Below are 144,179 nucleotides of genomic sequence, written 5' to 3' on the forward strand. Positions count from 1 at the left end.
TAATGAGTAATCACTAGGTAATCAACAAGAACTGTGATTCGAGAACTATATAGTAGGTAATGATGAGTTACTAGAGAACAGACTGGGAGATGCAATATTAATGAATCATTAGGTGATGATTAGTTCCTAAATATCTGTGTCTCGACATACTGGCAACTTTCTTCATGAGTATGAACCAGCGGCTGAGTGACGACTAACTACCAAAAACTTAACCATAAATCACTCTTTTAGTGCACCTTCAAGTAAAGTGAAACATAATGCTCAGTAGTTACCAAGTAGACTCATCAATTACTAATTACTTAACCATTAATTACTCTTTTTGAAATCCTTAACTTAAAATGAGACATAATACTGAGTAGTTACCATGTGGACTCATTAAATACTTATACATTATACTCATTAATTATCAAGTCTTTACTACTCACATTTTTTGTACCTTATTGTAAAGTTGTACCAACAGCATTTATAAGCACTTAAAAGAAACTTATGTGAAAGCTGCTTAAGAATGTTGATTTAAGCCTTATGAGTTTCTTATAATTGTTTTTAATTGCATTACAAATTGAATGTTATAGGGTGATATAGAGAAATGCAGTCAGAAGTTGGTGCAAAACCCTGAGAACTGGTCTGATAAATTGCTTTTCTCCATCCCTGATAGGTGATGAACTGTATCAGCAGCATTCTGAATGAATTGAAAGTTGCCCGGGCACCTTTTTGAGGACACTTGAGAAAAAAAAGACCATTACGAGAACCCAACCTGCTGGAAATGAAAGCACGGATAAGATTCTCTAACCCTTGTCTTGACATGAATCTAATAATTCCTACTTTATAGAGTGAAAGCAGGCAGACAGTTTTGAATTGACGCGACTGTCGAGGAGTAACAAGAACACTCCAAAGAGAATGAGAACAGGCATTTGCTCTATTTCAGTCAACGTTTTTTTATTTGTCAAGGGAAACGTTTGATAAAGTATTCAAATTCATACATGAGTTCACACCTGGGAGCCGCCTGCAGCAACCACAGTCTGCAGGAGTCATTGGGATGTAGTGCATCGCTCAAAGATACTTAAATGTGCTGTAATTTTCTTCAATTTTTATATTGAATTATCAAAAGTGTTGCACATGTTGTCGCCGCAGCACTTCATATCAATGTAGGCGTTCATCTTCAGCATTTCACAGGAATCCAGAGCCATGCATTTCTGGTACTGGCCATCTAAGAAAGTAAAGGGGAAAAAAAAGGTAAAGGTTGGCTTTTGACAAAAACATGCTCCTCACCATCTCACTGTGGTTGAGCCAATATGTTTTGGCATATTTACATGATTCAGGTACTTGACATGCAGATCTCTTTCACGCTTTCACCTTGCCTGATACCGTTTTTCCACAAGAGGTGTTCAGGAATTTAATGCCCTTCGCCCTCTAATTCTAAAGCCATGTTTTACATGCAAATGTTTTTCGTCAGTCAATCTCTCTTTGACTTTTCAAGGTTAATACTTGTATTCCAGTTTTAACTGCTATATCAGTTTGAGTATGTTGAGAAACTCACGTGGTGCTCTGAGGAACCTGGCAGCAGCACAGCCGTCCTTCTCTGGACTGCAGGTCTCTACGGTGAGCTCACAGGTTCCTCCGGCCTTTTTGGAGACACAGCGGTGGCATTCCAGGGCGTTACCTGAAAAGAAAAAACAAATTTCAGTCTAAGGATGTCTCAACATCGCAATTTTCATGATAACTGTGATATTAACTTTTAATAATACACATACACTGTAATCTTAAAAGTTGGCTTTACATTTAAAAAAGTCAGGAAACCTCAGAATTACCAAGTAAAGTCGACTATTAAATTCAAGTTGTACGAGCTAAAAAGTTTTAACTACTTTAAATTATTATTCTACTTTCCTTTTTGATGTGCATCATTTCTTTATGAGTTGCCTTTTCAAGAGTAATTGAGCAGTTGAAAGTTTTTACACTTTTTTTTACAGTTGTGGTTACAGACTGTCTCCACCTCTCTACACTCGTGTTTTAAGGGTTTTATTTGCCAAAAAACAGACAAAACACAGTAAACAAAGTTGAAGATAGATTTGTTTGCTGCATTTTATTTTCAGATGTTGCAAGAATATCGTTATTGAGATTTAGTTTGGCAGTGATAATCGTGTAGTGAAAATCTGATATCGTGACAGCCCTGTTTCAGTCATTATGTTTCTTTTTCTGTTGCCTTATCTGATAAAAATCAGCTCATATTGTGTTTAGTGTCTCTTTCTATAGAAATCTATCCTGGAATTATGAATATGAATAAGTTATTAATAAGATTCAGTTTAGTAAATAGAAGTTGAAGCTGAGCATGAAGCCACAAAAGAGGCACATTAATTCCTTTTTACATAATTGCTTTAATTTCTTCAGTATAACCGTCTACAATCTTTTGCAAAATGAAAAGACCGCCTTTGAGTTCCTGACAGGTCTACTGAGAGTACAATACAGAGTTAGCAGGCGCCCCTGTTGCACAGCAGCAGAGGTTGTGTTTATTCAGTGGAGAATCAGTGACAGACCCACCAGCTGTAAACAGCAGGGCGACAGCTAAAGCCAAGACCAAAAACTTCATTGTTCTGTTCAGTGCTGCAGCCTGTGAATGATAAGGCACAAATTTGATAATACAGTATGTACAATGCTTTCAGTTCTCCAGATTTCATTGCATGTCTGCCATTAAACAGTGTGTTTCTAGAGATGCGAAGAACTGATTTGAAATATACAGTCTAAATGACAAAACTGTAAAAAAAAAAAAAAAAAAAAAGAAAGAAAAGAAAAGAAAAGCTAAATCCACAGTAATACACAGTGATATTGACATTTGATGTCTGGCAAATATGGATTTCATATTTTCATGAAACATATTTCATTAAGAACTGAAGTTTAAATACACAAAGTAAGAAAACCTTCATGTTTACATACCTCGCTGATGTGTCTGTCTTCTTCTGCTTCTGTCAAAGTCCGAGACATACTCATCGACTTCCCTTCTTTTTATACCCGCTCATACTTTCTCCTGCCATGGTAACGTCCCATTAAGCGGTGTATCTCTGTTAAGTCTATATACTTAGCACCTTGCTCACCCTGGGTACACTGTGTTCAGGGGTTACAGTTTCCCAATGCTCGGATTCCTGCATTATGCAAGAGCTGCCCGCCCTTTGTCCACTGCTGTATTTAATTAATGAGAGTTCTGCAAATATGAATGTCTGCGTTTGTCACAGACTCGAATGAAAGGCTTCTATTAGTTGGATTTGTGCCTTAAGAGGATGAGAGGATATTAGTTAAAGGTACGGTATGTTTGCTTGTTGTGAAAAGCATTAGGTCTGAATTGACTTGAGCTATTGATATGAAGCTAATGGAAGAGAGTGAAATACCTGGCATCTCATATAGAAAGAAAAGTAAAAACATTTAGCTATCACACATGAATGGATGCCTCAAAAACACACCTACAGCTTCAAATGACTTTCAATAAATGTGAGGAATCTAAAACCCGCATGTATAACAAAGAGGCCACTTGTTCACCGAATGGAGTGAAATCTTTTCACAAGGTACACATTTTTCCAACCACTTCTGGCTTTGTATGGCCAAACCCTGTTCTACTTTCTTATCTCTAAAAATCTAGCGATAAATTTTGTATTTTTTTCTCTGCTAGAGAAAGAGAGAGGGGGCTGAAGTCACACAGTTCATGAAAAACAGTTTTTTTTTAATCTGTTTTGTGTCGTGCTCCACATGCCTAACATTACAACTGGTGGTTTTTGATGGTGTGACTGAGTCTCCTCCCAGATTTGGGATCAGAGAATCAACAAGAGAGGGATCTGAAAATAAAAGCTGGAGGGAAAAAACTGCTTTGGAGTGTGAGATCTGGGCCGCCCTGCTCATGCTGCTGCCATCTAAACTCTGCTTAAACTAGGATGAAAACGGAGTGGGACCACACCTCATTGTTTCTACATTTTCTCAGTCAGGAGACCAATATCTTGTTTGCACTGGGTCATTCATATCCTTTAACCTCTGCTTTAACTTTCCCTCTCTTGTTTGTTTTCCCTCTCATCTGGACACAACCCAAATATTACTCTGCAGCCCCCCCACTCAGTGCCACATCACTCCCAAAGCCCAATCAAAGCAGAAAATCTCTCCCCCTTTTGTTTCGCCACCCAGAGACAAACTCCAATATCAGCACTGGCACATGTAAGGGAAACTGTCCATGTGGCAAAATGTCTAAATCCCCCATTGTTGTGCCTTTGTTGCCCCGGCCTCGCGATACCATCGCGCTCTCTGTCGGCCATATATATCTGAACGTCCAAATTTTTCCACTCTTATACTGTGTGACTAGTTTGGAAACAGCAAACAGTGGAAAATGTCTCAGTACTCAGGAAAGGTGAGTACCACAACAAGCGAGGGTGATGGAGCCACACTGGAACCTTCCCAAATTTACGCATGTGTGTCACAAACAAATCACAAATAATGTAGATGACTGGTCCAACTTTAGATGAATAGACTGAATATCTACAACACAGAGTACAAATTTTTTTCATGTTCACAAAAAAAAAATACAGATCGTGTTCTATGAGGGAAAATGTTTCACTGGGAGGAAGCTGGAGATCTGCAGCGACTGTGACAACTTCCAGGACCGCGGCTTCATGAACAGGGTCAACTCTGTCCGTGTGGAGAGCGGCGCCTTCATCTGCTTCGACCATCCTGACTTCAAGGGCCAACAGTACATTCTGGAGCACGGAGAGTACCCCGAATTCCAGCGCTGGAATGCCCATAACGATCACATGGGCTCCTGCAGGCCAGTCAGGATGGTAGGAGTGTGTGTGTGTGTGTGTGTGTGTGTGTGTGTGTGTGTGTGTGTGTGTGTGTGTGTGTGTGTGTGTGTGTGTGTGTGTGTGCGAGAGAGAGAGAGACCCCAGGGAGAGACAAATATTTGGTTGTTAAAAAACACTGGCAGGCAGACTGGCATGTGTGTGTGTCTGTCTCTCTCTGTGTGTGTGTGTGTGTCCTCATTGTACACGTGTTGTTTTTAGATAAACCAGTCAGAACTGTTGAAATAACTTGAATCCCAGAGCACAGAGGCATATTGGCAACTTGCAGGTTTTCACATCACACATTGGCACAGAAAGAAAGTAGCACATTAGCGCACTTAACATATAGACTGTGAGCTACACATACCGTCCTTCACATGTGCATTTAACCTTTAGATTTCTATAGGTGCGTGTGTGTAAGTGTTTGCTCACAGTCCCCGCCACATAAAGGAAGAGGCCTTGGTCCTTTGCAGTGTGAGGTGAAGGCGAATTGCTGTTGTTGCTATGATTCAGCGAGAGGACATGTCATTATCCTCCACAGCATGGAGAGCACTACAGGATGGAGCTGTTCGAGGCAGACAAATTCAGCGGCCAGTGTGTGGAGCTGTGCGACGACTGTCCGTTCCTGCAGGCTCGAGGCCTGACCAAGAACTGTGTCAACTCCCTCAGGGTTTATGGAGACGGAGCGTACGTATCTCTGCAGCAAAGAGACATTTAGTGTTTGAATTAACCTGCTTAGAGCACTTAAGAGCTTTTAACGTCTCCTAGAATATTTAGTTTAGTTTAGTAGGATCATTGATGGATGACTCTAATAACTTTTTATTTGGAATTTTAGCCTTTATGGACAGGAAAGGTGGGTGACACAACAAATGTCTCTTATAAGAATTTTCCCCCCACAGAAAAAAGTGTAATTTGTCTTTTCACACCAGTGGTTTTTAATTTGTGTTTGTTTTTTGTTAAGGACTTGACAGAGACATCCATCTATAGAATTCTGGCCATCATCGCAATAAAATGGACATGAATGATGTCATGACCATGTTGCTTGTCACAAAATAAGGAAATTTACTTTATTTTTTATTTAATTCCAAATTCACGTTAAAAAAAACTGTGAAAAATGAAAATAGTGTCCTTGTTACTGTGGATAAGTCACTAAAGACACTATCACCAGTTTTTCGACAGCAAGGTCTGTGAATTATAAACATTAACTGGGAAATTGTTGCTGTTACATTTATAACGTGTACTTTTTCAAAACCTTTAGCATCACAAAGAAAATTCATGAGTATTGCGCTCATGTGGTGTAAGAAATCTCAGAGGTAGGAAGCCCTGGAGGAGTTATCCTCTCCCCTCATTTCCTGTCATTTCTGAACTCCTGATTTCCTGTCAACACTTATGAGAACATAAAATACCCTAAAAATGTATTAGAAATAAAGAGTTCTCAGAACCTAAGAACTTAAAGGGTAACTCCACCAATGTTACACATTAAAGTGTGAGTTGGACAGTTCAAAAACAAATGATTAATACTGATACAGCAGAGTTATCACCTTTTTATTACACACATTCCTCTTCCTTTTCAAAACCTTCAGCCTACATTACCCTCAATGCAAATGAGCCACTGAGTGACAGCACTGGAGGGAATTTATCAGATAACACGCAACTTTGCAAAGGCTTTATACTACTTTTTTCACATAAGCAGTAGTACTCCCCAAAACCTGTAAACACCTTGTAATGCATGAATTTGGTGGGTTTAGCCTTTAACTGCATAACTAAACACCACTAAAGGTAAGTAAGAAAATTTGTTTTTATATTTTAGATGTTATATGAGCCAAGTCAGGCATAGAAATATGTAATAAACTTTACCCTCTAAACCCTCCAAACCTCTACTTTTTACACTATTTCTAAGTTATTGATCTATTTTCCCAAACAGCTGGGTGCTGTACGAGGAGCCTAACTACCGTGGCCGCATGTACATCGTGGAGAGAGGAAACTACTGCACCTACATGGAGTGGCAGGCGGAGAACCCCAACATCCAGTCAGTCCGCAGGGTGGCGAACTACTTCTAAACCACGTCGACTGTCGCAGGCAATAATACAGCAGGGATGAGATCATCCAGTGAGGAAAAACACTGCACACTGTCAAGTAATAATCTCCCGCTGAGTCTGTGGGGCTGTAAAATAATAAAAGATGAAGAAAATGTTTGACTTTGCTTGTTGTTTTATTTTTGTACTGAATTATTCAACAGCTGAAATAAAGCAGTGATCCTACAATATCTACAATCTTATTTCCCTTTTTTCTCCCTTTATGCTCACTGTGAAACTAATTTAACCATTACATTTTATTATAGAAATGGCTGCAAGCTATGATTCAGGTAATTGCCTTCTATTATATGCCATAACTCCAATACATTTAGTGCCTCTACTTCATACTAAAAGATCCATTAGGTTACATTAGATGCCACTGATTAATAGTTAGCTATGTGAGCATGGAAATTAAATTGTTTTAATAGTAAAAAAAAACTTGCAGCCTGTTAAAAAAGAAAATAAAAGCTCGAATTAAGACACAAGAACGCAGTTTTAGCAAACATGTTCCCTCATAAAAATGAATGTTTTGCTGTCAGCAGTGAACAATAGAAACTGAGTGTCTTCCCTACATATACAGCGTATAAATCAAGAGTGAAAGAGAGATATTGCACAGGTTGAAGCACCTGCTCCGGGGAGCTCTGCTACCACCTAGTGTCATTTATCTATTTTACGGTGAAGTCGTGACACTCACCTCAGGGTTTTCAAAGAGATCACGATGTGGACTTTCAACAGCAATGACACAAACATATGAAAAATATCTGGATTTTGGGGGATTTTTCCTCGAATATTAAAAGTAACACAAAGAACAGAAACACTTATTCCGTATAAGGTATTAATTGATGTTGTCCACATAAATTCTGTTTAGCTTATATCCATAACGTGTTTGCATTATGTATTAATGCAGCATAAGTAGTGTCAAACTGGCATAAGTTGTATTTCACCACCTTTTGCAACACGATTACCTCATAGTTTCATGTTTTTTATGCACCGCTGCATCATCTCCCCACATGCTCTCATTCTTCTGGAAATGTCACACCATGGCCGTGGCTCCTGGACCTTTAATGAGCGCTCATGTGCTTTCTCTTCCAACTGTCATGACAACAGATCACCTATCTTTACAAGGTTTCGCTCATGGCCTCTATCGAGTTACAGGGTCAATATGGGATAGCCTAATGAGGAAATGCTTTGTCTTGAGTTACACTCGGCGGCACTAGTTTAAGGGCGATTACCTATGTCTAACCTTATTCCTGGGCCATTTGCTGCTTGAATTGGCTGGGTGTCACCAACATGCCATTAGTCTGCATGTCAGAGAAGAGAAGGGGAAAAGGGACCTGCGAGCACGGCTTAATGGCATTTTAACAATGTCACTGCTGATTTTCTCTGACGATGGGATTTATTATTCCACACAATGGACTCCAGTTTTGAACGAGCTAGTCTTAAATGCTACACAGACATGATATTTTATTATTATAGACATCTATTTTTTTGTGTCATAAATAAGCCTTGATTACTTGCTCTAATGGAGGTAAGCATTTCCTCTTAAGTGGGGGGGATTACAAAAGAGAAGCACTGTCAATTAGGCAGAGGAAAATGACTTTTGAAGGAAATACTTCTGAAAGTTATCGTCTGTTGGCTTGGAGACTTGATGAGAAGGCAGACTGACCACTCCTATGACATAAGCACTTCTTTTTTAAAAGGAGCACTGCGCAGTGTTGAGAAAGAAATTCAAACTCAGAATTTTTATATTTACAATATTAATGAGGTAATGACACAAACTCGGAAATGTTTATTTTTTCAATGACCGAATAAACAAGCTGTTCTCAGAGGAAAATAACACTGTTGGAAGCTTGAAAGGTGGCAGGGTCCGCCACATATAAACAAAGTAAAACAGTATGAAATTGAAGAGAGTTTGTTTATTTAGTTTGTTTAGGCATAAAAAAAACAGTCAATGAAGATATTTCTCTTCTTCCCCATTTCCTACTTTGTGCAATAATTCATCTAACAGTGCAAAATACTTGCACGCACACCTGCAATATTTTCTTCTTTGTGCTGGGTTGCCTGTTTCTTGTGCGCCTTAACTAAAGCCCTTTTCATTTCGTTGTACATTTTATAATGACAATAAACTCTCTACTGCCACGGCTACATAGCGCTCCTTTAATACACATCTATAACGTCACATATTATTTGGCACTTATCATTAGAAACACTATAAAAAGAATAGTGTGTTTGGAAATTGGGGAAGATTAATGTCCCACACTTCCTGTTTTGTGATAATAATAAAAATGCTTAGTGATTCATTATGAGCTACGGTTGTGTCGGCTCTATTTTGGTTTTGCTGTGTAGGATATACTTTATATTTAACACTGTCTGGCGGTGGGATGAGTAATTAGAAGGAATACATTTTAAAAAGCATTTATTGTATCCTCTTACTCCAAATTAGGTCAGCTATTTTTAGCACTCCCACTAATGCATAAAAGATCATTCAGATAGACAAAAACCCTCTGAATTTAACATATTTGTGGGGCTGTGGGAGATTTATTAGGCCACATTGGCCCTGAATAAAAGATATAGTATTACTTTAATACTTTAGGAGCTGATACATTAATATTATTAATGTGTGGGTTACGCACAAGCTAATTGTATTAATATACTAGAAATAAAATTAAAATACAGACTGTGTGTAGCTCACCTCAGCCTCAGTTGACTGTATCTGCTCTTATTACATTAATAACGCTATTTTCTATTCAAAATAAATAAAAGCTCTGATTTTTAATAAATATATATTTTTTAAACAGCACACATGAGCTGAAATCCCATTTTAAACCCCGGGCTAAATATAAGAACCGAAAAGTAGCCTATATAAAATACCAACTCTGACCACAGAAAGTGCAAGTGTTGTATCAGCTGGAAGCGGGACAAACACAATCGTGGATACAAAAAAAAAAAAAAAAAAAACACATCTCCCACCAGCAAACCTCACATTCCTTCTGCTGGGGCTGTTTTACGGTGAAAATAACGCTACGAACATCGACAGCGGGCGGACAGAAAGTCATTTCAGGCGTTTGTATCTGCGGTGTCGCGTTAAGGTCACTCGCTGGCTGCCTGAATTCCCCTCTTTGTGTTTACACATCCGGGTTTCCCTGTTTGCAGCCCATTCCCCATTTAGAAGCCATTTTGGACACAGATCAGTAACATGCATGTAAACCCCGACCGACCTCCCGATGCAGCGGTGCTACTATCCAAGTGAATAACCTCAAGAAAGACCGTCTCGGGTGTTTTTTAGCAGCCTCCCGTTCGCTTTTTTTGGGTCCACTTCCGACGCGACATGCCGCACCTACGGACGGACTAGCAGCGTGGCGGGCAGTTCATCGCTCCTGTCGTCTCTTGCAACATTGTTGCAGCGTCGCGGCTATTGACACGCGTTGTGGTGGTGGTGGTTAGGCTGCGGAGGGACCGGAGGCCTGTGGTCGTCTTGATCCCGGACTGATGTTTTGGACGAGCTGAGTTTTAATGTTCGCGACGGAAAGCGAAGGGAAACCTGTGTCCTGTATTTAACGCGGAACATGTCTTTTTCATGGCTGACTTGTTCACTTCTTCTGGGAACTTTATGCGCAGGTAAGCCGCTATTGTTGGTTCTGAATTTGCAACAGTTTTTTTTTTCTCCCCCTCTTAACCCCCATCCTGAGGCAGACACGTTTTTTTTGTGCGTAATTGTCTGCGTACGAGTTTGTTGGCTGATTTAAACTTTGCTTAGCGGTGGATACTGCCGTTCAGCTGGAGGGGCTTTTTTATTCTCGTACCCTAATGTCTCTCTGTAACACATCTATTTCAAGTATCAAAGCAAGAGCTACGACTTTTATTTATTTTATTTTATTTATTTTATTTTTGTGCGTTAAAAAAAATGACGTTAGAGCCATTCTTCCACGCTGAGAACCCCCCCCCCTTTTAAAAATAAATCCAAATGTAAAACTGTTGCGTCCCGGTGGCAGGAATAGAAGGCAGCAGCTGCATCAACATCCTGAAACCTTATAGGCTTACGTCTCAGGTCTGCACTCTTGTTTGTGGTCACAGCCCCGAACAAGAGCCTCTGGAAACACACTTTCTCTGGACGGCTTTCCATAAATCAATGGCGTTCTGATACGAAGAGACAGCAGCTGTTTGTGTGAAGTCGGGTCTTGAGGTCACTGTTACACAGCCTGCGACTTTTGTACCACGTGAATTTGAGCAAGCGGGCTTGTTATTCTTTTGTTTGGCTCCTGATTTTGTCTGTTTTAGAACAACTCACAGGGCAGATTGTATTGTGTGTGTCCTCCCGTAGCCGGGCAGCCTTTACTGTGACTTCACAGGTATTTAAAAAAAAAACAAACAAAAAAAACAATCACATCCACTTTCCACCTCCATCATCACGATGTGTTTTGAGCCTTTTCCTCGAACTGTGATGAAATTTTCATTGAGCCACAGCTGTCCTCCTGTGTGCCCAAATAGCGCTGTTGGCTAATGCCTTTATGGTTTATAGATTAGGGGCTCGGAGTGTATAGTAAGCTGTGCTTCTCCAGAATACATGTTGTGGTGGTGTAAGCCTCAGTAAGTGACAGAGGGAGGGGGGTTGGGCAATGTTCTTGTAGTAAAAGTCCTCCCGGATCATGTGACCACAGATATCAGAAATGCCATCTCGGCTCAATGGAGCATTGAGCATCTCTGCTGTGTGTGTGAGTGTGTGTTTGTGTGAGAGAGAGTACATGTGTGTGTTTTGTCCTTACTACCTTCCTTCCTTCCATCCTTAATAATGAGCATGATGTTTGGTCATTGCATGCATCCCTATATGCTATAATGAAATCCATTGTATGCTGCTGGACAACTAAGTGTATGTGTAAGTGGATGCGTGCCTCTGTGTGTGTGTGTGTGTGTGTGTGTGTGTGTGTGTGTGTGTGTAATGGGTTGTGGGGGTAACACTGGGGGATGGGCAGCCTCCTATAGGCAGGGATTTAAAGAGACATGCACTATTTTTTCTGTGAACAAAGATTAGGCATGAATGTCCAGGCCACACTGTGAATGACACGAACGGCGTGTTATCTCCCTCACTGTTCGTCAAAACACGCCTTACATGTGTCGCCTCGAGTGTTTTCCGACGTTCGAATCCGCACAAGAGGGAAGAATAAAACCCTTTTCTATTAGGAATTGTGCAACAGTAGGAGACTGACAGCTATTGTTACATTTCGCCCTTGTTTCGAGGGGACTATTTCCTCTTAAATGACAGTAAAAGCCCCTTTAAAGAAGGTCTTATCTGTCTGTCCAGATGTGTCACACTTTAGCAGGCTACAAGAGTCCTTATCTATACAACGTAGCGTACAAGTAGCACACCGGTGTATGTGTGTGGTGTGTTTCCACGCCACAGTGGGGCATACCATTGTTTTTCTAAAGCCAATTAAATTCTGTCATTTTTCCTCTTCCTCTTCCTTTTTAGTTATTACTCTCTGAAAAGATGTTTTAGTGAATGGGATTATGCCGAACTACTATTCAGCAACGTTTTCTTAGCCCAGAGGAACTCCCTTTTTACTACAGAGAGCTCCCAAACTTGGCCGTGCGCCAGAGTGATGATAGAGGCTCTGCTCGGAGATATTTCTTCGTGGCACAGAGCGGATCCTGCGCCATATGTCCGTGCTTCCGCCACTGACTTTTCAATTCATTAAGATGTGAGCTGACTGAGGCCTTCTGTCCATCACAGGGTACAGTCTGGGCGAAGCGGAGACCCGGGAGTGTGTGTACTACAATGATAACTGGCGTACGGAGAGGACCAACCAGAGCGGCTTCGAGCGCTGCGAGGGGGAGAAGGACAAGCGACTGCACTGTTATGCCTCCTGGCTCAACTCCTCAGGGACCATCAAGCTGGTGAAGAAAGGCTGCTGGCTGGACGACTTCAACTGCTATGACAGGTCGGATCACTGAGCGAGGTCATCGACCGACACGCATTTACATTCATATTTTAGGTGTCTGCTTGGTTCCCTAAGTGACTGGCAGCAGGTACAACATAAATATCTGCATCAGTACTCACATGTAGTCCAGCACATCTTAAACTGTGGGACCTGGAGCAGCTTCAGGGACAGAAATAAACAAAGTGATTCATTGAAAAAACAAGCAAAGGTGACAAGTATTTGCTGGTTTCAGCCTCTAAAAATGTGAGGATTCACTGTTATTCCCTTTTTAATATCCCTGCAAATTTAAATATTTTGTTTTTGGACAACACAAGCAATTTGATTTTGTTGGATGGATCAACAGATTTAACAATTTGGAAATCATTGAAAATTGAAAAACCATGGCATGAAGAGAAAAGATGGAGGCTCTCTTACCAGATCAGCTGAGGTCCATTTGCAAAAAAAAAAGATATTTATAGTGTTTTATCACCAACTTCTCCATTAAAGTCTCAACACATATCTTCTAAGATAGCAAGCAAACATACAGACCTCTTCAGTTATGGTGCATACACATAGTGCTACTTACTCACTCCACGTGAAGCTAAGAATAGGATGGCATAGCAAATATTTTCATTATCAAACTGGAATGGCACTCAGCAGGACACATACCTTCTTCAAGGCCCAACAGTCCTATTTAATGTAATCCAGCCTGTCTAATATTAAACCACCCATGACTGCTTAACCGTAATTTACGTTCACCAGATCTGTGACAACAAAACAATGCAGATGCAATCATAATTGTGTTGTGGAAGAATAATAGATTTTCATGACGATCTGCATCATTGTACTCACTCATACATACCAACCACCTAAATACACCTGTTTTTTGTTTTTGTTTTCATCAAGATCCATGCATTGTGTCCTGAGAAAATGCTCCATTCTCGCAATGTTAAAGAAAGTGAGAACAAATTCCTGGATCTGTCTCTTTCATACGAATCCGCACCAAATGTTACTGGGGTCTATTCTGGGCCTAGGCCCATCCTCCATCCAAGTTTCATGTAAATCCCGTCTGCTCTTTTTGTGAAATCCTGTAGTCAAACCAACCAATCAAGAAACGGACACGGGTGAAACATAACCTCCTTGGCAGAGGTGATCATTTTCATTGCCAATGAATCTGCTTAAGACTTTTGTAGTTATCTATAAAATGTCAGAAAAAATTGTAAATATGGAAAAATGGCAATTGCCATTTCCCAGAGGCCAAGACAACATATTGAAATAACTTGTTTTTTCTGATTAATGGTCCAAAACTCAAAGAAATTCAGTTAATAACGATGTAAATCAAAAGATTGCAGAAAACACATTTAAGAAACTTATACCAGCAGATTTTAAGCATGTTTGCTTGTAAACTCACTCAACTGATGTTAAAAATAGCTCGATTCATTCTGATGATTGAGTAATTTATTCATAATTTCAGCTCTACTATGGCATAGACAACATTAGGACAGCACAATTAATCTTAATATTATAGAAATATCAGTACAGCCATGGGCAATATCTAAATCACAGAGGCTGCAATTATTTGATAAAGGTAAAATGTGTGACAAAACGGCATGATGGACATAATGAAGTACTGTAGTGCTGCAGAGAGGCCCTGTGCCACGCATCTTGTTCTCCCAGTGTAAGAAAACACGTTTGTTTGGTACAGACTTTAACAAATGTCATTTCAGTGAAAATGAAAATTCAAAAACGATCATTCTCACAAATCCTAAATCATGTTACAATCGTAATATCTATCAAAATACTTGCAAAATGACTTTTTTTGTCTAGTCTGGGCTGCCCTATACAACACATATAAAACAAAATGTGAACTAAGAGGCATTACTACTGCATCCACACAGAATACACAACAGTAAGGTCGGCAAAATGGGTTGACTTCGACTGGAAGAATAAAAAGAAAGGGTTCATGAGCATGTTTACTTTTGATTGGACCCACTTGAGGATGTTGAGAACATTTGTTCCCTCTAAGAAGGCACAGATAGTCACTGCAGAGTGCAGCTCAATGTCCACAGCCTGAAGATGGCAGAAAGACACAGTGTCAGCAGACCACTCAGGAGTTTGTTAGTCACGAGGAGAATTTTAAAGTAGCCTTTATCAGCTGTCTGTTCAGAGCTGTGTGGTTTCAAATTCAGAGAGCTAAAGTGGTTCTTGAAGGTAGTTGGACAAAACAGTTGATAATACTTGTCCCTGAATGACACGCTCCCATTTGTGTGTGTATAAAGAATTAACTATAAGAAACCAATAAAATGGGTACATTTTGTAATTTGTTTTAACCTCTCTATTATCCGATAAAGGTCACTGCTATTATGAGAGACAAACTGACATATCAACACTAATGTTGATCAGCAAGGACTACATTCAACCAAAAGACATTCAATAGCTTTGCTGAAATTGGATTTTTACAAATTGTAGGTTTAGACGCAGGTACAATTTCCTCGACAGTTTCAAGGGAAATGGCTTTAGTCTGAAGGTGCTGTTGGCTGTAATTATAACTATAAAGGGGATTTAGTGAGACCTGAAAAACTCAGTTTAATTCTGATTAGTTTTATCTGAGTGAAAACACATTAATGACAGAAAATGAAGAGCAGTGAGCAGGTGGGCATCTTTTTCTAGAAAGTTAAAGGACAATGTTACAAAGATTGATTATGCACGTAAGAGCACCCCTTCAGTCGTGTTCATAAAGTGTTCAAAACCCTTGTGTGACTTATACACTGGCATCTAGGGGGGTAACAGTACTCAGAAGTCATGGTTCAGTTCATTCACATTTATGGTTATCTATCTCCCCTTTTGTGCCACAAAAACAAACATTAAGGACGATATCTTTGAAAGAACACTCACTCGATCCTTCTGATTTATGAAACAACCTTTCATATAACCTTTTTCACGTGGAAAGGATCCTTTCTTTTGAAAAGCAGCTGCCTCAAAAGCATTTTGAACCTGCTATACAACTACCTGCTCAATGAGAAGAGAAAAATTATCAGTACTTACACAGCCTTACAATACTGATGGCAAGGATGTCACAAGCCAGTAATTCTTGAATGAGCCAAACTGACAGTAGTGCAAGTGTCAAAGACAGATCTAATGCTCTTGTTAGGGAACATTTCACACATTTCTGTATTACACTGAACGAACACTGAACACTTTCTCTAAAGGCAATAGGTCACAATAGGATATAAAACTGAGAAGCATCTCTTTATTCTTTGAAATTGAGTACACGAAAGAATCATCACAATAATAATCATCATAATCAAAACAGAGTAATGCGAAATAATGTAGTAGTTCCACCTTGGCTTTATGTAAACATTTAAAGCACCCATATTTTAATTAATTACGTAACGGTGGAGCAACGCCAACACACACTATCTTGGCTTGGATAGCAGTCAGCTTGTTGTGCTAAAATTGGCACATGTTGCTAACAGTAATCGGCTAAAAGTTCCCTGTAACCTTTCAAAACTTTTTCGATTACCACATGTTTAAAACCACACTCACTATTGAGTATTCATCTGATAGTATTGAAAGTACCAAAGCTTTTACATAAAACAAAACACCCAAAATAAACCACAATCATATTTTCAACCCAAAGCTATAAAGGTATTTACATTATTAGAAATGTGTTGGTTTGGTTTATACAAACTTTTTCTGCACCAGCACTGTGTACAGTAGGGATGGCCATTTCAAGCAAAAAATCCTATTTGATAGTCACTGGGGACTATTGACGATTATTCCAAGATCTGCCATTTGTGTGTACAGTAGCATATAGCGGCACAGGTTTATACTGACCTTGTGTAGAAAAGACTGTGCTACACATGTTTTACCAGAGCCTGGCAATAATAACGCAATACCTGTTGGTTTCATGTTATTTCACGCTACCGGTAAAAACAACAATTTTTCCCCTTTTTTCATTTGTATCAAAAGAGGTATTGAGTATTGTTTTTTCAAACTATTTGTGTTTCAAAATTAAAATTCTGTCATTGTGACAGCCTAGTTTCTGGATGTTTGTGATACATTATGTGCATCAGTTAACATGTAGTCCTCGTGCACTGTACCATGACGGCTAGGCACGAATGTACGAACCGTTACATCCCTACAGGAGACATTACCAGTAACCAGCACCAAGGGTTGAAGCGTGGATTGAAGACAGAGTCCTGACAATAATCAGGACAAATGTTTCTTTGTCTGTCAACTGTTTATGTACAGCAGAAGCAGAGGGGAGAAAAACAAGAGTCTAGATCACAAAACGCTATGTTAGGTTGACTATCATGAGTTTGACACGTATCTGGTTTCGACATTTGTTTATTGAAACACTAACGTAGGTGTGTCATCTACCGTTTTCAGGCAAGAGTGTGTCTCCATGGAGGAAAACCCTCAGGTCTTCTTCTGCTGCTGCGAGGGCAACTACTGCAATGAACGATTCACCCACCTTCCTGACATGATTGGCAGTGGCAACCGAGGTGAGCAGCAAATGCATCCCACATATAGTACAGGCAAAAAATAGGTCTCTGCTTTTCCCCTCCGATTAGTGAGAGTGAAGCTTAGCCTTGCATGTAGCAGTAAAAAAAGAACATCATGTATTTCACATTATAATCAAATCGATGGTGCATTTTAAAGACTTTGTGGTTTTTGTCCTTTTAAATGTAGCTAATATGCTAATCATTTGTAATTTTTGTATTTTATAATGAATTTAAAAAGTACACTGAGGTCATTTCTTTGTTCATGTGGTATTGCAGCATTCAGTACCTATTATTTGAATTTGCTTGAAACCTACAAGTCAAAAAGCCGGCTAATTATTCTGTTTCCCTTTTGACAGTGAAAATCCGGCCTCCACCCAGAGTGCCCTCCCTGCTCAATGTGCTGGTGTACTCCCTGCTGCCTCTCTGCGTGCTGTCCCTGGCCCTCGTCCTGGCATTATGGATGTATCGCCACCGCAAACCTCCCTACGGCCACGTAGACTTGAGCGAGGTGAGAGAGGCCATACTCCTGTTGTTTAAAGTGGTGATCAGAAGAGATCAGTGTCTTCTATTGATTCAAGTTTGAGTTTCTGTACTGCTGATCAATCGTGGTGGCCACTGCTGCTCATCCTAATTATTCTTCCGTTATACAGCAGCATATATGTAGGAAAGGCAAGCGAAGTGTGAACATCTTCAGTGTCTTTTTAGGCAAATTTAGCAGAAAATTCAACTGGTTTTCCTTGTCTGTAATTCAGGATCCTGGACCAGCTCCTCCATCCCCCCTGGTGGGTCTGAAACCACTGCAACTGCTGGAAATCAAAGCCAGGGGGCGCTTTGGTTGTGTTTGGAAAGCCCAGTTGATGAGCGAATATGTCGCAGTAAAGGTCTTCCCAGTTCAGGTATGTCAGGAGTGTTCGAGGAACCTGTGTAATTTTGTATTTTCTTGAATGCTGCTTTATTGTTCCAGTTTGTGCCTATCATGCATTAACATTAGTGTACATTTGATTCCTGTGCTCTTTGAAGTCCTCAAAGACTCTTCTTACCATCTGGATGAACAAATATCTCATCTATTGCATAGTAAAAAAAAAAAAGATTTCAACCCATTTCTCCAGTTCTGATTGTTCTGTAGGGCTGTAACTAACGACAATTTTCATTAGCAATTAATCTGATAATTAGTTTCACGTTTAGTCTAAAAAAAATGTTCATCACAGTTTCCCAGAAACCAAAATAATATCTACAAATTGATTCTCTTGTCCAATCAACAGTTCAAAACATAAAGACATGTAAAGACATGCATGTTTGTCATATTTGCTTGAAAAACGATTTATTGAGTAATTGTTGCAGTGCTACTGCATTTTCGAATTCAGGGAGCCACAAATTACATATTGCTTCCTTTTGAATCACGTGCAAAACATTCACATGCTATTTTGTATGAAAAAATAATATAATGGAAAGATATGAGACAGTCCTTTCTTAATCCCAGGAGTGAGATCTGGGTGTTACAGCAGCCGAAGGACAAAGTAAGTAGAGATGAATAGAAAAATGTAGAGTACAATTAAATGTATATGACATTGGAGTAGATGAACCATACAAAGAACTATACAAGATGAATACATATCAATACAACTGAGATTTTTGAATTTGGTTCATGTGCAGCTTGTGAAACAGACCAAGGATCTTTTTTGTCATGCAGCAGATGAGTGTTTTTAATTCATTCAGATGGTTAACAGTCTTTGAAGGTTCTGTAAATGCCTTCTATAATGCGGTAATGTTGTTAAACGAACTTCAAAGAAGTTCAAAGGGTGTATAGTTTTTCAGCGCTGACTTGAATGTTAATACGTGACAGGCGCTAACTGGGGCTAACTGCTTTGTGTAACATAAACAAGGACCCCATTTTTTTTTTTCCATAAGTGCATGTATAAATCATCCAGACCTAAATATGGCTGCATGCTGTGTGTAGGATAAGCAGTCGTGGCAGAACGAGCGGGACATTTTCCTGACTCCAGGGATGCGACATGAAAACCTCCTGCGTTACATCGCTGCAGAGAAGCACGGAAGCAACCTGGAGACGGAGCTGTGGCTCATCACCGAGTTTCATGAGAGGGTGAGTGCACGTCTCCACACATACACACCCATATACGGCAAATTCATGGAGAGGTATAGGGCTTCTTTGTTTACTGGAACTGCTGGACATTTTCCAATATTGGCAGAGGCTTTTATTTACCTCAACAAAAGAGCATCACAGCTTTTATTAAAGAGGATTTTATTACTTATGGCAGTTCTGCAGTACCCTGTATACCTTCAAGTGATAGAGCTGTGTTGTTTAGATTTATATAGCTTATTTCTATAAGCATGGAGTGTAAAAATAATAACGACTAATACTACTTGTATTAAAAATAGCAGCAAGTGTTGGTGAAATAATACAGTTTGATTGAACGCCTTCGAGGCAACCAGAACATCCTGTTCATTGGTGTTCTCTACAAAGGTATTAACAGGATTAAACAATAATTACCATAAGCACAAATGTGGCATTACATTTGTGTAATGACTTTAATGCTTTTCCTTGTGGCACCTTCTAATCATGGCAGTGGTAAAGGCGTATTTAGTTACAGTTATTGTCTCAGTGCCATTAGTGCATGTGTCATCTGTTGTTCCATGTTCCATGTGTTTCCATTTTTGTCAGTCTTTTAAATGATGTTTTAAGCTATATCGTGTGAATTTAGACTACTCTGGCAATTTGTCAGGTCCACATTATTCTGCTGGCAAATGAAGTGAAACACACGGCTAAAAACAATCTATTCCAAGGTTGTGGTTGGCTATTTACCAGGACTCTGACTGACGGTAGAGTGAGATTCTTGTGCACTTATTAATCCTTTGCTCCTGAATCATTTATGTGCCTGCAGGGCTCATTGACAGACCACCTGAAGGGTAACACTGTGACCTGGAGTGAGCTGTGTCACTTAGCAGAGACCATGTCCCGCGGCTTGGCCTACCTCCATGAGGACATTCCCAGCTACAAGGGAGAGGGGCCCAAACCCACCATTGCACACAGGTAGAGAAACCATGAACTGTTCCTGAACCTCAAAATGCTGACTACAAAGTCCAGACTGCATTTGATTTTAGATGAAGCCTTTTATTAGTACTGCCTGATTTAGTAATTTTGCCTCAAGTCCATGGATTAATATGTGTGACTAAACATCTCCGTAATGAATTTGTCCTCAAATGAATCTTCCAGGGACTTCAAGAGTAAGAATGTGATGCTACGAGATGATTTAACTGCAGTCATTGGAGACTTTGGGCTTGCTGTGCGATTTGAACCAGGAAAACCTCCAGGAGATACTCATGGCCAGGTATGGAATCACTTAAACACTGTTTTTAAGGGGTAACTCCATCAATTTTACACATTAAAGTATGTTTACAGGCTTTGGAGAATACTACGACTTATGTTTAATAAAAGTAGTATGAAGCCTTTTGTTGCTCCAGACGAAGCTGCGTGTTACCTGGTAAAAGCTTCCAGTGATGTCTCTCGGTGGCTATGTTGCGTTTTGGGTAATGAAGGCGCCAGGACTTGAAAAGAGAAAGGAATGTTTTGGGGGAAAATGGCGATATCTCTGGTATCATCTGTTTTTAAACTTTTCTAAATGAGCACAATGGTGTTACAGGGGTGCAATTTTTAAAAATTTTCAAACCAAACCTCTTTTTTTTTTTTTTTTACGTCTCAACCTTTTTAGAATCAGGGCTGTAGTTAGGAGTTAATACTAATTTTATTTTAGTTTCCTATTGTAGGATTTGACATTGAATTTAGAGATGGTGGTAGTAATTCACCATGAAAAAGAGCTTCAAAAGTACTGATTCTATCTGCAGAGTAACATGGGTACGCTTTGGAGATTGTAGAAGTAGAGTCAATTTACCCAGCTGCAAGACGCAGGATGTTGTTTGATACTAAAACATTGTTTTGCTTTGCTTAAACCACCTTATTCTTAGGTAAATTACCTTTTATCCAGCGTGTAGAAAGTTTTAAAATGTGCAAGAAACACAATGTAGAAATCTTGAAATATGAAACCTGATGTGCTCCAGATTTGGCGCTTGTTAACACATCCTTCATGCACATAGTCATGTTTACAATCTATTGTCGTTCCAGGTGGGTACGAGGCGTTACATGGCTCCAGAAGTGCTGGAGGGAGCCATCAACTTCCAGCGAGACTCCTTCCTAAGGATAGACATGTACGCTATGGGCTTGGTGCTGTGGGAGCTGGTGTCTCGCTGCACAGAGGCTGACGGTGAGTTTAACAGTGCAGGAATGCTGCTTCACCCACAGGTGAAAGGTCGCCGTGCTGCAGGCTGACCTCATAAACAAAGAACTAGGTTTCATTTAGTCTAGGAAAGCCATCTGATTCCGTTTAAAATGTGTTGTGTCTTTAAAGAGGGCGAAAGTTTCAGATGATCAAAATCCAAACGCTGCACTCTTTACTTGACATGATCTCTGTGTAATGATTTCCATCCTGTGGCCTTTCTGCCCCTCTTCAGGTACGGTTGGCGAGTATATGCTGCCGTTCGAGGATGAAATAGGCCAGCATCCCACCCTGGAGGATCTGCAGGATGTGGTCGTGCACAAGAAGATGCGTCCAGCCATCAAGGACTGCTGGCTCAAACATCCTGTGAGTAACAGTGGAAGAATGGCTCCTGCAGTTTCAACAGCAATGCCAGGATGTCATGCATCCTTTTTTCCAGTGAATGCAGCTCAATCAGCTGACATCAGAGTTCTCTGAATTGGTTCTGAAACACAAGTCAGTTATGTTGGTACTATTTAGATCACAGAAGAAGTGAGAGATTTTTTGGCCTGTGAAATGAAATTAGTGAGCATGAAATGATTAATGATCAACACACGCAATCAAATTCTATACGAACTGACGGTAAAATGAACAAAGTAAGAAAATATATTGATTGCTGAGGGTATAAAAGAATTCTGTAAACTATTTATCGCAATTGCATTTATGGTAACAGTTTAGATGTGATGATAAAGGCTTAAAGTTTGGGATTTAGGTACCTTGAAAGTGCTTGAAAAGTGTTTGAATTTGACTCTTGTGTGTGCAGGTTTAAAACTTACACGAATAGAACTGCCCTTTTATTAAAGAAAGAAAATAGAACCACAGCCTGACTATCTTCTTGTTCGTTGCTACAGGGTCTGAGCCAGATGTGTGAGACCATCGAAGAATGCTGGGACCACGACGCAGAGGCGCGATTGTCAGCCGGCTGCGTCGAGGAGCGCATCGGCCAGATCGCCAGGACGATCAGCAGCACTACCTCAGACAGCCCTGTCTCCATTGTGACGTCTCTCACCAACGAGGACCTACCTCCCAAAGAGTCCAGCACCTGAATGGGGCGACACCATCCTTCACCTGAGCTCCTGACTTTTTATTTTTCAAATCCAAACTCAGCGGATCTCCGTGAATATTTAAAAGCATAAAAAAACAACTAGCAACGTGAATGCAGCTGCTATTTTACCCCAATACTGGTATTTTTTTTATTTTTTTTTTCCCGTTTTAATGTCGGATCTTACTAACACATCCATCTGCTGTAGTTTTGAAGTAGTAATAAGTTATGCGAAGGGCACATCTGATAACACCCATGTGTCAAATCTTAAATGTTGTCATTACCTCATGTATTTTCTTTTGCGTTAGTCTATTTTTATTACCTCATAAGTTGTTATCTTTGTCGTTTTTCCTGTCTTGGTCATGATCGTCTGCGGCCAAATGAAATGAACCTTTGCTCCAAACCTTGGACGACGTGCTGCACACCTCGGAGGAACCGTTTTGAGACTGTTAGACAAAATATATTCATCTTCCTCAGGGGTCGAAGCATCTCGATTTTTAAACTCGAGTGTGCTCCCTTATTTTAAACCTGTGAATGCCTCTGAATGGGATTAGAAAAAAGAAAATAAAAGATCAAAAAAATCGGAGCACACCTGTTCTATCGCAGGGGAGGAGCTAAAGTGGGAGCGCTGAGCAGTTGTATTGGACATTTTTGAACTTTTTTGAAGATTCGGGACAAGCCTCTTGTCCCCGGGGAACTACCTCTCAGGTATCCAGTAGGCTTCTTTGGAACATTTTCTCTAAGTTGAGAGCCAAGCTATCCAGCTAGCTATCATGGACATATTCCTGGATTTGTTTTGTTTTTTAATTGTAGGAATTCAGAGTTACTCCTTTGCCAGTGCCAGGGGCATTGACGGATGCTGCCTGGAGTTGCAATGTTACACATTCTTGATTTTAACTGTCTGCGTGTGTGTGTGTGTGTGTGTGTGTGTGTGTATGTGTGCGTGTGTGCGAAGACTAAATGGTGTGAAATGTATAGAGAGTGTGTTTTTAAAGTAAGAACCATGGACAGATAGTTGGGGTTTTATCCTTGCGAGGGCCATACTTGAGTAAGCAACATGTCTGTTTTTAATTTTCATGGGTGTTTGTTCAATAGACTCAGTTGGACACCAGTCCCCAGATACCTCAGTCACTGTACATCATGCAAGGAGAGCTCAAATGGTTGCCTTTGTCTCAAATGCAATGCCATAGTTGTACCATAACATGAATACCATACATTGAATGTCCGTTATGCTGCTGTGACTATTCCAGGATACTCAAGGATTTGTAGATGTACATGTATTCTTTGTTAATATAACGCTAATGATATTATGTGAGGCTAATATTCTGTTTTTGTGTTTTTTGACCGAGTAAGCCCTCAGCTGCTTACTCCTCCAGACTGACCTCAGATATTCTGACAAGTACCTCAGGCTTTTTCTACATGTATATCAAGTTGTGTTATGTATTTTATTGTGTTTTAGTAGTGGAGATATTTTATTGCCGGTTGGGCCTCTTTGTCTGTGGAGATTTTTCTTTTTCTTTCTTTCTTTTTTTTTTTTTTTTTTTTTTTAAAGAGCCTGACCAGTTGTCACGGTGTTAATGCTGTATAAATCTAAAAGAAGAGAGGCAGATTCTTGTAAATAGACCTGTACACACAGTTGCCGAACACTGATCTGATTTTTAAAAATACAAAATCAGGGCATTAATGTTCTCATTTCACAGAAACAGAAAGGGATTTCTCAGTTCCACCTCTACATATTTAAAAGTCATTTTGACAACAAGCCCTGAGATGATTTTTTAAATGTGTGTGTGTGTGTGTATATATATATATATATAGATATATATACATATATACATTTTTTTTTTCTTCAGATTTTACCAGATTGGTGGTTGTTACTGATTTCTATAATAATGGTATCAGTTGCTCTGGATCAGAAGCTGTGTAGGTAGCACTTGCATTAGAAAGTTTAGCGTGTATATCATCAAAAACACAAAAACATGTTTAAAAAAAAAGAAAAAAAAAAAAGAATCCCTGATGGTTTGCTGGCGGCTTCTGTGATTGGCAACTTGCTGGGTTTGCCCATTTGAACAGTATTACCTCAATATTAACCCGCTGATGTGATAGTCGGACTTGTTCAGTGATAGTTTAGCCACGTTGGACAACACACAGGCTCATCTGTTGTGCTTTGATCAGTGCTGTGGAAAGATGGTGATTTTGACAGTGGTCTGTAACGCTTGCTCCTGTGCAGTTTTTGGTAAAGAACGTGTTGGGGGGAGAAAAAAAAAACATCAATCACTACAGAACAATGTTTTTTAGTGTTTTGGAAATCATCTATGTGTCTGTAACCACATGATTGATTTATTAATAATGCAGCCCCATTACGATTCATGTAAACAATGGCATGTGCGTGGTCCGAGGGTCCAGCAATATTTATTACACAGCAATAGTCACTTGAATATCATAGTTTATGTAATTAAACTCTGCTGTGACTTAGCAGTTTTCCTCTGCGGATCAATAAAAGTTCATCTCATCACACCTGGATCATGTTCTGATGAGGACACATGTTAAAGCCTCCTGATAGAAGAAACAGACAAAATGCAGTGTGTGCGTGAGCTGAACGTGACCCAGGTGCTTTCACGTATTGTGCCAGAAAAACGACGATCACGAAGGAAAAAATCTGCCGTGATCGGTCGTTTACCTCCAAATGCTGTCTTACACCCAGCTCTTCTGAACAGAAAAACCAGTTACCTCATGCAGTACCTCGTTAGTAACACTAACATGGAGTCGGTCTCATCTTCAAAAAAAAAAGGAAAAAAATATCAATTATCGTGTATATATTTACTTGACAAATGTAAAGGGTTTCTTCCTTTTCATGTGTGAATCCTGTGAAAGCAAAATCCTTTTTTTAATTTACAGTCAACATATTGTTCAGTTCTCGTAGTGTGGATGGATGCTTGACTGAATTGTGTGACCTTCCCTGTTTATGTGAAGAAAGAAAGTGTGCCTGTATGTGTGTGGTGGGTGCGTGTTGGTTGGTTTCACTAAAACAGTATGAATGGTAACCTTATCTGTGAGTTGAAATGCTTAGAAATATAAAGTAGATGAGAATACATCCATCTTTTTGTATATTAAAATAAAGACAAACACTGATTAACCATGTAAATGGAATTCTTTGCTTTTTTTTCAGCTACCATCTGACACACAACATCAACTTAAAACAAAACGCAGGTCTCATTTGATAAATCCACAAAGAGAGTTGGTAGTTTGATGATGCTTCCAGCAGTTGTCACTACAAAAAGCTGGTTAAATCCTAAATTATGCCTTTAGAAAGACCTATCACAGTCGAACATACTGTAAATGTTCTATGGTTACATATGTACACTAGATGGCAGCAGTGGTGTCACTAGTTTGGTTTGATTTATTATTTTCTTTGTCTGGGACAATACCCATTGATCAAAACTGTAAATGAGACAGAATAATGAGGGCTGAGCATTCATTTTCCCAGTATGGACACAGACAAATCTCACAAAAATCTATTAAAAATGTGATTGAGCTTCTTTTTTTTTTTATCCAAATGACATATTACATTGTCACCTATTCCTTCAGTCATGTGCTTAACCTTTCAAGATGCTCTGATCTTTTCTATTCAGTTTTTCTTGTCGTTGGAGCTGATATGAGGTCTAAAATTGTTAGAAATAATTATGTGTGTGCTTCAAAATGTCCTGATGAAAAAATGCACTCCACGAATCCATCTGCCCAGTGCTATTGTGTCGTATAAAATGTCCATCCAACAGTCCAAATATTAGGTTACCATTCTGATAAAAAGAGCACGCTCCAAATTTATGAAATGGCCTGTTTCCCAAAAAGTTAAACAAACTAATTTTAAATGAATTCATAAGATCTATCCAGTGGCTGAGTTTCTTAAAAAACGGTTTAAATTTGAAGTGGAACCATATACCTTCAATAATGAGACTGAAGAATCCTTGGAACACATGTTTTTCTTATGCCCTGTGTCCATAAGATTTTGGTAAGATATTAAAAAAACAGAGGGTTATCACTAAAGGTCAGCGACATTCCATCCTTTGACGCCTCTCACATTCTTTTTTATTTGGATAATTTGAACTCATCTGACATGGTTGATATAATTGTACTTATGGGTAAATATCATATTCATTGTAGTAAATAGAGACATGCCAAGCCCTCCTTTGTATGATTTATAAATGATGTTAGACTGTTCTTCTCGTCCCTAAAAAAAATGTCAAAAACAAAAGGTGTGGATATTTCTCGTTTTTTGTTGTTTTGAATATGGGCCTTAATTTGGTTCCTTGATTGCTCCACTTTGGATCTTGAATTTTTCTGCCCAGTGAATAAGATATAAGCTTAATCCTTAATTTTTTGTATATTCATTATCTAAAAATCACCCTATTTTATTTTATTTTATTTTACCTAATCCTCATCTAAGTTGATTATTGATTACTATGGTATGTTTTGTATGTTTTCAATCGTTCAATAAAGAAAAAAAAACATATTCGGATAAAATTTCAGGACATTCAGGGGTAATCGAACATTTCAGTTTCTGTTTACATGGTATGATAATGTCATAACTGGCATCTTAAGGGTTACAAGGTTTCAGGCGAGGCATTAAGATGAATTGACAAAAATTATTTCTTCGAAGTAAATTTAACATGTGCTCGATAAAAATGAATCACATTCTCTCGACAAATTAATGTAAAGCTTCTTCAGTTCAAACGGTTAACCTAAACGTCCGCCAGCACGTGAAGGCATCAGAGGTTCCGTTCCGCTGGGAGGATCTGTCCAATCAGATCGCGCCGGCGCCGTCATGTGACAAACCGACTAGTAAATTACGATTGACCTGAGAGCTGCTGATTGTGAGCTACGTTTCGATGTACAGTGACTCAAAGCGGACGACTCTCTGCCTCTGCTGGAGTTTTGTTTCTCTAACGGAAATGCTCTTGGGTTTTTCCAGGCTACATTGAGCAAAGTTTTGCTTGGATATCGTGGCCATTATGTCCGTAAACTGCCGAGCAGGTGAGTTTAAGTAGCGTTTTTTGGCTTTGCCAGCAAAGCAGTTTATGACCCGGGTCGACTGTTTTTTTTTTCTTCTTTTTAACCGGGGTAGCAGCAGCAGCATCACCTCTCATTGTAAACTGCCCGGAAAAAAGAAGTGTTGAGGCCGTGATGTTTTCGATGTTGTTAGCGTTTTGTCATCACTTCCCGTGATTGTACTTTGTTTTTCCTCTTAAAAAGTGTTTTTATCAATATGTGGGAGTGCTTTTATGTTAGTTGGCAGATGTCGTTATTTTACAAACAAGCTAGCGAACGTTAACAGCGTTAACAGCCATTGAAGTAGACGTTAACGTCAAAAATACACAGTAAATCTAATTGTGGCACTAAAAGTTAAACATTTCAAGACATTTAAGGACTTTTATGGGAGGCAAAAAGGACCATCAAAAAACATCTAGTTTCGATGAAAATATCACTCAAAAGACAGATGAATAACTGCAGTAATGGTGAGGCGATTACTCTATTCAAAATTAGTTAGGGTTATTGGGATATGGGTGCATATATTCATGTGCATGGATATGCATAAGATGTCAAATTAAGTGTGTTGCATTTTTTTTAGGGACCAGAAATGTCCACAAAAGAAAAATTCAGATATGTCACAGAATATACAATCAAGTGAAATACTACAATATCCCAACATCCCTAACTTTGAGTAGTGTATTCCCAGGACAAAGTGATGTACTGTTTATTTGACGTAACAGGTCTTTAACAATTCAGTTACAACTTTGAAGTAGATGAATGGGTTTGAAGAGGAGACCACACACATCATCGTCACCCATCTTTCTCTATCTTTTAGCCATCCAGGGACCAGGGCAGCTTGGTGAATTCAGGGGCTAGCTGGCCTGCTGTACCCCCTGTAAAGGGTGGCAGCTGGAGTGGCTGCTGGGATGCTACGGAAGAGCAGCAGCAGTGGTGGCGGTGGGACCAAGCACACCCAGGGTCTGCCACGACACCATTCCAAGCCCCACACGGGATCTCTGTCGGCTGGATCCACCAAGACTTGGGATATGGGTCGAAGCTCCAAGAACTCCAATCCTCTAAGCAGCATGGGGCTGACGTCTCACCTGGTGGGGGCACCGGGAGTGGACCCGGAGTATGTGATGCAGCTAGTGAATGATGTCCGGTGGTTCGCTGACGTGTTGCTCAACCTCAAGGAGGCTTTCCAGTGTAATGGTGAGTTCAGGGGGAGCTGGAATGCGGAGGTGTTTGTGCAGGAGCTGTGGAGGTCAGTGAAGTGGAAGATCGTAAAATGACATAGTTGAAGAGAGAAAATCAATCTTCGGATACTTGTCAGACACAATCAGTGTTGTGTTCAGTGCAATCTAATTGTCATATTCTGATATTTCTGTGTTGTTGTTTCTGTCGCTTTCTAGTCGCCCACTTCTACGAAAGTTGTAATTTATTAGACATCCCAAAAATACTTTTGACAAACCCCCAGGTGATTGAAAGAGCAACATCCACAGCTTCATAAGATCAAGAAAGGTTTTCCACGTAGCTGCATTCATTGCATTCTAGTCTGAAAAGGCTACTGTCTGCAGAGAACATGTCTCTGTCTCCTCTGAAAAGATTTCTCATTGTGTAATTGCAGATGATTTGTCTAGAAAGGAACCCTTGCTCTTTGGACTGAGGTACAGACATTAAAACCTGATGTTTACCAGTGATGCTATGCTATAGATAACTAAAGTTCTCTGCCAGCAAATTCCACTGCAGATACATTGGCATTGTATTGACGAGGTGTCATGTCGTCTTTGTTTGGCCATTTGTCCACGGGAATCGCAATTACTTACGTGTAAACACACCTACAGCTCTTTAAACAGTGAGCACATTTCTTTGACTCATAGGTGGGACTGTATATCTGACACTGTCCCTGTTCTGCTTTGATGCCTTCTGTGCCATCACCCAAGTGTTTAGGATTAAATGTCCGGGAGGCTCTGTGTGCTGTTTTAATGTTATAGATAAATAACTAAAGCCAAGAGTTAGCCATCATTAGACACCCAGAACCACCTGTGGAGTGTCAGTTTATAGTGTTATAACAGCCTCACTGCTAACGTGTCGGAGCACTTGCAGTGTTGTGTGTTAATAACTTTGCACACCCACACACCACTACACACACACAAGCACGGCAGGCACAGGTTACGTACTTTCTTTCAGTTTTTCGCACTTGGTTTTGATGGCTTTGCTCTTGTTTGCCGACACACACAAACACTCAACCCACACAAACACTCATGTAGTGTTTTTAATAGCCTTTACAGGAACACAGTAGCTTACTGTATGCTAAAATATTTTTCTTATCAGTTAATCTGTTTTTTTTTATTTATTAATTAAACATTTGCTTGATAAATTGTCAAAAAATATGACAATTAAGGATCTCAAGTACCCAGAGCCCAACGTGACATTAGGAAATTGCTTGGTTTGTCCAGTTAACACATCAAGATCTCTACATTTCGTGTATTTATTGTATAATAGCAATATATTCTATCTTTTCTTTGTGAGCAGACCTCTTATTTTGCTTGTTGGTGTCCATTTTACTCTGGTTGTTTCACTGCATTTGCCTTTATGGAATCAATAATGTGAGACTGCCACTTTTGCAACTACTACTACTCCTACTGTTCTGCGAAAACACACATACCTACACACAAACTATCCCTCACACATACTGGGGTCCAACTGCAGGTCTGGCAGTGGGAGTGAGTTGTTTAGCCATTCCTCTGGCTGGAGGAGTGAGGCCTCTGTGAGTGAGCCTTGGCTTGCATCATGCTGAGTGTTGCTCTGAGCCATCTCAAAAACATTTGGGATATTTGCCTCCCAGTTCACAACGGCTCTTATTCAGCAGGTGGGTATGAAATCATACCATATGACCCTATAATGTCATTCAGCTATTCGCCGTTTGGATTAGTGGTTTATTTTTGATTTTCTTTTCTCGGAGACAGTGACACAAGCGGTCTGGTGGAACAACTCATGCAAGATGCCCCTACTATTATGTGGTTCTCTATCCAGTCAGAAGTAAACATTGAGTCATTTTCATTAGTTATTGGTAACAGATTGGCGGAAGATGGTCACAGTTTAAATCCTCCTAGCTTTACAAACACAATGTGATCTCAGTCTGCCAATATCAAACCAAATCAAGCAGCAAAATTCTTTTAAAGCTAGCAAGCATGGAAACGAGACATATGTCATCATTTAGATACTGACAGTGTTGGAGTCCATATACTGTACATCGTGAGAAATCCTGCCACTCATATTCACATTTAAATGTTTTTCTTTTGCAAGGAGTTTTTTATGACCTGGTTCACGTAAACTCCACGTTTAAAGACATACAGTAGGTCTTTATAGCCATATAGAAAATATTTCTTTATGTCTATATTTATAACTTAAATGTTTTTGTCATTAAGCTTTTTATAGAGAACTACCAACTTTTTTTGGTCTATGGTATCTAATGGATTTCTACATAATGGTGATTTGATAATCTTAGCCTATAGCAGTATTTCTACATCTCGTTCATTATGTTTAAGTGCTGACATCCATAATTGGATGGATTAATGACTTGGATGTTTTTGTATAAGGAGGCAGGGAGGTTACACAGTCTGGAAAAAGGAACAGTTAATGGTCTGTTTTCTAATGTTTTCTATTGATTTAAATCAGGCTGTGTCTCTGTTTTAGTTAAAGCACATTAGATAAACAAGAATAATGTTTAATTTATCTCATCTGCCCTGTATGTTAGGAGTTTAAAGCAATATCTATTATGATACCACAGTATTGGGGATTAGCCATCTAAAATCTAATTTAACTTAGATAAACAATGCTTCCTCTTTGTTAAATTATATTTAAGTAGAAATATCAAATGTTTAGTAATAACAATCAGGTTTAATTTAAGAATTTTTATTTAATTTTCCTGAATAAGCAGTATTTTTCACATAACTGTGTGATGTAAACTGTATTTCTTCTAAGAAATATTGCTAAAATGATTTAAGGCAGTGTTACACTTTGCTATCTCTCTGCCCTTAGTGTCACTGTTGTGTGATTAGCAGCATGTGTTAGCTTTTTGTTTGAATAGAGAAACAGCCTGACAGCAACAACAGGTCGCCATGTGGTTGAGGGAAATTGCAGCAACAAGGTCGTGGAGGAAGTGGGGAGGAGGTTAGCGGGGCGCATGCCAGCTATCGTGTTATTCTTTTCATATTTCTGTCACTGGAGTACTGTGTGAAACTGACACAATGCTTTTTTTTTTTTTTTTTTTTTCATGAAAGACATGCACCCCGTTGTGAACTGGCTGGTTTGTATTATCATCGCAGAGAGGCAGGTTTGATTCAGCTCCTTATGCAGAGAATACTTGGAAGGTGTTTATTTTTCCTCTCAGGGCACCCGCCAGTCATTAGCTGGGAGGCATATGCACGCAGCATGTTTGGTTGTCATAAACCCACATGGGAACTCCATCCGTGACCGTAAGCTTGAGTCAACTCGACCCACGACACTCACACCTACAACTTCACACCTATAGATTCCCCAGGGTCAGATGGTGGTGTAGATTTACACTTTCTCTCATAACTGGGCCCTTTGTCACAGCGCTTGCAAGAATTGTTGCCCAACAATAGTCAAGCTGTCGAAGAATGTAACCCTAGTAAGGAATGTGAGGCTGCATGAGTTTTGACTAAGTAGGTGACTGCTGTCCCCATCCCCAACTTTAACCTCTCACCGCTCTGTGTCAAACGCAAAATTGCGTTTGATCGTTTAACCTTAACGTTTGACTTAATTTGACCCAAAATTGTAAATAAGTTGCTTACATGCCAGGTAGTCAAGCATAATTCATCATTATTGTTTTGAAAGGAAGTGGGAGACAGTCAGGGGTTTCCTTGCTATTATAAGGCCTAGCTAAACAACCAAACCTTTAACTAAACGACGTTTCCCAAATCTAATGGTTACAGTTGGTCCCAAGTAGACTTCTTTAGCAAGTTGGAGCTTTTTCGGGTGTTTATTTAATATCAGCTCTCTTTTTGAACAAAGATATGGTGATAGTAATGGTCCAAAATTATGTGAATTCGATTTTTTTGAATTTAAAAATTTAAAACGTTTTTCAGGGGAAGGACCCATCTTCCACAAACTTAAGGAAACACTGAAAACAGCAGGACTTCAACTACTAGTGCTCAACTTGATGTCACAAAATGAACCCTAAACATTTTCCAGTTCCCATAAATGTCCACTTTTAAAAAACACAATCATACTATGGTGCAGTGGATTAGTCTGTGATAAATATGCAATTGTTGTGAAAAGCAAAGTGGAACTTTCTTCTGCTGGAATATTTCTTTTGCTTTTAACTCAAGTTATACACAGCTTGGCTTAAATTCCTCTGATTGTCAACATTGAAAGCATTTAATAGAAATGGTACAACTTTTCAGGGCCAATAGAATGAAATAAATATGCAATATAAAAGTCAAGATATTTTCTTGATTCTGGAATTTTTATTTGAGTCTGCATTTCCTTGCAGAAGACAGCTTGGTTAATGGTTTTAATCGGGATGAAAAGGACTCCTCCACACACAGCCGGGCTGCTGTCCCCCTCCCATCCCCCAACTCTCCTGCATACTCTGCATTCCTTTAGAACAAATGTTCACTTGTAGCTATAGTGCCTTCAATAGACTAATGGTAGGTGTGAGGCAGATTGACTATGAAAACTCTCCTTAAAATAATCCATCTTTGATTTGTGGTCACAAATAAAAGAGTCACAAGATGCTACATGGTCAAGGTTGTCTTTCATTTGAACATTTGAGTTTAGGAAAAGTGAAAGAATTATACCTCTTTTATGGAATCAAAGGGAAATATCTCAGGGGAACAGTTGCAGCCCTTGTGACAGATAAAACATGGCAATATGTTTATGTACATAAACCAACTGTGTGTATGTGTGCTTCAGAATTGTAAGAAGAATTTGATCTTTCACTTTAAACTATAAAGTCTCATTTTACAAAATGCCACTGAAACACAAGCTCATATATTTTGGCAAAACAAGTTTCTTCATTTTTACATCCTTGTTTTGATAGAGTTTTGATAGAGAAACGTGTTTCTTCATCATTTTTACATCCTTGCTTTGATAGAGAAACATGTTTCTTCATCATTTTTACATCCTTGTTTTGATAGAGAAACATGTTTCTTCATCATTTTACACCCTTGTTTTGCTTTTTGGTGGACACACAGGGACAGAACATCTCTAAATTTCATTTTTTCCCCAATGTGCTGAAACAAAACATTTCCTTCTTTATCAAGCCAAAAAAAGTTGAGGAATGTGTGTTGAGAAATGTGTGGTGGTAGTTATGGATAGGCCAACAATGTTGAACAGGATGAGGTTTTAGCTTTAAATGACTCTTGTTACAACAGTGGATAGCCTTCTGAATGATGTCTGAAATTCTTTTTCCTTGAAGGTTTCTCTGTTTCGGAGAGTTTGGGTGCCTTATTTTAGCCTTTTAGCCTCAGGTGGAACAGAGAAATGGAAGTGTTTCACACCAGCTCTTTTAAACTTCAGGGTAGAACAAACATCTCATGCATAGTTGAGAAGCATGAGGTTAAAGGCGCATTTATATTTACCACAGATAAACTCTGGAACACTCCCACTATGCTGCAGAAAATATGCTTCACACAGTGAAGTGCTGCATGAGAAGAGGCATTTACTTCTGTAATTGAGGAGGAACATGTCTTGCTGACTCACAAGTCTTTGTTTCATTATAAAAACTGGCTGTCATCAAGACACTCTGATAAGATCTGGCTGTAGTCCAGTTAAACTGCATTGTTCTGTGTTTCTCAGTGCCAGTCTGTACCTCTGTTGTTATCAGAAGGACAGGCTTTTTCTTGTATTTTCAGAGCAGTATTTGATCAGATCTTCAGACAGCGTTGTGTGCGTCTCACAGTGACATGTTTACCTTTCCACTGAGCGTAACAAAGTTGTTTACTCATGGACTTGTTTTTCTTTCTGCTCAAAGAGGTTCGTATTGAAGTTATATGACTAGAAATGTAAATTTTTGTGGTTTCAATTAAAAAATAATAAAATCTATGATTTTTAGGCTTATCAAAGCAAATGCTTAAATTACATTCCTTGTTGAATGAAGCCTAGTTTTCACATGTTAACCAGTTTAAAACCCTGTTTACTGGCCGTAAAAGCCACCACCAGTCTCTTATAAAACACATCCAGCAAAAGCTACCACACATATCTCTGCTTCTCATACAAGTGCCCCTGTGCCAACTGAAGTGGACACTTGTGGCTGGTGCCTTCAATCGCGAAAAAAGCCAAATTCTAACACATAATGGTTTAATGGCCTGCTGCTCTTAGGAGGAAGAAAGGAGAGATTTGTTGGGCAGTAACTTTCCCCTGTGATGCTGAAGGATGTTTTTGTGCAAGCTTGTGGTTGGGGTGTGTTTCCTGGGGTGGGATTTATGGTTATGGGCTGTGGATGTTTGTGTAGGAGATTGGTCATGGCGAGGGGTGGATTGGCCAGTGGAGCTCCTGCTAGCAGGGGGACGTCACCGCTGGTGATTGGGCAGACCTGCTGAAATTTACAGCTGTGGATCAGGCCTGCACAGAGAGGCGGCTTGTGAGGCAGGCTGTTGTTTTTTTAGAGTACCAAAGAAACAGCCGATGTTATGTTTGCTCAACTGAATTAGGAGAAACAAAAACGCAAATCTGCCTGTTCCAACGAATTCTTAGATTCCTTGTTTCAAACGTTTGAAAGAATTAGTCATTTTCTCTTACCCAACACAGTAGTTTCCAACACACTGAAGTGACATTATTCATTTGCATAGGTGGAAATTCACTCGCAAAGCATTGTGCTACCAACTTCTCAAGGTGAAGTCATCCCTAGATACATATTTGACATCTGGGAACTGGATGGAATAAAACTGGCATTACAACATCACAGTTAGAACTGAAGTGATTCATTAATTGATTTGAGTCATTTTAAATTGTCTTGGCATTGTCTGCTGCCTGCTTCTGAAATGGGATGATGATTTGCTGTTTCTTTTTTTAATATTTTGGGGTTACAGTTTGTTTGTTGGATAAAACAAACTATTTAAGCGTCACCTTGGCATTCTATAGACAATTTGATTAATTGTGAAATACATTTTTTTCCTCTAATTATACTCGCCAGAAACGAGGAAACCATTAACAATGTTATGATCGTTAATTTTTTTATACCTTTTACTTTAGTCTCTCTTTCAAAGTCTAGGAAGACTAATTAATGTTTGAGTGCTTCCTGAACGGAAAACGGATAGAAAACTATTTCCGTACCAACGTCCTGAACTTTATATCGTCACACTGGAAAAGTGGCGAACATTAGTGTCACCATCTGGGTGCCACGTTTCCATCACTGCTGATCGAAGCTGGAGCTGAGTAGAGTCATTTGACCCTGGGCTGAAAGCTGATTTTACCCTTTTCTACTAAAGACAAAAGCCAGATGCTGGAGGGTGTTCATTAGACTAAAATGAGAATTAGAAGTGTATTTTTTTCTTAATGTCTAAAATTATGGTTTGGACTGGAATCTTTGAGCAGGGGTTAAATGTGTACAAGCTTTTTTTTCCTGTTTCCCTTTTGAGCTTTGTCTCACCTCCCTGTTTATCTGATGTGCTGTGTGTTGATTCAAGAATGCAGTCTTGTTGTGCACCTGCCGTATTGAAGTGTTAAAGAAGCCTGAGTGTGAGGCCCAGACCTCACAGAGTGCAGCTCACTAATAGGGCAGGTAGCTGTTTATGGAGTGCCTGCTGTTTACTGTCTGTGTGATGTCTGGGGCCCGCTCTGTCTCCAAACAAGGCATGGGAAAGACGGAGAGGCACCCAGCAATGCTGCGTTTGTTTGGACAGGGGGGGAAATTAGTGTTTGGAGATGGAATCCTGACCAAACAATTCCACCTGTCGCAGATCAGGTTGCAGGCAGCTCAGCAATGCTAGCGGAGTCTGATACTGTGAGTATTTCATGTTTTTTGGCCTTGTGATTTGTGATCAAAGAGACTTGTGGATACTCTTTGTCCAGGTTTATCTGTGGGAAGGACAAAAAGTGGCTGCTTCCACTTGGAGGGGAACATTTGGGTGATGACTTAGTCATCACAGAGAGCAATGTGTCACCATCCTGGAATGAGATAGACGGATACACATCTAAAAGAAAACCTGAAAATCGTCTGCTGCTGCGGGTGTAAATCCGTCACCCTCCCTCCTTCAGGACAAGAGGAGGAGGAGGAGGGATGCTGATGGAGAAACATGGCCTCCCTGGCCTTTCAGTAAAGCCCTGCGGCTGTTTCCCAAGCAGCACTGTGTCACCAGAGCTGCTGAGGCTTGTTTTATGTCGAGCAGATCGCGTGTCCAGACAGGCCAGTTGATTGCATGTTGTTATCAGTGGGGGGAGCGGAGGCTGTAACCTCTGTCAGGCCACCTGAAGATTTGGATTAGATTGGTCAGTCTCTGCACCAGACACACAATGAGCTTTGTTAGACACAAAGGGACCCCCACACACAACAATAGGGTTAAAGTTGAGTAACTACTTAAACCTGCTTAACAGTGATACTCCAAACATGAGTATTTAGCAATATTTTGCAAAAGGTTTTTGCAACATGCTCAGCATGCAGATTGACAGTAGGGAAGTGCATTATTCTGGATGAGTGGTTTAAGAAGTTTCTGTTGACATCCCTTCTTTTCCAGTGAAAACTGGTCACCGGGGCTAGATATTGATGTATTTGGAGAAACTGCAAAACCATTGCTGTTATTTAAAGAGCATGAGAGATTCATTTATACATACTTAATTTTATGGTTACAACAATTCATAAAATTTTTGATTAGTTGTCAATTATTTAATTAATCACAAACTATTTGAATAATTGATTGATCGTTTTGAGTAATTTTTTAAAGAAAAAATGTCCAAATTCTCTGATTTCAACTCCTTAGATGTGAATATTTTCTAGTTTTCTTACTCCTCTATGACAGTAAACTGAATGTCTTGGGTTGTGGACAAAACGTTTGAGGATGTCATCTTAGGGCTTTAGGTAAAACTGATCGGCGATATTCACCATTTTCTGATATTTTAGGGACCAAACAATTTATCAGGTAATCAAGAAAATAATCCACAGGTAAATCGTTAGTTGCAGCTCTAGTTTACTTAAGAATGCCACACGTGGGGGCATGAAGGTCCACATTTTTCTGTCAATCTGTTGACATACTGAGCAAAAATGTATATTTAAATGATCATTTAAAAATGATACCTGGGAAGCACATGTTGTCAGAGATGTTTCAACCTTAGAGATGCTGTTGCAGGTGGTATGGTCTTTTTGTACTCATGTCATAGAACACTAATGAAAACCTTGACTGAAAGTAAATCTAGAATCCTCTAAACTCCCAGACAGGTGACTTTTAATCCCAAAGTAGATTAATAAAATGTTCTGTACAGTTCGAGCCAAATCCACTTAACCATAATTGTATCTTTTAACACACTCAGCTGTCAGGAGTTGTGTATCAAAAATGGGACTAGAAGCATGTACAGTGCATGCGATGGATCAAGTGAAACATCTCAGGTCAAACTCTGATGTAGAGCTGAAACATTTAATTTAATCAGTTATTACTGATCTGACTGACAAAAAAATACATGAAAAGTGAATGACACTATTTAATTAATTGTTTTATTTTTAAAGAAAAAATGCAGAACATTTGATGGTCCTAGAGTCTTAAATGTGCTAATTTCCTTGTTTTACACGATTTATCTTTGGACCCTTGGCCAGATTTTCAGTGTGATTTTTGGGTTAAGAGAAAAATGAATTCTGTCTCGATTTGAAAAAATTGAAAAAGTAATATTTGTATATTGTGTATTATTACGTAGCAGTCTCAAGGTTTCAAACTACTCAAAACTGCCTAAACAGGAGGGAGATCTTGAGCTTGTAGGAAATAAATGAAGCAGGCCGAGCGTGAAGCGTGGCTGGGACACCAGCTCATCCCACCACTGTAAAGAAAGACCAGGCAGCCTTGAGCTGCGTTGGCGTTTGCAGGGGGTCCTGCTTTAAACAATATGGCCCAGCTCAATGCCTCAGCGCTGTTATCTTTACCAAAACAATGGCATGGCCCCCCACAATCGGCTGCAAATTTCCAGTGCGCTTTTTGATGCCATTGTTGTGACAAAACCACTCACCACTGATTTTTACCAGCTTTCTCTCAGCTGTCTCACGCTGTAATGAGCACAGATCCACTCACACAATTCAAAGGGCAACAATGGTGGAGATCAGTATGAGCTGTCACACAAAATTTGACCTTGTTTTGATAACTTTATTGTCATTTCTGATGTTAAATCGAATTCTTTTGTTTTTGGTGAGGAATTAATAATGATCTAAGTAGCCTAATTGCACACAGACTGTACTGACAACCATGCACATTGTGGAGGTTAAGACATGTTCACACACTTGTATTTGACAAAAAGGTTATTTACATTATGTTTTTTGTCATCTTTGAATTAGAGCTGCATCAATTAGTTAGCTGATAATTGATAAATTATGGTAATTTTCCACACAAAAATAGCAGAAAATGCTGATGAAATGCTTTTCTCCATCTAATATCATTGGACTTTAAAGACATCCCAACTTGGAGAAATGGGATGAACCTTTTCTTTTTACTGTTATCCAACATTTTATAGACCAAACGATTAATTGATTAATGTAGAAACAATGTGCAGATTGATCGATAGTGAAAATAATCGTTTGTTGCAGCCTCTAGGTTTAAACCTTTTTTAAATGGTTTAAATCTAAAACACTTTTATAATCATTTTTGGACAATTCTAATGCCATTATTTGCCCTTAGACCTGGATCTGAGTTCTTGATTAAAATTCAGTACTTTGACAGCAACAAAGTGCATAATCAGCCCACAGTAGGCCTTTATTAGAGGCATGACTTGGAAAGAAGTTTCGATGTTTGAAATATACAGCCTGGTAGTGTTTTTTAACCCCCAAAGCAGCTCTGCTGTCATCAGTGTCGACATGTTGTTCTCTGAAGCTTGCTGCCAGTGCGTGTATCATTAATTGAAAATGCTGGCTGCTATCTGTTTGTTTGCCTTTGCCATTCCATTACAGTGTTTTAACTCTGCACAGTGGAGCATCTTTGACAGCTGGCAGTGGGTGACAGTAAACAAAAGATACAGCCAATACCAATCCAATGGAAAATACCCTGATTGGCTGGCGTTCCAGTCCAGCAGATTGGCTAAGGACATCCTTCTGTCTTTGTTGCCACAACATCACAGCTATTGTTATTTCCTCACAATTTGTACCCCTTTCTCTTATCTGCTGAACAGATTAGTCTAATTAAATTTGGTTCTTTTCAGAGGAAAGGGAAGTGTGTGATCCTAACCAACATTATTGCAGTGATCAGTGTCTTGCTCAGTGGAAATTCTCAGGTGTGGACTCTTTTTTGGACTGGTTCTCAAACCACATGTCTTTGATAAGAAAATCTTCAAACGCCACTGAGCTGGCCAAAAATCCCCCTGATGACCACAACTGAGAAGGATGGTTAAAAGGAAGGGGAGGGTGTTTAATGAAGGCCTATTGTCAGTGCTGACAGGGAGGGGGACCTTTTTAAAGTGTGTGTTGCAGGGTCAGGGACCTCTCGCCTTGGGGCAGGTGAGCAGGTTAGTCTCCCTCCTCCATAGGGTACTTTTTCTCTAATCCTGGGGCGTGGTAGCTACAGACAGGGATTGGTTAGCCTCTAATCAACAAGATGGTCCCTGATGCTGCACTTGCGTCCCTGAATCTCTGTACATTTGGAGAGTGTCTCCAAGTCTTTCAAGAGTTCCCCCGTGATTCTTTGTCAAAATCCTTTCTTGTCTAGTGTCTACATTAATGTCCATCTCTCCGGTCATTCTTGTGAAATACTGTCACAGATGGCCAGGGCTTATGTCTCACTTGCGGATTATGCCCCCTCTACCATGTTTTACACCAGCCAATTGAATTAGTGTGTGTGTTTGACTCAGAGAGGAGTCAACTGGTAACACACACAGACTCACACAGGCTCTTATTTTCTCAGCCTCTGTAATTTCTTTGAACGTTCCAATAAATTCAGTCTCTCATCTCACCCTACTGCCTGGTGGGGTGGGCCTTGATGAAAAACAGATGACTTTACTGTTTCCAGACGGTGTCCCTGCTTCTTCCAAAACAGTGAGTTAGACATGAACTCACCTATTGTCTGGTGCCAACTTGAAGAGCCTCCTCTGATTAGCCTGCAACAGAGCGGGACACAGGCTCCTTCCTCTCCTGTTGTCTAGATAGAGATTCATCTTGCTTTTCTTTTCAGCTTTTCTTTTGCCCCAGGAGCTTAATTGTCTGTAAGACACATTTATTTGACAAGTGCTGTAAAGTTGTAGAACAATTAATACATGGAATCTATACAGTTGTGAAGTGTAGCCTTTTTTTTTTTTGTGAAATAAATACAAATTAATGCACTTTACATCCTTCACTGCTTTGCCTGGCTCTATAGACAAGGAATGCCATTCATAGCAGAGTGACGGATGTGATATGATTGGTAAAAAAGTGGGAGAGATGCAATCTGAATGCATTTTGTACATTCTTTTTCTCCTCAAGTATCATCTTTTGAAACCTCACCCTTAACAGAGAGAAACAAAAGATCGTCTCAACATTTTTTTGACGCACACACTGTGTCGATTGCTGCAGAGAAAGAATGCTTGCACAATAACTGCCTCTAAAATTGAATTTCTTCAAACCTATGTAGTATAAGTGCCCTTTTAATGGTATACAGTTAACAAATTGTATCATACACAAACAGAGACTCTGGGCAACAGTTGTATTTATCGAGTTCTGAAGAAGTACAAAGTTGAATAAATAAATATGACATTTAGCTGTCACTCCTAACTCTACCAGAATTCAGAGATGGCTGTTGAACAGATAAAATCTGTGGTGTTTGTGTTAACTGGGACGTTTGATTGACCCCACCTCACTTGTGACCACAGAAGCACAAAAAGCATGTCATCATCTCTATATTCATCATCTTCACCCGTCTGGGAATGTTATAACCGTGACTGAGACAGTGTGACCTGTTTACATAGATACATGTCTCTTCCGGTGCGCATAATGTCACTGCATGCCTGGAGGAAACAGAGAACAAGTTTCATCACAGCAGTTTTATGCAGCAACAACAGTGTTAGTCACTGTCACTCAACCACATCTGTCTTACACTTTCAATCTGAGCGCACAACCACGCATGCAGATAAAACAGAACATGTACTGTATTATTTTGCCCTGAGGGGATTTGTCTGGATTAGACAGAAGATGACAGTTAAGTTTCACTGTTTCAAAATGATGCTTGCCAAATAATGTGTGTGGCAAAGACAAAAGGAATGCCAAGAATTAATTTATCACTGGCTTACCTGTGACTCAATGAGGCACTTCATACCTGGCATTGTCATGCGTCTTGAGTGATCGGATCTCATTTCCTCGCCCTACATGCAGATAAACATGTACATCTTTCTGTATTCAAAGACCAAATACATTGTTGTTAGGAAAAACTGGCACAGTTTTAACACATTTTTACTGTATTTGTGTAAGTTGTTGTGATATTAAAGTGGTGGTCTGATCATTTGAAACAGTTTGTTCAAAAAGCTACTAAATGTTGGCACAGAGTAATCAAATTTCTAGAAAGCATGACCAATTAAGAATTTACCGTAACTGTTTTGGTAAAGTTAACTATAAGTTTGTGCTCCCTCAACAACTCTCACAATTGCTCAAATTCACTGATGAAATGAGTTGAAACAGACAGTACGTTCACAAAAATCTGATGCTTATCTTGGAAGATGAGAGAGCCTAAATGCGTAATTTGGATTACAGTGAACCAAATGGAAATCGGAGTGTGTTTCACCTACTCCCTGAGGACGTCATTTGTGTAGGCAGTCCTTACATGTGGCCCAGGACACATTCGCAGGCAAACTTCTAAAGAATGTGGCCACATGCGTCGCAGACCATCTCTGAATGTGGTCTGAGTGATCAGATCTCAGTGCATCTTGGATTCCTTGGTACTTCATTCTCCACTTGTGATTGGATCACACCAAAATGTGGTGTGATAGTAGTGACTTTGACTAATGAGGAAAATTTGTGATTGCAAACTGTGCATGATAGTTGGGTTTTGGATTTCATAAAACTTTTGTTAATCTTGTCAGTATCTTGCTACTTACATGACCTAACCTACTTGTGCCTCCTCTTCTTTTTCCAGAGAATCTGGAAGAACTTCAGGAGGTGGTGCAGGAACGTTTGGCAGAGTTACTCCGCGTCCTCAAGGCTGTCATCGGCAAACACCAGACCCTCAACTCGGTGGACATCCTGGGAGCAGCTGGAACGGTCATTGCCAAGGTCAAAGGTCAGTAATTACTCACTAGCATGCATGGACGCACACAGACGCACAAGTAATAACACACAGGTGGCCAGATGATGCTCAGATATCTTGTTGCATTACAGGTTCAAGCAAAGGGTCTACGTCAGTCTTGAAACCAGTGTGGGAAATACCCTGCAGAAATGTTTTATAGCTCTGTGCTTGGTTAGAGTTGGCTTGGAGATTTGTTTTTAAAAGGTCACAGTATGAGAAGTTATTATTCCTTCAGCAACAGATCCATTTCCCGTCTACTTAATGAATACAAACAAAAGGATTCTCAGCTCACGAGTTCAGTCTACTAGAAACGTGATCCACTGCAATGGTATTTCTTCACTTGACTTGCACACAAGAATCTGTACGGTGGAGACTACATGGCTGTAATTTGCATACCATATTTCAGCGACCGCGGAGGCCCCTTGGCAGGCTACTTGTCAGTCAGGCACGTCCACGTTTCTTCATTCTTTTACGCATGTCATGAGGTGTGTGGTTGTCTGACAGCTCATCTGCCATATCTCAAAACCTGAGTTGTGACCTACTCCTTAAGAATGCTTCAGAATACACGTGCATCTGCAGTCCACTGAGTGGTGCTTTGACAATGTTTAGAATGCAAACAGGAAACAAAAGAGATCCAGTATTAGATCAGACAAAGGAATTATTGGCATTGTTGAGACTTAAATGATAGAACAGGCTGTGACTTCAGTGACAAGATGGAAAACTTACACCATGACTAATGACTGAAGGTTTCTGTCATTTATACACATTTATAAAGTACGGTTAAAGATGACAGTTTCTAAGACACCCAGTAAAACATTTATGATAGTAAATGGGTTTCCTAAAATTCATAAAAAGAGGTTTTGATGCACCAATTCAGTTTTTCAATTTCATATTTGTTCAGTTACCCCTGCCATATTACTTTCAAATGCCACAATAAGCTCTGCCCTATGTTAGCACAAATAAAAATGATTACAATGAGTTCTGTGAAAAAGTCGAATTGGTGCTCTCAATCATTCAGTCAAGGTTTTACAACCCAAAAAGGTTTCCACAACTTTCCCAATCTTTCCCAGTCTTTTGTTGCCCCTGTCCAAAGTCAAGTTAATTTTATTTATATAGCCCAAAATCACAAACCACATTGCCTCAGTGGGCTTTACATTCTGTACAGTGAACGACACCCTCTGTCTTTAAACCAGCGATTCAAGGAAGGAAAAATTCCCTTAAAAAACCTTGTAGTTTGGTAAAAAAAAAAAAAAAAATGTGGAAGAAACTTAACGAAGAGCCACAGAGCAGAGATCCCTTTTTGAGGATGTATAAACATGCAATTGATGTCTCATGTACAGAACAGACGAACAAAATCACAGATCATACAGATTACAGTGACAAAATTTGTAGATTGTAAAATAAATGTGAAGCCTAACTTCTTCACAGATTGTTTGAAACATGTTGCTGGCATCAAATTCAGGATCAGCATATGTTTTACAATAATCAATGGACTTGATGAGGTAAAACATTAAATATGTTGTATTTGTACTGTTTTCAATTAAGCACGTCTAAAAGGATAAACAATTTATCACATGCTGTTGTATTTATTTATTATATTAAGCACCCCCCAACTCTTTTGAATCAAGAGTGAACCTTAATTTGTGGGTATGATGACATTTTCTCTTCCAGAGAATAATTTTATCAAGATACTTATTATTATCTTGTATGCTAAAAATGCACAAAAATATGCCCAAAGACCTTAACTCCAATAGAATGGTGGTTCTGCTGTACAGTACGGCAGTGCAGCAAGCCATTATTCCTATTTCATAAGGAAAGCCTAGTCAATTACTCATGCAGTTAATGCAGTAATTGCATGTTATCTAGTTAACAAGTGGAATCTTGGAAATGTGCCTGTCCACAAGGGGGTGCCTTACATCACAGCACTGTGGCTGGACTGTCCCTAATGGCCAGTAGGTAACACAATACTGACACAGTCAGGGAGCCAGAGGAGGACTGAAAAGAAGAGGCTGAAAGAGGAATGAATCAGTGAGACGCCAGAGATCAGGACTCAAAGGTCTGGATGATAACAGGTCTTGTGCGCCTCAGTGTCTTCAGAGTGTGTCGTCTCCTCATCCTTGTTGCCCTTTGATGTTTGGTCATGACACCTGGGGCATTTGGACAGCTGCCAGAATTTACTGGAAAAAGAAATCCTCCTCCCTCCCTCTCCAAACACATGGTTGTCTAACCAGTTTCAAATGCCATTTACATGTAGATGTTATCCACAAACTATTCTCTTACTATTGTTTTTGTCTGAGACTGTAGGCAAGTTTTAATAAACCTGAAAATGTTAAGAGACATGTTCAGCTCCACTCAGTCGTATAATTCCAAGGGTTTCATGCTAGACAGAGACGCCTATTGTTTTATTGCCTGTACTTTTTCTGTTTGTGTGTCATCAAAGATATGATCTTTTCACGGACTTCTCATTGGTTCAAAACCAGACCCAGACAATGTTTTCTTTTCCTGGTCACATTTTGAGAGAGTGTTCATTTTTGCCTCCTCCTACTGAAAAACTGCAGGGCACTGCAATAAAAGTGTCAACTTCCACAACTTATTGAAATTCTTTCCCTGCTCTCTGTCGCCCTTTGTCAGGGGAAGATGCTGGCAGCTGACAGAGTGTGTTTGTTTAATGCAATCAATCTTGTATGTGCATGTCAAAGGCATTTTTCTGTCCCTATGTAGATAAACATGTTGTAGATTTATTTGATTAATCTAAGGAAAGCATGTTGTTTACACTCTTTTCTGCATTTAAACACAATTGTACTTTTAGTTCGCCTCATGAGTGACCCGTCACGCCAAAGAAAATCAACATAAGTTCAATAATCAGAAAATCAGACACTCTTCAACTCACTAAATACTTTTTTTTAGGGGCTAATTGTCCCAGTTACGGCTCAAGCATGAGAAAACAATGGCCCCTGTACTTGAATGATGCAGTTTCCATATTTCAATCGTGACAAGGGGGGCAGAGCTCTGGAATCATTGTTATGAAACCCACAGGATGTCCTGAGGAAGAAGTCAGCGCAGAGTTGTACGCTAGCATTCAGGGCCAGGGAGGTGCACGGCAGGGAGGCTTTCATCGCTGAGTCTCTTCTCTTGGTGTCCTCGAGAGTCTCCCTGGAACGTGGGGTTGCCTCCCCACCCCAGGATGCCATGACCCTGCTGTGCTTCGTCTTAGGTTGGGACTTTACAATTACCCAACCGCCACTGACATGGATTGAATTTGCTCTAATGAAGAGAAAATGGAAGCACAAAAGCTAGAAAGCAGTTTGGGAACTGGAACTGTTTAGGGCTGTTTTTCCCCAGCAACTGAGGTTTTGTGGTCCCAGTTACTAGACAATGATGCCAGGTTTCATAGAGAAAAGGTAAGTGTTGTCAAGGTAGTCTGTAGTGTTACATGTCACAGAACTCAAGCTGTGTGAGTGTTTCCTGTTGCGGGCAGACAGGAAGTACTCAGCTTAGTCGGATTTCACTGCCGTGTCTTTGGTTCCTCCAACTGCTTTCTGCAAATGCCTTCTTGCTGAGTAAACTGTTTCCTGACAAGACATCTCGTACTCAAAGATTTATCAAGCGTCGGTGGCCTTACGGTTCTATAGTCGGTGGACATCTTGATGGAAATACACCTAAAAGCAATGTCTTCGATTGATTACCTCTTCTGAGCATGATTAACATGGAAGATGGCCTGTGGACTACAGTGGAACAAACAAGGGAAAATCTGGGATTGTTTCTGAATATTCATTGAATATCCATCCTTGAAGATCCTTGAAGCTGTTCAGAAGAAGACTTTTCTGATTTGGTAGGAAGACATGGACTGCACATGTCATTGCCTCAGACTGCTTCTGCTTTAACAGTTATGTTTTCTAAGCTGTTTGCATAGCCTTTTCTTTAAAACGTTTGACCCTGTTTAACTACCCAGGAGGTTGACTTTCCTTCTCTCATCGAAGAGCATGTCAACACTTACCTGAAACTACTTTAGCCCTTTAAGAGGCGATAAACCACTCCTCACAAAAGCAAAATGGTTAACTATTGTTGTTACTACTTACGATTGCAGAAGGAAAACAGCAAAAAGATGTTTGTGGCAAATTTCATACATTCACTTTGCATTTGATACATGGTTGATGCTTTTAGAAATAAACATAGCTGTTTGTTTTAACTTACATGTCATTTATTTGATCCATTGTCCATGTCTGTCCACAAACCGGCCTAGTCGTGTAAATACTTTTGTTGAATGATTGAGTATAGATAAGCTGGTTTGTAACATTTTGGCTGACATTCTTGTATTTTATCACTCTCCACAGGCGTTAACTTCAAGGAAGTGAACCCAGAAAGCACAAAAGCTATATTTGGCGAGATACACGCATCCATTGACACTTTGGCATTCACATTCGGCAATGTGTGAGTACAATGTTTGTATACCTTTTCAACACCACAAGATTTATTACTTTTTGGTGTGACAGCCAAGAAAAGCTGAGCTGAATCTGAATCGCCCAATCTTTTAAAACCTTGAGTTAATCGTTTTGCCCTCTTCGTGTCTGTTTTTTGAATTGTTGATCTGATTTTTACATCTTCACATCTACTCCTCAGAGTTTCTGACTTCCTTATGGGAGACGTGGGGGATGTGGACAGCGGCTCAGGGTTGGGGATCCCCCAGACCAGAAGAAGCAGGGTGAGACACCATCTTTCTTTTCCCAGCTTTTGAGCCAGCAATTTTTTTGTTTGTTTTCAAAGCTTTGTTTTCAAACATGGCAGTTTTCAAAAGGGTGCATTCAAAGCAGCAATTTTACCACGCCTCCATTTAAAAAAGCCTCAAAGACTTGCTTTCTGTACTTAATTGGAGTGTTGAAAACCCAGCTGCTTCTGATGTCTAACTTTGATTGTATGTCTGCTATTTAACCCTTATAATTGGAAATGTCTCTTTCACAGTCTTTTGACAATCTCTCTGTGGATCCTGAGGGATATGTTTCAGAGAAAAGTGACCTTGTGGGTAAGTTTCATTCACATTCCGTATTTTACCTCTGAGCAGTGCGGGTGTGAAATAAATTAATCCTGAGATGTAATAGCAATTAATGGCTGCTTTACAAAGCATTTAATGGTGGCGTTGTAGCCCGGGGCACCCTGGAGTGTCAGCCTGTGAGTTAGCTGAGTGATTAAGGCTTTGGACTCTTGAATGCCTGAGGTAGACCCGCCTTAAACCTCTGCTTCCACCCCTGTTATTTCTGCTTCTTTTTTCATACTAGCTGCTCGTTTTCCCCTCGCCTTCCACATATCTGACATTCCTTGCCTGTTTAGGAGTAGTTCCGTGTGGGATGGGAAACACATGGGGTTTGTGTTAAATCCGATGGCGGGCGGTTGGGAGAGGTGTATCACAGTGTAACCAGTAAAAAGAAAATAACGATGTTGGACTACTTTAAAAGATGCCCGGCACTTTCATATCCTCCTACACTCCCAACTTTGACCTCAGTATGCTTTCTCATTTACCTCCCACACACACCTGTTGGGATAGTATAACTGAGAGACACCAATCCAACACTTTGTTGGTACCATGTGTTGAGCTTTACTTTGTTTTAATGTGTGCGACTCCACTGCTCACTCTTCAGGCCCAGAGGTGCCGTTATCACGGGAGGAAGAAGTTGACTTGACCCTTCAAAAGAATGACAGCGGGGTGGAGTCTGCTCTACTCTACGCCAAGGCCTGGTCCAAGTATATTAAAGACCTTCTGGCCTGGATGGAGAAACGACTGGCTATGGGTAAGACATTGACATCACTGACAGTGCACTGGGCTGCATTAAGATATTATAATTGATATTATGTGAAAGCATGTGTTGATTGATAACTTCTGGACTAGAATTCTGTTGTAAAAATGGCCTTATCTTGTGTTGCAGTGCAGTTGAAACACGACTTGGATATCCATAAATTGTGTTTGACACAACTATTTGCAAATATGACCCCTGAGTGATTATAAGCCTTTTGACTGATAATTGGGTTTAGAGGTGGCAGAACAGTTTGTGCTCACTTTAAAGCCATTTAGTCATGGTAATAAGGCAGTCCATAAGGCAAGAAGCAATAAGGGCCTCGTCCCGTATACCCTAAGGCAAATTTCATCAAAATGCAGAGACATTTATTGCAGCAATACGAAATGTCAGTTATGTTCAGGAATATCAAAATAATATGAGAATCGGCCATTGCAAAACATCTGGAATTGTAAAAAACTATATATGCTTATGCACTGTTTGATGGAGTCTATGTATGCTTCAGCTGACTATATTAACAAGCAAACCCTCTGGCTAATAGGCCTGTAGAAGGCTACAAGTGAATTGGCATCCCATAGGTCCTGCTGCGGGCCTATATTAATGATCTACATTGATTTTGCAGTCTAAGCAGAAACCGTTTACCTGCTAGCCTCACTGTTTTTTCCATAGTAACATCTACTTAATACTGAAGTATAGGGCTGCAACTTATTTTCACAGGTAATTGGTTAATCCTGTAGTCTATAAAATGTCAAAAAAAAATGTGAAAAATGCTTTTCACAATTTCTCAGAGCCCAAAGTGACTTCTTCAAATTGCTTCTTTTGTCCAACCAACAGTCTGAAAGCCAAAGACTCTGCATTTACAAAAGGAAATGTCAAAGAAAAGCAGCAATTCCTTAAATTTAAGAAGCTAGAACCAAAAAAATATTTTTAATTGAATATCAAAGTAGTTGGCAATTAATTTTCTTTCAATCAATTAATTCTTCCAGTTGTGTTTGTTTTAAATATCCAGTATGTACTAAAATATGAAGGGTGATGTGATCACTACAATAAGTTCTTGTATGAGCCAAAGCTCATGAGTAATCTGTGTTTGTTTGGGGCCATCATTGTGCAATTAGATGAAATACACTACACATGCTTTTATCTAAAAAATTGTTAATTATCAGCTGGCAGTGATTACAGACATAAATAATTCCTTATCCCTTTTTTTTTCTTTCAGACATTGAGTATGCCAGAAATTATGCCAAAATGGCAGAGTCTGCCAAGGCGCTGGCCAGTCAACAGGTAACAGAAGACCCTTTTCGATGAAAACTCTGATTAGTATCGAATTGTTTTCGAAAATATTTGTCTGAAATTATTTTTCAGATGTTGTTTTCTTTATTTTGTTTCTCCAAGGACTACATGCCATTCAGCGATATCTATGTTTCCACATTCAAGAATGACATTGAGTACAGACAGCTGTTTATTCAAACAGCAATGGCTCTTCAAACAAATAAATTCATACAGGTAAGAATGCAAAAAGGAATGCCTTGAAGAAACACTTACCTCATCCAACTTCAGACCAGTTGGATACGTCAAACCTTCAGCATTTCATAGGCATGAATGTCTCATTGAGCAGGGGCATATATTTTTTTTCTTTTGAAAGTGAGTGCACAAAATATAACATTGCAAAGACCTGTTGTGAAATTTACTCTGACTATGGAAAAAAAACACAAACTGTGCCTCTTGTTCAAAATTTAGCAATTTTTAACATGATGATCTTGCATTTAGTTCAGTAATTCATATCTTTAAAGTCTTTCTTGTAATCCGCCTATTCTCAGGCTGTTGTCATTTCTTGTAATAACATTGCCCAAGACTTAAAGCAATTTAAGTCAGAAAGCCTTCCTGTTATCCTCTAGTCAGTAGGAATATTCTGTAACAGTACTTGCTGATAAGGACACAAGCATCTCCGATATAGTTATCATCCTTATGTCTTATCTTCAGTGCAAAGCTTAAATTAACAAACTTATTCCAAAAAAGGCTTTTTGTAATTGTGTGTAATTGTTGACTTTTCCCAGCCTCTTCTGGCCCGTAAGAATGAACTGGACAAGTTGAGGAAAGACATCAAGGAGCAGTGGCAGAGGGAGCAAAAGAAAATGGTTGGTAACAAGTTGCTTTTTAGATATATACATACACGCTATTGAGCTTGATAGCAATGATATTTGTCTCTCATTGTGCACTACAGAGCAACAAAATGCATTACTGCAGTAGCAGCAGCATTCCACAGTTAATTTTTATCAGCCAGCCAGGTGATTGTCAGATACATAACTGTCAGTATAGTTTCCTGATTCGTATACAATTCGTGCACATGATAGATGTTGAATTTGTGTCACCAGTGACCGAAACAAGAGATTTTTTCTGTTTAGCTCTTTAGAGTTTGTTTGTTTCATGGACTTATCCTTTCACTAATTGTCAATGCCCTTGTTTTTTACACTGTTTACTATTTCACTTTACATGGAAGGTTAATTAACCGTAAAAGGTGTGTCTGATTATATTCATGATAACTGTTGCACACTTGCATATTTCAATATCATGAGCGTTTGTGGTTGATGTGTGTGGTTTTGGCAGCAAGAGGCAGATGCAACATTGCGTAAAGCGCGAGCGCTGAAGGCCCAGAGGAGAGAGGAGTACCAGAAAGCCCAGTCATCCACCAACCGCTCCCAGGAGGAGCAGTCTAATGCTGGTAACAAACAGCTGGAGAAGAAGAGGAGGCTGGAGGAAGAGGCTCTGCAGAAGGTAGGCAGGGGAGAAAATGACAGGGCAAAAATAATTGGTATGACATATCCTGATAGGGCAGTTAATAATAGCATGTCCTTGTGCGCCAGTAGAAACTCTGACACCCTTTCTGTTGTCAAAATCTGTCTTTGCAGCAGTGCTTTGCAGTTGAATGTCTGCACACTCATTCTACTTTGCAATTTAGAATTTCATCCACACCCTCACATTATTCTCTGTATCCATTGCTGTGGTCAGGCGGAGGAGGCCCAGGACCAGTACCAGAGCTGTTTGGCTGACGCAGGCGTCAGGAAGATGGATCTGGCCAACGCCAAGAGCACCATCCTCACGCAGATCCGAGAGATGGTCTTTCAGTGTGACCTCACGCTCAAAGCAGTGAGTGGACAGTACATAATATTAGCAGTCAGCTAACAAAACAATGAAATGAGAGAAGAAACTGGACTGATCAGTGCATGATAAACAAAAAAGAAGCTAGCAACCAAAAACTGAAAACACATGAATAAAACAAGGCAAGACTTTTTATCACTTTCAATTTAATTGAAAGATCTTATAATAAAGGGACATTTAACAACAACACTAAATCTATTTTTTAAATGCTTTCATATAATTTCAATGGCTTGTTAACATGGTATAAAGCAGCCCTATATTTTTAATGACTGTGAATATCCGTCAAATACATTTGATCAAAAAATGACCATTTTATATGATATTACAAAATGATTCAATAACTTATATTAAGATTAAACAGAAGGTAATGTAAAGCATACACAGCATTGACTATTGAAAACAGATCAAGAAAAGTACTGGAAATTTGTACAGAATTCTTGGTCAGGTTCTCAATCCTGTTTATTTAGTCTCTGTTTAAATATTTTCTGATTTAAACTGTCAGTTTCTTTATATTGAATGGGAAAAATAGAAACCACAGTATATACAAGAATGTTTGTCTGCCTGTATTTCTGTTTTATCTGTTTACAATCACTTTGATTTATTCAGTCAGACATCATTCACTCACTCACTTACTCATTAAACAATCTGTCATTCTTAAGGTGACGGTGAACTGGTTTCAGATGCAGCAGGCGCAGACTGTGTCGCTCCCCGCCCACTACCAGGACCTGAGTGAGAGTGCGAAGCTGTACGAACCGGGTGAATGCTATGCTGAGTTTGTCCGGAACCTTCCCAAAAATCTGCCTAAAGAGCGTGTGCACTCAGACTCCATCTCCTCTGACAATACCAGGTACCAAAGACTGTAGATCAATACCTCGAAAGTCAGAATTAAACCCCCCAGCTTTGTGCAAGTATTTTCTAAGTGAGTGGCTTATGAAATCAGCTTGTGTCAATCCTTTTTATTAGGGTTTATTGTAGTTTAAACACAGTCATCACAGATTGTTGCACATGTGGCCATAAAATGAGCTCAACTGTGGTTTGAGTTTTGTTTTAGATTAACCTTCAGTTTTAGAGTCGATTGTTACAAAATATCTCTAAGTCACTCCCGTCCCTTTTTAGAAGTTGCTCATAGCCTAGTTCTTCTTTCAGCAAAGGTAACAGTGAGTCAGAGCAGGAGGAAGCGAGAGAGAATCGAGGAGAGACAGAATGCGTGTTGAATTTTCTGCCCTTCCTCAGGAAATATCTGTGGCGCAGGCAGAATGCAGCAGGGGAGATTGTGAGCGTGAGAGTTTGGCTCTGGTTTGAAGCTGTCCCTAAGACTCTACTTATTGTCAAAGCAGCGTCAGAATCAGCTTCCTACACACACACACTGACTACCACTAAGAAAACAAGCAACAACAACTTTACTTTCTTAGTACGATGTTAATGGTAAGATTAATGATGCTGTTGTTGCAGTTGTGACCCAATTTAGTGCTTAAACGTGTTCGTACTTCCATTATTGGGTAGCCACAAACGCCTTTAACGTGACATTTTATGTTGAAGTGGTCTGCTGGCTGGACTCATTTCAGTTTCTGTTCCTAATCCTGTCTTTCATTCTTAGTAAAGCCTTCAGCACTAGCATTTCTGAAGATTCATTGTGGTCACTCAGAACAAATCAAACTGAGTATTTGTGACTTAATGGCTTTAATCAGCATCTGTTTGCAAGTTTGGGATTACGAAGACTTTGAGTGGTCTCCAGTACAGCTTAGGTTAGCATGTAATAGACAGAAACATGCGCTCTAATAAAAGGCATGTTTTTTCTTTTCCAATGAATTGAATCATGTGGCTAAATACAGCGGAGGAAGAAGAGGTAATATAATCTGCCAAACTACTCTCAGTAATATTGTTGTCAGAGTTTGGCATAACAGATTGAAATGTGACATGCTTGCTTATTCATAGCACTCTGCTCCAAGGAGTTATAAAATCTTGGGAGTGTTGGTGGTGGGTGTTAGCAAAACAGATTACATGCCAGAAAATGAAAGCCAGAATGGCCTGGTGTAGTAATAGTTGAGTCACTGGTGTTGATCAACAACAACAGACTATTGCACACTGTGTAATACAATAATGCTGAGCTCTGGGACAATAGAAATCTTTCTTACCGGCAGATTCATCAAATGTAACCTTAAATGCTTACTGTATTTCCCCAGGTTTGTGTTCAACAAAAGGTCAGTGGGCAGCACTCATTCCTCCCACGGCAACCTGTCGCAGGCGTCCATCACCTCCTGTGACCTGCTGAGCGGAGATGAAGTGGACAGTCCACTACACCGACCTGCAAAGATCAGTGAGCGGAGGTCCAACAGCAGCACAGACATACAAGGTGCTCGCTCAGTTATTAATGTGAACTCAAGAAATGATCACATGGATATTTACAATTACTATGAACACCAGCAGACTTCAGAGAAGATCTGCTTTGATTCATACTTTTACAATTTTAAGTGTAACGTCTGTCATTCATTGATAGAAATAGCACTTTTAGACATTGTGTCAAGTTATTTATTCTGACATTTTGAGGTTAACCTCAGGTCATGTTTTTTTTTCCAACATGGATATGAAGTATTTTAGAAACTGGGTGATCCCTAAACCCAAAACAGCTGAAGCTGGCAGGCTATCTGTTGGTCAGATCAGTTTGCAAACCTGCTTTTATCTTTACATGAGCCTTTTGGGGACTTTCCCTGTATATTGAGTCATGGAAATTTAGTCATGACTAAAATCAAAACAGTCAAAGTTGTGTCTTGTCTGGAATATCTGTGTGACCACCTGTCTCCGAAAATATCTGAATCTCATGCTAAGAAAATCCCTAAACGGGAAATTTAGGCATTTTTCTTTCTTGTTATTCTGTGTGTGTGTGTGTGTGTGTGTGTAACTGGTGGTCTGTGTGTTTTGTGCAGGGCTGAGAAATCAGGCAACGCTGAGAGCCTGGGCCTCCAGCAGTCAGGGCAGCCAGGGAGGGATGTGCAGTGACTCGGAGAGTGCGGGAGGCAGCAGCGAGTCGAGGTCCATGGACTCTCCCACTGCCAGTCCAGGTAGGAGGATTTTACAATGAACCTTTTTCAGGGCTCCAGGGTGGGACTGTTTGCCTGCACATGGGCCCCAAAAATCTGTCAAGTGCGACCGGTGTACCTGAAACTTAGCAGCTCTGATGAAAAAAAAGAGAGAGAAGTAACCGAAACAAATGATTTTGAGGTTATCACAATTTCTTGTTGTGTGAGCTGTGATTTAAATGAAGTAGAACAATTATCTGTACTTTCTTCTCTTCTCTTCTCTTCCTGTTTACATAATGTTAAGAAATTAAATTAAAATGTATTATTGGGTGCACCTAAATGAAAACGTTCTGGAAAGATAGAGGAACAAGGAAAGATAAAGAGAGAGAGAGAAATCATATTTGAAAAACACCCAAATCATGTCACTTAGAAGATAATAAAAACATCTTTTAAGTGAGATTATAAAAATAGTTAGCAAATAAAACAACTTGATTTTCGACACCCGTTGTGTTTGGGTATCGAAAGCTAAAAAGATGATGAAGGCACTCATGATCTATTTCTTTCTATTGAAATCTTTTTTCGTCTGTAGTTTAACTTCCCCACAGACCCACACATTACTCATTTCTAGGTGGTACACTTCCCTCTGTAGCTGAAACTATTTGCCATACTGTGCAAAGCTTTTAAATACAATACTCAACACTAAATGTACAAATGTAGAGCACCTTAGTTTATTTGCTCTCAGTATTGCAGTGGTATATGTCTTTGTGCTCGAAAATCTGAGCATTGTTATGTACAGATTCATGACTTTTGTATCTATATATGTGCAGGTGACTTTAAACGACGACTGCCGAGGACTCCTTCCACTGGGACCATGTCTTCTGCTGATGACCTGGATGAGAGAGAGCCACCGTCGCCCTCAGACAATGGTAAGGCGTGTGTGTGGGTGTTTTATGTGCCCCCCCTCTCCTCAGGCAGATGCATGCTAATGTGTATACCAATTTTGGCCTTGTGTCTGCCATGACAACCAGTCAGTGTGTCCATTTATGTGACAGGGAAGTTAAACAAGGGAGGGACAAATAGTGAGTGAGAGAGAGAGAGAGAGAGGGACTGCTGCACACATCATATATGGTGCTTTTTTATGCGCCTGGCTCTGTGGTGGATTTCGCTTACTTCAAATGTTTTTACACTCAATGGAGCGGCACAGATGGGGGTCATGTTAGTTTTGGCGTATGGCCTCGGCTTATACTTCCTGTATCTATGCTGAGCTGTCCCGGTCAGTCTGTATGTTTATTTTGTCATTTTGAATCAAGGCAGAAGAGCAGCTCTTTTCTTTCTTTCCCTATGTTTTTTTATTTATTTATTTATTTTATTTATTGTGGGTTAACATGTAACCTTGTGCTGTCTGACTAGAAAGTACATTTATGCAGAAAATATGAGAATAATGGCTCTTTTTATAGCAGAATTTGACTTTATATACCTGGAGGGATTATTTTTAAATAGATAAATAAGTGTCCATGACTTTTGTTATGTCACACCCCTGAATTTTCTAAATCAGGCTCTGAATGAATGTGTCAACAAGCAGGAAAGGAAAATTACTCAAAGCTGCCATTTACTGTATGTAGTGACGTGACATCAACAAAGACTTCTCTGATTGCCTTCACAGAGGATCAGTATTTGTCCCCCCTATATGAGAACAAAGCTGAAGTCACCGGTCAAATTAGTTTCCTCATCAGTGGCTCTGGTTTTTCAGGTCTGGCAGAGATGGTGACAGAGACGGCCAGTTCTCCTGGTCCATTCAGAAATGCTCAGATGTCCAAAGCTGCTCAAACCCATAAGTTGAGAAAACTACGAGCTCCATCTAAGTGCAGAGAGTGTGATAGTCTGGTGGTTTTCCATGGAGCTGAGTGTGAGGAGGTAAGGTATTATATACTCTATCATCAGCTGTAGAAATTATAACGTTACATATGTGAATTTGTTTCATTGATGCAGTAAAATTTGTAAATATAGCAGACAGCCACTACATGTTGCCTTTGGGCTTCTGACTTGATTAAGTTTTGTCCAAGTATCAATCAATCAATTTCCTATATTTTGCCTTTCCTTTTACCAGTGCTCCCTGGCTTGCCATAAGAAGTGTCTAGAGACACTTGCTATCCAGTGTGGCCATAAAAAGCTTCAAGGCAGACTACACCTGTTCGGTATCGACTTTGCCCAAGCATCAAAGAACAGCCCAGATGGTATCCCTTTTATTATCAAGAAGTGCACCTCTGAGATTGAGAGTCGAGCACTCAACATCAAGGTAAACTTAGTTTTTCACACAGTGTAGTTAATCTTTATCATTTGATATCTTGAATTGCAGTGCTTTTTCAAGCGATACAAATTTTATTTTCTTAACTTAAATACCACAGTTTGGGTTAGGTTTTGGAAATAATGGTAAAAATGAACCTGTTTTTTTCCTGACAGGGGATTTATCGTGTGAATGGTGCCAAATCACGTGTCGAGAAGCTCTGTCAGGCGTTTGAAAATGGGAAGGACTTGGTTGAGCTGTCTGATCTCTCACCTCATGACATCAGCAATGTCCTCAAACTTTACCTGAGACAGGTGGGTCTTAAATTCTTACTGAACACTTGCAAATCAGTTAAATTATTATTAAATTATCATATGTTACATATTTTTCTATGTAGTATCGCAAGAGTTAAAGTCTTAATCATAAAATGGGTCATTGAACCTGGGACTAACATTGTGATCTTATGTATTTGTACTTACTTTAAGCAAACATTTTATTCACTACACATTTGGTATTTTCACACATTTTCAACTTCTAATAACACAAAACACTTCACCGTTTCCCCTCTGTGTCCAGTTACCAGAGCCATTGATCCTGTATCGATACTACAACGATGTTATCGGCTTGGCCAAAGAGTGCCAGAGAGTGATTGTGGAGGAGGCTGATAAAGCTCAAAGCACCCAGACAGGAGAGAAAGGCAGGCCGAGTGTCCAGCTCAACAGAGTCATTTTCAAGATCAGAGACTTTCTCCAACAGCTGCCGACAGCCAACTACAGAACTCTGCGCTTCCTTATAGCTCATCTCAACAGGTAAAACCCAGAGCTCGACCATTGTAAGGATTCCTGTCTGTCCCTCTCTGCACAAATAGACTGATTCACAAACTTCCTCATACGCCACAAAGGGAAACAGAGACTTCCCTATAGCACAGAGGAAGTAGCACAAATGACATAAAACTCATGTTCTTTTAATAGTCATGTCCAGTTTGTTTTCAAATCTGACCCAAGCACTAATCCTTTTAAATTGAAAATTGAACTCTCATGATCTTAACATTTAACTTTGATGATTTCATGGCCAAGAAATTAGTATTTATGTTTGTGTGAAATTGTGTGAAATTAGTGTTTTGCTGAAGTGATGAGACTTTTTCGATCATCACATGACAGAAAAGGGATTTGGCTTGTTAACAGTTTGTGGAGGCAGGTTTCATTTCTTTCAGACTGTTTTCACTGAAGTTTGTTCAGTGAAACCTTAACTCACATCCTGTGTCTGATACTGAATCAATGTACTGTTCCTTACAACCTAGATCAAATACTTGAACGATACCTGTAATGTGTGGTTTATGAATGAAACTCATCACCACTGTTTGCTCCCGCAGAGTGACTGAGCAGGCAGAGGAGAACAAGATGACTGCGAGTAACTTGGGCATTATCTTTGGCCCCACGCTGATCAAACCCCGACAGACAGACGCTGAGGTGTCCCTGTCCTCCCTGGTAGACTACCCCTACCAGGCCCTGATGGTGGAGCTGCTGGTGCGACACTTCCAAACGATCTTTGACATGTCGCTTCTGTCTGGCTCCGACATCACCACAGCCGGACAGGCGTCCCCCAGACTCACACCACAAGAGAAGGTTCAGCGACTCAGCAGACACTCCACCTCCCTGATGGACATCAAAGAGGTGAGGAGGGATGGAGGGGTGTTCTCATTGCTCTAGCCTGCACTTGTTTTGCTATTGTGGAAGCAATCTTCAGGAGCTGAGGACAACCTTGCTTGTTATTAAATTGACTAAAATCATCCACAGAATGTGAAAAAATAACGTTATGACTTCTGTGAACTGTGTTGCAAAGATATATACTGATGTTAGCATGCTAACCAGCTAGCCCCAGCCTGTTTCAGTCCAAAGCTCCCTTGTTAGCAGTGTAAATGTTGAGCTCACAGCTAGCTGCACTGCTAACTGAGCTAAGCCACTACATTTAGCAGCATTAAGCGGTTACTCTGGTTATATGCTGCCCCCTATTTGTTTCAAGTATGAATTCAACAGGTCGTCAATTCTAACATATTGCACCTTTTAATGCTTTTATCTCAAGATCACAAGTTAATATTTTTTGTTATCTCGAGATAATAAAGCTAGTTTTTTATGTTAATGGGTTAACAAAATTGCCTTGAGTGATGTCACCTAAAGACTAGTTTGAAAGTGTGGAGTTGAAAAGAAGATTCAAAGACCTTTGTAGCCCCTCCTGATCCTTGCTCTAGGCTAGCAGCTTAAGGCTACATTAGGGGCTCGTAGTATAACACACTTGAATCTCCGACTGTTGGTGGTCGAATAGCATTGTGGGTAATGTTGGCGCTATGTTTAGAAAATGGAGTAGAATGCATGGAATAAAAGAGATGATATCTCTGGTTCTGGAGTACTCTTAAGGAATATTAAAGCATTTATGTAAGTTATGTGTATTCATGAACTACTAATTGATATGTGGCGCACTGATTGTAATCTAATTGTTTATTTTTTCCCTGCAGGGTGCCAAAGTGTACAAAAGATACTCATCAGTAATCCCGTCCTCACACATCCTGGATGAGGTTCAGGAGGTGCAGCCAGGAACAGACAGAACAGACAGAACGGAGGTTTCAGCCCTGGACAGACTCAACGGGATCCAGTCATCTAGTGGGGGAGAAGTCCAGAGGTCAACTTTAGTGTTTGGCCGTCCCAGCACCACCATTATCCCCTCCTCCACCACCACCAGCACCACCACTGCTGCTGTTGCACCAAAGGTCCAGCTACGCACCCAGCGCACCAGACATGTGTCTCGGCCGATCAGCATGCCGCTGGAACGCCTGCCCACCCCTGCCCAGATCAGCGAGAGGAATAACCGTAACACTGCTGCTAACGTTAATCCGAGCTCTGAGCAGGACCCCGTCTCTGAAACTATACAGGAGGTACCCGAGACAGATAAGGCTCGTCAAAGTGGCTCATCCAGGGTTAGCACCTATTACATCACTCCTTTTATTGACACACAGACAATGAACAGGAGAACGTGGGACAGGAAGTACAAGCACTATGATGTTACACCCAGGACTGCTATGATTATGGCCAACCTGCCATCTGCCAGCTCTGGAGTACAACCTGTAAAGGCAACAATGCCTGTCACTGTTAGCCCAGCAGTAACTACTGCCTCTGTGGCCCCTACCACAAGCAGTGTGAGCACCATGTTCTCCAACAACCCATACACAATGTCAGTCAAGCCTGTCTGGACTTCTAAAAGGGAAAATGACACAGATAATTCAGTCAGTGAGTTCAGAAGCTCACCAAACCTTCCGCTAACACTCAGGGCACCGAGAACTCTGCAGCCTCCTCCTGGGACTTTCTACAAGCCCCCTGCTTCCATTAACAGCAGAGCTAGGACACTTCCAAACTGGACTACTACTGTTACCACCTTCACAACCACCACCACCACCACCTCATTGCTCCCCTCCACCAAACCTGCCGAGGTAGCCACGCCGTCCCCTGAGCTTACAAGCCCCCCACAGACACGGCTCCAGACACAGGACTCCACCGACAGCGCCATTGACCCCGGGGTCTCGACCTCAGCTACCCTTTCGCCCCCCCAGTCCCCTCCCCCGAGCAGCCCCGAAGACCTCAGCCCCAGTGAGACTAAACCCGTCTACCAAAGACTGCGACCTCGGCGTCTGCAGGAGCTTGAACACAGAGAGGCTCATTTTGTCTGACACCAAATAAACATATTATATCTGTAAATATTAATGTATCTGTGCCATAGTGTATACTGGGAAAACATTTTTATCATACAAGCTGAGAGTGGGAGAAAATATAGGCCTGTGAAAATAAACCATGAAAGTGTTATAAGTACTAATATATTGTGTTGTACATGTTCAAGTAAAAAAATGTCTCAATTCAAAACAAGCAAATACTGCAAGTCTGATGCCAACATGGAATGATTTAAATAACAAACACATGAATTGTCTATTTTTGTGTCAAAGAAAGTTTGTCGACCACAAATTGACATCTTTATGTAAAGAAGTTTAAGCCTATCGTTTGTTTTCCTTGTTTGATTTGTTACGAAAATTATATTTTATTGTAATCACACAATGCACTTAATCCAGGTTCAAATTCTAATGTTGCCTTTAAATGTTAAAATTTGCTTAATTTTATATTTTATTCCACAAGGAATAGATGGAAGTATTTTTAACTTGAGGTTTTAAAGAGTTCAACGTTTTAAATGTGTCCATTGTAGCCTGTGATTGGTACATCTTTTCTCAGTATGTAAACCATATGTATCTGTTTACGTTTTTTATATTCGTTCATACATACTGCATGTTTGTCACAGTCTGTTTGTCTCATCGCGTTATTGTGACTATACAAAAGAAAAATGACATGCAACAGTACTTGCTGCAAATTAAAAATGTAGTTTAAACTGTAACTTTGGTTCCTAGTTGAGTTTATTTTTTAAGATCTCTGTTCAGTGCCTCAGAGAACAATGTTTACATTTAAAACTTTTGAAGGTTTCTTTTAAAGCCCTGCGATGTATGTTTATGTGTTTTATCCAGCCCAGTTGCTTCAATGCGAGTCCAGATAACACAGCTTGAGACTTTCAAATTGTGTGCAGTGATTCAAGAGTCAAGTCTTTATTATCATTGTCTATAAGAGAACAGCAGAGCATCTCCCTGAGCTGAGCCAGTATTTCCCATTAAGTTCTGCTGAAAGCACATGTGGCCAAATACCACATAAAAATAAAGATGTCAGATGACGGAGTATAAAGACAGAGAAAGTAGGGTGGAGGTTTGGGTTGATGGGTTCACCCAGGAGAGCTAAAAGTCAATGTTGACTTAATGGATTTAACATATTTAAATCCTTCTACCTACGTAATGTCATCTTCTCCAACCTAACCAAACTACAACAGTTTCACAAATTTAATCGCATGTTTATTCATGTGACCATGACAACAAAGGTCACCTGACTATGGATCTGCTCTCCACAGAAGTTAATGTGAAGGATTGGCGCATCACCCACGAGCATAATTGAACTTTGTCGTATTTACTGCACTCAGTTTGAAAGTGTAGCGTTATGTTGTTTGTACTCAAATTGATGAGACCAGGTTGATTTTATGTTTGTAACCCACTAAATCTCTGTTACTTTTAAATAGGAGCCTATTGTCGATTAGTAACAGATGTAGGGCTTCACATTTCTCAGTTAATCAATTATTACTAGTCACGATATTCTAGAGCCTAAAGAAACATCTTCAAATAGTGTGTTTTGTTTTACCAGTGGCTGACGAAGACCGTTAGATGACGAAACTGAAATAATATGAAACAGAGAAAAGCAGAAAAAACTCGTATATAAATGTTGGCAGTATGATTTTCTGAAAAACACAGCTATGTCGAAACTTCACATGGTTTATGTTACAACTTTACATTTCTTTGGGTTCAGTTTTCCATTTTATATAGTGACAACACTGTGCTTGTGCTGTGGTTAGTTTTCAGCACAAAACCCACTCGGTGAGGATTAGGAAAAGGCATGTTTTGGCCTAAAATACCTGTTTTGGTTGCCACAAACACAGCTGGAGATGTCCTGAGGTCTCCTTAGAAATATCCTCTGGTGTCACGCCTACAAATGTTGAAACAGGGGTCCCTTGTCTATTAATTGATCGTAAACTCTTGAAAATCGATCGTTTTAATCATTTTTCAAAAGAAATTGCAGCAACATTTGCAGGTTCCAGCTTCTTAAATGTGAGGATTTCTGCTTTTTTTGTCATTTATGATTGTCAATGAAGAGTCTTTTGGTTTTGGACTGTTGGTTGGACAAAATAGGCAATTTGAAGGCTTCACTTTGGGCGCTGGGAAGTTGTGATGAGCATTTTTTTTATGAAACGCTTCATAGATCAGTCTTGGCAATGATTGGCAGATGAATCGATAATGAAAATATTTGTTGGTTGCAGCCCTAGTTTCCTTTATAGGTATTATAACCCTGTGTGTTGACATTGTCAGATATTTTGGCAAACATGATGTATTTGACAAATAAGAGGAGTTATGTGACACCATGAACTACCTGAGCCACCAGAAATGCCCAGACTTGAGCAGCTTTAAGCCTTGAATTCACCTCGCATCACAGCTGTCTGTTGTACACAGTTCACAACAGGTTCAAGTGGTTTTAATGTCCTACTGTCAAGGCTTCACATCCTACAGACCTAATTACCTGTGTCATCTGCTTCATCTTGTCAAACTGCTCGACAGGAGTGAGTCATTTCAGACGTGTGCGACACAAAAACAGCCACAAACGTCATGTCTGTGAGTCTGGAAAGCTCCTCTGTGGCTAAGTCAAAACTCTGATTCATTTTGTAGGTGTTAAGCGAAAGGAATTTCTTGCAGAGTGACAGCTGTGCAGGTTAAATCTTCCTCATGGACACTTTTTGACAAACATTTTGGTTCTTACACAGAACAGTTTCCTTCCACCAGTATCCCTCCTGTCCTCCCCAGCACATATCCCCCTAATTCTGCCTCAAAATGGATGACTGTTGTCTTTTTTCTGCCTGCCCGTGTTGAGCCGGGAGATTAGAGCAATCAGATTAGGCGTGCTGCTGACCTGCAGGCAGAGGAGAGAGAGTGGACGGCGGGGAATCGTACGGAGCTGTTCTACCTTTGCTTAATGTTTTCTATTACTTCAGCTTGATCGTGAAGCCGTTTCTCTCTAGATGTCGTACGACTTTTATATCTTTCCATAAGAGGTAAGGATGAGAACGAACTGTTCTGCTGACAAAATAGAACTGCTGTAAGATGTGACAGGTGTGTGGCTGCTAATTACTGTTTTAGTTTTGTCTAACTAACATTTGAACATTTTATAATGTTGTAAAAACAGAGATCTGAGTGGGTTTTTCCTTTAATGTTTTTTCTGATATCACTTCTTGTATTTGTTGCTAAAACACACAGCAGTTTTTAGATCATGAGACATGTTGCCACAAAATTACTTCAGGTTTCTGTCAAGGAAGTCCTGTCATGTGTAATTACTGTTTGAGTAATGAGGTGATTTCAGACACAATGACAGCCTTTACTCTCCTGTTTTAGTCTCACAGTCTCCGTCCTGTCGTTTTATGTCCCTGCATGCTCAGTCTGCCAGTCTGCGGTAATCTATTGGACATGTCACTCTCTGAACAAATTACTCTTCATGTCCGACATTCTCTGAGGTCATCTGCGAATAACGTGTGTATGTGATTGGCAATTGAGGTTTTCTTTTCAGTGTTCAGCTCCAAAATGAATTTGTTATTTGGAATAAGTCTTTATGATTGAGTAGGTACAAATTGCATACACTGTTTCGCATGCATAAACATACAAGCTCATGTTTATAGGTTGTTAATCACGATGTTGTATTTTCCTGAAGATAAATTCCTCCATTTGCCAACATGCTGACACAATAAACCTGAGAGCTTGTAGCGTCTTGCTCGGGAGCACGTATGCTTTCCAAGAAGTGGCTTGAAGGATGGTCTGTCTAAGGTTGTATTGAAGACCACTTGGAGCAAATCCAAGGTAATGCTCAGAGCAGGTGCAGTCAAGTTTGACTCAAGGTCAGGTCCGAAACAAAGTCTGAGCAACAACAGTGCGTTTCAAGACCAAAAATAAATGTCTTTCTTGTTGGGGTTTTATCCATAGATCAGTGGATTTGGATCAGTAGTAAACATACAGATGGACAATTTAAAGGAAAAAACAACACAAACCTCCTGGAACCGTCTCTATTCTTTCATAGTGGTCACGTCATTTTTGTTCTCGTCAAACTGTTCAATGACCCCTCGTGTCCTTGAAAAATCAGCAGTTGTCATGTTTCTCCACTCGTCTGAAAACTCGTGACTCATTTGAGGTAATGAGTACTAAAAAAAGTTTAGTACCTAAAAAAGCAACAATAGCGGACCATGTGACGTAAGATGTTTTTAAATGTTTTAGAAACTATTTTAGGTCTTTCTGCCTTCTGGGTCTTTTTTCGACACTTTCAGAAGAAGACAACATGATTGCAATCCGCGATACATGTTTCACAAGTATTCTGAGAGCAGGAAGAAAGATTTAACAAGTTTTAACTCTACAAATCTGTTTAGAGCTACAAGGAATATTGAATTGTCCATCGTCGCTCACTACATCTTGGCCTTCCTTACCCTCAGGCGTGCATAAACTACAGCTTAGGAACTTTTTAAAATGTAGAAATGTGAAATTATTAAAGTTATCTTATTGGTATCAGCCACAGAAGCAGGTAAATATTCATTAATGGCTGATAAAATTCATGTTGTGCATTGTGTCATCACTGATGGAGTCGTGTATCTGCAGGTTTGTCACAGTCTGATGACCCCTTCCAGGGGAGAAGCTGCGGAGCAATGAAGACAGGCTCCCAAATCCGCCTGTTACTGTGGAAGAACTGGACTCTCCGCAAAAGACAGAAGGTAGTATGAAAACTTTGAAACACCGTTCATTATAATGCCATCCAATATAAAAACACCACGAACGACAGCATCCAACATCTCTCTGATAGAGTCTGGATTAAATTCAGTGTTTATAACTCACACTTTACTTGTTTCTGTCCAGGTCCGCTTTCTGGTCGAGATCTGCTGGCCAGTGTTGTTATTCATTGGCCTGGTGTGGCTGAGGAAGGCCAATCCACTGTACAAACAACATGAATGTAAGAAGATACAATATTAACAAGCTATCGTAGTGATCTTGATTGAAATTCTTAAAATCCGAGTTCTTTTCACAGAGAATAACAATTTGGCAACTCTTTTTAAAAGCCCTCACATGCCCTCACATGTTTTGACTGTTTCTTCAGGTCATTTCCCCAACAAGGCCATGCCCTCAGCAGGGATTCTTCCCTGGATCCAGGGCATCTTCTGCAACGCCAACAACCCCTGCTTCAGATATCCAACCAGAGGAGAGTCTCCAGGCGTCGTCTCCAACTACAACAACTCAGTGTAAGCCTGATCATGGCACACTCTCAAATCTTCACTGTCATTTGCTTATCAACACTTATAAATCATTAGACATTCTACATATTGTATGATACTTAAATCAATCAATTAGACTAATTCTGTGAGTTTTTTGGTTTGTTCTAGATTGGCACGGTTCTATGTTGACGCCCAGGAGCTTCTGCTCAATGAGAATGAAGTCCAGCAGCTTGGCCGTCTTTGGCACGACGTGTCGTCCTTGTCAAACTTCATGGAGACGTTACGCAACAACCCATCTGTGCTGTCAGGTAAAGGGCAAATGTGAAAAATGGTTCAGATGGTTCAGATGGAAGCACTTCTCTTGAGATGAAAACGGTTAGTAACAGTGGTTTGTTTCAACTCTGTAATCAAAGGAGAACAAGACTGTTGACACAGGTCAGCTATGTTTGATTGTAGCTTTCTGGCCAAGATGGAAAATCCTTTTAGTCTTGTTGTTGTATGAACATCCTCTTTCTGTTCAGCAAATGCTGATCAGTGTTTTCAATATGACATCCTCAAATATCTTGTTCTGTCCACAACCCAAAAATACTCACTTCTCTTTTGTATATTCACCTTTAAGAAGCTGGAACCAGAGACCAGAGACCATTTTGCCTTTTTTTTTTCTTTTGAAAAATGACTCAAACCGATTGATCGCTTTTCAAAATAGCTGTTGTTTAATTTAATAGTTTACAACTAATCGATTAATCTTTGCAGCTCTAGCCAGGATATTGCTGTATAAACTCCCTTTTCCCCTTCACTCCTCTTGTGGACATTCGTATGCGGAGGATGGTTCATGACCAGGCCTGAGGGCAAACATAAAACGGTTCTTCATATCACTTCAGAAAATTAGCTCAGCCTGCTGGCAAGGACATGCATTCAACACACATCCTCCTCACTGGAGTTTCCCTGAAAGATCAGATCTCTGCCAAGCTGCCCTGCTGTGAATCACTTCCTCCGCACAGTCCAGCGCTGCTCGGGTCAACGCTGTCTAACCTTTCACTTTATCTGCTGTTGGGTTCTCTTCTAGGCCGTGGGCTGAAGATAGAAGATATTCTGAAGGATGACGAAGTTCTCACCGCCTTTCTTTTGCGAGACGCCGACCTCTCGTCCTCTATAGTCTACCAGCTTGTCAATGCAAAGTTACGACTAGAACAGGTGCAGTTTGACTGATGCTATGCCATCTTGGTTTATGTCATGTAACAGTTGAAAAACCTAGCCTCCATACTTTTACATATTTTCCCTGGCTATTGCAATTATATGTGATGATTCTTTGAGACATATCCCAAAATAAACCCAGGATTTCACCATTTTCTCCTCTTTTTCATGTTCTCCAGTTTGCCTTTGGAATCCCGGACCTGCAGCTGAAAGACATCGCCTGCAGCCAGGCCCTGCTGGAGCGCTTCATCATCTTCCCCAGTCGCATGGGGCTCCACGGGGTCCGCAACGCCATGTGTGCCCTGAGCCAGCAAAGGCTGCAGAGGATAGAGGACGTCCTCTATGCTAACCTGGACTTCTTCAAAATCTTCAAACTGGTGAGCTGTTTGAAAGTACAATCATTCATTATATTCGTGTTATAAATGTCAATGTTTGTCAGACTTTCTTCTATTATCCTGTATTGTGTGATTCCTGATACAAAGTGGGTGTTGCTCCTTACGTCCATCCTTTGTTCCCAGTCGTCACTCTTTGGCTTGGTTGTGGTCACTGATATTGTTATTTTGGAAATTCCTTTTTTTATTACCATGTTCGTCATTATTTCCACTGAGAGATATTCTGACGGCTGCGTTTGTTGGAAAAAATCATGCCCCTCTTCCTGTCCTTGCAGTGAAGCCCGGTCTTATTGTCTCATTTGTTTACAGTAAATTTAGTACAGTAAAGTGGCAGTTATTTCACTGACGTTAAAGAGCTATTCATCTTTAAGGTTGTGGTAGGCGACAGCCAACCAGCAGGGACTCGAGACTAAATGTTTCCATCGAAAAATTTTAAAGGATACGGATGGTTATTCTATATTTCTTATTGTCAACAATCTCATATAAAAAGCCAACAAGTCTGTCTCTTAATACTGTCTGACTTGCCTGTCTTTAACACTCAGCTCCAAGCTGTTGGTTCCTGCTGAAGACAACTTACAAATATATATTGATGTCCTGCAACATATTTTCAGCAGCAGATTAATACACATTTGGCACACACAATATTTCTGGGAGCAGAATGGCGTTTGTTGGTTTGTGTCAAAATAAACTACAGTGTGTGTGTGTGTTTGTTTATGGAAAAATAGTACTATGTCACCAAGTGCAATGGTGTGGCTCATTGCTTCTGGCTTTTTGGAATAGTTTTCAGACAACAATGAAGCACCAGTTATTGGATAAATTCATTGTTGGTTTTGGTCTTTTAATGGGATTTGCTGATTATGAGAAAAATATGAAATATAGTCAGACTTATCCTTTAAAGACACACATTCATTGACTTTTTAAGACACTGTATCAACGCGTGCTCTGATGACGCCGTGTTGGTGTTGTTCCTGGAACATCATAATTAATGTTCCTCCAGGACCAATCACATTTTCACCATCTTGGGTTGCCACTTGGGGAGAAAGACCGGAAAAACAAACAAACAAACACATCAAACACACGTTAAACATTGTGATATTTGAACCCAAATCATATTTTCCTAAACCTAACCAAACAATGACAGAAGACATTTGGAAAAGAATAAGTGAACTTAGTTTCAAAATAATAAGTGTTACTTAAACTTATCAGCCACAATGCCTTTGCTTTGGTAATTTGAAATGATGGTCCTGGAACAACATTAATCATGATGCAAATGTAATATTTAAAATATAAGCAGAGAGCACTCTGTGCAATCAGCCTGTTAGTTTTGAGTCTATAACAGTCACAATTAAACATATCTAGCTGGACTTTTTCATAATAACGATTGTAATAACATTGGCCAAGTTGACCCTGTGATATTGTTTCTGGGAGTTAACCATAACAGATCTGGATTGATACAAGATGTGCTCCCTCCTGACTGCACATTTTGTGCTCAGAATGGTGAATTTTAGTTGTGAATTGTTGCATCCTGTCAGATGGCTCATTGTTCTATATAGAGCTGGTGATGATGCCAGGATTGCATGTGAGGCCTGACGGCTCATTCTGGCTTTCAGACGTCTCTGCCAGACCTGTTCACTCAGTGACTGGTTTAATTTTGGGTCTTGGAATAAACCACAGGCTCTGTTTCAGACTGTTTACACACACGTATTTATGGAAAGCAAGAATCATAGAGAAGGCACAACTACCGCAAGACACAGATCAACCTTTTATTGATAGAAAAGGCCATTTTATTTGTTTTTTATTTGAATATATTTGTGAAATATTCCCCCCTTTATAAATAGATGTATCACAGGATATTTTATAGAAGATTAAGAAAATAAAAGGAGGATTAAACAACAACAAACTGAGCTATATTTAAACTTTTTTTTCTCCCTCGACACCCTGCAATTTCTTCTGCATGTGTTTTCGGGTTCAGCCTGAGTGAGTCAGGTCAGGTGACATAGCATTATCCCTCTTGGCCTGTTTCTGTAATGGGCTTAGCCGGGCCCCGCCTACAGCCTGTGAGGTGTTCTGTAAGACGTGAAGCTACATCTCATATAAATACATCGTCAACATGTGCCAGTCTGAAGAGTTCAGTAAACATACAGTAGCTGCCAGCCCACCTGCTTACTTGTTTGCCAGCAAACCCGACAGCAGGACTGACACAGTAAAGAGGATGGCAGGGCCACAGTGTCGACAGGCTGGAGTAGATGTTTGGCCTGAGGTCCATATTCAAACAGGAGTTACATAAAGGAGGTGCAGGCTTATAGAATAAATGACTATGATCAATGAAATTCACATGTTGATTATAGAGTTATTTATCTTCATTTTGTGTTATTATTTATTTGTTTCTCTTCACTTCTGGTGAACAAAACCCTCTTATCTGACATGATATTTTCCTGTTCCTTCCTTTAAATGCAATAAAAACATCTATCCACCCATCCTTCTATTGTCGATACCTGCTCATATTTACAGCTTTGGAAGCTACACATTACTTCACACTGAAAGAAGTTGAATAATAGCTAAGCTACGCTACAGAGAAGTCTAGTCCGGTTAACTTAAAGGTACACTATGTAGTTTTGATCAGAAGAGAAAGATCTTCATTGACTGATTTTTTTTATATGCCTAAACAAACTGAGCTTAAAGGACAACACAGTTTCATACTTGTTTGTATTATTACCTCATTAATATTGTAAATAATACAATTTTGAGTTAGAATTTCTTCTCCAAAACTACACAGTGTCTCTTTAAGCTAAATTAAAAAGTAATTCAAACTACCTTGAAAAAAGATTATCAAATTGCCAATGTACATTAAATTATAACAAAATATAGTACAAAACAGTCACATGCCAGCAAAAATTGAGTTTTAGCTTCTGGCAAAAAGTGCCCACTTGTTCACAGGTTATACATATATGAAAACCACCCCAAGGTGTATTTCAGCTTTGGTTTTGGAAACAATGTCTGTTACAATGTTAGACACTTGCCTTCAGTCAACTAGAGTCCAAGTGGTGGTATTGCAATCAGGATTACTCAGTAAGATACATAACTTAGCACTAATCAATCAATAGTTATGACTTATGGAAATATTCAAGTTGTCCTTTCTTCTCGTGGCCCAAAATTGTTTATAGTTTCAATAGTTAATTACACAGAAAATGTGAGACAAAAGAGTAATTTAAGTACTTGGGTCACAACGCAGATTACAATGTAGTTGAACCACCAGCAAGCTACTGCAAAATGTAACTGAACTACTGTTTTGATTACCTGTAGTTCACTACTCCCCAGCCACATGTCTTCAGTGGAGCTCCGCTCGCTTCAAGCCGTTCTAACGTTGGTTACGTTCATGTAGAATCTCACCACCAACAGTATGAGGCTGATAATGAAAACATCTTCTCAGGACCTTTAAAGTAAAAACAAATACAGTATATAACATCTTAGGTGCATAGAAACTTGCCTCATATATACTTATACATACAGTAGTACTTAGTTTGTATTAGTACTACAGTAACATCTTAGCTGGGATCTCTGTATTTAACTCGTTAGCTCTGTTAAGTTGAAAGCCCATTACCACCGTGACCTCTGCCTTGTAGCAATTTCCCTCCCCTCGTTACGCTCCTGACTCCGGTCTCCCATCCACCTCGCATCACCCTCCCTTCCTATTCCCTCGCTTTCTCTCTTTCCCCCCCGCCGCCGCCTCCCTCCTTCCTTCGTTCATTGAAATGCAAGTGCGAGGAATGCGAGAGGAAGGATATCACATGTGCGTGTTTGTCTTTTCCATCGCCCTCAGCACTATGCCCTGACCAGCCTTTTTTTTCCTTTTTTTTTTAACACCTACTGCTAATGGTTTCTCAAGAAGCCACTGATGAAGGAGGTTTAGGGGAATAATGTCAGTGAGTTTCCATATTGAGAGGTTCAAGTTTGATACAGGTTCAGGTCGTCCATGAACACAGACACAAGGCAAGGAAGACCAAATGGAAAGTGTGATGCGGCCTTCCCCAGCAGGTTGCTGGTTGTGCTGCCTCTAAAGTTAAAAGAAAGTGTTCAAACACTTTCCTCCAGCATTTCTTGGAAGTACTCCACCTCCTCAGGGTTGTTGTTTAACTGGATTCTTGTTATGAATTTGTTTTTTGTCAAAGGGGTGTCACGGGACATGATTTCCCAAGAGCACTTACAGTCAAAGCATACAAAAGAACAAAGAGAAAATTGTGTTTAATCTCTCAATTTAACTGTTTTCATCTCATTTTAAAAAACACTTGACTGATGCATCTTGTGACTTCCCCTCCTCCACAGATGCCTCGGGTTATGGACAGCAACTCCGAGGGGATCGACCTGCACTTCTGGGGAAGGGTTCTTAAGGCGGTATCAGAGAAGATCCAAGCTGTAAGTGCTCCAAAGTCCACCTATCCCTTTCAAATCACGCTGCTCCCCTCTCTTCTCCTCCTCGGTCCTGCAGGATCAGAGGCACCAGTATTTTTAGCCCTGCAGGAAACTCGCCTCTTCCGCTGCTCCCTGTTTGAGAATCACTCACAGAGGAGCTGGCTGAGTGATGCCTCAACAATGTGGGGTGTACATGCGTGGGTGAACAGCCTGTATGTGGACTGTACAACTGCTGATATGTCTACATAGGCTCACATGATATTTGTGTGTGGGTGTGTATGTGCATTCATGTATACGTCTATGCAGACTTCAAAAGTTGAAGGTGAACGTCCAATTAATAGCTTTTTCTGGAGCAATTTATTAGTCTTTCAACAATACAATAATCAGCGACTACTGTATTTTGATAATAGATCAATCATTTTTGTCATTTTTCAAGCAGGGCAAAACTTTGGCACAGCTGTGGATGGGGTGAAGTTTGGGGTCGACAAAATCAGACCATAAAACTCCCACACTCTGTCCTCTTTACTTGCTTAATAACCACACTTTGGTGCACAGACCTTCATCGGGTTATTAGGAAATCAGGTAAGGAAAATGCCCCTGATGAAGGTCTGCGTACCCAAACATTCTTAAATTTTTGTAATTGCAAGTAAAGAAAGAGGTCAGCGTGCAGGACTTTTTGTTCTTTCATTTTTGGAGCAAAACGCCCTTGGTTTATTTTCGTAAAGCAACATTATGTAGAAATTGGAATTTGTTCGATTTGGCATCCCCGATGTGGCCGAGACAGAGACACTATACACCCTATTACAAGACGCTGCACTGTCAGAAATGATTTTGAAGCTGTTATCTTGAGGTAAATAAGTTACACAATGTTGCTTTTTTTGGCCTGTTGGTTCACCTCTGACTTTAATGAATGATGATGGGCATCTTTCACTTTCTCTGACATGATACAGACCAAATGATTAACTGAGAAAATATTCAGTGTTTCAATTGATAATCAAAACGATCTTTGTAGCCCAACTTCAATCATATCAAATGATCTTCATCAGCAGCTGTCGTGGAGCCTTACTTCATTTCATATCCAAAAAAAGCACACTGAGGAACAGGTGTACTGAGCTCAGAGTCATAAAAACAAACAATGAAAAATAAATAAAACCAATCAAGAAAGACTTCAGTATAGTAAAATCATCTACAATGGCCCCTTACACACACAAACTGAATAACTGGGATCGTGTTGTCGTGTGCGTTTCGGCACGTTCTCTGTAAGTCCCACAGGACGGTGTATCCCATCATCACCTAAGTCAGGGTCAGGGAGACACAGATGGGGTGGGGGGTGGCCAAGGGACAGAGAGAGAGAGAGAGAGAGAGAGAGAGACATTCCTTTTAGGTGACACATCCTGTAGGTGGGACCCTCGTATCACCGTGGTGACAGAAAGGCGAGCCAAATGCTCTCATTACCCACCTCTACTTCCTCTCAATTTAGCGAGCGTGTGTTTGTGTGAAATGACGAATTTGGGAGGAAAAGGGAGTGAAAGCTAAATAATTTCAGGGGTGTGTTTTAACTCGATGTGTGTGTGTAATTGTTCACACGTAACACGTTGGCTGAGTGGGGGACATAGAAAAGCAATGAGTCATTTTCAATCTGGAACCAGTTTGATTATCAGTGTTGCAATATATTCCACATTTAAACTGTGAGGGGGATTGTAGAGAGGAAGACTTGTGATGAAATACATCTGGGAGAGCTCAATTCCACCAAAATCTGATCCATCATTAAATCATCTACAGATCTGAAACAGTAATTCGCCAGAATTAAGGTCATAGTAGGCTTTGATTTCATTCATTATCTGAATTTATCTTTGGAGCGATCTGTTGGTTTCGTTTCAAACGTCGAAGTATTGGCAGCCCGCTCCCTCTTTCTTTAGAAAGGAAGTGATACAAGCTGTGGAGAAATGAAGCTATTTTCGTTCCATCAATAGGAGGATATTTAGTCCACCCTCAGACTATCCTCGACATGTGAGGAGAGGCGTCTGTCCCACGTTTGCTTATCTTTCAAACTATTGTTTTCAAGTGATCGTTTATGTTATGCAAGTACACACAGTATGAATGAATATGAAAGACATAAATATCCCTGTCTTGTAAATAATTATCTGACGTAGGTCAAACAGCTCAGAGCCAATTATTTACAATTTAAGGCAATACTTGACAAGTAACCTAACTGGTGTGGCTCCTTTTAGCCTCCTATACTTTTTACCCGAAGTGGGTTCAATAATCTGAAGAAATAAATGAGTTGTAGCTTAGTCGGCGGACTAAGCTACAACTCATTTATATGTATATATATATATATATATATATATATATATATATATATATATGTATATATATATATATATATATATATATATATATATATATATATATATCCCAACATCTATTGGAAAAAGATGAGCTTTTCTTCCTGCAGGCTAGTAGGTTAGCAGACTGATGCTTTCAGGAATTTGTAGCCTTCTTCCCAGGTTTTGACACTCAAGATTCAAACTGTCCGATATACGTACAGTTTGGACAATGGATGGATTTGTCAAGCATAGGTTGTGACTTCATCAAGTTAACGGGTGTGTTGACCACTGAGAGAATCTCTGTATTACATTTACAGCTGTTGCAGCGAGAGAGCTCTCAGGAGCTCCTGAAGGCCGTCTCCTCTCTGTTCCAAGCCGGCGGTCCCACCTCATTCACCCAGCTCATGTCCAGCGTGTCGAGCCTCTTCTGTGGATACCCGGAGGGAGGCGGCTCCAGGGTCCTGTCCTTCAACTGGTACGAGGACAACAACTACAAGGTGTTTCTGGGGGTCAACGGCACCAAGAGCCACAACTATGTTTATGACGACTCTACCAGTAAGTGAAGAGGTGTAGCACAGTTTATGGTATGGATCCAGTAGGATTTATAGCATGATATTGTTCCAGGCAGTTTACAGTGAATTAATGTAGTTTCCCTTTTAGTGTGAGGATTTACACATATATCTCATATTTTAACTGTCAGGACAAATAATTACTGGTTACTGTTTGTCCATGTTATGCAAAGGTATTTTATAATGATTTTATTGTTTTTTCAAATCTGTCATTAGTCATTGTTTTATTTCATATTATACTATTTCATTTGGTGAACACTATAAGCCTATTCATACCTTTACACTTACCTGTACTTTTTAGATAAGATAGAGATCATCTGTTCAAAGATCAGTGTTAATATTTGGGTAGAAATTAACTTGAAGAGTTAGAGCATTAAATTTTAATTTGTAGACAACCTGTATTTGTTTTGTTAATTGTGCAAATGAAAAACAAGAACCAACATGAAACAATAATAATGAATACAATTAATATTTAATAGCATCTGAATGGTTACCAGGTCTGGAGGATACTGTATATCAAAGTATTCTCTGTGTTCTGAGTCAATAAGGATAAATCAAAAGAGAAAGAGAGAAAGCATCATTTTCTCTTTCTCTTTCGATCTATCCTTCTCTATCTCCACTTCCTTTTTCTTCTAAACTCTTTGTTTTTGCATTTCTTCTCCCATTAGCCCCCTTCTGCAACGCCCTGATGCAAACCCTGGAGTCCAACCCTGTTACAAAAATCGTGTGGAATTCAGTCAAGCCCCTGCTGATGGGAAAGATCCTGTACACCCCCGACTCCCCTGCCGTCCACAAGATATTAAAGAGTGTAAGAGAGACCACCTCCAGCCCGACCCTTCACCTCTCTCTCTTTCTCTGTCTCTCTCTCTTCTCACTTTTTCCTCTCTTTCTCAATTTCTTTTCGCCTCTTTCAGTATCTGTTTATATGCGTCCAAACTCCCACCCTTCTCAGGAATGGGCTGACTACTGCAGAGCAGAGGAGGAGGGCGGAGGGATAGGGGGGCAATCTACTGCGGTGTGAGGCACAGGGAAGAGGAGGGGAGAATTAAACAATAAATTGAATGCGAGCTGCAGCAATGAAGGGAAAAACAGAATGTTTTCCCGTCTGTCACATCTCATTCAGTGGTCCTCGTGAGTCAGAGCAGATCTTGATTTCAGGAGGAGTTTTCTTTAATGAGATTTAAGCAATCTGCTCCTGACAAGAAAATGAGCTAATGTGACTGTCCGCTTGTTGCTGTTTGAAGAGCATTGCAGCTAAGAGCTTAGCTAAATGAAATATTTAGGTAGCTGTCCGACACTATTTGTATACAATCAAAGGATCTTTAGTCAAATGAATCAGAATCAGGTGATGTTAATGTTATTAGCACGTGACTGTGCTTTTTCACTGCTGACAGATCTGTGAACTTTACTCCATTGTGCACTGATCTGATATAGTGTTTATTTGTGTGTGTGCGCTGCAGGCCAACACAACATTCGAGGAGTTAGAGAGGCTGCAGAACATGGCCAAGGCCTGGGAGGAGTTGGGACCTCAGCTCTGGGCTTTCTTCCAAAACAGTGTCCAGATGAACATGATCAGGGTATGAAAACTGCACATACACACAGATACAGTCATACCTGCACATAGTCTTGAACACACTTACAAACACTCATTAGGGCCCGAGCAGGGAACCTGCGAGGACCCTATTGTTTTTCGAATGATTATTATTATTATTATTTTTCGGCCAAAATGATCGCATTTTTCACTCCCTGAACATACCCCAAAAGTCACCAAACTTGGAATATAGATCAAACCTGGCGAAAATTTTTATAATCTGTTGTCGTTGTGGATTTTCACCGCTAGGTGGCGCTGTAATAAGGAAAGTGCGTTATGGCTAATAACTCCCACATACTTTGTCGCACATTCAAAAACGTTGTATCCACGCGTTCAGTGAATTGTGCTGAATCTCCTGATATAGGCCACGCCCATTTCCGCCTACCGTTTTTATGCTAGCTCGCGAAATGTCGAAAACCTACTTTTTCGAACTCCTCCCAGGCAATTTCACCAATTTGCACCAAACTTTGCACACAGCATCTGTGGACCCTCCTGACAAAAAGTTATTAAAAGAATTTTGATATTCCAAAAAATACTCAAGTTATTAAATAACAACTTCCTGCATATTTCGTTCCAAACAGGAAGTGTTGCATATCTCCACATTGGTTTGTCCAAATGACGTCAAACTCAGGATCCTACTTCGTCATGATGCTGTAAGGCTCTGTGCTAAATTTTGGGTGATGACCACTAGGTGGCGCTCTTTAAATTGAAGTATTTAATATCTCGACATCGGTTGGTCGGATTAACACAAAACTTGGTACACTCATTGCCAATGGCCTCCTGAGGACAGCTGATGAAGGTGTTACCGATCTGACACTAGGTGGCGCTCTGGTGGCAGTTTCATTTTATAATTGGCACTGTGCCCACATTATAACACTTATGGATATGAAACTGATTGGGGTGGTATAGACTGGCATCTGTAACTCACACACCAAAAATGACCAGCAGGTGGCGCTATTATCAACACAAAACCGTTTTTGGCTCATAACTCCCACATAATTTGTCACACATTGTTTAACCTTATATCTATGTCTTCCCTGAATTCAGTTGAATTGAGTGATGTGGGCCACGCCCACATTCGCACTGAATTTCCATTTGCAAATATGCCAAATGTCGCAAACCTACATTTTTGAACTCCTCCCAGGCAATTTCACCAATTTGCACCAAACTTTGCACACAGCATCTGTGGACCCTTCTGGCAAAAAGTTATTAAAAGAATTTTGATACGCCAAAGAATACTCAAGTTATTAAATAACAACTTCCTGTGGATTCGGGTCAAAACAGGAAGTGTTGCATATCTCCACATTGGTGTGTCCAAATGACATGAAACTCAGGACACTACTTCCCCATGAGCCCCTAAGGCTCTGTGCAAAATCTTGGCCCATGACCACTAGGTGGCGCTATTTAAATTGAAGTATTTTATATCTCGACATCACTTGGTCGGATTAACACGAAACTTGGTACACTGATTGCCAATGGCCTCCTGGAAAGCTGACGAAGGTGTTACCGATCTGACACTAGGTGGCGCTCTGGTGGCAGTTTCATTTTATAATTGGCACTGTGCCCACACCATAACACTTATGGATATGAAACTGATTGGGGTGGTATAGACCGGCCCCTGTAACTCACACACCAAATATCACCAGCAAGTGGCGCTATTATCAACACAAAACCACTTTTTGGCTATCAATTAAGACATGCCCGCACAATAACGGGGCAATGGGTCCGGGTAAGGAGCACGCCCCGACAGCAGCACGGCCCGACCCGCGTGGCCTGCGAGGGCCCGTTCATCGCTGCTTGCAGCTTTAATTATTATTATTTTATTCCTTCGTCCAAAATGATCGCATTTTTCACTGCCTGAATGTGAATGAAAAGGCGATTTTATTTGGCAAAGTCATTAGGCTTGGCGAAAAATTTTATAATCTGTTGTTGTTGTGAACGTGCACCACTAGGTGGCGCTATTATCAAGGAAAGTGTGTTTTGGCTAATAACTCCCACATACTTTGTCGCACCTTCAAAAACCTTATATCCACGCGTTCAGTGAATTGTGCTGAATCTCCTGATATAGGCCACGCCCATTTCTGCCTGGCGTTTTTTTTCACTAGCTCGCGAAATGTCGCAAACCTACTTTTTCGAACTCCTCCCAGGCAATTTCACCAATTTGCACCAAACTTTGCACACAGCATCTGTGGACCCTCCTGACAAAAAGTTATTAAAAGAATTTTGATATTCCAAGAAATACTCAAGTTATTAAATAACAACTTCCTGCAGATTTCGTTCCAAACAGGAAGTGTTGCATATCTCCACATTGGTTTGTCCAAATGACGTCAAACTCAGGATCCTACTTCCTCATGAGGCCCTAAGGCTCTGTGCTAAATTTTGGTTGATGACCACTAGGTGGCGCTCTTTAAATTGAACTATTTTATATCTCGACATCGGTTGGTCGGATTAACACAAAACTTGGTACACTCATTGCCAATGGCCTCCTGAGGATAGCTGACACAGGGGCGACCGATCTGACACTAGGTGGCGCTTTGGTGGCAGTTTCTTTTTATATTTGGCACTGTGCCCACACCATAACACTTATGGATATGAAATTGACAGGGGTGGTATAGACCGGCCCCTGTAACTCACACACCAAAAATGACCAGCAGATGGCGCTATCATCAACACAAACCGTTTTTGCCTAATAACTCCCACATAATATGGTGCACATTGTTAAACCTTATATTTACGTGTTCCCTGAATTCAGCTGGACTGTGTGATGTAGGCCACGCCCACTTTCTCGCCAGAACTCAATTTGCAAATTCGCCAAATGTCGCAAACCTACTTTTTCGAACTCCTCCCAGGCAATTTCACCAATTTGCACAAAACTTTGCACACAGCATCTGTGGACCCTCCTGACAAAAAGTTATTAAAAGAATTTTGATATTCCAAGAAATACTCAAGTTATTAAATAACAACTTCCTGCAGATTTCGTTCCAAACAGGAAGTGTTGCATATCTCCACATTAGTGTGTCCAAATGACATGAAACTCAGGATACTAATTCCACATGAGCCCCTTAGGCTCTGTGCTAAATGTCGGCTGATGACCCCTAGGTGGCGCTGTTTAAATTGAACTATTTTATATCTCAACGTTGGTTGGTCGGATTAACACTAAACTTGGTAGACTCATTGCCAATGGCCTCCTGAGGATAACTGACGAAGATCTTACCGATCTGACAGTAGGTGGCGCTCTGGTGGCAGTTTCATTTTATAATTGGCACTGTGCCCACACCATAACACTTATGGACATGAAACTGAATGGGGTGGTATACACTGGCATCTGTAACTCACACACCAAAAATCACCAGCAGGTGGCGCTATTATCAACACAAAACCGTTTTTGGCTATCAGTTAAGACATGCGCGCACAATAACGGGGCAATGGGTCCGGGTAAGGAGCACGCCCCGCCAGCAGCACGCCCCGACCCGCGTGGCCTGCGAGGGCCCGTTCATCGCTGCTTGCAGCTTTAATTTTTAATGAATTTTGATGGACTGTGCTGCCCTACAAAGCCTAACTGCTGTAACTACGCTAACAATGAAACTGAGAAAAATGGCTTCAAAGTTTTTTGCCTGTCCAGCCAAAATGTGTTATTGGTAGAACAGTGGTTATGTTCTTAGTAAATATGTACCGTATTCTGCAATGAATTGTCGTGTTTTGCAAATCATGACCGATTTTTTGACCCATGACCCTAAAAATGCAGATGCTGCACTGTCTTTACTCAAGAAGATATAGTAAAGGTAGAAGAAAAGGCAAAGTGCAGGAACTTCAATCTTCTTCTTGCCTTCTTCCTGAAAAAATCTCAATCTTATTTTATATCTTCTTATATCATATCTTTATTCAATTTTGTCTGCTTGTTTAAAAAGTTGAAAAAGAGTAAAAATGAGTAATTTAGGGGGGAAAAAATCAGAAATCAGCAATTGATTTTGACTTTAAATGTGCACAATGAAGTTTTTGGGAAAACATTTTTTATCAGAAGAGAAAGATCTTCATTGGCTGATTTTTTTATGCCCAAACAAACTAAGTAAACAAACTCTCTTTGTTTTCATGACTGAATAAACTGATAAAACAAACTGACCTTAAAGGACAACACACTATACTGTTTTACTTTGTTTATATGTGGCGGACCCTGCCACCTTTCCAGCTTCAAACAGTGTTCTGGGGACCTTATTTTCCTCTGAGAACAGTTTGTTTATTCAGTTATGGAAAAAATAAATATTTCTGAGTTTGTATTATTACCTCATTAATATTGTAAATAATACAATTCTGAGTTGAAATTTCTTACATAGTGCCCCTTTAAAAAGAATGACCCTCCCCGCGCCCAAAACAGAAGTCAGTGTACTTAAAGACTGCAGACAAACTAGCCAGCTAGCTCGTCTCTCTCGCCATGTCCAGTGACTCATCCTAATAGGATGTAGTTATTTGCCAGCAGCAGCTTCCAGTTAATCAGCATTCAGTTTGAACATGCAATCTGCTGAAACATGCACTGAATTGAAAATGAAAGTGAAAATGAATTATGCTGATGACTTGGAACTCAAACTTTGTTGGCAGAATGACTTAAGGGCATTTTTCATGTTAATTTAACATTTAGTCAAATAAATGGTTCTTGTTCTTGCACATGTAACATGTTCATGTCTCAATCCCTGCAGGACACCCTGAGAAACCCAACAGTGATGGACTTCATGGACAACAGTCTGGGAGACTCTAACTTCACCACCAAAGACATTCTGAACTTCCTGTACAACGGTCCGGAGGAATGGAGGGAGCCGGGAATGCCCAAGTTTGACTGGAGGAACATTTTTAACATCGCAGACGAGCTCATACGCATGTTCAACAAGTATGGAGAGGTAAGAAACACAAGATAGTCTGTCTGTTTATCTTTCCCCTGTTGATGAAGAATATGCCTGTTCTTCCTCTTTGCTTTTTCTCCTGTGCCTCAGTCACATTCCCAGGATGAGGTGTTCAGCCTTTTTGTCACACCAGCTCACAGTTCTCCAGACAGGTGCATCAGTCTTCCAGGTCTGCTCCCAGGAGATTGCAGCCAGGCCCCTTTGAAACAGATCAGACCACTTAGCACGGCTATAGAGCCGCTCTCTCATCCAGTTGGCTGAAAGGTGGGGAGAACAAGCCTCCTGTCACCCCCCTCCTTGGCTTCCATTGTGGACCCTGTGATAAAGTGGAGAGTAGATGGGAGTGAGTCACCCCCCCAATGAGCTCAATGCTGTTTTAGTGCACGGCCCCGCATTGAAGTAGACCCTTGCGCTTGTGAAATAAAAGAGGGGCAAATCACTCTATCCATCCTTCACGCCTTCCCTCATCTGATTTAAAGGGGGCAGGGGTTGCGGTTTTGGAGGGAGCCCTATCAGGCCAGGCATCTCAATCTGTCCTTTGTGTCCAAGTTCAGCATCGGGAGCCTTCAGAACCCCACAAACAAACCCACGCGGTTTAGCCAATTAGGTATAGCTGTCAGCTAGCATTGGGCCATAGGATAACTGCTGCAGGTCCTCTCACTCTGTCAGGGGTATGTTTCTCACACTGAAATCTCACTGGAACATGTGTATCAGTGAGGCTCTTTCTTCTCAGCCCATCTCTGAGCGAACATGATTGTGTTGTGGATGTATGGGCCCGTAAAGATGAATGGGAAGTGGTCTCTTTGAGCGCTCTCGGGGTATTGTACAGTAACGTGAATGGAGACATTAGACACGGTGTACACAGGGGTGTGGGGGGTTAGAGAGCAGTGTGTGTGTGTGTGTGTGTGTGTGTGTGTGTGTGTGTGTGTGTAGGGTGGGAGTTTCACATGGTAATTACGCGTGTTTCATGGAGCGAGAGAGAGCGTGTATGTGTGTGCGTGTGTGAGAAAATGTGGCAGTGTGTGAGAGAGTGTGAGCTCCAGAGCACACTAGTTTGTGTGTAGGTGCATGTTGAAGTACATGTGTGTTTGTTTCTGCATGTATGAGTGCATGTATTTGCTTTCCTGCATGTGTGTGCGTGTGTGTGTGTCGCTGCAGAATGAGAGTAGCCGCTCAGATTTTCCCATGTCACCAGATCGGTGAAAGGTGGTTCTGTTAAGACACAAATATGAATTTTAACGTAGACATAAAACACAATGAAAGCAGAAAAAGGGAACAGAGAAAGGAAAGAACAAAATACCTCTGCAAGCCTTAACAAAGCTGCATTTCAAAGGTGTCCACAGCGTCCAAAGATCTTGAGTCAAATGGGAGAGAGATTCAAAACTTAGGAGCCACAATCGCAAAAGCATGGTCTCCTTCACTGAACCACCAGCAAACCTAGAACGACCTGCTGGTGACACAGGGCCGCAGTAGATCTCTGACGTAGGCAGGTGTCTGACCGTGCAGAGCCCATAAGTAAACACGGGAACTTTAAATTGGATTCTGAGCCAGTGGAGAGCAATCAAAATAGATGTTAGACATGAGACCATTTAATATGTTTATATATTTTTGGCAATGTTTAATTAGTTGATAATTTGCTGTCTACTAAAACAAGCATCCATGTAAGAACTTTGGCTGAATAAAATGGTCTAAAATAAGACTGAAATGTTGATCTAGTGAATGAAACATCTGTTGAAATAATACGTTAACAGAATTCAGTCCCATTTTTTGGTCCTTATTTTGGTAATTCTATAAGCCTGATTACAAAAAAAGGTTGTGATGCTGTGTGAAACCTAAATAAAACCAGAATGCAATCATTTGCAAATGAACAGCTTTATGAAGTGTTCCTGAGCCCATGTAGTAATCTCCTTCATACAATCATGTGTTTGACAAAGTGGTGAACCTCAGCACATCCTTGCTTGTGAACGACTGAGCCGACCGAATCCAGCACACTATCAAGTTAGACCCGGATATGCACTTATGCATGGTTTCAGTGATCTCGTGCTAGTTTTGACTGACAGCAGCTGGAAAAACATCAGAGTTTAAAGTCATTCATAATACATGAACACACGTATGTAAATATGCATCAAACTGATATATCAAACAACATCTTCCTGACATCAAACAAGTCTTTTCTCCTCTGTTTTTAGTGCATCAATCTGGATAAGTTTGTGGCCTACACGGATGAGTCCATGATGACCCATCAGGCCTTGTACCTGCTGGAGGAGAACAAGTTTTGGGCCGGTGTGGTCTTTACGGACATGTATCCCTGGACCACAAGTGTACCTCCGCATGTCAAGTACAAGATCCGCATGGACATCGACGCTGTGGAGCGGACCAACAAGATCAAGGACAGGTCAGTAGCAGATGGGTCTACTTTCGACTGTTTATCAGAAGTTGTAAAAGAAATGTGAATATTTTGTTTAGCAGAACATGTTTTTCTTTTTTCCTATCTGGTTAACTGTGATGTGACCACTGAGATTTATTTTGCAACACATACTGATCCCCAGTCCTTAAGGGGACATGGTTTCCAAAGCACCCTGGGAAGCTAATTTATTGCACAAAGAAATTAGGCTATAAACGTTTTATTAGCAGAAGAAAAGGCTAATCACAGGTACTTTCCAGTGGAATTCATTGCGGCTGACTGCTATGCATACCCACAGGGGTTAAGTAGGATCCAACCAGTAGCGTTTAGACTACCAAATCACCCTGACAACCTACCTCTCCTTCATTTTTCCATGTTGTTACTGCCATATTAATGAGGCAATTTATATGGATTTGTCACATTCCTCAGAGGAGGGCAAGAAAAACCTCTCAAGCTGGCCTCAATGTGTTTTCTAAAGTCTCTCAGTGGTTCCATATTAACTCAGTACCTGCTCTTTCATGCTCCTATGTGAGGCTCTCACATGCATTTTCCTTTTCCCTTTGATCTCCCATTCATAAACAGACAGTATGTCAATAGCTCCAGGGCCGAACAAGTAGTTTTTGCTGTTTGTAGCGCACCAACAGGCTGTAATAGACCCAGTGGGAGTGCAGCCTCTATACAATTGAATAATCAGATTGTAAGAAGGCTTTGCCTCCGACTTATCCGCTTAAGTAAAAGCAGCGTATGTGTGGTTTGTGTGTGGCTTTGGAGACTCGGGATGTTTTATTATGACAACAACATGAAGACTGCGATTGAGATTATTTCAAATGCATAAACAAACTGTTTGTTATTATTGATCTTATGGCCACTTTGGAACTAATAGCTGTAGCTCTGTCACTCTCTACATCCTCTCTCAGGTACTGGGACCCCGGCCCCAGAGCAGACCCCATGGAGGACCAGAGGTACATCTGGGGAGGCTTCGCCTACTTGCAGGACATGATCGAACACGGCATCATCAAGCTTCACACGGGCAACGACTGGCCGCTCGGGGTCTACATCCAGCAGATGCCATATCCGTGCTATGTAGATGACCTGTGAGTAAATGTGTTACAGCATTTTTGATGTGACCACTGGCTGGCTGAGACCTTCAGTAACTGAAATAATTTAATTTAATGTTCATGTGCATTTACTGAGAGAACCACAGCAGATGGGCCTCATGAGGTTTCTCACTTTGGTTTGGGGGTCACATCCATACTCAGCCTCCTGCTCTCCGTCTTCATCCCTCTCCTCTCCTTTCCTCTCCTCCAGCTTCATGATCACACTGAACCGCTGCTTCCCCCTCTTCATGGTGCTGGCCTGGATCTACTCTGTGTCCATGACCGTAAAGAGCATCGTGCTCGAGAAGGAGCTGCGCCTCAAGGAGACTCTCAAAGCCATGGGGGTCGACAACGGAGTCATCTGGTACACGTGTTTCATCGACAGCTTCATCATGATGACTGCGAGCACGGCACTGCTCACCTCCATCGTCATGGTGAGTAGGGCAGGGATGGAGAAGGTGGACATGTTGATGGACTAGGGTCAAGTTTTATGGCATGTAATGGTGCCCTCTTGTGGAGAATTTATAAAAGAGAGAAATGTTTTATTTGTACTGTACAGCCACTGGTTGCACTGGCTCTGTGTCTGTGTAAGTGAAAACCTCCATATAATCACACACAATATAAATATCTGTCTTTTTCTCTCAGGGAGGAAAAGTGCTGAATTACAGCAACCCCATCCTTGTCTTCTTTTTCCTGCTGACTTTCACCATCGCCACCATCATGCAGTGTTTCCTGATGAGTGTGTTTTTCAACAAGGCCAACCTGGCAGCTGCCTGCAGCGGCATCATCTACTTCACTCTCTATCTGCCGCACATCCTCTGCTTCGCCTGGCAGGATCGCATCACCAAGGGCATGAAGATGGCTGCTGTATGTGAATTTTTTGTGTAACCAATTTTTAAAAATGCATAGATACTGTTTAAGGACAGGCATGGTAAGTTTAGTCAGTTTGAATCCAATCCAGACATCATAAAACATCATTATCAAACACACTTTTGTGTTTTCTCTCACTCTTACTTCACTCAATTTGGCAGTGAGATTTCTTTTTGTAAATATTCTGCACCACTTGTCGTCAAACCAATAATTAATTCACCCTCCTGCTTCTATAGAGCCTGTTGTCTCAGGTGGCCTTTGGCTTCGGGACTGAGTACCTGTCACGGTATGAGGAGCAGGGTTTGGGTCTGCAGTGGGACAACATCCAGACGAGTCCGTTAGAGAAAGACACCTACTCCTTTCTCACCTCCATCTTCATGATGGTGTTTGATGCTGTCCTCTACGCCGTCCTGGCCTGGTACCTGGATAATGTCTTCCCAGGTTGGGCTGCTAATATACTGTGTGGTTAACTTTACACATATACAGGCGCTTCAGGTTTACTGAACTGAGAGCAATGTCAAATGTCTCCCTCACAGGACAGTATGGCATCGGTCGACCGTTCTACTTCCCATTTCAGCCCTCATACTGGCAAACTCCTGCATACTCACACACAGAAAGGGCTGCTCAAGGTTAGTATCACTGACTATAAAATCTCTTACATGCTTCACTATTTCAATATCATGTGACTGGACTGGTGAGCATATCGAGGGAAAAAATGGCCTCTTCTGTTGGAATTAAATTGTTTTCCTCTGCGCTGTAGAACGACGCTTATTTAGGCAACTTTCTAATCAGTGCTTGATTATGGTGACATTTTATATGCATGCTTCAGCTGCGACTATGAAGCCACTGGATGCTGTTTATCTCTCTGCATTAAAATGTATCACTTGTGATGTTTATAATACTCTTCATTGTGAGCTGTAGGCCAAGGCTGACCGGCCCTCTCTCACTGTAACGGCTCATTTATGCTCAACGTTGAATACAGATATGGATACAGACTGAGGCTTTTGTCCGTACTCTGGGTTCATTTTGTCCATATTTTGACACATTTCCTGAAAGCTTGCGGATATGGACCAACGAGCAGTAACTCCAGTAGTCGTGGGGAGCAGAGTAGCAGTGTAGCCAGTAGCTCAAGTGAGACGCAGCCACAGGACAAGAGGAAGACTAAACTTTAAATAAATAACTAAAATTATCAACAGAATGTGAAGAAATAACAGTTATGACGTTATGGCGTCTGTGTATGTTGTTGCAGAGATATCTACTAATATATCTACCACCTAACCCCAGTCTGTCGTGGCCCAAAGCTCTCGTGCTAGTGATGTAAACACCATCACCTCCAGAGCTCCCGGTCCAGACCGCTAGCTGTACGGCTAACTAAGCTAACTAGCTAACAGCAGCTACAGGCAGCAGCAGTTAGTGGTTACTCTGGTAACATGCAGCCCCCTATTTGCTTTTAGTATGGATTTGACAGGAGGCCAGTTCTTATTTATGGCACCTTTCAACATCTGTATGATGTTACTTCGCCCGGGTACAGAGACAGACAGTTGCTACAAACAGCTGGGAGGAGATTGGACGGGAAATAAATGAGAGTTGGATCGGGCCAAGGGAAGTAGAGATCCATGCAACAGCGATTTGACTCTAAGCGGTGACACAATAGACACTGGGTTTTATTCATTTATAAGGCCATTACTGTTTTTTTTTTCTTTCATTACTTAACTGGTGTCTTTGGCTGTGGACCCTTATCGAACACACTTAAATGATTGCCGTTGCAGGTGCCAGATGCAGATTGTTATTTTCACTGTCTACAGGTTGGATTACTTGGGGAAGGTCTCAGGTTGGTAGCAGCATAAATTGTTACTGAAAAACTGTTTGTTTGTTTTTAATATGACCACTGGGTGGCACAAACATCTTTAAATCTTTCACGTAGTGGCTTTAAGTCTCCTCCCTGAAACCCACCTTTTCTGAGAGACCTGCAGTTACTGAAATTAGACAGATTTTCAGTGGGTTTAATGTGGTTTCTCAATCAGTTTTGGGAACACATCCATACTCCCCCTCCTCCCCCTCTCCGTCTTCAGGGAGTCATCAGTATTAGTTGGAAGAAATTAGTAGAAAATTAAAAAGTGTTATTGTGCATCTGCAACCTGGAATTACTCTCTACTACTACAATCTTAAGCGCACCACATCTTTATCCTGAGGGCAGCTGAAATATTTAATTGAATCTTTTTCCACTTCCTGCTGCTCTTGTTTTAATTGATTTGTTTGTTTTAAATTTGAGTTGTTGTATTTATTCTTCGTGTTTTATTATTTTACTTATTTGGTCCTTTGTGGGAGAAGTGAATGCCTGTACTTGTTTTTTGTCTCATAACTAATTGCTTCCCAGGACAGGCTTTTAATTCCCACTGGAAGGTTGTGTTTGTATTTGAAAGGCCAGTGTAAGGTATATAATGACTCGAGACCCCACACAAAGTTTTTCTCTTTTGCTCCGTCCAGAACTCCTGAAGCAGGAACTGAATCAGCATCTTGGTAGAAGACATTTTAGTAGGATGCACAAGGTCTGAAACCAGATCCTTCTAACCAAAAGTCACCATGGCAACTAAATGTTTGAAATAAGAAAGAGGAACTTTTCTTTCAACTTTCCTTAGAAAATAAAAATGACATCAACTTACAACTTAAGATTTATATGATCACCTTTTTCAACCTGCTTTCTCCAGATCACGAGATGCCTGAACCAGACAACGTGCAGAAGGACGTGGAGAGCCTCCACGCACCAGAGACGCCTGGTTACATCTGTAACGGCTCGGGCAGCAAGAAAACCTGTAAGCACCAAAGTAAGAGGGATCGGCTGGAGAGAGAGAGGGAGGTGCTGACACGACAACAGGAGAGTCCGAACCAGCAGGAGGAGGCTCAGGACTCAGGGGCGGAAGGTGAGGACACAAATACAGAAGTGAAGCCCGGGAGTCAGCGGTGACTGTATGAAGGGCTGACTGGAGATTGAAACACACTGAGTACATCTGGTGGACAGGAAGGGTAACACATCACACCTGGATATGCAAGACAGAAAGAGAGTAGGGAATTCTACAGAGGAACAAGAAAAGGTGTGGTTGTGTCCACGATGATGAAGACGTATAACCGACAAGTGTTGCTATTAAAAAGACTGTAAATTTAATGTATGCTTTTACATTTACACTGTTTTGTTGCATATGTCTGCTGTTGGGTCTGATGCATGTTTCAAAGTAAAAGGAAGTCTCTCGGATCAAACCTTTCTATTGTTGGTTGTACCTGGCCTCAGTTAAGCTAATGAAAGGAAGCAAACGGTACATTTAATATTTGGCATGTGGCGTTCTAGTTGTGTAAATTACCCCATAGATTAATGCACTATAGTTTTTTTTCTTCTTAATTGTTAATGTTGATATTAAGAGCAAATCCATTGTGCAATCCACAGTGTGATCAGTTTCTATCAAGGTCCTTGTAATAAGCGTTGATTCATAGGTAATAATGCCCTTTTCAGATGCTTTTTAACATTATTGTGTGTTAATAAGACGATATTAGTGTTCATAATAGCAGTTTAAGAGTTTATAGAGTGATTTTAAAACACTTATGGTCTCTTTAGTAGATAGAGTATATCAAATGACACTTATTACGAGGATCTTAATATAAATCATTAACGTCCTTTTCTCATGCAGGTCAGTTGTTCTATGAGGCCGACCCGCTGGGCCTGGTGATGGGGGTGCAGATTGAGGACCTGGTGAAGGTGTTTGACGGGAGCTCTCGTCCGGCTGTCAACTGTCTCAACATCAATTTCTACGAAGGCCAGATCACATCCTTCTTGGGGCACAACGGGGCTGGAAAAACCACCACCATGTAAGCTAGTGACAAATCTCTTTGATTATGAAGTGGAGTAAAGGTTCAAAAGATGTGAAGAGATTTTCATTTTTCATTTTAAGAAGTTCATAATTTCATGCAGGCTCAGAGTCTGGCTGCTTTATATATCTGTCAACTTATAAAAACATCCTCTCTGCAGGTGAGGATCCCTCTGCAGTAGTTTTCCATTTGAATGTGACTTGAAATGTAAATTGAATTATATTGCTTTAAAACAAGCTATTTTTCACTGAGACACATTTTAATAGCCGCAGCACAAAGTTGGCACCCCCTGTGTGATGGTATTGTGTGTCTTCTGCTCCAGGTCCATCCTGACTGGCCTGTTCCCTCCTACATCTGGCACGGCCTACATTTATGGAAGTGACATTCGCACTGACATGGACATTATCCGCTCCTCCATGGGGATGTGCCCTCAGTACAACATCCTCTTCAAACAGTGAGTTACATGACCCATTTTGCCGACAGGACTGGAGTCAGTTGCATTGAAAAATAACACGTGTTCAGTGTTTGCAGGATATAAAGACAAAATAAAGACAGAAACAATTAATGTTGACGAGCAAACTAAAATTACTTGGCGATTTTTCTTTGTTGAAAGTCTCAATTGAATTGGAAACGTTAAAATGCCTTTAGTTGTGATGAAGTGTGGAGAAGACTGTTCAAATCAATGCACATTCTTCAAAAATAAAAAACATTGGCTTTGATAGCAGTTGCTGAAAGCCAGATAGACTGATTTACTTCCCCGTCCAGACTTTCAAGCATTCACACAGGCAAACAACTGTCAAAACAACGATTTCACACTCTGCCTCTGTAAACTTCTTTATAACTGCTGCCCTGTTTTTGTTCTAGTCTCACAGTGGAGGAGCACATCCTGTTCTACTCACTGCTGAAGGGTCGCACTCAGGCGGAGGCGGAGAGGGAGGTCGAGGACATGCTGGTGGACCTCGGGCTGCCACACAAGAGAGACGACGAGGCGCAGAACCTCTCAGGTCGACCACTTGTTCTTCCGAGAATTAAATTAACTCCTTCGTTGTTGTCTCTGCTCTGATCAGCTGCCTCTCACACGCCCTACAGGTGGTATGCAGAGGAAACTGTCAGTTGCCATGGCGTTTGTCGGAGGGTCAAAGGTTGTGATCCTGGACGAACCCACGTCTGGAGTGGACCCCTATTCCAGGAGATCCATCTGGGACCTCCTACTGAAATACAGAGCTGGTAAAAATGTCTCGTTTAGCACATTAAGATCCATGTTTTAGCCCTCAAGGTCCACACTGAAGAATGAAACCAAATCTTTGGCAGCATTACAGCTCTCCTGAGGCGCTTGAATTAAGTAGCGAGCTGATCAAACGGAAAAATTCAGCTACACAGCTACAACAAAAGCCAAACTTGCAGTCATAAAATCAATAATCTGCTGGCAAAGACGCGCGAAAGTTGTGATAACTTTTCTTGTTCATCCACAATGTGCTGAAATGTTCCTTGGATTCAGATGTCAGTAAAGGCACTTTAATAAAAGTTGGACCCTTGCAGGCCGGACAGTGATTCTGTCCACTCATCACATGGACGAGGCCGACCTGCTGAGCGATCGCATCGCCATCATCTCCAAAGGACAGCTGCACTGCTGTGGATCCCCCCTCTTCCTCAAGAACTGTTTCGGAGTTGGTTTCTATTTGACACTTGTGCGCCGGATGAGGGATGTCAGGAAAAAGGAGGTGAGGTTTACCTTTTCCCAGCTCATAATGTGCGTTATCTTTGCTCTCTGTTTTCAAACAGACACACAAAAGAGAGCGCCTACTTTTCTTCCAGTAAAGTTTCAGCTTTCCGGGAGGATTTTTCAAACTGTTAAAAGTGTTCTTGTCTCTTCTGTTTCCTGTAGAACGACTGCGACTGTGCCTCCGACTGCTCCTGTTCCTGTTCCATCTGTACCAAATACAAAGACCAGTCTCAGAACCAGTCCCAGCATCTAGACAGAGTTCTGGATGGTAAGTTTTACTGTAGCTGCATACTCATGAGCTGCTCCTCCTCTGTTTGTGTGCATGTGTTCTCTTGGTTATGAGGAAACGACCCTCTTTTGGCCCTCGTTCACCTGTGTTTCAACTGTAGGAACCCATCTCTTATAGTAAGAAGTAGATTGTGAAAGCAGTGTTTTTTTAGGCCATTTAAAGTAGAGTAGTACAAACCTTAGTGTGTGTGTGTAACTTTAGGGATGTGTTTGTGTGTCCTGGTTGATATTCTCATGACTGGTCCACTTGTTAAGTTGTAAATCAGATACAGATTTCACATTTATAATTTAGTGTTGATATTGACCCGCGTGCCTTTCCCTCCTCATTCTGCCTGAGGAAACTTGAGATGCAACGATTCAGGCACAATTTTACTATAATAGTGTTTGTTTTTTGTTTTTGGCACAATTAGCAGTTTCCCTTCCTTTGTCCTATTCTCAGTTTCTGCTATTTTAGGAACGCTTCAGCTCTCCATAAGTGATGATTTTCTGTTCTCCTCTCAGGGGACATCGAGAGCATCACTAGCCTCATCCACCACCACGTCCCCGAAGCCAAGCTGATCGAGACGATCGGCCAGGAGCTGACCTTTCTGCTTCCCAATAAGGGCTTCAAACACCGAGCGTATGCCAGCCTGTTCAGGGAGCTGGAGGAGACACTCGCTGACATGGGCCTCAGCAGCTTCGGCATCTCTGATACGTCACTAGAAGAGGTAGGGACGTCACCTGACATCACCAGTGTGGGGGTTTAATGCTGCATTTACACTCACATGAAAGAGATGGTAAATAAGAGCTTCCAGAACATAACATCAGCTCTTAGGCTATTTTTAGGCTTTTCAGCTTAACAAAAGTCCACAGCATAGACCCAACACTGACAGTGATAAGTGTTGCCAATAGCTACACATTCTCTCTCTGTACCTGGATAATACCTGCCAGTGCCAAAGGACTCAGTGATTGAAGTTTGTCTTCCTCTAGCAGCACCTCTGAAGACCACTGCTACATAAACTTCATATTCTGTATTGTAATTAAACCTCAGATGCTTAACGAGGTTCGTGGTGTTACCACAGTATCTCACAGTCCTCCCACAAACATCAGAAACACTATCGCTGCTCTTTTGAGAACTGAAAAATGACAATTTTGCGGGCAGCCATTATCAATGTCAGCTCTCTGTCAGTGGCGCCTTGTGCATTTATAGAGCCGTAGTTTGTGTATGAAAGATTGAATATTATTGAGACTAGATTTTGGTGATAGTGTTAAAAGCAATACATTATAGCGATGACATATCCATTTACCTCAAATTACTGTGATAAGATAACAACCTTTTAATACGGAGATCGATCCTGGAACAGAAACATTGGGACCAAGTATCAGTATATTGATTCGCACACCACTTGTGGACGACTCTACAATCTTTGATTCTGTGTTAAAATCACCAAATATGAACTGCACAAACTCCCCATATTAACAAGTTATTGTTGTCTATTACTGACCTTGAAATCTTGTTTTCTATGAAAAAAAAAAGTCTGCTTGCAACCACAGGATTATTTTAGTCTGTTTCCAATAATGATCAGTTTGTTAAAGAACTTCCATGTCTATTATTTAACACAACAACATCCTGGTTTAAATCTGGCCCGGGACCTTTGATGCACCTCTATCACCATCATCTGATCATCTCTCTACTATCACTTGAAAAATCTCAAGGCTTAAACACAATAAAGCCAAAGGCTTATGTCCATTGTGGTCCTTTTGTGTAACACATAACACACCACAACATAACAGCAAAACAGCATGACAACAAAAATAGCAGGCGGCAGGATAGCTTCGTCTACATGCTCTTTTTTTCTTTTTTCGTAAGAAGATAAAATTAAAATTGAACCACATTTTACTCTTTCCATTTGGAGCCATTTGTTCAAGGCCACTTTGAACGTTCCCAGTGAAACACTCAATTTCAAGTTTGTGGGCAAATTATTCCATTGTACTGCTGCACTGTGGAGAAATATGTTTTTACCAATTACAAACTTAAATGGAAAGAGAAATCATTAATCAGATACTTTTGTACCATGTTTTTAATAGTTCTCAGTAAGCAGCTTCATATAAAGGATTCTTTTTTCCACCATCAACCAGTGAATCTTTTTAAAATGTGTGTGATCAAGATGTGTACGTGGAAAACAGCAAACAAATAGATACATTTCCTATGTATTAGTATATTGAAACAATACATAGTGAGGTGTGTTACTGCACAAGAATCACTTTTATTCATATACAAATCTTAAAACACGTATTGAAAACAGGTTGAAGTTCTCTCACCAAAAAGTCTGATTTTTGCAGTAGCTTAAGAAAAACTTGACTTTTTTTGGACTCAATTATAGACAATAATATTGATAAGTCCATAAGTCTGTAAGTGACGACAGAGTTCCTCCTGTCTACGTCTAATTATATATTTTTGTTTTAATAAAGCCAAGTGAAAAACTTCATATAACTTAATTTAACTTAACTTAAAGGAAGATATTATATATTTAATGCCTGAAAAGTTTTGAAAGTTTAAGGAAGTTCTTCTTTTTTTCTCTCCAGATATTCATAAAGGTCACTGCAGACGGAGAAGCAGCGAATATTGCCACCACTCCTGGTAAATACCACCACTGATACTCCACATGGCCTTTTCCTGGAATTGAGTTTCTGACCCGTTGCCCCGTCTCTCTAACGTGTTGTTAATCCATTTACCTCACACCTGTTTTTATTATGCTGCTGTTGTTGTGTCACTTTCCTATCGCCAACATTTGTCAACTTGTCTTGTGCATGTGATGATGTGGTGCATCATGTGTCAGTTTTAACCCTTTAGTTTGTGTCTCACCTGTGTGTTCCCACCTCTAGAACAGTGGATGTTACAGCGGAGAAAATGCGACACAGTTGGTGATGAAGGTCAGAATCTTGGGAGGCAAAAGATTTCTGACAGTTGACACTTTTTTTATTGAATGTGCTTGACATAGGGCCAATCAGTATGTGCAAGCATTGCAGCTTTTTGACCAAGTTTGTAGGAAATCACATCACATGTAGGCATTTTGGATATTATCAAAAGCAGTGGTTCTCAAATTGTGGGTGGGCTGCTTTATTGGGCAAATAAACTTAAAACAAAGTTTGAGACCTTTATTTCACTAATTCACCTTGGATCCTGTTTTATTCATTGCTTCCCCTTTCATTATAAATGACTGATAAAAATTGCAGGCTGAGGGGTACAAACCTTTTTCGGCTTCGGAAGCATGGTATGTAAGAAAAAGTTTGAGAACCTCCTCTGTAAAGTGTCATCACTGAAAAGTCCAGTATTCTGACATTAAAATGCTTTTTGTGATCAATTTAATAACAGTAATTGTGGTAGGCCTCACATATTTGGAGCTCCAAGCAGTTTAAGTAATCTGGAATCTGGAGCAGACGCTCCGCTTGTACATTTAAAAACAAAGCAGCTATTATGCCGATGTTCTTAGTCTTTATTTAGAAAGCTTTTTCTGCTTGCCTGCTCTTTTCGAGCACAGCACTGCTGCCTATTAGTTGTCAGCTGCTGCCCAGGAAAAGCTCAGATAAGTTTAGATGCCTTACTCAGTGTTACCACTGCCTCTCTAGCAAATACTTTCTAAATGTCAATCGTTCATGTGCAATACTGCATGTTTTCTTGTTGATTGCAGGACATAATGGTGTGATGGAGACTAACGGCGTTACCCATGGTGCATCAGACAGCAGTGCAGGGAAGGGCTCCCGGCAGGTGAAAGGGGCCACTCTGATCCTGAAGCAGTTCCTTGCGCTGCTGGTGAAGAGGTTTCACCACGCCATCAGAAGCCAGAAAGACTTCATGGCACAGGTACAGTTCACATGTTCACAGTGTGGTCTTATTACTTTTACTTTAGAACAGGATCTGAACACTTCCTCCACCACTGCTCGATAACTTGTATTTTTGGGAATTTCAGATCGTCCTTCCTGCCAGTTTTGTCCTCATCGCTCTGATCTTCACCATGATCGTCCCTCCCTTCGGAGAGTATCCGAGTCTGACTCTGACGCCCTGGATGTATGGACAGCAGTTCACCTTCTTCAGGTCAGACGTCAAGACAAACACTGTGATTTCACTAGCTCTGGATAAACCATCAGTTATGTATCACATAAACACTGACTAATATTGATCTTACATTTACTCATCCCAATTTAGTAACGAGCAGGCGTTTGACCCCAAAATGAAGCGCTTCACGGAGCGCTTACTGCAGATGCCAGGCCTGGGGACACGCTGCATGGAAGGTGAACCGCTAGGGTGAGTATGAGGACACGAGTCCATCTTTATTGGATTTACTGAATTCAAAATGACTGTTACAGAAATCCTGCAGCATTCAAACATTTTCAACTCATGCAGACTTAAAAATGTTAAAGTAAAACTGCAGACATTTCACCTGCTAATCTTAATCTCGCCTCAAAATGACATTTTGAACCTCCAGTGTATACTACATCATCATCAGTTGTCTGTTTCCACTAAAGTAAAATTTTGAATGCAGGACTTTTACTTAAATAAAAGATCCAAATACTTCTCCCATTGCTGCACATGATTAAGTGTAGACCTATTAGCACTTGCATACTTATTCAATCTCCATGCTGATTCATTTTACCTCTTTGCATTTCTCCACTTTTCTCCCTCCAGAATGTCCTGTAGTAACAGCACATCAGAGTGGGAGTATCCCGACGTCTCTCCTGTGGTCAGCAACATCTTGCTGAGTCCCGAGTGGACCCAGAGGAACCCGTCTCCTTCCTGCCAGTGCAGCACCAGTAAGAAGCTTACCATGATGCCCATCTGTCCCGCTGGAGCCGGGGGCCTGCCGCCTCGCCAACGACTCGAGGCCACAGGAGACACGATGCTGGACCTGACAGACAGGAACATCTCCGACTATCTGGTTAAAACCTACCCCAACCTCATCAGAACCAGGTAGGGATAATAATAAAAAAAAAGTGTGTTAAATCCCTCAAATATATTAAAAACATAATAAAAGAAAAAAGTCTTCAAAACTCTGCACAGAAAGACCTTCAAGCTTTATAAAAATGCTACAACAAGCCATGAATAATTTGTTTGACCACTTTCTCTTCATCTGAATAACTGCCTTCCTGTCTGATTCAATTCTGAATTTCATTTCACAGTTTGAAGAGCAAATACTGGGTGAATGAACAAAGGTAATAATTTGCACTTTATTGCTCTAAGTCTCTTTCTGTCAGTCTGAATCTTGAGTCGTCGATGTTGGACACTGAGTGTACATATTCTCTGTCCTCAGATATGGAGGTCTGTCAGTGGGAGGACAGCTTCCCATCCTGGACGTCAACCCCAAAGACATCCAGGGTGTTTTCCACCAACTGGGACGAATGCTCAACATCACAGCGGTGGGTACTCACTGCTTGTTTTTGTTCATGAGAGCCCTCTGTGAGGTTCATTATGTCAGTTTCTCATAATGAGTTTTGTCTTTCACAGGGTCACTACTCTCGGCTCGCACTGCAGGAGATCGGTCCTTTCTTACGATACATGGAGAGTGAATTCAACATAAAGGTAGGTGTGGGCAGGATACAAATATCGCACCAGCAAGTGGCAGAAATGATCTGCAAACACTCACTGTTGCTGTTCTGACATCTACCGCTGCTGCTGCTGTGCTTTTATATTATGAATTTTTTATCTATTAAGTCTGTTAACATCTCAGAGATGTTGACTGACTGCTGTAAGTGCTCGCTGTAATAGCTTTCCTTTCCACTTACAGCGAGGCAACAAAGGTTTTATATATAAGGAAGCTCAGCCCAGCTATATTGTGCATTAGGACTGCAATTACCAAGTCGTAGTGTTCAAAAACACGTTAAATTTACTGTGCTCTCCTCTGTCAGGTGTGGTATAATAACAAAGGCTGGCACGCCATGGTGGCCTTCATGAACGTGGCTAATAACGCCATCCTGCGGGCCCTCCTGCCTCCATCCGCCAAACCTGTTGAGTTTGGCATCACCGCCATCAACCATCCTCTGAACCTCACCAAAGAGCAGCTTTCAGAAGTCACAGTGTGAGTGTTACCGTTATATGTATCTATTTTTTCAATATATTGTATTTATATTTTTAATAACATAACATAAGATAACATACACACCGAAAACAATTGTTTATAACATATATTAATTGCTTTTATGCATTTAACACAATGTACATTTATAACTGAAGTGAACTTGAGAGGGGGCGGGATTAGATCAATCAATCAACTTTCCCTCAAAGTGAACATATGGTAGTAAAAAAACAATGATAATAAAATATAGTAAAAGAAAGTTAAAAAGAAGTTTAAAAAAAAAAGTACAGTGAGAAGAAAAAGTCATTATTTTCTAATGTACTTTATTGTAAGGATGCAAGATCTTACATACATTCACTTTATATTTCATCTGACGGTCATATTCATGACATTCCCACAATTTTTTATATAAGGACGAAAAGAAAAGAAAAGAAAAATAGGAGAGAGACAACAAAACAAAGACTAAAACAAAGCAAAATAAACAAACAAGTTATACTATACTACTCTCATACATCATCATGTAATCATAAAGATGATAGTGATAGTAGTATTGGACGAAGGCTCCTCCTGAGCCTATGTGTGAAAAATTACTGTCTCAGTTTTATTTTTTTGTTTCAATTATACAACTCATGAAAGGCACCATCTCTGTGTATAATGATTTACATTTCTGTCTCTTCTGCTTCTTCCTTCAGGTTGACCACTTCAGTAGATGCCGTGGTGGCGATCTGTGTTATTTTCGCCATGTCCTTCATCCCCGCCAGCTTCGTCCTCTACCTCATCCAGGAGCGTGTGACCAAGGCCAAGCATCTGCAGTTTGTCAGTGGGGTCAGCCCTTTAGTGTACTGGGTGGCCAACTTCTTCTGGGACATGGTAAGTCCAGCAGGGTTGGAGACAGAGGTTGTTACTGTATAATCATTGTTTCTTTCTATTCATTTCTCATGTGAATGCTTTATTTCTCTCCAAGGTTAACTACTGCCTCAGCACTGCAATGGTGGTTGGCATTTTCATGGCTTTTGACAAAAAGTGTTACACGTCACCGTCCAACCTGCCAGCACTAATAGCACTGCTTCTGTTATATGGGTAAGGCTTATTTAATCGTCATTTAATCTGCTTTTTAATAATAATAAAAAAAACCTGATTGGAATTATTTGTGAAATAACACTCTTCTCTCTGACTCTGCTGTCTTACAGGTGGTCAGTGACGCCCATGATGTATCCCATGTCCTACATATTCAACATCCCCAGTACTGCATATGTGTCGCTGTCCTGCATCAACCTGTTCATCGGCATCAACAGCAGCGCTATCACCTTCATCCTGGAGCTTTTTGAAAACAATCGGGTGAGGACACGTGGATTGTTAAGTATTGCAAGAGAAAACTCAACGCACACCTAAAACAATTGATTTCTATTAATTGTTCTTTAATTCAACAAATACAGCTCTTTCATAAGAGGCAGATACATTTAGGTCAGACCCCCCCCTTCTATGCAGTTTAGCTGTGTTGTAGTGCCGGACGTGTTGGCTCTATTTGCAGAAAATAACTCATACAGTAACAACCGTTAAGGGCCAGAGAGGCTCACCGTTGAGTATATTGATTAGTAAATGTGCAAATTAAAACAGTATTGAGTTCTTGAAAGCCTGGAGGTCGTAGAACAAGCTGTAAACACAAATAGATGTTTATTTATACATCCAGCAGACACAAAGCAAAATGAGCATTCATTTGGAATCTTGTTTCTGGCTGGCTGAGTCCAATATTCACTCTTCTTTAGCCTCTCCTGGGTCTTGAACAACTCCTGAGGAACGTATCCAGCTCTTCAGTGGCTGAATATTTCAATATGTTTGCCAGCTATAGTCTGTCTGCTGTTTGGTGCTGAGGAGGCAGCATGCCGTGGGTTTATCAGAGCTTTTTTTGCTGGAGACAGCTGCCTGCTGCAGATGGAAACAGGGTTTATGAGAGCAGTGAAACTAAACCAAAGCTTATGTATACAGCAAACAGCAGCTATACAGTAGATATAGACACCAACTGATTAATTTTGTGGCGCAGCTGGGGGAGCAGAAGGGCCGACAAGACAAGACAGGCATGACAACTGCCAACAGTCACTCTGTCAAGTGTTTAAACAAATCTGGCATGGTTGGTGTGTAAGATCTGAGTCTTTAAAGAGAAGTAGGTGCAAAAGGGCACAGATGCTGCTGTCATGGTAACGGGTGACTTCCTGCTATGTCAAAAATAAATGTTATTATTGCCAGATGCCCCTTTTCCACTGCACATCTGTACTCCTCTTCTCAGCTCTCACTGATAAATCACGTAACAGGTGACTCATGAGAGAACCACCGCCGCAATATTTTTGCGAGGTTATTGAGAGTCTGAACTTTGTCACCAACAGTAAATCATTCTGCACTCCTGTGATTATTTGTCTGAGCTTTTACAGACAACTTAGAATCATTCCCTTAATGACTATATGTGCCATGGTGGGAAATGGATTCAGTATTTAGGTTTTGGCAGAGACAGAACAGGATGCTTTATTTGTTCCCGCACGTGGATTAGGTTTGCAGCAGACGAGCCATCCATTATGACACACATGACTCGTATATATAATTGCAGACCAAGCTGAACAGTGGTTACTGTACCATTGAGGTTTTCCTTGAAAGAAAGTTTAACTTTATGTTCATATACGAGTCGCAATCTTTTTTTCCCCAAATCAAGAGAAGAAAACTGAAGCGTGAAAGAAACGTCTGTAAAATGGTGGATACATTATTTTGAGCGTCACAACCTCGTGAAATGACTCGTTTAACTGAATTCTTTACCATTCTTTTTAATAAACTTTCTAAAGTCTAGAAGACCTGCACGATTAAATGATTTCTGCTTTGAGTGAAGTTTGTGTTTTCCTCCAGTCTTTACATTTAAATAATAATGAGTAAAAACCAATGGTATGCTGGGCGTTTGGAGTTTTCAGTGCACTTCAGCTGGGTTGATGCTGCAGAGAGTCAAAATATTTAGAAATGATTCACAGGTTTAATTTAGTTTATTATTTTAATGTGTATATTGGATACTGATGCTCTATTAATTCTGCCCTCAAGTGAAATGTGAATTGAATGTTTGTGTTTGTTTGCGTGTGTGTGTTGCCAGTCTTTGCTGATGTTCAATGAGTGGCTAAAGAAAGGCCTGCTGGTGCTGCCTCACTTCTGCCTGGGGCGAGGACTGATAGACATGGCCATGAACCAGGCTGTTACTGATGTTTACGCCAGATTTGGTAAGTACTCATGGTTCCATGAGATTTCCATCATTATAAAAATGCTGTTTATTATCTATTTTTATTGTTATCTAATGTTTATGAACGTGTGACAAAAACACTTGGAAGGAAAGACCATTCAGCATAAATTAACCAATGAGAATGGGTTACCAAGTGTTACAGATTCATACCTTATACACTGACTTTGTTCTGACTGAACAAAGGGTTTATTCTCAGTACAGACTTCTTCTCTGCTTTCAGGTGAAGAGTACATACAGGACCCTTTCCGGTGGGACTTTGTGGGGAAAAACATTGCTTTCATGGCAGTAGAAGGCTTGGTCTACTTTATTCTCAATCTTCTGATTCAGTACCGGTTCTTCTTAGACCACTGGTAAGGGACTGATCAGTGTAAAAGTCTACATACACAGAATATTTTACTCTTATTACACCGGTGTCTTGACTTCATCAGGAAAATACTTCCACACAGGGTCAGAGGCACTGTTGTACTAGCTGCTTCTCTCCCCTTCAGGTTATCAGATTACAAGCAGACTTCAACACATGATGAGGACGATGATGTGGCAGCAGAGAGGCAGAGAATTTATGATGGAGGGAGCAAGAATGACATCCTGCAGATCAGAGACCTCGCTAAGGTAAAAATGACTGACTCCATTACGCCTATATAATTTCACATTATACTTTACACTGTCAAAGACTTGTATTTCATATAAGCTCCTTGGTGTATTTCTGGGCATTCATTATTGTGATTTAATTTAATTTATCCTTTCATCCATCCCACTTTAAAGTTGAATGGCTAGTCAAAGAAAAGGAGGAAGGAATATGTTGAGGCATTTCCATGAAACCTCAGTGGATTTGGTGCTGGATACAAAAAAAATAGATAGCAATAAACTACAGGTTTTCCTCTGGCGAATACCTGAAAAGAAATAGAAAAAAAGAAGCAAAATAAATTAAAAGAATACCAACGAAGGCATAACACAGACACAGCAGTACACAACACAACAATGTAGGCAAAATAACACATTCCTAACAGGCCTCTCTTTTCTAAGGCAGAAACGAATGAACCTTTAAAAAGTTACATTAACGTCATGATTTCTGAAATAAAGGGTCAGAAAAGAGCAAAATTTTGCTTGAAGGAGGGCAGACTATATTGAGTGCAAGGGGGGAGCGATTCAACTTTTGCTCTTTGAATTTCTTCTGTGGATCATATTTCTTTATTATTCATTCTGGAACGAAAAGTCTGTCAGCACCAATAGAGTGGGTACGTGGGTCACTTCACTCAGTCAGTGGCTGTTATAGGCTTCATTGATCAGAAGCTCCTTATCAAATAACAGAGGGATGTTTGACAAAAAATATTTTCCGATGTTGGTTTTAGGCTATTGCAGTTTTTTTCCATGAAGGGTAAATATAAAACTTAACAGACACACATTTTATAAGACTCTCACCTCAGTCATTTTTACACAGTCTCTAACAGATTATAAAGAAACAGATAATGGAAATAAATGATCATTTCTTTACAGCTTTAAGTCATACTGGATTAAAACCTTTAGTACCTGACAACCTGGCTGTTTTATATTCATATTTTTCGGATGTAAATAAAGGACTAAATAATTTCCCTTGCATTGTCACTAATACAAATTCAAGAATTCTCTCAGTAATCTGTAATTGTACAATATGGAAAAATTAAAGCATATTTACAGTGCAGAACAAACAATTACAGGATTAGGAGAGTTTATGCAGACAGATTAATGCTGCAGAAACATATTTTGTTTGTATGTATTTTGTATCTTATTGCTTTTTTACCTTTAATTTTTGCTGTTTTTTAAAAAGTACGACACAAATGGAATATTGTTTCCCTGTCTTCTCTGCACAGACGTATGTGGGCAGGAAGAGGGCAGCTGTGGACCAGATTTGTGTCGGTGTCCCTGCGGGAGAGGTAAAGTCACTGAGTTCATTTACAGCGTGAGCTACTGCTGTCTCTTTTATTTGTACAACTCTAGTTTTCTCTGCTGGTGTTTGCTCAAGTAAGTCTAGCACGGATGAAGCTGCAGACTGTTGCAGATAATATTGTTGTCTTTCACCGTCAGCAGCCAGATGATGAAGTATATTTATTTGGTTTCATTTTGTCTGGGTGTGTTTGTTATATTTCTGTTCAATTTCCTTTATCAATGCATCCATATACAAGGAGATTCCTCAATTCATGAAGCCAAATAGATTTTAGAGGTTTAAATGAACATAAGAAGTAATTCTCTATAAGCGCATTTCAACAGCATGTGTCCTCAAAAGGCCTGATTGTCTTTTGTCCTTCCAGTGTTTTGGTCTCTTGGGAGTTAACGGAGCTGGAAAGACAACGACCTTCAAAATGCTGACTGGTGACACTGATGTCAGCTCCGGGGAGGCGACCGTGGCCGGTTACAGGTACATAAAGATCGGTCAAAAATGTCCCTACATGGTCGATAGAACACAAACTCTGTTCGGGGCTGGATCAGATGGTATTTGTGAAATGCTTTTGGTTTATCCTGCACACAGTTCCAGATGGGAGAGGACCAGAAACAGTCCAATGAGTTAGAAAGTTTAAACACGGGAAGGTCAATGTGACATAATTCTGTTTGATGACACTATCTGGCTATAAAACCACCCCATGTGGTGCTCTAAAAAGAAAAAAAAGCTAGGAAAGAGGGCTTGATCAATCAGCGATTGATGTATCAAATAAATGTTTGTTGTGGAGCTACCCCAAAGTGATATTTTGTCTTTTAAGCATCCGACTTCAATGCCAACAATTCAGACATGCCCACTCAGAATTCTTGTCAGGGTGAATAAGCCAATCAAACTGCATTTGCACCATTTATGAACATTAAAACTCCATTAAATCCCAGATTAATGAAAGTCTGGGCTAACAGCTATTTTCACCAACCATCTATTACAGTTGTTCTCAAACTTAAAATAAAGCAATATGCACTCATGACCCCTCCCCACAGGTCCTGGCCTCAGTGTGGATGTGATACGTGAGCAATCCTACAAAAGAGTCATTATTCTTTCTCAGATTCTTTAATTTGAAGGATATATTGAAGCCTAAAGAGTTTAAAGTATCATACATTTCACAAAAAAGGGACAAATAACATAATTCAGTAATAAAAATGCAATTTTATGTAACTGAAGTGTATCAGAATCAGACATAATAATAATATATTTAATTGGCGACCAGATTAATTGTCATTTTTGCACTGTTTTTGTTTAGTTTTGTTCAGTTTTTACATAATTCTATTCAGATGAATGAGCTTCCTCTTAGTTCTGGATGTTTTAATCAATCTCACTCCATTAAGAATAGTTAAATGTTTGTTTTTATTATTATTATTTTCTCTGTTGTCTCACTGTGATGAGTGGCCTTTCGTGTCTTGTTTTGTAGCATCCTGAATGAGATTCTGGACGTGCACCAGAACATGGGCTACTGTCCTCAGTTTGATGCCATCGACGAGCTCCTGACTGGCAGGGAGCATCTGTACCTGTACGCTCGTCTCAGAGGGGTACCTGAGTCAGAGATCCCCAGAGTGAGTCGGACTCCGGCTGCTTTGCATCCGACGTCTAAGGATGTTTCGTTCTGCTGTCTAAATGCAACTACTGTCTGGCTCAGCACTGCATTTTGTTGACTTTGGTTTTGTTTAGTACATTGTGCTCTGTGTCCTTTTAATTATGCTGTAAAATTGTGACAAAGGGCTCAGTTAAACAATGCAGGTTGCCAATCCTAAAAATGTAATTTCAGTATTTCCCTTCTCCCTGTAGGTGGCAGAGTGGGGCATCCAGAAGCTGGGTCTGACAGAATATGCCAGCCGCTGCGCAGGGACCTACAGTGGAGGCAACAAGCGCAAACTCTCCACAGCCATTGCAATGATTGGTTGCCCAGCGCTGGTGCTGCTTGTGAGTTAGCCAATGACGAGGAGCTCACGAGCCCATTGTTTGGGTTTTTGGGTTTTATGCAGGGATTTATCAATGAAATGGTCTATGGATCCAGATGGGAAGCCATATGGGTTCAGTCAAGCCTGGCCTCGAATGTTTTATACATTGGCAGGAAACTGCGCAGTTCAATTCAAATTGGCATAAATCTGAGATCTTTGCCATATGCTGATAGAGATAAGGATTTGGTCTCTGTTCATATGGAATTATGTGCTCAGAGAGTCAAGTTTGTTTGTTTGTTTGTGGCTGTGTGCGTTTAGGACGAGCCCACGACGGGGATGGACCCCCACTCTCGACGCTTCCTGTGGAACGCCATCATGAGTGTCATTCAGGACGGCAGGGCCGTGGTGCTCACTTCACACAGGTCCGACATCTAATAATGAAATTAATCCACGGCACACATCTGCTGCAGCAGCTGACCAAACACAGTTAACTCTGCTGCCAGCGACTCTCTATGAAATCATGACTAGTATAGCATTTGGTTGATTTTACCGTAGAGATCTATGAAATGATGATTTATGGATCATAGACACGAAACAGCAGCAGTAAAAATAAAGATTGATTATGAATGTTTCCCACCAGTATGGAGGAGTGTGAGGCCCTCTGCACTCGGCTGGCCATCATGGTCAATGGGACCTTCAAGTGTCTGGGTACCATCCAGCATCTCAAATACAAGTAAGGGGCTTTCTGTATTTTAGCAGGCTTGTATAGTAATAAATAAATAAAGCATTTCTCAGCATCAAAATACAAAAAAATGTGCAGTAAATGTATGTTCCGAAAATATTTTTTTCAATATAGCTAGTATTGAGCTAGTGCACAGAGTTCAATCAACTTAACAGACTTCCCAGCATGCATTGACAGTTAAAAGTCTTCTGAGACTCTTCGTTTTCATAGCTTGAAGAAAACATCTGCGATAGAAACTTGCTGTGCGTCTTGAATACATTTTAATAAAAGTCATGGTTGTTTTTACAGTAATTAAAACATTGCAAACCATGATAAAGGTTAGTATTGAATTCAGACAATGGACATTTTTGGCAGTGGCATTTTTTCCATTATATATATAGAAAAAAGTTTTAGCAGGTGTTTTGCCATTATTTTGGCAAAACAGTTTGGTTTTTTTTCACTCGTATTTAAACACAGGAGAGAAACCAGTGTATATCAGATTTAGAAAATGGATCACCAGAATGTTTTTTCTTACTTGCTCCTCTGGGTATCCGTAGATTGTACAACAACTATGCGATAATATTGTTTTGAATTTTTGTTCCACAATGAAGAAACCACCGCAAATAAAATAATTATTTCAATGTAAAAAGTAGTGGATGTTGATATAAACTATAATATAGATCACATTCGATGTGTAAATTATGATCATGTCTAATATCTTCATGCTGTGTTTCCTTGATTCAGATTTGGTGACGGCTACGTAGTGACTATGAAAATCAAGGCAGCTAAGGCGGGCTTGTCCCCAGATCTGGAGCCCGTTGAGAGTTTCATGGAGAGCTCGTTCCCCGGCTGTGTTCAGAGGGAGAAGCACTACAACACGCTGCAGTACGAGATCGCCTCCTCCTCCCTCGCCAGGATATTTCAGCTGGTGGTGGCCAATAAAGAGAGGCTCAGCATCGAAGACTACTCTGTTTCCCAGACAACACTGGACCAGGTACATATGAACCAAGACAATGACAGAAGGGAAAGTGACCAAAGAATGCCTACCTTTGTTTAATAACGTTTTTAATCAACCTGAAAAAAAAAAACCTTTATGTTTTAGTTACCTTAGAATGAAACTTTTATATCTACAGAGGGAGCAGGTCTTCTTCTACGGAGTCGATGCATGTTCCTCGGCCATGTTTCTACAGAAGCCCAGAACGGACAAACCAAACCACCATTTTGTTTTTATTTGCATTTTTAGCAGCCACTGTAAGGGAGGGGGAGATAAGGGCTGTTCTGTTGGTTGCGATCTGCAACCACACCACTAGATGTCACTAAACCCTCCACACAGGACCTTTTAAGATTTTTACCAAATTAAAAAAACAAAAAGAAAAAAACTATATTCTAATTATATATAGTGCAACTGGACTTCAATATTTATTCATGTATTAGTATTCAAGCTTGTCCAAAAAAAAAACAACCTACAAAATAAATCATATGCTTTTCTCTGTGTTGAAAGTTACACATTGAATAAACTTTTGAACAACCAAACCTTCCACCAGATTCAATATTTAAAGATGTTTTCTCCTCTTTAAACACAACAGTTACATTTCTTCAGCTATGCCACTTAAAAAAAAAAACAGCAGTTTAATCTTTTTGTCTGAAATCAGTACATTACAACTTTCAGTCCTGAGCGGATACATTATGGTCCTTTTACTATCTCAAGCAGTCCAAAAAGCTTTTATTCTGTCCTGAATCAGTTTGTCTGTTGTGCAGGTGTTCGTCAACTTTGCCAAGCTACAGACAGGAGAGGACGATGACGTTACGTTACACAGACGAACGGCGGGTGGAAGAAAAGACATCAAGATCTCGCCTGTTCAGAGGAAAACATGAACCTGCCGCCTGTAAATGTACAGAAACACAGACTCTGCAGGGCAGTGTTATAACTTTTCACATTCCACAATTTAAAAGCCACTTTAAATATTTTACTAGCCAAACTGCTTTTTAGGGGTAGAGTTGAGCCTGGCCAGTTACCTGCCAAAGTGAAACAGTTCATTTTACCAGTCACAGATAAACTTTACAAGCCATGTCTATCTGTGATGTAAAAACAGCTGGTTATTAACTAACATACAGAGAAGAGAGATATATTATGCTTAGATTGATTGGCTTGTACACATTTGTACATATTGTATGTTTAAAGAATATTTAAGCACCTTAGAAGCAGTATTTTTTTTAAATGTTTACATTAACGCACTCACCTCAATTTTATGTGACACACTGTATGTAAACAAATGTCATGTTGGTTGTTGTTTTTTTCCAAAACACTATCGCTTCTATACTTTTCAGTCATTTATTGCTGTGCATTTAATTATTTATTTGTCTGCTGTGTTTCATACATCGCCATGATATGTTGTTCTCCAATGTCAGTACAAAATATTCCTCTTGAAGATTTAAATTTGAGGGGAAAAAAAGGTCATTAGATAAGTTTAGCTGGAAATAAAGAGGAATAATATTTTGTATCTGCCCAAATAAAACTTTAACATGCTTTATATTTCATGCTCTACACAGTGTTAGCTGATTTGTACTGCAATCATACAAATAAAACAGTCCAAAGTTTCATAATGTATAAGTGAAGTGAAGTATTTCTTCAATGTATTTCTCAAAAGTTTCAGCCCCCCATGCTTCCCTTAAAGCTACGGGATGCTACTTTGGAGTTGAAAGTCTTTTCCCTCCTAAATAACCCCACTGACCTCCACTCAGAGCTAAGAAAGCTGCTGCAGGTCAGTAGGGTGGCTGACAGATAGCTTTGCATCAGGGCCAAGGCGACACTGCGCTGAGTGGCTTGTCACAACCTGGATTTATCTGACACACAGTCCAATTACTGTTCTCCTGCCGCAAGTAGTGGTGTCATTGCCTCAGGCCGCCCACGAGCCTGAATTTCATTGGCTACCTCAAAGAAACAAGAGGGATGATGGCACTGTGCGATACGGGGCTGCTAATGAATTCTCTGGTGTGGATCTCACGCTCCTCTCCGGCCCATATGGTCATCTGGACGAGGCTGATGAGCATGGATAGTGTCGCTGTGGGAGAACCAACGAGTCATAACAAGCTGTGAAATAAGACTGTGTACTGCTGAATACTGGAAAGAGCACAGTGTGTTATCTGTGTTATCATAACCAAAACCAATTAGATCACTGAGCTGGTCAATTGCACAAACTTATATCAATAACATCGTGATTAGAGGTTAAAACACAAGTATAATATTTTAACAATTATTTGAAAAAACACCCAGTGAGACACATTTTCATACTTAAATAGCTGTCAGTAAAGCACGACTATGACACATTTAGCAGCCATTATGACCTCACGTGAAAAATTATGGTATATTAACATTACATTAAACATATATTTATATAGAGGCAAGAGCTAGCTAATATCGACTCAGTAATATCAGTCACACAGCAATATATCGTTTGTTGCTTACAAATTAAACTTTTTTTTATTTGTGAGAGGTAGAATGTGTCATTTTCTCTTTAAAAATTTAAAGAAATGTGATTGCTTATTTCCAAAGAGAGGATTAATACTACTTTAGAAAATTTGCTCAGACTAGCTTAAATTTTGCATGTAGGCTAGGCTAACTACAAATAATATACTGTATAGTGTGCTTATAAGCTGACGGTGAGCTTTAAAGATGCAGCTGTGTTGTCCTTCCTTGTATTTGTTTTGCTAAGCTAAGCTAAGCTAAGCTAAGCTAATTACCTCAAATAAGCCTAAAAAAATACGAAACTCTTCAGTTAAGGTAACAAATGTCAACAAGCTTTTAAATAAGCTCTCATTAACCAGACACCTCTAAGCTAACTGATATTGATGCATTTGCATTTAAGAAGTGATGGAACTAAAAGCTAAGTTAGGTATGTGAGGTTGTTTAACATGTTTTGTGTGTAAATCATTATCTGCAAAGTAATTAGTATTATGTCAAATAAATGCAATGGAGTAAAAAAAAATACAGTATTTCCCTCTGCAATGTAGTGGGCTGAGCATAAATTTAAAATTATTGAACAAAAACCACAACACTGTAAGTAACACTGTTTGAATTTGAGTACAGCTTTGGTACTTCCACTAAAAATGAAAAAAACAAAACAAAACAACAACAACAAACAATTGTAGGATAAGGGATACTTTGAGATGGTTAGTGCATGATGGAAATGTCCTCCCTGACTGACAGGAGATGAGAAGTTTGACATCAGGTCACCATCAGGTCACTATCGGGTCATGCCATACATCGGTGAAAAGCTGTGACTCTCATTAATCACCTTACCCAAATTTATTCTACTGGAACTGTTGTGTATCAGTTGTTGACAGACTTGGCTCTTGTTGTTATAATGTGACACTCCTTCATCACGTCAGTCGGCTAAGTGTGAGTTACTAAAGTTTAATGAAATGTCAGCCTGACTGTGTCAAGTTCATACAGGAGCAGCTACAAAAGGAAAATAAAGTGAATGTGACCTTTGTATCTTATACATGCAAGTATATTAGTAATTGATTTAATGCTGCAGCCTAAATTATTAGACTGAAATTAACAGAAAAACTGCATCACTCATAGAGAAGTTCAACCTATATTATAAACTGTAACGCTGAGACATACATCTTTGTCCAAAATGTGAAAAACATATGCTGCAAAAGAAAGATAATCTGTTTTTAAGGGCATGTTATAAATCAAGCTACTGAAATACTTTTTTTAGATGAAAGATCTCATTTCATGGTGTGCACGGTGGGTGATCGATGTAGCAGCAAATCCCCGGTCATGTAAGTGTTCTGAGAGGAAGAATATAAAAGGCTTTTATCTGTTATTACTGAGATAATATCAAAACGCTCCATCTACATGTTGCTTTTAGGATTGAATTGACAAAAATTCTTGCACTGACTCCTCTTGCTGTGCTGTGATATTATCCTCTGTTTATTTGCTTTATATTATCCAATGCAAGTAAATGTCAATAGATCCAAATATACACCTCTTTAACTCCTGACTTGCCTGAGAATCAACACATTTTAAAGTTGTCTTCAGAGTCAAACTAATCCAGTGATATTTGTGGGACAACAACTGGCTGAAGGAACCTTTTACTTCCTTGAAAAGTAGTTCCTGGGGCTCAAAGTTCCAGGTACTTTGGGTGGAAATGCGGCTAATGTATGTACAGTAGCAAATGTAAATGCAAATGATGTAATCGCTGTATAATAATGTATAGATAAGAAACTGTTAATACTGCAAGACTCAGCCCGGGGAATTGACAGGACCAGTATCTTCAGCTACAGCTCAAACCCCGAATTACCCTCTATACCTTTGTACCTACTTATCACTCACACACAGTTTATTGATCTAAAGCTGTGCTTAGGTTCAAAAAGATTGTCCTGAACTGAAAAAAAATCAGTCTCTCTGCCTCGATCTACAGTATTTGGTGTATTCAGAATCAAATGTTCTAAAATGCTGTCATGTAAACCCAACTGAATTTTCCTCTGTACTGAATGTGAAATATAAACACAACTGACATGACCTAATACAATATTGATTTCTTCTTACTGTTAGCTGTTAACACAAATACCTCATGGAGAACTGGCCAATATGAATGTTATAAAGACATTATTGAAGTCACATAAAAATACAACCGGAGATGATCTCAAACAGCCTCTTGGTATGACAAATCAACCTACATTATTTTGGATTTATTTTCCACCAATTTCACATATTGATTTACCAGTACAGCCTGCGAAAACAGAGAGAAAATGACTCAAGTGACATCACCTCAGGAATCTGAGCTACGGGAAAGAAAAGTCTATATTACAAACATGGCTTGTGCCATATTAAGGAGTAAAAGTTAAAGAATCTCTTCCCCTGCTGCCTAAATTTAGACCTTTTTTTTTTTTTAATTTCTCCCTCAAAAGTACCATAATCATAATCATATACTCATTCAGCCTCAGAAAATATAATCAGAGGAGCATGCACTCTGAAATATCTGATTGCAAGTAAGTGCAGTTAAATTACCCCATTACTTATGGATTAGAGTAATTGCAATGCCACATGAAAAGGTTAGCAGATGGTTTACACTGGGAGTGTCTGAAATAAAAGAAATAAGGTTGTTCTCAGCATTAAGTAGAAATTAATGAGTGATGATAAAGTGAGAAGTGTTGCAATTTCTAATGAAGACAAAGACCAAAGTTCCTCAGGTATTTCAGTGGATTGTAAGCTTCTTGTGGGAGCTGCATAGCTCTATTTTGTCTCCGAGCAGGGCTGACCGATGATTATTAAGTGACCTCAGAGTAATGTTGGCCTTGTGTTTTAATGAAAGCTGCAATGATAATAAATGTTCCATCTTGGTAAATGATGTGAATTATTATGAATTAGTGTTTTTCATGCAGGGGAAAATCTAAAAAGTTGTAGTTTTCATAGTACACTGAACTCTTAATGCTGTTGTGAGACTGATGCATGTGTTTCTTGGAAGCGAAATATGTCTGACTCTTTGAGCCAGTGCGGTGGATGTTTTAGGTCACAAGTTTAATTGGGGGCATGGCTAAAGGATGGAGTCAAAAAAGGTCACTTACAGAGAACGGGCACAAAATAAACATTATAAGGATAAGAGACGAAGGTTGCCGTCTGAGAATGACGCACGAGGAGAAAAATCGTGCATTAAGGTTTGTGTGTTGTATGAGAGAGACGGAGACGGAGAGATAAAGATAGACATGTTAAATTCCAGGGAACAATTGAAATAATTCAGTGCAGCTTTATCTATGAGTGTTCAACAGCATAAACAAACGGGGAACAAGCATGATGGGAAGTAAAGTGGTTGACTCTGAAAGTACATTTTATAACCTGGCATTATGTGTTTTTACAGCTTGTTCACTCAGTTCTGCAAAACCTTTCCTTTTTCTTTTCTTCCTCTTATGCTTGGATGCAGAATCTGTGATCACTGTGGTGTATAGTTTAATACAAACAACTGCTTTTATCAGTTTTTTACAAGGAACTTTCATTTTTTTTGTTGAGTCTGGCAGCCCCAAAAGCAGTATCAGTACCATCGCCTCCAGTCATGAAGATACTGATCTAGCTAGCGCATGCTTTTGTTTCTGCATAACGATGAGGTAATGTATCTATTTGTGGCTACGTAATATGATGATGGTCAAACAAAGTCAATTTTGTTTTAGTAATGTTCATACACCTAAGTTAACATAGCTCACAGAGCCGGTTGCTTGGTGATAATTGAATTGAGTTAAAACTAAAGAATCAACATTCCCTGGTAATGTTATGTCTTCATAATAATAAGCCAACAGCAAGATATAGCTTGGTAACAAGGCCAACATAAAATCTAACTTTATACCGTACACAGAGAACCTATCACGTTCATCGCATGTCACCACACTGGCAACAAAAGCACAGAAAAGGCTTCCTAGGGAACATAAAATTGCTAAATTCCAGAGCCAAATTCTTGTCAACTTTCACAGAGGAGCAGTAGAAAGCATCCTGATTAGTAACATCACAAACTGGCATGGTTCATGCACAGCTGAGGAAAGGAAGGCTCTACAGCAGGTGATTAAAACTGCCCTGAACATCACTGGTACCCATCTACAGAGCATCAGCAACATTGGTGGAGTGAGATGTCTGCACAGAGCCCAAAGGAGACTGAAAGACAATACAGAACTTGTATTACTACAGTAATGTCTAAATGAGATTTATATAGTAATACTTGAAATAAATACACTCATGTTTAATATCATACATGTATATGTTTCAGTTAAAATGATTAAAATAGGATAGTTTCTGTTGACAAGCTTGGCAAATAGTCAATAAACTCACTTTCCCTGCGGCCAATCAAACACTTGAGCCCGCCTCCCGACTGTCTCCTGACTGGTCACGTTGGTCAAGGTCAAAGGTCAGAGTGCCAATCTCAGCTGAATATTTAATGAGCGCAAAGCGTTGATATTGAAGTGGTAAGAAACTTAACTAAAGAATTGATAAACTCACATTAAGTCAAGGTTGAGTTTTTGTGTGTTAATTCATGCTTAATGTTAACACTGTAAAATCACAGTGTGGGTAAAAAAAGAGAGGACGCCTCCGTTTCAGCGTGTGACGCCATTCCCCATGCTAATGTGCCATTCACTGCAGCTAACTTCTAGCATGGAGCTAACTACTGTATATTTGCGCTAGCCGTGATGCTACTTTCTCCATGGTAAGCTCCATTCACTTATGCTAAAAACGTTAGCGATCTAAACGTCCGCTAGCTGCAATGCTAACCTTATTTGAAATCCCATTTGTTTATGCTGAAAGTGTTAACAAGAGACATATTGCTGATAAGCAGACATGTTTTGCCATTATAGTGCATTAAAGTGACTGTTGTTTATTGCCATTTGATATACTTTTAGCATTATTTCTGTAATTGCTGCAACCTTGACTGCTGGTTTAGATGTAGGCTACATCTTAGTCAGCAGTCAAGCTGCAGCAAATGTATGTCGTTAGTTGTGTTTTCCATGATGCACCAAGTATTTTGGTTGGTTGTGAATGACTTAAGTGAATTGCCGTTGTTGTAGAGCAGAAGTTTGTGAATTGGAGCATTAATTTTATTTCATAAACTTTATCCCCTAATCAGGAAAGCGCATGAAAATAAAATATAATTTTATCTTGATGTCATTTATAGGTCATGTTTTGTTGTTGAGTTGGAGGTCTCTAAAGACGAGCCGAGACTTCGGAGGAAATCTTGCAGCCAACAGAGGAGATTTTGGAGACTTGAGAAGATTCCAGAGCGAGACTTCCAATACAGGATGGTGAGCCCAGCCCATAAGAGATACCGAGCCACCTGCCTGCAATAACAGGGCTGTGAACTAAGGATCACCCACGCTTAACTCAAGTGCGGTAGGATTGAACTGTACACACACAGCTCGGGAGATGGCATACATAACTTGCTTCAATCTGGTGCTGCAGCAGATCACATACAAAAGAAAAAACAAATACCTGAGTCTGTATTTACTTTTAAAGTGTGCACAGTTTATTTTAGTTTATCATTTTAAAATTGATTGTGGAAACTGATTGTAATGTGTACATACTGTACATTATGACTTGTACTTACCTTAGGTCCCCAGTGCTTACTTATTACCCCATTCACTGTACCACATTGTAGCACATACAGGTAACAATTCCTTTAGAACGTTTGTTATTGTAGCAGTACAGTATTCATATTACAGCATTGCAAAACTGAACTTGCCATTTGTACATACAAGGATGAAATGTTAAGCATGGTATAGCCAGAGTTTACATTACAATTTTAAAATTTTTGGATTTGTCCAAATCTGCCATAAAACAGAAATAAGTTGATAAATTAGCCACTTGTGATGGTACTATTCCTGAATGTCCTTAGATGGAAACATCTTTACAGTGAGCTCTGTAAGCCTTACAGGTCCACAGTGTTGTAGAATCAGACAGCTTGAAGAGGAACATCGATAAAGTCTGTACCGAACAAAAGCTCAGCTGTTTCTTAAATTGGACTAATGATCGCATTTTCCCCGAGAAGGCAGGAATCATCAATCATTTGTTACGAAATGTAGATTGCTTACAGTAACAGAGCTGCATGTTCATCATTCTGATTCCCGATCAACTGGATGCAGCAGATGACGAACAGTTTTCTTTCTAAAAAAACTTGATGACTGTCGTCAAAGATTTATGTTGTTTTGTAAACATTTTGTCCTGCCTGTGACCCAGAACCAACCACATGAGGGCAGTAGTTTTATGAAAATACTCCGGTGATATCTTACGTCAACAAAGTGAGGAATCTCTGCTGTCATCTCCTCAGTTCTGTGCCCCTAACCTTCAGGAGGCTTGTTTGAAGTCTGAGGGATGTGTGGGCTCACAGAAGGAATTGCTGATCAAGTGTGCTTTTAAAGTGCATCAGAAGTGTGCACCAGCCTGCATCTCCTCGCCTTGTGCGTGTGTGTTCTTGTCTCTATAGAAGCTGCAGGACTCACCCTTGAGAAATCCTGAACAAATATTTCCCCCTACCCTCTCACCCACACACCAGTATTCATGCTACACAAAATGTTATGAAAGTCCAAAAACGTACAATTGAAGTATGCTTTTGTTGTTCACACTTCAGCACTCCCACTGGAGTTGATCAACAAGTAAAAGATTACTCGTGTCCCTTGATAATTTGTGGTAAACTCATAAAGAGACTCTTGGTCATTTGCATTTTGAGTGCATACTGAAGATAAAAAAATTGTCTCAAAATGAAGTCACTTGGGACTTAATGCAAGAAGAGGAAGTTCTGCTACTGGATAAGATTGGTAAGGCAGAAAAGGGTCGGTAAAGTAAAAAGAAAAAGTTCCTGGTAGTTGGTATCGGTGGAGACATCTCGGCATAACTTGAGCTAATATCATTGGTGTGGGTGTGTGGGCGTGTGTGTGCCTCAGGGAGGAAAAAAGCTGGCTCTAATCAATAGCAGAGTTGAATCATCATTAGTTTGCCATTCCTGCACACTTGCTGATGTGAATACTAACTTCCCAACTCTGTGTGTTATGGCTATCATTTAGCGTGGCACATTGTCAACGTTTTCACAAGTTTGGCTCAGAAAATACTCCGGTGCTGTCAATTTAATGTTCTCCCAAGGTGTCTCATCAGTGTAGCCCGGTGTACACAGAAAACTGAAAATCCTAAGACAGAGTGCATTTGCAGTCATGATTACCATAAATCTCAAGCCAAGGTGCTGTGGTGATATAGTGAGCCATTAGAGATATGACAAATACATTCATTTGCTTCCCTACAGCACCTCAGCTCAATGCTCTTACTCCCTGGTGGAAGTGTGAATAACTCTGTTGTTGCCTCTAAAGGCAGAGGTATCGACCCAGGGCAAAGATAGGAAAAGATGTTTGAAAAAGATAGATCGACGTGGCTCACCTTCAAGTACTATTCTTGGCCTGATTATGATTATGAAAAATGGTGAGCGGTGTTTTGTCTCACCTACAGGTCAGGAAGATAAAGAATAGCTGACTTCTCTAATGGAAATCTGTGCCAGCTCATGTGACACTCGTTGCACATAATTCTTAAAAGTGATTTTTGAATTAAGATCTTGGAGCAAAAATAAATTCCTTTTTACTTGATGTCTACAAAGCTGCCATGGTGAATTATAACTCTTACACCACTCTTGATACTTGTCTTAGCCTAGCAAACATTAAACTGAAGAACCTGTATTTATATTAAGTAGGGATGCAACGGTACAGTTTTCCCACGGTTGGGTATGCATCACGGTTTTTGGGCCACGGTAACGGTACGGTTTCGATATCTTAATATAAAACTACTCACACTAGCAAAGGCAGTATTGCATGTAAAAATAATTAAAAGCAGATATAGTCAAACCACAAACCTTATTATAAAAATGTAACACTTATCTTAATTGCCTTCTATAAAAAACATATGCAGTATCCAATCAAGTTAAATGGCAAACATTATTGTAGTATTGTATTGTACTGTATTGTATTGTATTGTTTGCCTTTGTGTATTGAACCTAACAGGGCGTATTGAACGGTTCGATAAAATATTGAATATTGTTGCATCCCTAATATTAAGCCTCTATGATGATTCAGCCAGTGGGAAACCACCATCATGCAAATTGAAAAATTGATTTTAGAAAAGAGTGTGAGTATGGAGGGACTGTGGTGACATCACACACTTTTATCACCCAGGAAGCTTCCCAGCTGTGACAGATAAACGCCTTAACATCCAGTTTTCCACTTTTATTTCCCCTAAAAGTCAAACTGCTCTTTAAATCACATGCTATGTGTTCTACTTTGAGAAAACAAATAAAATATTTATAGTTCATATTTTTTAATTTCATGATGGCGCCCCTCTAACTTTGCATTAATTTGATGGAAACCGTTTGTTCTGCCTCTATGTAGACGGAGAACTTGAGCGCTTGAGAACTGTAATGAAGCATAAATGTGCAGTGTCAGCGCTATATCATAGGCAGACAGCAGCTAAAGTCTCTTTCTTATTTGAATTACAAAAACTGATTAAACATCTTGTCCTGCGCCATTGCTTGTTGAACGACCAAACAAGCATTCACAGGGTAAGTTTAAAAAAACAACCAAAAAACAATCTTGTGCTATAGTTTATATTCATGTGGTAGCAGTGATACTGAAGAGTAAGGACCACACCAGCAACTAGACTTTCTAAAGTGCCATGTTTTGTGGTGTCCATGTTTTCCTGAGCAGATGCACTGAGACACATTTAGATTAGAAGTTGGTGATACTGACACTGAAATATCAACATCCTATTTGCATTGAATTGCAGCATCAGCCTGGCAGCTGCTGTCAATCATACCCTGACACAAACATGGCCCTTCAGCTAATGAGATACCCAAATAATTTGTTTTTTCTTTATGAGTGGTGATTATATTTTTGGTTGAGGTAGTCAGGTCATACAACAGCTGGGAGTCTCCATCGCAGGCACAATATCAACTATAATCCTGTTTTTAAACATTATAGAATAGGTCAATCTTCCAGATTATGTTGTTACCTGACACTGACTGAATTGTTCTGATATTGTAAGCCCTATTTGACACATCAGGATATGCAAAATAGATTAGCTGAACCGTGGAAGCAATTGTGGTAACTGAACTATGAATAGTTCCCCGTTAAAAGGTCAGTCATGCCTCATTTAAGGAACATAATTGAATCATTTGCCTGGGGAATACATATTAATCTCTCATGAATGTCTAATTGATTTAATTTTAGACCATTAAAAATTAGAAAGTCAGAGCAACTTACATTTAGCTAAGATGTGCACATCTATACTGTACATTGCACAAAGGCACTAGATATATGCACACCCACATTGGCTGATCCTGAGACAATACAGTCGAAAAAAACCCAGGATAGTTGCTGAGTGACAGCTTTTAAAAATAGCTGACGTACACATCCACAGACACGGGCTTCTTCAATCTGTCCTAATGCAGAGCAGGCTGACAGCAAATTTGTCCCACCTAACCTGCTGCAGCAGCTAAGTGTAATGAAGGCGATGCCATCCCTGCTGTTAGCTCCTTAATGTCAAAGAAAATAAGGTTGACTGCCTGCAGTTGTAGCTTAGTGCAGGTCACTGTCAACTTCTACTGCATCCATGACTAATATGAAATGATGTTTCTTAGTTACATTAATGATGCTAACAATGTAGTGAATGAAACAAATAGTATGCTTAAAGAGAAAAATTGATCTGTTGACTCTGTTAAAGGAATTGCTCCACATTTCGGTGAATAAGCTTGGCAAGAGTAAATAAGAAGATCAATACCATTCTTATGTCTGTGCATTAAAGGAGGAGTGTGTAGGATTAAAGGGCATATAGTGGTGAGGCTGCAGATTGCAACCCCTAGCTGCTGAAAATGCCAAAAATGCAAAAGAGCCAGTGTTTTATCCATTCTGAGCTTCTGTAGAAACATGGTAGTGGAACATTGCAGACCCTGGGAGAGGACGTGCTCCCTCTGTAGATGTAAAATGCTCTTTCAAAGGTAATGAAAATACAAATATTCTTAGTTTCAGATTATTATACACTGATGAAAACATAATTATGAATATTGAATTCAATTTCTGCCAATATTATATTCCATCTCTGCCCTAAATCCTTCACAGTAAATCCTACACAAGTATGTAGTTGGAGCAAGGAGGTAGCTGATTAGCAGTGGGAAACATACACCTAAAAATCACAAGTTGTTGTTTTAATATTTCTATTTGTGTCTGGATTAAACAACATACAACATGTTAATTAGTAATCTTTAGATTTGTCGGTAGGAAGGCTTTTGAACTTGTAAGAGAGCCAGTTTCACTCTGTATGGTAATCTAAGATGAGCTAACCACTGCCAGCTCTACCTCCATCGCGGCCAGAGAAAGTGAACAAGCTAATCTCCTAAAAAACTGAAATCTTCCTTTGGCCCCTCTTCAACAATACTCACACAGCAAGACTGCATGATCACGAAAGACAATCACACTAACACAGATTCACTTACAAATAATAATACTGTACATTTAGCTGCTCTGGAACAAATCTGAGCAAGTTTGTCACAGACTGTCCCAGAGCTAACAAACCCCCTGGCAAAGCCAGAGATTTAATGAACGTGAAATATTATAAACATTGAAAATTCATATACAGCCAAATAGTAAGAGAGAAGGAGGCTGAGGAGGTGGATGGAGTTACATTTCTGAAAGCAGGCAGCAGTGAGGAAGCAGAACTCAGCATTCAACTGAATGAGTTCCATATATTTATATTGAGAGATACACTGCAGGTCATGGACATGCATGATTCAAGGGCGTGTGGAACATTACTTTGAAATGACTTCCATGCCTGCCTGAACTACTGAACATATCACAGACAATGGTTGTAAGTGATTAAATGAAAAGCACCATATTTCTTTGATCATGCTCTTTTTCCCACAACTCTGGAGGCTCTTTCCTTGAAGATCCAATCTGTTTTTACAATACCCACACCAAGGCCATGCCAGTCCTTCACACAGATCAATCTCTGAGGCTTGAGCAGTAGAAAGTTAATCTGGAAGAGGGGCCTGTTCGTCTATGCCTCGACATGCTTGGCTGTCAGTCAAAGATCTCGATGCACCTGTCCTGACAGCTGTAGAGGCTAACATCGCAAATGGCCCCTCCAGGACCTGTCCACCGTCATCCCTTTATCATCCATCGACCCCATAGTACCAAAATTACTGCGAAAGACTGAAAGCTGACCCAATATGTGACTGCTAATCTGGTTTAGATTTTACATTTATATTTTAGACTTTTATCTGACACATGATTTGAGCAATTTACAGTTCCATACTAAAAATGAGTTAGGGATATGCAATAAGTCAAATGAAATGTGTTATTTTTGGGCACCAAAAATATTCACAAAACACAATAAAAATTCAGATATGTCACAGAATAAACAATCAAGTGAAACACTAAAACATACCAATATCCCTTACTCATTTTAAGTAGTGTACATACCATTGCTTGGATATACAGCAGTGGCGGCTCGTTAATAGGGGGCGCGAGGGCGCTGCCCCACCTGTCCCACTTGAAGAAAAATCATATAGATGTTGATTGAATAAGACTTCATATCTTTAAATGAGCAACCTAAATATTATACAGTGAGAGATTAAAAATGTTCTACGTTGTGTAAAGTCACTGAGAGGCGACGTATTTCCGGCTCCAGGGTGCAAAAATCTTTGGCCACAGTTCCCTGTTATAAGTTGCACATGTGCACTTCACTTGCTGTTATTCAAGAGATAGGAGCTTGCTGGGCGCCGACTTTCACCACCCCAAGGTCGTGATAAACAGCGCGAGAAGGAATTGATGTAGGAGCAGGTGATGTAGAAGTTCGGAGAGAGTTGGAGGACCCTTGTGTGATTGAGTGAGTTGCAGAGAATAGATTGAAATGGAGAAGGAAAGTTCAGTTAAGTTGCTGAAAATGACGCCGTTTGAGAGGAGAACACTGCATGACAAGCTTAGAGTGAAAGAGCTTGGACCCAATCAGCCAGACATCGTGATAAAACAACAAGCGCAAGACAGAGGAAGACGGTACACCTCGTCTTTTTCATGAGGCTGGTTTGCTAAGAAGTTGTGGCTAACTGCATGCAGGAAGGTTAAAGGCATGAACAATCTAAGAGCCACGTGGAAAATGCTATGCGTCTTGGCATGTTTGGTAGAGTAAATATTGCTACGCAGCTTTATGAAGGCTAGGATAGGGATCTGAAAAAGCAGGCACATCTTGTCCAAATAGACTGTGTAAAGTTCTGTGGTGCATTTGAGCTAGTCCTGCATGGCCATGATGAAAGTGTACGCTCAGGAAATCCGGGTGTTTTCAGAGGACTGGTGGATTTTGTAGCGTCACTAGATGCAGCAGTACAAGAACATCTGCAGATTGCTATGTAAATGAAGTCCTGGAGTGTATAGTCTCACTTTTGAGAGAGCACATCATTAAAATGATTTAAAACAAAGTCAGCACTCCTGATTTCTTCAGTCATTTTTCAAGCTAAAATGTTAAATTGCTTTTTTTTCAGGTTCGTTTCCAGGTTCTTGAATGTAATTTATTGCTGCTGTTCTTCTTGTCATTTATGATAGTAAATTAAGTCTTTAGGTTTTGGACTGATGGTTTGACAAGCAGGGCTCTGGGAATTCGTAAATTTAAAAAAAGGGTTTGCAAAACTTCTTTGAATGAGGGTCATTTTAATGTGGTAATTGTGCTTTTATGTGGAAAAACCACATCAGTTAGATATTACTGTTCCAAGCATTTTTTTATTTGAATGTATTTAAAGTGTGATGCACTAGTAGGGTGCTTTGGTGCATCCTACTGGTGATACCTGGTTATAGCGCATCTGACAAATTACTTTTACATATTTCACCAGCTGCCACTGATATAAAGATATGAAACATGAAGTGTACCACCACTTATGTATGTGTAAGCATACAGTATATTCTGTATAGTATTACAACAGATGATCTGTTTCTTTCTTTTAATATTTTGTGTCCATTTTGACAGCTCTCTTCTTTTTTAAGAGGTTTACATCCAATCCAGAGCAGCAAATAGGAACTATGATTGGCCAGCTGTTTATGTCATAGCAGCATTACCTAAATTATTCAGGCTGTCCTCATCAGAAAAACCACACGGTTAACAGTGAAAGCAGCTTTTTACGATCCATATTCACGTTTCCTGTGAGGAGGCAACGTCCAGTATCTGTAGTGATTATTATGACAGCAAAGAAGGAAGTTCTTTGTTGATTATAATATGTGTGAAACGTACAAATTGAATGTATTTGTAGTTTGCAAAAATATATAATGCCAACATTTTGTTCTGGTGACTGGGCTGTCAAATAGACTTGTTTAGCTGAGCATTTGAGTAGTCAATAAGTAGATGACAACCCTGCAATACAGAGGGCCAAGGTCTTAGTTTGAAAAATAATGAACCAAGTTTCTGTTGTATTCTTCAAGTCAAAGTACTAAGAGCAACATCAACTAAGCAGAACAACAAACAAATGTACTATATTAAGTGACTTTGTGTTTTAGTGGTATTGTCATGCGTGGGAAGAACATCACATTGTAAATCTGTAGCCAAACCGAAGCTAATAAAAAGGATGGATCGTCGTAACATGAGTCAATACAGAGTCAACAAGTCTGGGCTGTGACAGGTTTATTGAGCCCATTCATTCAGAGAAACGAACCCTTAGCTGCTGTGCACACAGATAAGGGATGATTGCAGAGGAGTGCAGCCAAATACAGAAATGCAAACCTGAGCAAGTGACATTCAAAATGAACACCATTGGTGTGGCGCATCGGTGTGAAGGACAAACACATCTCTTCAGCTGTATCTCTCTCCATCTATCTTTATCTATCGACACAGTCTCTGTTTCCATAAATTCAGAGGTACCCTGCTTCTGTTTCCTCTAGTTTATCTCCCACAATGAAATATCTGAGATGATCTCAGACAATAATTCCTGCCTCTGGGTTGAGTAATTCAGTTTGTTTATAGACAGTACAGAGTTTACAGTTGCTTTGATCACCCAAAGCAGCTGGAGGGGATGTGGCATTTATGCGTGTGTGTACTTTTTTTGTCAATATTTGCTGTTGGAAGCATTACAGAGGGATGTTGGAAAAAAATTGTTGAAGTGTAAAGCATATTGGTTGTGTCGTGTCCTATTTTTAATGTTTGTTTTTTTTATTTGTTCAAGAAGTGTATTAGAGGCAGACTTGATTCCCACTGTGGCGACGCGTGCATTAAAAGCTATGCGCTGTTTTTTGCTCTGTGAGTAGATAATTGCCTCCAACTGTTATAATTCCATTAAAGTAAGGTCTCTGAAGAATCTTTGGACCAACACTTAATATAATCATTGTTTGTGCAAAGTGGATCAGCCTGCGGTTTCAAAGTGTTTCCATTTTAAAGCACTACTATTAGAGATTGTTGACAAGCTTGCTCAGAAAAGACGGTCCAAATTAGTGGTAAAAAATATTTTGTTGGGGTTAGTGTGGGGTTTGGGGGGTTGGGGGTTAGGGATAGGGCCAAGCAATTCAAAGTTTAGGATTGCTGAAAAAGAACACTGTTCCTCTGAATACAACCACAATTATAAACACCATAAACCGAAAGGGATACGGTTAGAAGTAAATAATTCGCCAATACAATGAGAGAGATCAGGAACGTAAAATGATAGCTACAGTTTGAAAGCATATTAAACAATTGAACTCCAATCAATTAGCAACAACCACTGTACCTTGGTAACAATTTCACAGAAACCTGCAGAACTTGACTCATTTCAAGCAAGGAAGAGGTCAAATTAGATTGTTGTGTTGAGGTCTCAAAAGTGAAGTAAACTGGACCAAAGAAATTATCATAAGACCATTTTATCATAAGAACATTTACCACTTAAAGGTTTTTGAACATTCTCTTAACATTAAAATCATAAATGTCATTGTGTCTTCATTAAATCCCACTTCCCTGACACATAGAAACGATTAACACACATTTTATTGATCAAGTTGAGAGGGTCTGGGATCTAACAAATTAGACATATAATGAAGCAGATACTGAATGTGAGCAAGATTCTGTCTAAACTCAAGGTCCCACAGGGAGTTGTTTCAGGCCCCTTGTTATTTTAAGAAAAAACACAATTTAACAGTTTGTAAAAAAATCTTATAAAAAGTTTTTTGTTTGTGTGTTTGTTCTTCCTTTTAAGCAAAAGGTTGTCATTTTAGGCACACTTGTGATATTGGGCTTTTTAAAAAGAATCGACTTGACTTGAGTATATGCCAAATCGAAGTCTTGTCTAACTTAAGGGTTGCTTCTGCTTTGATTATTTGTACCTTTCTTGGTATACTAGTGCTCTTAAGACAGCAAAAAGAAGTTGGATGTAGAAAAACATAATGAAACTTCCACCCACGTCACATCTCATCACAGCTCTTTCAATTGCAGTTAAAATGGTATTGCATTTGTAATGGATTTTTCTGGGGTTATTGAAGTGTGTTTGAAGTTGCTAGCTACATTTTGGCAGCCTCACCTGAACCACTTCCAACTATTTAAATATTCAACTCTTTTGTGGTTTGATTTCTGTAAATGGGAACATTGAGGATCAAAGAGGGTGAAGAATGTCTGCTTTTTGGTAAAGATCCAGAGCAAAACGAGTCTGGGTGAGGAGGCTTCGGTTCATTTTCAAATTATTTTTTTTAAGTATCACAATGATGAAAGTACTATTTCCATGCTTACTCATCTGGAAAGAAACCCAATTATCAAGTCTGACATACAAAGGGAGGCCTGCGATGGAGGCTAAATCTTGTCTTGTTATACTCTGGCTTTAAATGTAAAGTCTAAGTGTTCCCTGCCACCAATAGCTGTTAACTTTAATGACTTCAATCACCACAGTTGACTTGTTTTAGAGACACTCTGTGGCTCTATCTTGAACTCAAACTGTTTTCCACTGCCCTCGAACGTGCTTCGATTGCATAAGAGAACGCCTGATGGGATCGAAACTGAATTGATGTTTAAAAGCAACTTCTTTCCTCAGTTAGGTCTGAAATTGGCACAGGGACTGAAAGCTCCTTTTTAAAAAGTACCATTTCTCAGGACTGACATTTTGTCTTTTTTTCCCTCTTTTTTTTAACACAATGTCATCCATCTTAAAGTGGAAAGATCTGTTTCCCTGCTTTATTTCTTTCGTGGTTTTCCTACAATGCCTGTCTTTGGCAGAATGTCTGAATCCCATTTTAACACACGTCGATAAGGCGATCTCCCACTCTTAAAGGATTAGCTCACAGCTGTCAGGATGATTTGTAGCATCACATGCTATAATCAGAATAATCACAAATATGCTTTGTATTTCAGCGAAAAGGATATATCACACCTGCTTAACATATCATTTTATTCTAGTCCTTTTGTGTAAGCAAAGCTAGACTGACAGCTACAATCATCCACACTGTTGGTCAGCAGATGTTAATGTTTGTACTGTTATAAAGATAAATAGGGGCTTCCAGTGGATGTTCATAAAAAGACCAGAGTAATTATGTTTCTCATTTGGGTGATGGCTAATGTCTCGCAAAGAAGAAGTGTGTGTTAAGTAGGACTTCTGAATAATTTCTATATTTCACATTCAGCTTTCTAAATTGGTCTGGGTTTATTTCCTCTAGCTTTTATTTGTTAATTTCAACAGCTGACAGGAAATACATTTCAACCCATGAAACACACTTCCAGTGAACGGGAATAGGTTGTTAACACCACATCACTGCAGTGGTGGAAGAAGTATTTGATCATTTATTTCAGTAAAAGCATCAATACTGCACCGGGAAAGAACTCCACTACAAGTAAAAGTCCTGCATTCACAACCTTATCAAAAGTACTATATTTTCGGATGCTGTATTAATGTGTATGTTGCATCTTACTGCTGTAGATGTTAAAGGATGAGCTCATTTTAACTACTTTACATACTGTTGGGTAGTTTCAGCAATGCTTCATGTTCTATCATCATGTGTTTGTAGCATCGTTGTCCATTGAAAACAACATATCTCTAAAAATGTCAAGTTTTCATGAGCTCTGTTTTCAGTGATGTATTTTCCACTAATCCAAGAGGGTTTATAAATTGTTTATTTGTCTTAAGAAGTAGGAGGATGTTCTCAACTCATAAAAGCACACTTAATCCTTCAGTTTATTGCAAACATTCAAATTTAAAACCACTAAATTCAGCAAATAGTAACCAAAGCTGTCACACAAACGTGGGCTAATGGAATAAGGGAAACTAATTCTCTCAAGACATCTGAGGCATATCATGTTGTGTCAACTGAAAACTAGCAAACCCCCTGCTTATCTAATTGTGCTGATTTCTCTATTTAAAAGCAATTACTCACACTGTATTGTCGCCACTATTAACTGTTCACCCTCGCCCCCACTTGATTTTCTACTTCGTTTATGTGCATGCTGGGGTGTCTTTATTTATGAATCAATTCCTGCTGCATGTTGTTTAGTGTGTTGCTTTATATTTCATACTGTTATGTTGTATTTCTCCTGTAGGGACCATCCCCCAAGGTAGTGGTAGAGTTTGTTTATATTTTCAGTCAAACTTTGTATGACGCACACAGCAGCCAACTAATATTAAAACTGCTAAAGCTTAAGATGCAATACGATATAATTACAGAGCAGTATGTACTCCAGGTGATACGAGGTGTGAAAGCTGTTAAATAATTCAGAATTACTCAGACACATTAACTGTCTTGCTTCTTCACTTTAAAGCCCTAGAAAACTCGATTTTCATACTGAATCGTTAAATATTTCAGGACTAAATAAGGAAGTTAAAGTTTTTGGGAAAAATATAAAAGATACAAGTTGTATAAAATGCAAAAATACAAATTAATAAAAGTTTAAAACTGAACAAAAAAAGCTGTTGACTGTGCTAACTCCTCAATCAGTTGTTTAAATGACATCGAGGCAGATTAATTCACTAAAATGTATGGATATTGTATTCAGTATACCTATTCATAGCAAAAAGAGTTAAACAGCTGGCATTAATGAGAAATATTGCACAATTGTGCTACATTAAATTTGTACATTGTGGCCGATCAGTGGTAAGGAAACCAGGTTGATGATTGTCTCAGTGTACTGAAAGATAAGCATCTTGCTCTTATCAACCCTGATTTGAAATTAAAGCTGCAAGCAGCGATGAACGGGCCCTCGCAGGCCACGCGGGTCGGGGCGTGCTGCTGGCGGGGCGTGCTCCTTACCCGGACCCATTGCCCCGTTATTGTGCGCGCATGTCTTAACTGATAGCCAAAAACGGTTTTGTGTTGATAATAGCGCCACCTGCTGGTGATTTTTGGTGTGTGAGTTACAGATGCCAGTGTATACCACCCCATTCAGTTTCATGTCCATAAGTGTTATGGTGTGGGCACAGTGCCAATTATAAAATGAAACTGCCACCAGAGCGCCACCTACTGTCAGATCGGTAAGATCTTCGTCAGTTATCCTCAGGAGGCCATTGGCAATGAGTCTACCAAGTTTAGTGTTAATCCGACCAACCAACGTTGAGATATAAAATAGTTCAATTTAAACAGCGCCACCTAGGGGTCATCAGCCGACATTTAGCACAGAGCCTAAGGGGCTCATGTGGAATTAGTATCCTGAGTTTCATGTCATTTGGACACACTAATGTGGAGATATGCAACACTTCCTGTTTGGAACGAAATCTGCAGGAAGTTGTTATTTAATAACTTGAGTATTTCTTGGAATATCAAAATTCTTTTAATAACTTTTTGTCAGGAGGGTCCACAGATGCTGTGTGCAAAGTTTTGTGCAAATTGGTGAAATTGCCTGGGAGGAGTTCGAAAAAGTAGGTTTGCGACATTTGGCGAATTTGCAAATTGAGTTCTGGCGAGAAAGTGGGCGTGGCCTACATCACACAGTCCAGCTGAATTCAGGGAACACGTAAATATAAGGTTTAACAATGTGCACCATATTATGTGGGAGTTATTAGGCAAAAACGGTTTGTGTTGATGATAGCGCCATCTGCTGGTCATTTTTGGTGTGTGAGTTACAGGGGCCGGTCTATACCACCCCTGTCAATTTCATATCCATAAGTGTTATGGTGTGGGCACAGTGCCAAATATAAAAAGAAACTGCCACCAAAGCGCCACCTAGTGTCAGATCGGTCGCCCCTGTGTCAGCTATCCTCAGGAGGCCATTGGCAATGAGTGTACCAAGTTTTGTGTTAATCCGACCAACCGATGTCGAGATATAAAATAGTTCAATTTAAAGAGCGCCACCTAGTGGTCATCAACCAAAATTTAGCACAGAGCCTTAGGGCCTCATGAGGAAGTAGGATCCTGAGTTTGACGTCATTTGGACAAACCAATGTGGAGATATGCAACACTTCCTGTTTGGAACGAAATCTGCAGGAAGTTGTTATTTAATAACTTGAGTATTTCTTGGAATATCAAAATTCTTTTAATAACTTTTTGTCAGGAGGGTCCACAGATGCTGTGTGCAAAGTTTGGTGCAAATTGGTGAAATTGCCTGGGAGGAGTTCGAAAAAGTAGGTTTGCGACATTTCGCGAGCTAGTGAAAAAAAACGCCAGGCAGAAATGGGGGTGGCCTATATCAGGAGATTCAGCACAATTCACTGAACGCGTGGATATAAGGTTTTTGAAGGTGCGACAAAGTATGTGGGAGTTATTAGCCAAAACGCACTTTCCTTGATAATAGCGCCACCTAGTGGTGCACGTTCACAACAACAACAGATTATAAAATTTTTCGCCAAGCCTAATGACTTTGCCAAATAAAATCGCCTTTTCATTCACATTCAGGCAGTGAAAAATGCGATCATTTTGGACGAAGGAATAAAATAATAATAATAATCATTCGAAAAACAATAGGGACCTCGCAGGTTCCCTGCTCGGGCCCTAATTAGAAAATTATGAGCACCTACTCACTACTCAGTCTTACGATTTGATTAGTGGTCCAGTTTTAGGTCGCTGCTCTTTGGGGTTGTTGGACAGGAAAGATGATGATGGTACACTCTCTGGTCAAGAGCTGCTCCACATAAACATTGTTCATCGTTTGTCAGTGAGAAGTCTGCAAGCACATAATAACTGAACAAGAGTGTTGTGCTAAAGCAAGCACACTAATAAAGAAGTAAAACATGAGTGAGCAAGAGTTTGCCTCACTGAATCAAGATCACTAATGACAAGAAAACAGAATTTTGGCTGGTGGCAACATTTGTGGGTTGGCAGGGCCGTGGTTCATTGAGCTCTAGTCAGAGGGAGCCCTTTGTAGGTGGTAGTGCTGGAACATGTTGGATGCACAGTATTTGTTTAATCTCCTGTCAGGATTTAACAGAACCCTGTGGTGAACCCACATTCCCAGCTGGGGCAGGGCCTTTCTGTTCAGTTTGTACTTTCTCTTCTCCTACCATTAGAGTCATGTCGGTTAGGTTAAGTCCCCTGAACTGGAGTTGGTTCCTAGGCGCTGCTCAATGGCTGCTCCTAATACTTAGAATTGGTTAAATGCAGAGGTCGAATTTCACAATAGATAGTGCAGTGTTATGATTGTGTATTTCTTTTTTTTTATCAGCTGCATGCAGTGGGGCACCTGCGCATACAAAGTCTGATGCTTTTATGGCAAAACAGTTTCAAACCATGTTAAAGATTCAGCTTGTTTTATTATGTGACGGATTTAAATTAATAATACTACTAATACATAGCAAGGTAGCTGTAAGGCTGCCTGTATGGTACTAAACTTGCAGATACAGTAATACCAGAAGTATAGAATCCAGATGTAATGCCTCTCAATGCTTTAAGAAGCATCTCAGTAAATTTAGGGCAACCAGTGCACTCTAGGGATCAATATCTCAGGAGATCCATACTGTATTACCTAAGGCATGGAGTTGCTGTTGCTACTTCTCTGACCTTTAGGATGCCTTCTGTCAGGCTGGCCTGCATTGATCTGACCTAGAGGAGAGTTTCAACACCGAGCCTTTCAGAGATTGAGCTGTGGGCGGTCAGTAGTCTTATAGTGGATATCCATATAGTACTGTGTCCATATACCGTAAGTTTGTATATTTAAGCATACTCCTGTCTACTGTATATACATGTAGTGTAGGGACATGTGGGCCAACGCTGATGGTTGCCTTTGGGCATGCAGCAGTGCATGGTTAAAAAAAGTCTCCAAGGTCATGACACACAGTGTGCAGTCACACCTCTGAGCCACAAAAAAGGCTCCTGAATAAGTCAACATCCACATGAGTGAACAGACTGCAAAAGGTGTGAGTCTTGCCAAGGTAAATTTAGTCTGTATTAAACAGCAAAATCCTGTGATCAACACACCAATGTAGTGGGAGGATTTCACTTGTTTACATTCGTCAGTGTCTTATAAGCCACATCGCTCGCCTCTAGACATAGTTCACAATATTTTGACCTTGGAAGATGTATTTTCGGACTAACTGCTACATTAAATTGCTTGGAAACAAATGTTTTACATATTGAAAGATTTAACTCCCTCATAAGACTGAGAACAGAAGCATGCTTTGGTCAAATCTGGCTCCTTGAGAATTGTGTTTGCTTCATAATTAACTTCTATTCTTGGATTTCAGTGCATCTACAAAATGGTGTTTGAGAATCTCATTGTTCACAGAATACGTATCCAATTCTTATCTTACCATCTCTTCACTGTGCATAAATAATCCTATTTTTAGCACAAGTACATTCTGATAAGGCGTGAGATGATTTAACTTGTCTCCACAGCACATAAACTTGTTTGGTTTGACTTGAACATTTCTGGCATCAAGTGAGAAGCTAATCTTGTGTTTTCTTGTTGGGTTTTATTCACAAACATTTCATATCTCAGTTTTCATCCAGCTGCATTAAGAGATTAGTCAGCCATTAACAGGATGCCAATTGAAGGTGGGACTTTGTTAGCCTGGCAGCTGTTGGTTAATGCTATATAATGAGTGGGTTCATCACCTGTTATAAGAATTTGCACCAATTAATGCTTCCTCTTACATTTTATGATGGACAGTTTCTCGAAAAAAGAAGAATAAAACAATGTTACTGCCCTCTGTCCTTATTATACTAGCACTTCATTGATCTCCTCCAGAGCATTCATTAAAAAAAAGAATTTGTATTCAGTGCAAATGTAATGCATTCAAAATAGTAATAGATAAATACCAATACAATTTAGGTAAGGAATATCACATCACTTTAAAAGGTTAAATCATCAATCATCTGCTCCGAGAAAATTGGTTAACACTTTATTTGAATGGATGTGTATTAGACTGAAGTGACACCTGTTCTTATGAATGTTGTCAGTGAGTGTCATTCTGTAACTTATGTAACTTTTAATGCCAAGTTGACTTTATTTTATTTAACCAAAACAACATAACCTGTCATAAACAGGTTTGCCAATGACATAACAGCCAATGCCAAAACCATCCACATATGGCAGTTGCACTAAATGGTTTCTTTAAGTTTGATAATTAGGTATAATAATTCCTATGACATGTTTAAACGAGTTAGTTTTGGTTCATGTCAAGTTGTCATAACAAAGACAATCCAAACAATGTCAACTTTGCATTAACATGACACAACTGACTACATGACACTTATTAACATCGATCATAGACGTACATAAAGACTCCCTCATGTTCTCGACAGGTGCCATGTCTGTCTGATGCAACACCCCTGCAAGTATATGAATGATTTTTCTTGTTTTAGTTTCTCTCCTAATGTATTTAAGTGTCAGAAGGAGTCAGTAGATGGTTTTGGATTTCCAGTCTTCACATTTAGTGAAGCCTTTTAGTACAGATAATCTCCCATTTTAGGTAAAAGAAACAGCCCAATCACCAGAATAAAATGCTGGCAATAAATGTTTCTCCAAACCACTGATACATTCACTTTTTTGGATGTGAAAAGCTATGTACTAAATTGGAATTTCTACAAAACATGACTTATCATGTTCACATTACATTTTTATGACTTTGCTTTTATATGGCAGGATGGAGGTAATTGTGGTGGAGTTACAGCTCAGAGGGCTTCCAAGCCAGTGACCACAGTTCTAGACTGTGATTCAACTTTTGTGTGACACCACTGGATATTTTTAAGGAAGGAAATCTCCAGCCTATTTGTGGTAACAAAAAGAGGTATTTTACCAAAGCATAAGCACAGGGCTGTCACAAGATAACATTGAAAATGGAACCTACCACAAATCTTCTCTGCCCTTCTTTGTTGGTATTTTACTTGTGCTAGTATTCTTAGGTAATAAAAAACATATCTTAGCTATACTTACAGATACATTGAAATAGTGTTAAGAGCTGCAGTTGTACTGATGTGCCTCGACATGCCCCCTGTTATTTCTTACAAAATTCTAAAATATATTAATTTATTGTGTAACGGCTGCCAGTGAAGTCCACCGTCAATATTGGTACGTATGCTTTCAAGCCTTATTAGACAGAGCAGCATTGTGACGCAGGCCAGTATACTCTGATGTTCTTCAACAGAATCCAGTCAAACCAAAGCCTGAAGCTTTTACGAGCTGTTGTCATGGAGTACAAAGTGATATTTATGGCTCAAAGATGGTGTCCTCTTCCTTATTGAAAGTTACCGTAAGATATCTGTTAATGTGATAAAAGTTCTGACACTGATGTAAAACAAGTAAAGGTAGTGCAGGGAATGTGGAGAAACCTTGGTCTCTTTGTCCTTTTAGAGGACAATGGAATAAGTCTTTTTTTGGCAGAAAAACATTGTTGTCCTCAGTTCTATGGATTTAAAGTGACACCACAATAAATCAAATCAATGCAATGCTTCTTCACATTCGAGGTATTTCAGTGTTTCTTTTCATTTGCAGAACACAAATACACAGAGCACACTGACTTAATGAAAACAATACTTTTATTTTGGTTATGTATAACTTCTTATTTACACAAATGAATGTTTATTAAATTAATCTACTGCTGTCTGTATAAATGGATCTTTACCATTAATATAGCGAGAGAGGAGGGGAATGGGATGTGCAGATACAAAATACACAGATATACAGTTACAGTAAAAATGCTATTAGGATAGCCAACATTCATGCACATGAGCTGTTATCCCGGGCTTACAGAACGTACTGCACTGTATAAGGCATACAAACTGTCGATGAAGTTACAAAAAAGCTAAGATCTCAAAGTACTAAGTAAAAGGCAAGCAGATGCTTAGTACTCGAAGACACCCCATGACCTGGATGACTGAGAATCTTCATAGACACAGAAAAGCCAAGTACAGTAACTACACAGGTGCATTATGGTTCACCACATTTCTCATTGTCTTGTACAAGGTCAAGTGCAAAAACTTTTGAAAGGAAAAGTACAAAGACAAATTGAAAGCTAAATGGAGGCAGTGAAAAGCAGGAATAAATTAGCAGATGATGATGAATAAGTGGCGAGGAAAAGAATAGAAACAAAATGAACAATTAGTGAATACGGTCAAAATATGAATAAATTACGGGGCATGAATAAATGCAGTTCTAAATGAGAAAACCATCACAAATGTGAAGACTTCATTTCGGAAAAGCTTTTCTCTCTGAGAGAAAAAGGAGCTGCAGAAATTACTGGAAGTTCATTGTTCAGTGTTTCCAAAAGTTGCTCAGTAAAAGGGCCATTTTTTAATTGAATGTGTAACCGGCAATCTGCTCTTAATGCACCAAATTTGTTTTAACGTTGTGCTGTCATTCATTTTCTTTTCTGGAGAAAGTGTCATGTTTCCATATGGACAATATCTTAATTAAAACTCATGTGAAAAGAGGGAAAATGGTGATTAAATGTATATAAAATGGCCAAAACTAATCAGATAAATTACATAAATAAATGACTTAAGATTAAGGTAAAAATATTACCCATTAATTAGTTGCTTATAAGCATGCACATTGTTACCATACTCTCTTAGGGGTACACTGATTATCGGCCCTGGCTGAACATTGGAAACGATCACTTTTTTGTGTGAAACAGTTGACCTCCTTTTTAATTTTTGTGACCTGTCTGTTTAAATGAGTGTGTTGCTGCTTTTATGTAGTTTTACAAAGTTAAATTTTTTCTTGAATCATTTGGAAAATAAATATTTAATGTGTAATATTGTTGTCTTGTCAAATTTTATTTGTCATTAGTGGATGAAAATAAACGTACGGAGTGATTAGGTAACACCTGTTTTAGAGGCTATTTTGCGTGGATATGCATACAGGTACAAAAGGGCACAAAAGTTTTGAAAAGCACTGGAATAGACTGTATTTGTTGAGTGTTATTCAGGAAGAATGGCTGTTCTTGTGGCACTACCACCTTTTAAGGCCCACACAGAGCAAATCATATTAAGATAGTAATTCATGTACTTCCTTAGTTACTATCATAAAGCTTTAATTAGGACGTTACTGAGGGAAAACGGCCTATTAGTTGTAGAATAAGCCAGTTTGCATGCTTATAAGCAACTAGTTAATGATTAATGTATTCCCTAATAAATAAGAAGTGTTACCAAATAAATAAATAAATAGATAAATAAATAAAATTCATGAGAACATTCAAGCACAACCATCCATTTATCATGTTTTCACAATTTCTTTCACGTGTACAGTATGATCGTCTGCTTAAGAATCGTCCTCAGTTTTAATGATGTGGAAAAGTGTGACATTAAACAGCACCTGGTGGCCGTTGTTCCAGCCGTAGAGGGCGCGGTCCCTGGCGTTGTAGTCCAACATAGACATGTGGAAGTACTGGTTATGAAAGGGAATGTCTGTATACTCGTATGTGGAGGTTTTCGTGGAGTAAGCATAGTACACCTTGGCGCCGGTCAGGTGGGAGTTGGTGATGTAGAGCGTCCCACAGATCATAAAAGACTCGCCGGCATTCCTCTTTGAGTATTCTGTGTTCCATGTGTTCAGGATCTGGAGTGTGTCGGGGTTCAGCTGGCTGATGACGATGTTCCCAGCGTTCTGGTTGGTGGCGTACACCGCCCACAGGCCCAGCTCGTCCGCCATCAGGTCGATGTCAGAGAAGCCCCCCCAGGTGTAGGGGTAAACATTGTGGAAGCCGGCCGACTCCAGAGCCCTCTGGGTGACCACGCGGCCCGTCTCGAAGCTGTACCTCACTATGATGTTGCTCTGCATCTTGTTGTAGTACAGAGAGCCGTTGTACACCACGTGGTTGGTTCCGGCCCATTTGAAGGGCAGATTGTAGGTTCTCGACTCCACTCCTGCCACAAAGTCAGCGATGGATTTGAACTCTTTCACTATCTTGTTGTTGGTGTAGCTGTCCATGTACCACACCTGAGGAGAAATAAAGACATGCCTGTGATGTTTAGTTACAAGAACCTCACCAGCTATAAAACTAATATAGTTACTCTTTCTGTGCTCTGAAATTATAAAAAAATCCCCTGTACAACAAAAGATATGAAAACACCTACATGATAATATATTCCTAAGAACAATATCGAAAACATGACATTCAAAGGGGACGTAAAAACAACCGGTGGCCACACATTTGTTCGAGGTCAAACTTTCACTGACAGACTTTTATTCTCCTTTTATTGGTACTGAAAAGGTCAAACCTTTTGACAGAGAGGGCGACTTTAACATTCCTCAGGATCAAGAAGAGGCTTTTTGGATTTAACAATCACAGAATACTGAGTGGGATGAGTAGTTGTCTGTTGTTGTTTTTATAGTTTTTCAACTTTGAACTTTGCAACAGAATTATCTTCAAATGCTTCATATCCTATTATGCAAGCCAATACATTTGTATTGCAATTGTGTAAAAAACAATACTACAGAAAGCATTGATCCAAAATATTTCTAAATGTAGAAACATGAGCAAAACAGTCCATAAGTTATTTGAACTCTGTACATTTTTCCACTGCGCCACCACGTTTAACACTGCCCGTAACTCCCCGTAAGCCTTTCGGTGGTAAAAATAATGAATGCTCCAGCTATTTTGGTTTTATTTTGGATCCATTAAACAGCAAATCTCCTGCAGCTATTTTGGTGCCACTGGCACAGGGTCAAATCTCATAGGGTTGGAAATAACTAAAAGAGAGTGGGATAAAAAAGGGTTTTAGTATTTCTGAGTTTTTACAGGTCTCAAATGGTACAAAGTAAGATGTCCTGTCTTTGATTATAAAGCAGGTGTGTGTGCAAGATAAATACTGTCGGAGTATCATAAATGTTCAATCCGTGCAGAAATACACACATATTCAGAAACTGTGCCTTCAAACAAGTTGTCAGGACTTCTGTAAGGTTGTGATATCAGTGCTATACAGTCGCTGCCTTATGTGGAAACACGGTGTGCGTTGCCTCCTCGGAACTGTGAGAGATGACCAATCAGAGCAGACTGGGCATTTTTAAAGAGACGGGCACTAAAACTGAGCGTTAAGACGGAGAGTGAGTAGAGGGTCTGCAGCAATGGACAGCATGAGGAAAATAATGTGTCATATGAACAAAAGCATGTAAACGTTTTCTAGTAGACTACCAAAATAAAAGTATAAGCCTGAAGATGAGCATAATATCAGACTTTTAGTAAGAAAGAGTTTTCTTATGGCATTTAGTCTGATTTTGATATTGACTGAGGGGTTTAAGATCCACTGTGGAGATTTTGACCGCTGCTCGACAGCTGCTATGAAAGGCAATGTTTTGATAATTAGGCTAGGTGTCTTTTATGTTTTTATGTGTTTGTACGTGTTTTTTTCAGTTCACGTACAAGCAGTCGGCTGACACAATGCAAACTCCTGCTTCATGCTGCTACACTGAATGACAGTTGATAACACAGCAAAGTGTGTCAGTGGCAGCGTAAGGCAAAGGGAAAAAAGAAGATTGATACTTTATAGCACACATGGACAAAGGAGGACGAAGGAGTTTTGAAAATGACGATGGAAAGTCAGGTAAGGTTTTGTAGTCCACAAAACATTTCTGGAGCTTCACAGCAAAACAGTGTTGGAGTGTTCTCCTTAACAACTGAAGTAGATAGGGACTTGACAACACTGGAAAAAAACTTAAAAGGGCTCTATACAGCTTGTCTGGTGTAATCCAAGTCTTCAGAAAGCCCTGATATCAGAAATTGATTTGAAAAAAGATGACCATTTACACCATTGACACACCATTGTTGAGCTCAAGCACCCACTTCAGACAGGTGCATGCTAACGCTATTAGCTTGGTAGTTAAAGAGAAGTTTTCAGTTTAAAAAGGGTGTAAATTACATCTTTTCAAGTCCCCATTTACTTCAGTTGTTTTGGAGAATGCTGTTTCATGGAATACGAAACCTCACCCAACTTTCCATCGGCAAGGAGGTGAATAGATAATGACAGAATTTATATTTTTGGGTGAACTTATCCTTTAAGTCACAGTTTGTTGCATTTTTATTTTGAAATGTCTGTGTTGAAAGTGCAGCATCTTTCAAAGGCTGTCCATTAATGTGTCTAGTGCTCATTGGATAATTGATAAAGCATCAGCCCATTTGTGGTGTATGTAAAGGCTGTGCTTTTACCTACTCTGCAACACACACTGATGAAGGCTCTGTGGTAAAACACGTTAGTGTTTTAAGTTTCAAGTTTTTCTTGTGAGTTTCTTGTGTATCCACATTCAGATAAAATAATAAAACTGCCTCATGTACGTCAAAATGTTCAGCAAGCGACATCAAGTTTTAAGTTTAATCTCAGCAGTCAGGAGTACAAAAAAAAAGGCTTTAGATAGAAAAATGTTGTAATTTGACATCATCCATCCGCCCGGGACTACAGGAGGGAATCAGTTGCATGTAACTCATTAAACCGCTTGCTGTTGCTTCAAAGGCTTGAAACATACAGCAAAGCAAATTAACTCGGCTCACCCTGTTGTTTTTGGGAGACGCCTGTGGGTCGGTCATCCAGGCTCCGAATCTGGTCCCTGAAGTTTTCACTGTCAGCGGCCCAGTGATCTTCATTAGCTTGCCACATGCTGCGACACACATCACACAGCTCCGGTCACACACAGCACAGTCAACATGATAAAGCTAAAACAATGTTTTGATGGAAAAAAACCCTAAAAAAATGGATACAGTTCTATATTTGGACTGCTCTGTTCTGACCACGCTATTATAGAAATACTGAGGATAACCGAAGAAACTGCCACAATCAGAGCTGGGTTAACATTTATCCAACATGGTTTAATATTTGAAGTACTTGAGCTGCACTTAATTCATCTTGCCAGACACTTTAATTGTGCCAAATGACAGCAGGCTATCACTTGCACGCAAGCTTGCAAGTTCCCTATTAAGTATTTAACTGCTATTTTACCAAATAAATCAAAGCTCGTGCACAATGAATGCTCAAGTAATCATCTCGAGCTCAGACAGATTTCCAGCCACATCCCATTAGCATTCACATGTTAGCTATTTACGTTGACACTTTGACAGGCGCCTTCTGTGTTGATAACCTGGCAGTCGGTAAATTGGAGTTTAGTCATGCAAACCTTTTCTAGGAGGCAAAGCTGCTCTGGAGGCAGAATTGATTTTATTAGATGAGTTAAATCAAAGTGGGTGGAGCAAAGAAAATTGTTCTTTGACTCTGCAAATAGAATCAAGCCACAACATTATTTCTGCCTCCTGTAGCAGTTCCACTCTGTCTTTCTGCTCTGTATCTAAAATGCCAATCTGCTGGTAGCTGCAAGAATTGTGCCCATGATCCCTGTACCGCTGCATAATCTAGGGTCACCAGGCCTGGATCAGCTTTTTCTGCGGTGGACTTACTGAGCTTGTTCATACAGTTGCGGAGCCGATTTTCCAGGTTTAAGACCCTCTGTTGCAGCTCCTCATAGTCGTAGGCTCCCATTTCTTCCTGGATGCCCATCAACACGCCAGACAGGTTCCTGATCTCCTCTTTGAACTGGGAGATGAGCTTGGCGTCTGTCTTGTATTGCTCCAGGACGGGGATCAGCGGCTGCAGGGACTCCATTTTTCCCTTTAGCTCCTGGAAAACACAGAGAATACACTGCTGCAAAGATGGCTGTCTTAACAAATCTCTAAATCTGGCAGGAAGAGATCAGTTTTTTTTTCTAATATAGCTGTTTCTGGGTTTTTCTCTAGGGCACAAAGATCTTTCACTCAGGCAGTAGACTGTATATGATTCAGAAAAAAATGAAGCATATTACCTCCTCCCTTTGGCACTAGTTTTCACCTGTGTGAGAAAATAACGATTCTAAGACTCAGTAGAGATGGGCACAGTGGTGGAAGAAGCTCAGATTGTTTGCTTTAAGGAAAATTCACCCAAAAATGAAAGTTTTGAATGCAGGACTTTTACTTGAAATGGAGTATTTTCCCAGTGCTATATTGCTACTTTTTATTTAAAGGAAAAATTCACCAGAGTACAAATTTCTTGGGGTGACAATAGATGACAGCATCGGCTGGAAAACTCACATAAATCATGTACAAGCCAAACTGTCAAGAAGCATTTCAGCACTGAGTAAAGCCAAACATGTTCTGGATCACAAATCTCTCCATTTTCTCTACTGTTCACTGGTTTTAATGTATTTAAGTTATTGTGTGGAGGTTTGGGGCAACACATATAAACGTTTACTGCAATCACTCTCTATACTCCAGAAAAGAGTCATATGGTTAGTTCATAATGTTGGATATCGGGATCACACTAACTCATTATTCTTACATTAAAGTCAATTCTTGGGGTAAAAATGGGAACAGTTTAAATGTGGAGTTGAAGAAGGGCTTTAAAATTCACTAGGTGGTTATGATGGTTATTATACTTGTGTATATATGTATGTATATATATGTATGTGTATGTATATATGTATGTATATGTGTGTATATGTATATATGTGTATATATATATGTATATATGTATGTATATGTATGTATATGTATATATATGTATATATGTAGAAATGTATGGTGAGGGGTAAGCAGGTGCTGGGAGTAGTACATATTTATAGAAGACAAAAGAAATCAATATATAAGCTATAACACATAAGATAAATAGTCGATAAATTAAATTATTGATTGATTTTTAAATTGATTTTTGTTCACCTCCATGCCGTTCAAAAGTCGAGTAAGGTTTTGGAATCCAGGAAACATTTCTGGAGCTTCACAGCAAAACAGCGTTGCAGCATTCATTTAACTAAGCAGCTACTGTGAAGATTTTTGTCTGTGTTTTCCAACAGTTTTTTAAATAGTTAAATGTAAGAATAAAATCAAAAATTAAATTAAATCAAAATAACCAAATTTGGAGATAAATGGTTTTCATTGGGTAGAGTAAGAACAATTGCGATCTTAAAATTAAATAGTAACTGAAGCTCCCAGATAAATGTAGTGGGCTCAAAAGTGCGATATTTACCTGTACCAAGTACAGTACTCACATAAAGGTACTTAGTTACATTACACCCAGATGTCAAATATATAGATACTGCTATAAATGCATCTTCTTGATGTCGTGGGTGGATGGTTGGCAAATACAAAGTCACCGTTCCTCTCTTATACACAAAATGTAGATTCCTGCACTTACAATTTTGTTTATTTTGTTTTTCTTTTTAATATTTGTAGGAAAGATAGTCTGTATAACACCTTAATGATGAGGAAGAGCAGAGCTGCTACTAAAGGAGGAGGGATACGCTCTCATAAGACCCAAACAAATCCCACTGATGGATGATAATAGTAATGATTATTATAGTAATTGCTCTTGTTATTATTGCTGTGCAATGTCAGTGTCATTATGTGGAAATCTCTCTTCTGAGTTCTCCTCCATGAATAACAATATGAAGATACCTGCCAGGGTATTACTTTGTGTCATTCTGTTTTTCTTTTTATTCTCTTTACTGTGGATTCAATTCTAACATCAGAATCTATTTCTATCAACCTAAAGAATCAGGTTTTTGACAAGAAGAGGCAGCCATAACTTCACATAACAGCTGAGATTATATGAGTAAAAACTACACATAACAACTCAATGCTGTTTAACATACAGCTGTCGTCTATCACTGCTGTAAAAAGTTCACTATTCTTGTGGTTAACAAACGGATAATGGAAATGCTTCATGCAACTATCAGATCTTGTCACTCTTACTAGTTTTAAGAATCCATGTCCGATGCTGCTTTCACAGCCTGTCTAGCTTTTCAGACAGTTCCATCCTTGGCCCGGGCAGTGGTAGACCCGAATCGATCTCATCAGGAGTGAAAGTTTATCAATTCAGATGCTTCTCAGGTATCTTTAGAGGAGATAATTTTGCAGCCTTTCCCTGTGATGTTTCTTCCAAAGTTCAACATCAAACAAAAAATGTACCTGAAAGTTTTTGTTGACGAGCGTCTTCCTGTCCGATTCGATCTGTCGGAACTTTGACCGAAGCCCTTTGATCTGACTCTCCATCCTCATGATATACTGAAAATCCCTCTGCGTCCGCAGGTTCAGCACCTCGATTGACTGCGACATGTTCTGCACCTTTTGAAAAGAATGAAACAGCGCAGCATTGATTTTTCCGTCCACCGACAGATTAAAATGTCCTCCGTGTTCAGCCGTTCGGTAGGCCTGCCATGCTCCAAACTTCCCAAGGAACAAATCAACACTTTGACCTCCAACGTGATTGTCTTTTGACCATCCATGTGTGAGCTGAATAGAGCTTTGAATGGATTTGACATGGACATGGGACTTATATTTTATCAGTTATTTTGCAGTTAGTTTTTTTAAATGTCGTGAATCTGCTCGGTTTGAAAACATATTTCGGAGTCCACGTTTGACACAGAAACATTCCAGTGTCTCTCTCTGGTTCAACAAAAGCTCACTGGGTTTATGGGGCATGTGGACAAGAAGAAATGTGCTCCTTTCTCTCTCTTCTCTCTTTGGCTCCAATTGTAACTAACCAACACTAGTGAGGCACATCACTAGCAAAGTGGCATAACACTCACACATTGTGTTCTGCATACTTTTCTGGCTCGGGTAGAGGGATCCTGAAATGGCCTCATTGCAGCCCTGCGGCAGCTTAGTACATTAGTGTCAAAGGCCTCAATAACTGACAGAGAACACCCTTTGGCCTATAACATTAAAATGTAGGCTAGAGAATTGTTCCCTTATATGGCATACTAATTGAGGAAAGTAACTCTAGTGCTGTGTTATTTGTTTGTTTGTTGATAATGCATTAAATCACTGCTGTCACGGGAGGAAAAAAAAAAATTCATATGGAATTAGAAGTCGTCATGTTTCTACTTAAACCCACAATGTTGGCTGTTTTTGTATTAGATCAACTCAGAATGCAAACGAGATGCTGAAAATTCAAGTCCTTGAAAAGATGATTTTCTGGTAATTGTCCACTTTTCCACAAGATTCCTAATCAAATTCTTAAAGTGCTTGAAACATTAACAACGGCCTTGAATGTTTTTTTGGCCCAAAAAACAAGCAGCAACACAGTTAATATTAACAGTTCTGTTAAGGTGAGAAGGAGAGCATTCTCATCTTTTACAAGCAACCATGCAGCTGATGTCATCCATGTAACAAATGCAGAAGTGGAAAACAGGGTTGTGGACCCGGCTGGTGCAATCTCTCAAGGGATTTGAGCAACAAAGAAGCATGAATAATGATAGAAATCAATGATGTCTGTATGGATTTAGGTGTGCTTACAGTAAAACGTGTGTGTTAAGAGGGCGCGTCTGTGGGCTGTCACGTAAACAGAAATGCGTGTGCATACCTTCTCCAGGAGCTGACGGAGCTGCCTGCCTTTGGCATCCCTGGAGCACAGATTCTGTTCAGGTGCCACCACTGTGCAGATGCAACGCCCATCTGCATCCTGAGCTGAGCTGTACACCTGCCACCCCTCCTTTGGCCGGATGGTCTGCATACAGAAACAACAGGCGCAGCGGTGAATACACAGCTCAAACACCTCCAGACGGACGCACTAAATAAATTCGAGTCTGATGATATCACTGCCATGAAACTGCGGCATACAGCGGTTATGTCTTCTTATTTTTTTCCTCACGGGTTGCCCATTCTTCTGCCTTATGCCCCCAATGCTTTGACACCAACCAATTCCACTGACTTATAAAAAGTCTGGCCTTTGAAAGTGCTTTTGCTGTAAGATATTCCTCCACATGGTCTCCAGTGAATTTCCTCTTCTACAATAAATAGCGTTTCCTGGCCTTGATGAATAACCTGAGTGCTGAAATTCCACTGTTTCTCTTCGCCAACGCCTTAACTGAAAGTCCTGCTGGGAGACGCAGATAAACCTGATTTGTGGGAGCTTTTCCCGCTCTTTATTACATTCAATATGCTCCGCAGCTCCTGAGTATAAAGCTTAAAGAATATAAAGTTATGCATCATAAGCCAATGCGGCATATTTTAATGCAGCACCATCAACTTATGTCAGAGTGTACACAGTAAAAGCTAGCTTTGCTCCGAATGGTGATCAAATTGTCCTGAAGTGCTGGAGAAGTTGATAGCCATCAGACAGGCAAATAGCATCTGTATTTGAACAACAGTGGTGTTTACTGTCAGCACGGGAAATTAACACAAGCCTCCAGCCAAACACTGGCCACCTTTGACTGCCGATGGTAAATCTGTCCACACTACCAGCATCTTTGGCCGGCAACCAGCTATTATTTGGATTGTGTTTTACATTCTAAAACTCAATCCGGCCGCAGAATAACATGTGAGACATGTGAACTTTGGCACGTGCCAGCTTTTTAACGCTTGTGGATTTAAAAGTTAAAAGTGCCCTGCTTTTATAGTGCAGGCATCCTTTCCTTTTCTCCCATTCATCTTCCCCTGTCAGCCTGAACAGTTTAAAGAGTGTTTTGAATCAGCCATGAAAGATCACGTCCCCTCTGAGCAGGCGAAGACGTCACGCCAAGGAGAGAGCTCAGTCTTTGACTCACCATTTTGTACTTACTGAGACACTGCTTTTTAGGTAAAACCTGAA

General features: G+C 39.9%; 6 protein-coding genes across 10 annotated transcripts in view; 4 read left to right on the plus strand and 2 right to left on the minus strand.

Moving 5' to 3' along the window:
- Positions 1-919: 919 nt before the first annotated feature.
- On the minus strand, positions 920-3,039 carry ly97.3 (lymphocyte antigen 97, tandem duplicate 3). Its single transcript, XM_073491317.1, has 4 exons — positions 2,929-3,039; positions 2,536-2,605; positions 1,538-1,660; positions 920-1,207 (listed from the first exon to the last, which is right to left on the minus strand). The coding sequence occupies exons 1-4, from the start codon at positions 2,980-2,982 to the stop codon at positions 1,089-1,091; spliced, it is 366 nt and encodes a 121-aa protein (XP_073347418.1). The 5' UTR covers positions 2,983-3,039; the 3' UTR covers positions 920-1,088.
- A 1,274-nt stretch (positions 3,040-4,313) lies between these two features.
- Positions 4,314-7,003, plus strand: LOC141016774 (gamma-crystallin N-A-like). Its single transcript, XM_073491316.1, has 4 exons — positions 4,314-4,378; positions 4,557-4,805; positions 5,347-5,492; positions 6,730-7,003. The coding sequence occupies exons 1-4, from the start codon at positions 4,358-4,360 to the stop codon at positions 6,863-6,865; spliced, it is 552 nt and encodes a 183-aa protein (XP_073347417.1). The 5' UTR covers positions 4,314-4,357; the 3' UTR covers positions 6,866-7,003.
- A 2,973-nt stretch (positions 7,004-9,976) lies between these two features.
- LOC141016776 (activin receptor type-2B-like) lies at positions 9,977-25,815 on the plus strand. The gene is made up of 11 exons (XM_073491318.1): positions 9,977-10,498; positions 12,609-12,816; positions 17,188-17,303; positions 17,660-17,811; positions 18,056-18,199; positions 19,261-19,404; positions 20,204-20,352; positions 20,536-20,650; positions 21,442-21,580; positions 21,828-21,958; positions 22,483-25,815. The coding sequence occupies exons 1-11, from the start codon at positions 10,447-10,449 to the stop codon at positions 22,675-22,677; spliced, it is 1,545 nt and encodes a 514-aa protein (XP_073347419.1). The 5' UTR covers positions 9,977-10,446; the 3' UTR covers positions 22,678-25,815.
- A 1,769-nt stretch (positions 25,816-27,584) lies between these two features.
- Positions 27,585-61,770, plus strand: LOC141017137 (rho GTPase-activating protein 29-like). Of its 3 annotated transcripts, XM_073491753.1 has the most exons (22): positions 27,585-27,701; positions 28,534-28,910; positions 42,950-43,093; positions 47,434-47,530; positions 47,720-47,801; positions 48,059-48,119; positions 48,733-48,882; positions 50,102-50,166; positions 50,278-50,388; positions 50,940-51,020; positions 51,490-51,657; positions 51,892-52,029; positions 52,701-52,888; positions 54,225-54,394; positions 54,966-55,100; positions 55,886-55,984; positions 56,809-56,972; positions 57,166-57,354; positions 57,519-57,656; positions 57,919-58,151; positions 58,715-59,015; positions 59,855-61,770. In XM_073491753.1, exons 2-22 carry the CDS (start codon positions 28,625-28,627, stop codon positions 61,058-61,060), a joined length of 4,206 nt encoding a protein of 1,401 aa, XP_073347854.1. In that variant the 5' UTR covers positions 27,585-27,701; positions 28,534-28,624; the 3' UTR covers positions 61,061-61,770. The 3 variants fall into 3 exon arrangements, with proteins under 3 accessions (XP_073347854.1, XP_073347856.1, XP_073347857.1); XM_073491755.1 differs by lacking the exons at positions 27,585-27,701; positions 28,534-28,910; positions 42,950-43,093 and adding an exon at positions 46,232-46,500; XM_073491756.1 differs by lacking the exons at positions 27,585-27,701; positions 28,534-28,910; positions 42,950-43,093 and adding an exon at positions 46,524-46,931.
- Positions 61,771-65,700: 3,930 nt separating this feature from the next.
- Positions 65,701-108,286, plus strand: LOC141016538 (retinal-specific phospholipid-transporting ATPase ABCA4-like). 2 transcript variants are annotated; one of them, XM_073490950.1, is made up of 49 exons: positions 65,701-65,766; positions 65,909-66,002; positions 66,147-66,288; positions 66,430-66,569; positions 67,328-67,455; positions 67,635-67,832; positions 72,171-72,260; positions 74,905-75,142; positions 75,825-75,964; positions 76,617-76,733; positions 81,439-81,636; positions 83,829-84,034; positions 84,961-85,137; positions 85,352-85,574; positions 85,786-86,007; positions 86,247-86,451; positions 86,547-86,639; positions 88,719-88,931; positions 89,691-89,868; positions 90,191-90,322; positions 90,733-90,872; positions 90,958-91,095; positions 91,408-91,589; positions 91,754-91,859; positions 92,381-92,586; positions 94,445-94,499; positions 94,745-94,798; positions 95,554-95,723; positions 95,830-95,954; positions 96,066-96,164; positions 96,546-96,827; positions 97,037-97,069; positions 97,168-97,273; positions 97,362-97,436; positions 97,763-97,932; positions 98,622-98,799; positions 98,894-99,009; positions 99,120-99,267; positions 101,054-101,177; positions 101,418-101,547; positions 101,686-101,806; positions 103,045-103,107; positions 103,483-103,589; positions 104,578-104,719; positions 104,952-105,086; positions 105,383-105,486; positions 105,705-105,797; positions 106,530-106,779; positions 107,544-108,286. In XM_073490950.1, exons 1-49 carry the CDS (start codon positions 65,701-65,703, stop codon positions 107,658-107,660), a joined length of 6,969 nt encoding a protein of 2,322 aa, XP_073347051.1. In that variant the 3' UTR covers positions 107,661-108,286. The 2 variants fall into 2 exon arrangements, with proteins under 2 accessions (XP_073347051.1, XP_073347052.1); XM_073490951.1 differs by having other exon boundaries at positions 94,745-94,792; positions 95,551-95,723.
- Positions 108,287-134,898: 26,612 nt separating this feature from the next.
- LOC141016952 (noelin-3) overlaps positions 134,899-144,179 on the minus strand; it is a 12,364-nt gene continuing 3,083 nt past the window's right edge. The window contains exons 2-6 of one of the 2 annotated variants that reach the window (XM_073491556.1): positions 142,953-143,096; positions 141,557-141,712; positions 139,019-139,238; positions 138,122-138,228; positions 134,899-135,576 (exon numbers count right to left, since the gene is read on the minus strand). In XM_073491556.1, the coding sequence (XP_073347657.1) occupies positions 134,899-135,576; positions 138,122-138,228; positions 139,019-139,238; positions 141,557-141,712; positions 142,953-143,096 (1,305 nt within the window). Of the gene's footprint in view, positions 135,577-138,121; positions 138,229-139,018; positions 139,239-141,556; positions 141,713-142,934; positions 143,097-144,179 lie in introns of those variants that run through there. The other variant, XM_073491557.1, reaches the window with a different exon arrangement.

The sequence above is a fragment of the Pagrus major genome, chromosome 21, assembly GCF_040436345.1.
Source record: "Pagrus major chromosome 21, Pma_NU_1.0".
NCBI classification, from domain to species: Eukaryota; Metazoa; Chordata; class Actinopteri; order Spariformes; family Sparidae; genus Pagrus; species Pagrus major.

What these genes read in the sequence shown, in the direction of transcription:
- ly97.3 (XM_073491317.1), bottom strand. Translation starts at nt 2,982, where the DNA reads ATGAGTATGTCTCGGACTTTGACAGAAGCAGAAGAAGACAGACACATC. An exon ending in AAGACAGACACATCAGCGAG is followed by an intron (nt 2,606 to 2,928) that starts GTATGTAAACAT and finishes TATCATTCACAG; the next exon opens with GCTGCAGCACTGAACAGAAC. An exon ending in CAGGTTCCTCAGAGCACCAC is followed by an intron (nt 1,208 to 1,537) that starts GTGAGTTTCTCA and finishes TTACTTTCTTAG; the next exon opens with ATGGCCAGTACCAGAAATGC.
- LOC141016538 (XM_073490950.1), top strand. Translation starts at nt 65,701, where the DNA reads ATGAAGACAGGCTCCCAAATCCGCCTGTTACTGTGGAAGAACTGGACT. An exon ending in GAATATTGCCACCACTCCTG is followed by an intron (nt 94,500 to 94,744) that starts GTAAATACCACC and finishes TCCCACCTCTAG; the next exon opens with AACAGTGGATGTTACAGCGG. An exon ending in TACTGGGTGAATGAACAAAG is followed by an intron (nt 97,070 to 97,167) that starts GTAATAATTTGC and finishes CTCTGTCCTCAG; the next exon opens with ATATGGAGGTCTGTCAGTGG.
- LOC141016776 (XM_073491318.1), top strand. Translation starts at nt 10,447, where the DNA reads ATGTCTTTTTCATGGCTGACTTGTTCACTTCTTCTGGGAACTTTATGC. An exon ending in TCTGGGAACTTTATGCGCAG is followed by an intron (nt 10,499 to 12,608) that starts GTAAGCCGCTAT and finishes TGTCCATCACAG; the next exon opens with GGTACAGTCTGGGCGAAGCG. An exon ending in CAGGAGATACTCATGGCCAG is followed by an intron (nt 20,651 to 21,441) that starts GTATGGAATCAC and finishes TTGTCGTTCCAG; the next exon opens with GTGGGTACGAGGCGTTACAT.
- LOC141016774 (XM_073491316.1), top strand. Translation starts at nt 4,358, where the DNA reads ATGTCTCAGTACTCAGGAAAG. An exon ending in CCTGCAGGCCAGTCAGGATG is followed by an intron (nt 4,806 to 5,346) that starts GTAGGAGTGTGT and finishes TATCCTCCACAG; the next exon opens with CATGGAGAGCACTACAGGAT. An exon ending in AGGGTTTATGGAGACGGAGC is followed by an intron (nt 5,493 to 6,729) that starts GTACGTATCTCT and finishes TTTCCCAAACAG; the next exon opens with CTGGGTGCTGTACGAGGAGC.
- LOC141017137 (XM_073491753.1), top strand. Translation starts at nt 28,625, where the DNA reads ATGCTACGGAAGAGCAGCAGCAGTGGTGGCGGTGGGACCAAGCACACC. An exon ending in GGTCATTGCCAAGGTCAAAG is followed by an intron (nt 43,094 to 47,433) that starts GTCAGTAATTAC and finishes CACTCTCCACAG; the next exon opens with GCGTTAACTTCAAGGAAGTG. An exon ending in TCAAACTTTACCTGAGACAG is followed by an intron (nt 57,657 to 57,918) that starts GTGGGTCTTAAA and finishes CTCTGTGTCCAG; the next exon opens with TTACCAGAGCCATTGATCCT.